The 144,179-nt window shown below is 43.9% G+C and overlaps 7 protein-coding genes across 21 annotated transcripts in view; 4 read left to right on the top strand and 3 right to left on the bottom strand.

The window, feature by feature from the left end:
• LOC143517214 (uncharacterized) overlaps positions 1-12,702 on the top strand; it is a 20,601-nt gene extending 7,899 nt beyond the window's left edge. For both annotated transcript variants that reach the window (XM_077009454.1, XM_077009455.1), the window contains 13 exons: positions 32-88; positions 168-251; positions 2,747-2,839; positions 3,235-3,330; positions 4,002-4,094; positions 4,540-4,626; positions 5,687-5,785; positions 6,178-6,327; positions 6,562-6,660; positions 6,744-6,836; positions 8,802-8,888; positions 11,981-12,070; positions 12,547-12,702. In XM_077009454.1, the coding sequence (XP_076865569.1) occupies positions 32-88; positions 168-251; positions 2,747-2,839; positions 3,235-3,330; positions 4,002-4,094; positions 4,540-4,626; positions 5,687-5,785; positions 6,178-6,327; positions 6,562-6,660; positions 6,744-6,836; positions 8,802-8,888; positions 11,981-12,070; positions 12,547-12,628 (1,210 nt within the window). In that variant the 3' untranslated portion in view covers positions 12,629-12,702. The remainder of the gene's footprint in view (positions 1-31; positions 89-167; positions 252-2,746; positions 2,840-3,234; positions 3,331-4,001; positions 4,095-4,539; positions 4,627-5,686; positions 5,786-6,177; positions 6,328-6,561; positions 6,661-6,743; positions 6,837-8,801; positions 8,889-11,980; positions 12,071-12,546) is intronic.
• A 15,883-nt stretch (positions 12,703-28,585) lies between these two features.
• LOC143517222 (uncharacterized) lies at positions 28,586-39,206 on the top strand. Of its 2 annotated transcripts, XR_013131901.1 has the most exons (18): positions 28,586-29,093; positions 29,871-29,977; positions 30,314-30,418; positions 30,540-30,575; positions 30,671-30,697; positions 31,795-31,866; positions 32,089-32,151; positions 33,327-33,353; positions 33,461-33,505; positions 33,658-33,693; positions 33,870-33,950; positions 35,110-35,206; positions 35,339-35,466; positions 35,743-35,862; positions 36,138-36,261; positions 36,613-36,715; positions 37,171-37,302; positions 38,918-39,206. XR_013131901.1 is itself a non-coding variant. In XM_077009471.1 (17 exons), exons 1-17 carry the CDS (start codon positions 29,000-29,002, stop codon positions 37,238-37,240), a joined length of 1,335 nt encoding a protein of 444 aa, XP_076865586.1. In that variant the 5' UTR covers positions 28,684-28,999; the 3' UTR covers positions 37,241-39,206. The 2 variants fall into 2 exon arrangements, 1 of the variants encoding a protein (XP_076865586.1); XM_077009471.1 differs by having other exon boundaries at positions 28,684-29,093; positions 37,171-39,206.
• Positions 39,194-49,761, bottom strand: wipf3 (WAS/WASL interacting protein family member 3). 4 transcript variants are annotated; one of them, XM_077009469.1, is made up of 8 exons: positions 49,470-49,761; positions 47,163-47,244; positions 45,092-45,203; positions 42,458-42,693; positions 41,644-42,357; positions 41,310-41,450; positions 41,054-41,155; positions 39,194-40,356 (listed from the first exon to the last, which is right to left on the bottom strand). In XM_077009469.1, exons 4-8 carry the CDS (start codon positions 42,657-42,659, stop codon positions 40,316-40,318), a joined length of 1,200 nt encoding a protein of 399 aa, XP_076865584.1. In that variant the 5' UTR covers positions 42,660-42,693; positions 45,092-45,203; positions 47,163-47,244; positions 49,470-49,761; the 3' UTR covers positions 39,194-40,315. The 4 variants fall into 4 exon arrangements, with proteins under 4 accessions (XP_076865584.1, XP_076865581.1, XP_076865582.1 ...); XM_077009466.1 differs by having other exon boundaries at positions 42,458-42,637; positions 49,470-49,760; XM_077009467.1 differs by having other exon boundaries at positions 42,467-42,637; positions 49,470-49,760.
• Positions 49,762-64,922: 15,161 nt separating this feature from the next.
• Positions 64,923-68,558, top strand: tril (TLR4 interactor with leucine-rich repeats). The gene has a single exon (XM_077009445.1). The coding sequence runs from the start codon at positions 65,195-65,197 to the stop codon at positions 67,514-67,516; it is 2,322 nt and encodes a 773-aa protein (XP_076865560.1). The 5' UTR covers positions 64,923-65,194; the 3' UTR covers positions 67,517-68,558.
• Positions 68,559-68,712: 154 nt separating this feature from the next.
• creb5a (cAMP responsive element binding protein 5a) lies at positions 68,713-84,180 on the bottom strand. Of its 7 annotated transcripts, none has more exons than XM_077009449.1 (11): positions 83,893-84,180; positions 81,845-81,915; positions 81,549-81,642; positions 80,393-80,502; positions 79,752-79,865; positions 78,239-78,522; positions 78,082-78,157; positions 77,620-77,847; positions 77,294-77,515; positions 74,379-74,478; positions 68,713-70,070 (listed from the first exon to the last, which is right to left on the bottom strand). In XM_077009449.1, exons 2-11 carry the CDS (start codon positions 81,896-81,898, stop codon positions 69,958-69,960), a joined length of 1,395 nt encoding a protein of 464 aa, XP_076865564.1. In that variant the 5' UTR covers positions 81,899-81,915; positions 83,893-84,180; the 3' UTR covers positions 68,713-69,957. The 7 variants fall into 7 exon arrangements, with proteins under 7 accessions (XP_076865564.1, XP_076865562.1, XP_076865561.1 ...); XM_077009447.1 differs by having other exon boundaries at positions 77,620-77,946; positions 81,845-81,900; positions 83,893-84,171; XM_077009446.1 differs by having other exon boundaries at positions 77,620-77,946; positions 83,893-84,170.
• Positions 84,181-86,537: 2,357 nt separating this feature from the next.
• On the top strand, positions 86,538-111,269 carry jazf1a (JAZF zinc finger 1a). Of its 2 annotated transcripts, XM_077009443.1 has the most exons (6): positions 86,538-86,888; positions 89,325-89,409; positions 105,164-105,236; positions 105,465-105,658; positions 106,041-106,210; positions 107,474-111,269. In XM_077009443.1, the coding sequence occupies exons 1-6, from the start codon at positions 86,808-86,810 to the stop codon at positions 107,618-107,620; spliced, it is 750 nt and encodes a 249-aa protein (XP_076865558.1). In that variant the 5' UTR covers positions 86,538-86,807; the 3' UTR covers positions 107,621-111,269. The 2 variants fall into 2 exon arrangements, with proteins under 2 accessions (XP_076865558.1, XP_076865559.1); XM_077009444.1 differs by lacking the exon at positions 89,325-89,409 and having other exon boundaries at positions 86,545-86,888.
• On the bottom strand, positions 110,808-137,442 carry tax1bp1a (Tax1 (human T-cell leukemia virus type I) binding protein 1a). Of its 3 annotated transcripts, none has more exons than XM_077009441.1 (17): positions 137,329-137,442; positions 135,645-135,848; positions 132,394-132,496; positions 124,285-124,475; positions 124,099-124,131; positions 123,146-123,255; positions 122,448-122,529; positions 122,117-122,278; positions 119,038-119,382; positions 118,780-118,959; positions 118,568-118,634; positions 118,184-118,407; positions 117,992-118,078; positions 116,986-117,166; positions 116,398-116,561; positions 115,196-115,284; positions 110,808-112,832 (listed from the first exon to the last, which is right to left on the bottom strand). In XM_077009441.1, the coding sequence occupies exons 2-17, from the start codon at positions 135,822-135,824 to the stop codon at positions 112,622-112,624; spliced, it is 2,409 nt and encodes an 802-aa protein (XP_076865556.1). In that variant the 5' UTR covers positions 135,825-135,848; positions 137,329-137,442; the 3' UTR covers positions 110,808-112,621. The 3 variants fall into 3 exon arrangements, with proteins under 3 accessions (XP_076865556.1, XP_076865557.1, XP_076865555.1); XM_077009442.1 differs by having other exon boundaries at positions 116,398-116,549; XM_077009440.1 differs by lacking the exons at positions 110,808-112,832; positions 115,196-115,284 and adding an exon at positions 115,300-116,229 and having other exon boundaries at positions 116,398-116,549.
• Between the last annotated feature and the right edge of the window lie 6,737 nt (positions 137,443-144,179).

Raw genomic sequence — 144,179 nt, 5'->3', positions numbered from 1 at the left:
TCAATTCTATATGTGAATCTCTACTGAAAAGAGGTGTGAACATGATAAAGGGGATCATTGAAAAAGCCAAAGTGAATGAGATCTGGGGGTAAGTGTGTTTTTCCTGTTTTCAGTTGTTTTGTTTGTAACTTTTCAGTTACATCACATTCATTTATTGTGCCTTCCAGAACTTTTATTGTGCAGTACCTTCCGGAAGCTCCTCCAATCAGCTCTGCTCCGCTGGAGTTTCTTTGTTACCTTCTATCCAATACGTAAGCATACTTACTTAACCACATTTCTGAACCTATTGTAAATTCTGTGTCTTCCGTATTGGCACTTCTAGTTATAGAAGAAAAAACCCATACAAAGTACTTTTTTAGGAGGCAGTGCTCCTGCATATTATCATCAGTGATGGCTAAGTTACCTTGAAAAAGTAATCCGATTACTGATTACTGATTACTCCTTTTAAAAGTAACTTAGTTACGTTACTGATTACTTGATTTTAAAAGTAACTACGTTAGATTACAAGTTACTTTAGTAGTTACATTCAGCAGCAAAATTAATTTTTCCAATACTCACTTTATTGGAAGTGCATTTTTAACAGTAACAATGTATTGAAGCAGGTTCGGTAACCGAGGCAGAAACTGCTTAATCCGAGGGAGATGCATCCAATTGCACAGCCGGAGAGCCAACTGCAGTTCTAGACCAGCAGTTTTAGACCTGCAGTTCTAGACGTGCTGTAGTTTTAGACATGCGCCACCTAGCGGCTCGGAATGTAGCTAACGACAGCCAACTGCAGTTCTAGACCAGCAGTTTCAATGCATGCCGTAGGCTCAGGGGCTTGTATATTGTAATAATCCATTGTATAAGGAGTTTATTTGTTAAATATGCCCATTGATTCTCAATTGTTTTAGCCAAATCTCTAACATTTGACAAGTTTTAAACGATAATGTACACCACATTTTGTATTTAAATAGAAGTAGTACGCCTCATTTTCCCTGTTCTTTTAGGGAGTTTTGATTAATTTTGTCATTTACACACACAGCTTGTCTCCTGAAGATATTTTATTTTTAATTAAACTACTGGATTACTGGCATAGGCTATTTTGTATTAAAAATCAGCAAAAATTCCATAATGTCCGGATACTTTCAGTGAGTAAGCATACGTTTCCAGAATGTTAGGAGTGATTTATTTTACTCGTATACCTTCATTGGCATGCAACTAGCAAATATTATGTGATACTTGGGGTTTTTCGCTCACACGCCACACATCCGATTTCTCACGCCGAAAAAAAATCTAGTTTATTTACCTCTGATCCATATCTATGATTCAATGAGTTACCAGTTCGCTCTGGCGCAAACACTGGCGATCGATCGATCGCAATATAATACTTAATTTTTGTCCATTTTACATTCGCAGGACTAGCATTTCTCTCAAAGTCGAAGTAGCTACAAAGTAGCCATAAAGGTAGCCAGAACTAACGAACTAAGACACACTAACGTTAGCCAGATTCATCCTTCATGACATAAACATTACGATAACACAAAAATGACCTTTAGACATTATCATATATCTATCATATATTATTGTTGCTTATAAATATCATTCTTCCATCTGCTCCTGCGACATACTAAAACACTATCTGGATATTACATTACATACATCTAAAACTACGGCACGTCTAGAACTGCAGGTCTAGAACTGCAGGTCTAAAACTGCGGTTGGCTCTCCGGGTGTGCAATTGGATGATGTAGGGAAACTTTATTGATAACGCAACTCTGGTGTGCGCAGGCTCCGCCCCCCAGTGTCACTTAAGGGGCCAGACTCCTTGAGTGGCCAAGTGTCCGTTAAGCCCCCCACACACAGCGAGCAACTCTGCCTCTTGTGCCTGTGAGACATTTATCTAACGTGTTTGATATTTTCTGGAACGCGTGCCCGAAATCTCACCGTGTGCGCTCGGCTGAGCAATTTGGCTCAGCAACTTTTCGTTACCAGCCAATTGGAAGCTCGCTTAGAGTCACATGACACCTTGGCGTTTACGCCGTTAACGGCCATCACTAATCAAAAGTAAAGAAAGAAGTTTGCTCAGCTAGTTGCTCGCTGTGTGCGGGGGGGCTTTAGTGAATTCACCGTGAGCAGTAGTAGTCGCTACAGTATCTCCAGACATTACGTTTGTAGCTGCGCGGTATTATTTGTACATTTATTTGTAAACGTAATACAAGTGAACTGTTCAGTCAGACAGCTACTTGTGAAACGAAATACCATTACAATTTCAAGCAATTTAAAGTAGGCTACGTTAGTCAAAATTCCAGCACTTTTCAAACGTGGAACACAGTGCAACATTAAAATTCGTCAGGTAAATGTTCCTTCCCCTGTTTTTGAGGGGTGTTTCTTTACACTACCACATATCGTTACGGGAGGACACTGCAAAAAATGACTTGTAAAACGTGCTCTCACAGGGTCGCGCGCAGCGTGCGGAGTCGAGCGCTACGGTCAGACGCAAAAGTAGAACTGAGCCAAGAAGAAAGCAAAAATATATATTTTTACTAGGGAAAATAAAAATAGTTACGTGGATAAGTAACTTTAATCTGATTACTGGATTGGGAATAGTAGCGCGTTATATTACTCTTTACCGAAAAAAGTGGTCAGATTAGAGTAACGCGTTACTAAATAACTCTGATCACTGATTATCATATCATAAATAATTAACCCACAAACATTTATCTAACCCACAAACATTTAACTCCTTTTTCTTTGCACTTTACAGAACTATGGAAAAATTTCTGGTGAACATTCTTAAAGAGAGTATGACTGTGATTTCAGAGATTAAAAAAATAGATTTTGACTATTTGTATGAAAGGTAAGAAATTATTTAAAGTTGCATGATACTACTGTTCATTTATTGATTAATTGATCAATTGCAACCACAGAGCAATTACCTGCCATTGAGGCAAGGATTAGATATATTGGCATAAAATATCTGTTATTATTTCTCATTCAGACGAAAAGCTTGTATCTGTTTCATTTCAAACACAAATCATTCTTATAAATTATCATGAATTATATTTATTAATTATAATTAATCAATGATTATATTTATTAGTTCATTTGCCCCTGCATGGGTTCTCTGCTGGTGTTTGATAATGTTGGTGAGAACTACACGAATGAACTATGAATACACTTTTAATATCTAACAGTTATATCTTATGACTTATATATTTTATACATTTAACATAATTATTTTCTGTTTTAAAGTGCTAGGTCTGCTTTGTTTGCGATTGGAGTTAAGGCTAATGAAATTGAAGCTTTGGAGAAGGTGAAAGAAAAAGATACATTTCTCTTAACAGTAAGGTAAGCATATGTATCAACTGTTTATCACTGTGATGTGTAGCAAGTTGATTTTGCCCAACTAAAATCTAAACGGGCTGAGATGCTATGTCTGCTCTGTAGGTTGCACAATATATCAGTAGATTATATATATCATTCAGTGATAAATGTAAAAGGTATTATTTTATTATAGATGAGAGATTTATTATTGTCAGAATGATAATGAAATTCTCTTCCCAATATTAGAATAACAACTAAAAAATCAGACTGTGAATCATATCATAGTAAAAACTTCAGTCAATGCCTCTAGTTTCAGTTTTAATATTCTTATTTTATCTTATAACAGTTTTGTTACTCAGCATTTCTCTGTTAATGTCTCTGACGCTCTTCATGTGTAATATTTTTGTACTGTACAATGTTTGGATGATAAGTATTAATAACAAAAATGTTACACTTACACTAGGTCAGTACTGTCTGACTCAATGTGTAGGAAAATATGGAGATAACTGAGAATATGAAGATTATGGGGAATATAGAGATTATGGGGAATATGAAGATTATGGGAAATATGGAGGTTATGGGGAATATGGAGATTATGGGGGAATATGAAGATTATAAGAAATATGGTAAATATTGAGATTGTGGGGAATATGGTGAATATGCCACTTCCCTTTTCCACTGTTCTTTATTTTCAGCATTGCCTCAAAAACATTAATTTTTTACTGGGATAAATTTCTGAACCTGACTTATACTCCAGAGTTTAATGAACAGTATGAAGACATTGTAAGGTAGGATATGCATTTAAATAACATCAAAACAAAGGTGTGTGTGTATTTATTCATTGACACTGTCTTATAAAAAGCCACAATGTTCAGGCACAAGCTCAAGATATTCTAATTTAATTGGATTAAAGAATAATCTAGGGGGAAACCGTAATCCAGTGTAATCCAGCATAAACATCTGTTGCTACTGGTTCAACTTTTCCTCTAAATAATTTTTGACAGTCCATAAAAAGTCTAATCAGAACAATAGTGCAACCATAGTAACAATGTTTTAACTGCTACTAAATCTATGTAAGATAAAATAAGGTTGTAAAAAGATATGTTGGAATATGATGCTTTTATGTTATTCTAAACACCTGTAAGTCTTCAAGTACTTTATAACTTTACATTTCTTCATAACCTTACACTGGTTTGCATTTGTATAACCACAAACATACATATTTTTCTACAGGCAGCTGGATGAGCCGTACTATTTGCTAACACTTTATGAAATGGTATTGCCAATAATACACCCAGAAACACTGAGTGAAGCTTGGAGGTAAACAACTCTGACAAATATCAAAATGCAGTGCATGTAGTTTTGATTATGTGGGGCAGTTATGGCCTGGTGGTAGGGAACTGGGCTTGTGACCGGAGGGTTGTGGGTTCGATTCCCAGGCCTGAGGCCATGACTGAGGTATCCTTGAGCAAGGCACTTAACCCCAACTGCTCCCCGGGCGCTGGGCTAGGGCTGCCCACTGCTCTGGGCATGTGTGCACCACAGCCCCCTAGTAATCACTAGTGTGTGTTTGTGTGTGTGTTCTAATTGCACAGATGGGTAAATGCGGAAGACAAATTTCGATTGGAGTGTAAATTCACAATTGACAAATATGGCTAATTTCATTGATTATTGCTTATGTTTGTCTTTATCATTGATACTGGTTTATTCTCATTATTTTTGTATATTATTTAAAATGTCTTGTACATTATTTTTTTCTGAAATGGGTGTCAGTCATTGGTGAATTGTTGCCTTATTTTATTATGGAAGTGCAATACAGGACAAGATTACATTTTACATACAAAACAGTTTAATAAACACACACAAAAGTTCCAAAATACTGTACGTCTTCTGGTGAACCTGATCAGATCATAATTTTAGAAATCCTCTGGTGAAGCTCTCACCTGCCTTCACAAAGGTGATGGGCTTGCTTCACTTGTTGGTTGCTGCCTCTTGCTGTGTCGATAGAGTCCGCTACAGTCCTTAGACCCTGGAGGAAGCTGGAGATAATTCCTACCACAATACTATACTACAGGACAATACTATTCACGCTTCCAGGTAGACCCAGCCATCTCTGTAGGAAGACGCTGACCCTTCCATGGTGGAAATTGGTACCTCATATTTCAGAAATGGCCAGACAAGTCCAGGCAGCCTTAACCCTCAGGGCAGTCCCACACTGTTAGACTTTATATTGCACCATTTGGCCCAAATGATGTTTGTTCTTGTAGTTCTTTGACATCTTATTAAAAGATGTGCCTTTACTGCTGTAAAGTGAGTATTTAGATAAAACATTATACACAGATTTATTAACCGTGATTTTTATTGTCTTATTTTGTCCTAGAGATGCAAATTTTATGGTGGAGATTTATCAGACGGCCTTAAATATATATGCACTTCCCTTCTTTTTAGCTGGTGAAGAGAGATGGTGGAAAACAGTCAGGTAAAACTAAATCAAGTGTTAGTTTCAAGTGTATTTTTCACATTACAATAGATACCCATGTGTGTTATAGTACATTTAATAAACACTATCTATCTATCTATCTATCTATCTATCTATCTATCTATCTATCTATCTATCTATCTATCTATCTATCTATCTATCTATTTGTCTGTCTGTCTGTCTGTCTGTCTGTCTGTCTGTATATATGTATGTACATTTCCACAAATCTACAGTGAAAGACTGATATAAATCACATTAAGGTCATATTTATGTTTTTATGTTTTTGTTTATGTCTATGATTAGGTCTACATCAGGGTTTGAGAACACATACACAATGAAGACCATTTTTTAAACTACATAATCATTCTTTTTTTCTCTTTAACAATTCATAGGATTGTGGGCAGAGGGACTGTTATTCACCTATATCCCAGTTTTGAAAAATTGTCCAAAATGGGAGTGTTTTCTGAGATGAAAAGACTATATTTTAGAGCTGTGAATGTAACAGTGGCTCTTGTAGGTGAAGATGAGTTTAAAACATTTGGGTAAGTACTTATTATTTTACTACTACAGAGTATATACAGTAATATTTATGGTTATTGCTATGCTTAATTTGCAGCTGAGGTTTATGTAAAATGTGTATTTTCAGTGTAATTTACAATATAGACTGAATGTATTTATCTTCTTAAAACTTCATGTTTTACAGTAATTCCATTCATTGAACCATGTGCATATGTATTTCATTCATTATTAATGTCATAATTTATTCTTGTTTACAGAGAATTAACTTTGGAAAAATGGAAATCATTCTGTCAAGAAGCCAATAGGCTTGTAAGAGAGGAGAAGCAGAAATCACATATTTTGCCTCCACAAATTCCGTAAGTAAAAATGTAATGTTTCCTAAAAATATTTGTTACTGTAGTAAAAATGGCTGAATACTTATGTATTTCTTAATCCCCAGGGCGTTAAAAAGGGCATTGATTGATAGATTCTGGGAATTCATAGACAGGATTAACAGGAACATTGATGATCAAACAGCCACAAGCCTGTCAGTGTAAGACCTGTTTTCAAATTAAACACAACCATGAAGTTAAACACCACCATAGATTAAACACCACAATACAAAACTTCAGTTCTGTTTTTAGTGAGTGAGGTATTTTACGTATTTTCAAAAAATGTTATGAAATGGCCAAATTTACATGTGTGACATTCAAAAGGTGCAAGGCAGTTGTAACGGTAGGCGGCGGCAGACAGAAGAGACACGGATCCACTGGTTGACTCACGGTTACGTTTATTTAATGTAAAGATTGTGCAATAGCGCACGAGAAACATTCAGCACACACACACACGACGTGCAGAACAGACAACGACGAGCACAAGACACTGCGCGAACGTACATTAAATAGACCACATCAACCCCACGTGATGATGAGACGAGCCACAGGTGAGACGGATAATGACAAGACGCACCCGCACCCACGGAGATACACTGACGCAGACGAATAGACGCAGACAACGTTAACATACGCCCCAAAGGAAGGGTTCGGGGACCGTAACATGACAGACGCCCCCACCAAGGGCACTACCCGTCCCGGGGTGCCAACAGGACCGAGTGCCCCGAACCCACGTCGATGGGCGGATCCGAAGCGCCCAGTCCTGCGTCTGGGAGATGACCGCCCTCGGTGGAGAGTCCGCCACGAACAGCCTAGAACACCCTCCCTGGGAAGACTGGGGAAAACACGTTAGACACATTTAACGGAACGGACACAAACAGGAACACTTACACACAGAGGAACAAACGGGAAAGAGGGATTTGGTACACACATGGGAAGACACACAAAAACTGGGACGGACACACATGACAGTGGCGCCAGGCTGCGCGCCAGGAGGAGGGCGATTAGGGGAGAGAGACCGGGAGCTACTGGTCCTGCAGGCGCTGCGGTGGGCGGTGCTCCTCCTGCCCTTGCTGCAAACCCTCCACCGCAGCTGGCGGACGCGCCAGGTGCAGCGCGGTTGGCCGACGCGCCAGGTGCAGCGCGGTTGGCCAACGCGCCAGGTGCAGCGTGGCTGGTCCCACCCCTCGATGGGCCGTACGGGAATCCCTCTTCGCCCGGGGATCTCCCTCCGGACCTGGCAGTGGGAGTGGCTTCCTCTGCTTCCATCTCCTCATCACTGCCACGGCTCCAGCTCATGGGCTGCCCCGAGCTGCCACCCCGGGAACAGTCCATGTCGCTGGCTGGGGAGCGCTCTGGAGATGAGCCCGCCTCTGGACACCTCCCCCTCTTTACCGTCCCGGCGGACAGTTCCGAGGGGGGAGGGCTCTCCTCTTCCTCCTCGGTATAGGAGCCCTCTTCCTCGGGGTATGCGGAGCACTCCGACGGAGGATACTCATCCTCGTCGTACTCCTGCTCCTCGCCTTCCTCCACGGTGGTAGAGGGACCTACGGGCGGAGGGATGTAGTCCTCTTCCTCGGACTCCTCCTCCTCTTCCCCGTAGTCGACGGTGGACACGTCGTCTAGCGACGGGGGGTAGTCCTCTCCCTCTCCACCGTAGTCCACCGTGGAGGCGTCGTATAACGACGGAGGGTAGGCCTCCTCTTCTCCCTCTTCTCCCTCACCGTAGTATACGGTGAGGGCGGAACAAACTGAGGGAGCCTGGTCTTCCTCTTCCTCCTCGCCCTCTGATTCCTCCCCCTCGAGCTCGCTCTCAGGGGTCTTCTCCGTGGAGCAGAGTTCGAGGGAGCCTACCCTCAGGGGCGAGAGGTCTCTGGTGGAAGAGGAGTGGCGCTCCTTCCTAAACCAAAATATTCTGGAGTTCCTTTTTCCACACAATGAATATTAATGATAAACATGTTTAATTAATGGAGCTTGCTAAATGTTTAGAATCAGGTTTGAGTTTCAGTCAGTGTTTTGGGTTAAACATTTATTAGTCAACAACACATGGCCCTGTGAAATTTAAAGCATTGCACAACAATGCATTGACTTCTCTCTTTTAAGCTTTGTTTTTATGTATCTCACAGCAACTGGAATAATTTAAGACTGATTTGCACTAAAAAACTCCTGGCCAGCGGAGCACTTACTCAGGAGCAACTAGACGAAGCTCAAAGGTGAGTATTGTGCTTAAAAGTATGTGTGTTGTTTGAAATATACACTTTTATTTATTCAGTACATCTTGTATTATGAATTACTTATTCAGTCATTGATATTTAAAAAAATCTTCTCCAACACTGAATGTGTGTGTGTGTTGTGTGTGTGTGTGTATATATATATATATATTTATAAACACATACTTAATGCATGCAGGAAGTACATCTTAATGTGTCTTCTTGGGTCTGTTCTTGGGGTGCTTACCTGGTTCTTAACTTTTGCTATAATAATACATTACGTTTCAAATTATAGTTTCCATTTCTGACTATAATTCTCTATAAATCTCCCTCTTATAGTATAACTCACTACCGTTACATACATTTTACTGCATCTGCACTGTCACTTTGTTATTTATGTCATGTTAGTTGTATGTCTTGTGTTGTGTTTTTATATCTGCACATTGGAGTTTGGAGAAACACATTCTCTTTCAGCTATGCACTTTGACTATATTATATTCTATTTTGTGCCTTCAATGTAATTATCTACTGAAAGTAATTATTATTCTCTTAAATGTAATGATCTCTTGAGTGTAATTATTATTCTCTTAAATGTAATGATCTCTTGAGTGTAATTGTTATTCTCCTAAATTGTGACGGGCAGGGTAAGCGAAAATAAATGGAAGCGATCACGCCAAGTCTCAGGGAAATAGAATGGTTTAATATGAAAAGTGCGCAAACCAAAACCCGTGAACCGATCCGAATTAAGGATATAATAACCAGCAGTCAACTGGTACAAAGACAAGACATATATAGACGAACAAACGACCCTCAGGTGAGACGGATCGCGGGCTCCGCCCACCTGAGGGACGAACACAACACCACACCCACAGGACAAGCTGCTGCTGTAGACGGGGGCGACCAGTAGGGGGCCGCCGTACCGTGACAGATCCCCCCTCCAAGCCGCACTCCCCTCCACCGGCTGTGCGGCCTACAGCAGCAGCACACAAAACAAAGGGGCAGGCAGGCAGGGACAAGGGACACACCCCCTGTAGTCCCGGAGCTGAAACACAAAACACAAACACAGGTTAGCTCACCTACCTGGGCGGGACCCTGGACCGACTGGGCCGTCAACAAGACAAAACCACGCCCCGGTCGGTCACAAGGCCCTCACGCCCCAACCGGCATTAAGCCGCATAGCCCCATAGGTGCGAGGACGACGGGCCACGGCTCCTTATCCGTCCGGGGTGTATGTGTGTGCAGGTTACCTCCCTGGGGCGTGGCTACGTCACCTCCAGGACCCCGTGGAAGGGTCTCCGTCTTGTGCAGGAGCTCTTCAGACCGGAGCCCCATGGTCCCCAAACATCCAGGGGCCCCAACCCTCTAGGGAGGGGCTCTTTAAGACCGGGCTCCGGTCACCCCACAACATAAGGGGGCTCCTGCCAGGTGGAGACCTCCACAAGGCCCAGGAACGCCACGATCCACCGCCAGGGAGAAACACCTGCACATAAAACACAAATGCACACACACACACCCACACACACCAACACAAAACACATACGCGCACTACCCTGATCCCCCCAACAATGGGGGAGGGGTCTCCGTCTCAGCAGGGGACTTCCACCTGCTCAGGAGAACCCCCCACGTTCCTGGTCAGGGCCTCCCTCAGGAGCGACGCCCTCCATACCACACTCTGTGGCATGGGACCATCACTGGTCCACCCCCAACACACACTCAAGGGGGAGGAGCATGTGTGGAATTACATACAACATATCACAGGCACGCAAGAACAACACACACGCAAAGACTAGACAAACAAAAAACAGTGTACAAACAATGAACGAACGGGACTCTTACATGCGCGCTCGGTAGTATTGTGACGTGCCGCTCAGGTTCGCAGTCGCTCCCCCACACAAAACACAAGACGACAGGGGAGCGAGGCGACAGTGACGAGCGGCACCCGCGTCACACACGAAACACTAAACATATAACACCACGAGCACGCACACTGGTCCACACGCCCATTCACACGTACACTTCACCCACACAAAACATGAAGAGTATACAGGGAAGACGCCCTGATCCTCGCCGTGCAACACACAAAACAAACGCACGGCGAAACTCTTCCGACACACAAACAACGGACATGAAGAGCTGTCTCAGGGCAGACTGCCCTGGTCCTCGCCGTGCTACACACACACACACACAACACAAAAGCACGGCGGAGCTCTTCAAACAAAACACCACGCAGACAAACACTTACCACGAGACATGACCACGAACGAAGGAAAAAGTAAAGGAGACTGGCGGCTTCCGAAGGTGGCTGGTTATTCTGTGACGGGCAGGGTGAGCGAAAATAAATGGAAGCGATCACGCCAAGTCTCAGGGAAATAGGATGGTTTAATATGAAAAGTGCGCAAACCAAAACCCGTGAACTGATCCGAATTAAGGATATAATAACCAGCAGTCAACTGGTACAAAGACAAGACATATATAGACAAACAAACGACCCTCAGGTGAGACGGATCGCGGGCTCCGCCCACCTGAGGGACGAACACAACACCACACCCACAGGACAAGCTGCTGCTGTAGACGGGGGCGACCAGTAGGGGGCCGCCGTACCGTGACATAAATGTAATGATCTCTTGAGTGTGATTATTATTCTCTTAAATGTAATGATCTCTGTAATTGTGAAACGCCATGTGGGTTTGGCTTGTAACCAGGGCCGGAGTGGGCCCCTTTTTCAGCCCGGGAGTTTCATGCCCAAATCCGGCCAAAATTATTTTTCCCTCCCAATTGGCCCAAACTAGAGATTGACATGAGCCGGCCCATCGGGAATCCTCCCGAATCTCCCGATTAGCCACTCCGGCTCTGCTTGTAACTCACAAATTTATCAGGCTAACGACTTTCATCAAGGAAGAACTATTAACACCCAAATTTGTAATGTGTACATCATTAAATGTGGGGAAATGGTCCTGATATGCATTGATGTACACTGACTTACACTGATTTACACTGATCTGCATTGATTTAAATTCATTTACACTGTTTTGCACTGATTTACACTGATCTGTAATGATTTACACTGATTTACATTGCACATATTCTTTCTGCAGAGTATTTGTGGATGGTTTCTCAGAGATCATTGGCAAATACAAGTATCTGACACAAGGGATGGATGAAAACAGGTCTGAGGATCTGTTTAAGTAAGGACTTTTGTCTCTCCTTTTGTTCTTCTTTTTGCTCACAGTAGCATGCATGTGAACTAAATATACGATGCACTTTCAGATATTTTCATTTTGCAACAACAAAATTGATTGGAAGAATTTGAGGAGAAAAATGTTTTTCAATATGTTGTTACTAATGGGACTTAGTATTTTTTTTACTAATAAACTGGAAACGTTTTTGTGTTTGTTAATAATATAATTCTTTTGTATGTGCACATTATCCATAATGTAGAACAGACTGCAGTTATATAGGGGGAAACATTACATGTAAGGGCTTCTATCCAATCTAGTTCATAGCTTTTCATTTGCCCAGAATTTTAGAGTTTGTGGTTTACTTGAACATCAGAGTGGTTCTGTGTTTTGCCATCATAATGAAATCATAAAAACTGAAATCATAGTGATACCAGTAATGAATGTAGAACTGTGGTATTAATACCTTCATGTGTTTGTTTCAGGGCACTGTTCAAAGTGGTGATACTTGGATTTAATATTGTATATGCTCCTCTGAATCAAGTTTGGGACTTTATATCTGTCTGATCTGATCTGTCAAGCAACTGTGCAGTGTACATGCAAGCATCCATCTATAACCTTGCAAACTGTAAAGAATATTTTTTACTGTAAAGAATAAGAATAAAAATAAACAATTCAAAAGATCGGTTTTCAATTTTTACATTTTTTAATTAACATTAAATTTATTAACTGGTAACACAAGGCACAATTAAATATTTTGCTCCTAATTCTTACTTTTGACCATCTCAACACCAAAGCTGTGTTTTCAGATTCTGTGTTATTAAAAATGTGTTATGTGACAAAAAACAGATGTGGTCCTTCTGCAAATGTCATGTGATTATAGATGAATGAGACGTAGTAGTGTTCCTTCTTCACGTGATTATAGATGAACGAGACGTAGTAGTGTTCCTTCATGTGATTATAGATGAATGAGACGTAGTAGTGTTTCTTCTTCACGTGATTATAGATGAACGAGATGAGACGTAGTAGTGTTTCTTCTTCACATAATTATAGATGAATGAGATGGAGTAGTGTTTCTTCTTCATGTGATTATAGATGAACGAGACGTAGTAGTGTTCTTCCCATCCACTAACAGTGCACCACAGGTAACAGTTTATGAAGCGAACATAGAAGGTGAGGCTATAAACACAGCCCTATGATAAGGGAATATTTATGATTTACTGTCTTTGACCCTCAATCTGAACATTCTGATATTTTGTTCATTCAGAGAACGAATAACCGACAACCGGCTAGGAAAACACAGGGACTATAAGTACACGGAACTTAACAAGACACAGCTGATCACACTGACAACACGGGCGTGGCAGACATACGGAAACCAGGGCAACAGACAAGCAGGGCGGGACCAACGTGCAAGGAACAACACAGACACGAGGAACAGGGACAGCAAAGAGAGGAGGGCGTAGCCCTACGTGACAGTACCCCCCCCAAGCGTGCCACTCCGGGGCACGCAAGGGCAGACAGGACAGGGAACCAGACTAGGACAGAACAGGGAACCAGGGTACACGGCGAGCGACAGGGACAGTGGACACAGGACAAGACACTACGGGACAGACCGGAGGAACAGAACAGGGGAAAGCAGGGTACAGAGACCGGGGCATGGCAGGGACCGGAGACATGGAGACTGCCCAGGAGCTGGGTCGGGGCATGGCATTATAGGCAGGGCCAGGGCGAGGTAAACACAGAGGCAAAGATGCTATGAACAACTGAGACAGGTATGGGCACAAAGTGGGTAACAACTTGGGGAACCGGGACAGGGACAGGGAGAAACACACCAGGACGACCCCTTCCGGGTCGCAGGAACAGGCGTGGACGACCCCTTCCGGGTCACGGGAACGGGCAGCTGAAGCGACGAGACGCCCTTGGGAGGCGGAGCTGCCGTACTGACATCCTCGGGAGGCGGAGCCGCCGTACTGATGTTCTTGGGGGGCGGAGCCGCTGTAATTATGTCCTCGGGGGGTGGAGCCGCCTTAATGACGTCCACAGGGGGCTGAGCCGCTATACTGACGTCCTCGGGGGGTGGAGCCACCATAATGACGTCCTCGGGAGGCGGGACCACCGGGGTGACGTCCTCGGGAGGCGGGACCGACAGGCTGATGTCCTTGGGAGGTTGGACCACCGGGCTGACGTCCTCAGGGGGCGGAGTCGGCCACTCCTGCAAAGAGTGTCCACTACTCTCCCCCAAAAAATTCCTCGGTGTCTCTAGGGAAGAGGCTGGCAGGATCAGAGGAGGGAGGTCCTCATCCACGGGGCAGTTGCTGACCTCATAATGCGCTGTGGCTGCGGGGCTCTGATTCGGGGGCGTGGTCTTCCTCCTTCCCCGGTCTGGTCTGCGCCTGGAAGAACATACAGACACCACTGCTTCTCGGTGGCTTTCATGGTGACTCCGCCTTGTCGGAGGCATCGGGAGCTCACAATGACTTTTGAAAGCCAACCGAGAGCCAAGCCAACGCTTGTCTGCACATTCATTCCGCCTGCCTGAATCTTGCGCTACAGGTTGCTCCTTCCTGTAGTGTTTATCGAGTCGGGCAGACACATAGCGATTATCAGGGAGCTCGTCGCTAAAGCTAGAAACCGAAAGTAACTGCGCTTTGTTTTTACAGCGACGAGACTCCCTTGTACCCACAGCGCAAGGGGAATTCCTGTCTCTGGTTCATTTGCGCTGTAATACCGGAGAGTTGAACTGAATTGAACCAGCCAACAACTCATTACAGCAATTGAACTTACCAGAGTCTTGCTCCCTCGATGTGTCCTGGTCAGTGATGGCTTAGTTACCTTGAAAAAGTAATCAGATTACTGATTACTCCTTTACGTTACTGATTACTTGATTTTAAAAGTAACTACGTTATATTGATAATGCACCCCTGGCGCATGCAAGCCCATGGGCCCCTGTGGCTTCGGTACTGCTCTATGTGATGTTGTGGTTCTGTTATGTAATTATTGAGTATGTAAGTATGTGTGTTATTTAGTTTAAGTTGCCCAGTGTCTGTTTATGTGGTTGTACAATTGTAGTTACTCCTGCCATATGTGTGTGTTGCCATGTCATTATTGCCATTCCTCGTGTTTTGTATACTGTCTAGAGCAGAGGTCACTAACAGGCGGACCGCGGTCCGGATCCGGACCCGAACGCAGTCCTGTCCGGACCCAATCTCATTCCTGATTAACTGCATATTTCCGTGGTCCGCAACCAACGAACCCAAATGCCATACCATCCGAATCCAGAATAAATTGTTAAAAATATTTTTTTATTTTGATGGGAGAATTCATTTTAAACCGGACCATTTATTTCAGGTCTATTGAAAAAACACTCCATCACGAGTGTTACGTTCAGTGCAGCACAGCGGGAAGTGAAACATTGAGCCGTTCGGTGAGGGACGTGATGGTTCCCAAGGTTTCTTCCACACCCCCCGAGTTTACTTCAAGAGTCACCGGCCAAGACAGGCACTACATCGACTGTAAGTTTGGCGATACTATTGTTCGGGCACGTATTGACACAGGGCCATCAGTGTCGTTAATCCGGCCTGACCTGCTGACTGACGGTTGGGGGCAGATTCGAATGTAATGCGCATGCACGCGGGCTTGACTACAGTTACCGGTGACTGTTTTTATTTAGTGGGGCACTCCGAGGTGTCATTTGACTTCGGACAGGGGCCTTGGACTCCATATGTGTGTGTTGCCATGTCATTATTGCCATTCCTCTGTTCCTGTGCTTCGCATACTATCTAGAGTTTGTTCTGCGTGATCACGGGTTCTTACGTGATTATGCTACTGATGCATTTAATAAAAGAGCCTTGTTACATCGAAATGGACTTGCCTACTGCTTTTCCTTTCCACACCACGGCACAATACATCTGTTTTTTTATCATTACCAATTGTTTTAAGACACATTTCTTCTGTATTCAACTAGATGTCTTCCTTATTAAATTTCTATATTACCCTTATATTTTCACATTTCTTATGCCACCCTGTAGGCATTTTGGGCATGTGCAACATGTGTGTTCTGTGCAGTTCATTCAGTGTGCTTTGCACTCAATGACTCAGCAGGATCGGTTGGCTTTTTCCTCCTGACTTTATTGTCTGTATCAGAACATCTATGCTACTCAGGTTAATCTGCACGTTATACAGCCTCGAAGCTCACACACACACACACACACACACACACACACATAAAACCATGATCGTATAGTAAATAGCTACATTTAAAAAAAAACCCCAACCACAAAAACCTAACCACATCATCTGCACATTCACAAACAGTTCGATTATTATGCAACTGCTTGAACCATGTTTAGTCAAAAGAAAATTCGCTGCATATAAGGTGCGAATGTGTATGCTAATAGCGACACAAATGTGTATGCTAATAACGACTCATAGCGCCATGAAACAAAACATCAAACGAAGCAAAATAGCATAATAATTGCCCACCTGGACAGAACTACAACCCATTAATGGCTTTCGATTTCTATATTTACTTACAAAGGAAAATCACAAACAGCAGAGCTCACTCTGCTCAACCGGTATCAGGACACTCGCACTACTAAGGTAGGGGAGCGCCAGAAGGCCAGAGGAAAACATGAATACAGGGAATTGTAGTTCCATCTCATACATATATTTTTTTAATGAAGGCCTTTTTATGTACAACAATTATTTTGTTTTTCTATTTTAACTCTGACAGTGTAATGGTCCATTTACAGTGGAACTTCTATTAGACAATCCAACAGGGCCAAAAGCAACACAGACAGGCCGAGTTCAGCAGAACCAGTCAGAGGTGAAGCAGCACAAAACAAGAGCAAATCAAGAATTAAAGATAAAACAAACAATCATGAACCCAAAACAGAGAGAGAGAAACAGCTTTTTATGTAGACACATAATCATAGGCAATACTTTGCAAGAACTGGGAGTTTATGAAGAGAAGTCGCCTAGACTCAGACCTCCGCTCATATCAATCTCTCCTTTCAAAGTTCTCACTGGATGTCACATCAGCAAAGTCAGCCTACTACAGAAAGAAATTTGAATCATCTGCATCCAATCCACGCAAGCTATTCCGCATTTTTTCTTCACTCCTTAACCCTCCTCCATCCTCTCTCACTCCTGAGGATTTTGTCATCTTCTTTGAAGAGAATTGCAGCAGTCCGAGGAGGAGAGTTATCCATACCGAGGCTACCAGTTGAATTGGAACTCCCAAGGAATGTGTGTGACACTAAAGGGCCCATCACTATTCTTGCTTTAGTGTGTCCTGATCCTCTGTGTTCTGATAGTGTGCCAATTCTAGTGGGCACCAATGTTTACAAAGTCCAACCTCATCTTCAGGTAGTGGACAATGTAACAGTAGCACAGCCAGACAAGTCCAAAGCCCGCCAGTGGATAGACCCGTTAGTATTTGATTTCGCTGACTCACCGATTCCAGAAGAGTGGAAAGAGAGACTTTCCAAGAAACTAGCTCAAATAGTGAATGTCTTTTCACTGGAGGAATGGGATGTTGGCCTGGCGAGAGGGGTGGAGCATCGAATTAGACTGTGTGACGATAAGCCATTCCGTGAGAGTTCCCGCCGGATAGCACCTGCTGACCTGGATGATTTACATTGACACGTGCAGGGCCTGTTAACCGCAGAAATCATAAAGGAGTCAAGGAGCCCTTATGCCTCCCCCATAGTTCTTGCAAGGAAGAAGTTTGGCCAGTTACGCATGTGTGTGGATTACAGGACGTTGAACCGACAGACCATTCCCGACCAGTATGTTGTACCGCGTATTGATGAAGCACTGTCTTGTCTTAATGACAGTAAGTGGTTCTCTGTTCTGGATCTTCGTAGTGGGTACTATCAGATCCCTATGGCAGATGAAGACAAAGAGAAGACTGCATTCATATGCCCCCTGGGATTTTTCCAGTTTGAGAGAATGCCACAAGGGGTCACTGGGGCCCCAGCGACATTTCAACGCCTCATGGAGAGGGCAGTAGGTGACATGCACATGCTAGAAGCGATACTGTACCTCGATGACTTAATTGTATTTGGAAAAAAAATGGCAGAGCAGCTCAAATAGTCGTCAGAGAGGATTACTGAAATCCTCTCTGACGATTTCCCCGTTCCAGCTGTGCTGCTGAACAAGGAGAGACTTAAGAAGGGGTTAGCAACATAAGCGCACCGCACCCGAGCATCATTCAGGCCTGCAACTTTTTTTGGTTTGAGTGTGCGCGCAGTTGTATGGGTGTGTGTATGTATACAAATTCAAATTCTTATTTATATAGCACTTTTTACAACAGTTGTTGTCACAACAACTGTATACGAGTAATAATGTAATGTATACGAGGGGGGTCCCTAAATACTTTGGTTAGTGGCTGTTAACGTTGGGGTTTATGAATGTGTATGGGTTTTGTACTGACGGGATGAACCGGTTTCGGTTATTTTGTTAGGGGTGAGCATTTACATGTGTACGGTTGTGTTTTGCACTCTGGAACCGTGCATTTTGGGGTTTCATTTATATTGTGCGTTGTACTGTTACTGTGACTGGTGTTTTTCATAAGGTATTCCTGTAAAATAGAATACGGGTGTTTAGTGCCAACGCAGTAAAGCTAACGTTTTAATTCCTGCGCGTGTCTGGCTTAGCTTATTTTTATTAGGGCTCTCTAGTGCTCTGGTTAAGTAATTCACTCTGCGTTTTAACGCAAGTACCCGTTGCTGCAGAATCAAAAGTCCAGGGGGTGGAGCTGGATCTAGATCCAACTCCTCCCACCATCCATAGTTTCTTTTGGTCGGTCCAAGGGCAGGCGGAGCTGCATCTAATCCAACTCCTCCTACGTGTCGCTTACGTTTTCCGACCCGGAAATAGATATCCAATAAATTCTCCCTAAAGACTTCTACCGTTTAAAGATCAAAATGTTCTTTAAATGTTATTTAAATAACAAAATACACGTTTTTTAAGTTTACAAGAAAACGTAAAAGTGGACAGGAATAATGATCTGTGATTGCCAACATAATAAAGCACAGTACATTTCTTAAATATGTACTATTTCATTTTTTTTACCTTTAATAAAATAATTTTTTTCGTTAGGACGGTACACTGTGTGCAGAATGGACAGTGGTATTTACTGCAACATGTAGTGCACTGCACAACTGAAAGCGTCTGTCCTTTTTTCAAAACTGTGATATGCATCTATAGATGGATGGAAAAAATATAAATTGTGAAGTTTTTCAGTGAACTGGTTAATGAGGATCATGGTCGTTACATGCACGTACTACTGAATAACAATCCCCCTCGAAGTGTCCATGCGGTACAGAACAGCACGACCATTACAAATTATAAGTAACTACAGCAAACACTAATTAATTTAACAGTTTATGTCCAATATGAAGAACACAACATACATAAGTATTTAATACATTTGTATTGTTTAGCTAACCGCTCGTCTTCTAACATCAGTTTTTACTGTCACTTAGACAACTAGATTAGATAAACTTAACAGTGGTTGTTTGTGCAAACAGAAACAGTCAGATTTAGTATAATCACCAAAGGAAACTAACTACTAGCATTAGCAAGATGAAAATAGGGTTATTATGAACTTTCACATTCGTGATTGTTCACAAATGAACGGCAATTGAGTAAATAAGAATAGCAATTTAGGACGGCAACGGTGATTTGGAATGGCTGATCTGATACAACTCCTCCTGGTAGTGCAATTACTTCAGACCAATGAAAACACCACGGTGGGAGGAGTTGGATCTAGATCCAGCTCCACCCCCTGGACTTTTGCTTCTGCAGCGAGGGGTATCTCTTTTAACGTTCTAGGACAAACTTCTAAAATAACAAACCCTAGCCTCACCCTCTATATTTAGAACATATTGTTACATAGGGGGCACGAGTGCTACAACAATAAAGTAGTTTAAGTCCAGTTATACTGCGTCTCAGTGTCCCATCACATGACAGTGTCCAGAGCCATAGAGAGAGAGACGCGACAGCGGAAGTTCAAAACGCTTGATGGTCACGTGATTCACAGAACTGCGATTTGAGGATTATTGTGAACATATAGTGACCAACTTTAGGCTAATGTTAGAGCACATTGCTGTTTAATGTTTGATTGTATTATTGTTATATATTACATTCATTTATATATTTAGAGGGAGAGGAAGGGGTGAGAAATTCAGATTAGATTAATTTTCTAACATTAACATATCTTTAAATCATGGCGATTTCTGTAATCCCATGGTATTGGGGTCCTAAGTAATCTAAATGACTAATGTACATTTTCTGACTGAAGGAAATTTTTCTTTGACTTCATTGTGCAGAAATATGCTTTAAAAGGGTATATTAAAACACATTACATTTACATCCAGACTGTCACGGTGAGGCGGCCCCCTACCGGCCGCCTCTGTCCACAGCGGCTGTGTTGTTGTTGTTGTGTGACGTCGTGTACGCCCCTCAGGTGGGCGGAGCCCGTGATCCGTTCCCACCTGATGGTCGTTTGTCTGTCTATATATGTCTTGTCTTTGTACCAGTTGACCGCTGGTCATTATATCCTTAATTCGGATCTATTGCACGGGTTTTAGGTTTGCACACTTTATATTAAACCACCCTTTTTCCCTGAGACTTGGCGTGATCGCTTCCTTTTTGTTGCTCACACCTGCCCGTCACAGAATGACCAGCCACCCTTCGGAAGCCGCCGAGTCTCTTTTTCTTTCTCCTTCGTTCGTGGTCATGTCTCGTGGTAAGTGTTTGTCTGCGTGGTGTTTGTTTGAAGAGATCCGCCGTGCTTTTGTGTTGTTTGTGGCACGGCGAGGGACAGGGCTCTCGCCCTGGAAATACTCTTCGTTTTTGTTGTTTGTTTGTTTGTTTGAAGAGCTCCGCCGTGTTTGTGTTTGTGGCGCGGCGAGGACCAGGACGTCTTCCCTGGGAGCGCTCTTCATGTTTTGTGTGGGAAAAATGTGTACATGTTGACGGACGTGTGGATCTGTGTGCGTGCTCGTTGTTTCATGTTAAATGTTTCATGTGTGACGCGGTCGCCTCGCTCCCCGTGTGTCTTGTGTTTTATGTGGGGAGCGACTGCGACTTGGAGCGGCGCGTCACTATTGTGTATGTGTATGTAGAGCGCGCATGTGTGGGTCCAGTCTGTCTGTTTGTACACTGTTTTGTTTGTCTAGTAGTTGCGTGTGTGTTGTGTCCTAACGTGTTGTCTAATGTTTGTGTGTAATTCCACGCATGCTCCTCCCCCTGAATGTGTGTTTGGGGGGGGGACCGGCTGTGGTCCCGTGCCATGGGGTGTGGCACGGAGGGCGTCACTCCCGAGGGAGGCCCTGACCAGGTAAATGGGGGGTTCTCCTGAGTTAGGATGGAGACCCCTCCCCCCTGGAGGGGGGATCAGGGTAGTGCGTTTGTGTTCTGTGTTGGTGTGTGTGTGCATTTGTGTTTTATGTGCAGGTGCTTCTCCCTGGCGTTGAATCATGGCATCCCTGGACCTTGTGGGGGTCTCCAGCTGGCAGGAGCCCCCTTATGTTGTGGGGTGACCGGAGCCCGGTCGGAAAGAGCCCCTCCCTAGAGGGCTGGGGCCCCCGGATGTTTGGGGACCATGGGGCTCCGGTCTGAAGAGCTCCTGCACAGGACGGAGACCCTTCCACGGGGTCCTGGAGGTGACGTAGCCACGCCCCAGGGAGGTAACCTGCACACACATACACCCCGGACGGACAAGGAGCCGAGGCCCGCCGTCCTCGCACCTGTGGGGCTATGCGGCTTAAGGCCGGTTAGGGCGTGAGGGCCCTGTGACCGACCGGGGCGTGGTTTTGTCTTGTTGACGGCCCAGTCGGTCCAGGGTCCCGCCCAGGGAGGTGAGCTGACTAATGTTATGTGTTTTGTGTTTCAGCTCGTGGACTGCAGGAGGTGTGTCCCTGCCTGTCCTTGCCTTCCTGCCCCTTCGTGTTGTTGTGCAGCCGCTGTGTGCCACACACCCAGTGGAGGGGAGTGCGGCTTGGTGGGGGGGTCTGTCACGGTGAGGCGGCCCCCTACCGGCCGCCTCTGTCCACAGCGGCTGTGTTGTTGTTGTTGTGTGACGTCGTGTACGCCCCTCAGGTGGGCGGAGCCCGTGATCCGTTCCCACCTGATGGTCGTTTGTCTGTCTATATATGTCTTGTCTTTGTACCAGTTGACCGCTGGTCATTATATCCTTAATTCGGATCTATTGCACGGGTTTTAGGTTTGCACACTTTATATTAAACCACCCTTTTTCCCTGAGACTTGGCGTGATCGCTTCCTTTTTGTTGCTCACACCTGCCCGTCACACAGACAGTATATGACATACTAAAATACATTGATAAATTATATATATCTTGTCTTTTTAATACACACTTATTTACAGCAATTAATTCATTAAATAAATCTCTAATAATCTCAAATAAGAATATCATGTCAAGCAGTTTTTCTGTGTCCTTTCCTCCGTGTTGTTTGTGTAGTGTCCACCATGGTTTGCTGTGCTGCATGGGGATGCTCCAATCGATCAGAGAAAGGAGCAAAAATGTATGGTTTTCCCACTGATATTGAGAGGAGAAAAACATGGTTGTCTCAACTAAGCAGGAGCAATCTCACCTTCACTAAAGATTACAACAGCAAATATATATGTGAGGTAATCATCAAACACTACATTTGCACTTTTCACAATAAACACACTATTGGAAAGCTTAATGCCTGATTTATTCAAATACAGAACAGTGAACAAAAAAAATCAAGGACTCCAGACAGACTCGGGTGCAGGGTGAGGGTGCTATCTAGTTGCAGGCTCCATTGAATCCCCTATGGTTATTTGGCTTAAAGAGAGAGAGAGGAGAAAAAGACAGGAGAAAATGATTATTATGAGTATTGATGTGATTTGAATTTGTTGCACATCCTTGGTTGTTTTTTATACGTGTAATGAGTGTATACGTATCCAGTAAATGTTCTCTAATACTGTGTATTCACCCATTATGGGATATGTATATGGGTAGACAAAACTGATTTGTCATGTGTGAGGAGTAAACCAGTCCCACCAGGATTTCGCGGGCCTTTTTTGTGATTGTTGCTGGCTAAAATGTTTGATGTTGCGGGTGTTTTTCAAAAAAATTGCGATGGAAGTTGCGGTGTGTTTTTGCTTTTTTGTGAGTACATTGCAATAGGGAGTAAATGTTGTATGGTTTCCTCTATTTAGTAGTCCATTTTAATTATCTGTTTACCTATTTATTCAGGGTTGCCAACTTTTCAAGTTCGCTTGGAGTGAGATTTGAACCTGGAGGGGGTGGCGAACGTAAGTTGTTACCGGGCGGCCTGTAAAATGGACACAAATTAAGTATTATATCGAGATCGATCGCCAATAGTGGTTGGCGCCAGAGCGAACTAGTAAATCGAGGGTTTTTCATCCACCGAGTTTTTGCGCATTTTGAAAATGCGCATGAATAAAGCTGGATGCAAAAAGTCCAAAATCCGAAAAAAGCCCCAAATATCGCTTTTTACGCTAGGAGGAGGTGGAAAAGTTAGACTATCGCATCGCCAAAATTCGGAAAAACAGGATGGAAAAGGGTTTTTCGCATAAACGATGACGTATCATGCCTCAAGTCATGTGGTTTTGTACATGATCGCGATGTAAAGATGGCAAATGCATACAAAAACAGTTCTGGAGAGAGCAAAAATTGAATTTAACTTCTCCATGTATAGAAAAGAAAAAGAAAAAAATGTTTCAAAACCTCAATGTGCAAAAATGCGTAACTGCCAGATGGATGTAAAAACCACTATTGTTTGGCGTCTTCTCACGTGATCTATAGTTTATTCGCATAACTAATGAATGGAAACAAGGCTTAATTCGCATTTTTTTCTGCCGAAACTTGGAAATTGCGCATTATTTTTTCGAAAGGTTTGGATGGAAACCCAGATCAGAGATAAATAAACTTTATCTCTGACTTTAAACTTTATCAGTTTAAAGTTTAAACTTATAAACTTTATCTCAGACCCTCGCTGCTTGCGTGTGCTGCAGTGACTTCGCGGGCTACCGTTGCATTGTGGGGAATGTAGTGTTTGTGCGTGCAAAACACCATCGGGCGGCTGTGGCCTGCAGGCCGGTTATAATAGTAATTAAATATCATCCAGAGGGCCATAGATCAATTCGCGGGCCGGATCTGGCTCGCGGGCCTTGACTTTGACATATGTGCTCTGGCCAAAAATTATCCCTCTCAAGATTTTGTATGCCCCGCCCCCTGAAACACAGGCATTGGGACAGAGAATACACAATGATCCCTCTCACTTTCTTGAAATGATCACTCGAAGTGCAACAGCTCGGTGGCAGAAATTGACTTTCCATCTCTTAAAAGACTATGAAAAATCACTTGGAGTGGATGGGCTGGTGCTAGAAATGTTAAACTTGTTGGAAATACATGTATGAACCCATGGTTGTGAACAAAAAAAAAAAACAGTTTATCCCCGCTTTCATGTAGTGTATCGGGATACTGCTTTTCCCGATCTTTTTGCCGTTATTTTCGTCACTCGTGCTGCTTTCAGTCTGCTCCTCTTGAACGTGTATACGGAAGTAAGGTGGGAGTTTGTCGACGTCACATCAAGACGACATCAGTGGTTGGTCAAATTGCGGTGATTGGCACATTTTGAGGCAGACCAGTTCATCAAAACCAAACAGGGCAAGACTAGGCTGAGAGCAGATGCTGTTCCCACCATTTTTGTGCATCGCCCCGCACTCAGAAAGAGGAAGCCCCCTGCACTACGATGCACCACTGGACCTGTAAAGACAGGGCCCATAGCTGCTGATCACAGCTATAGCGTTGACACAGGTATAATAAGTATGAACTCCTAATAATTATATTATTTCTTTAAGTGATAGAATATTTAAAACTTAATCACACTAAATAGTATGTCTTTTATATCCAGCAGTTTCAAAAACTGAGGAAATACGTTAATAATATAAAATAAAAATAAATAAAATGAAATAAAAAGGGAAATAAATAAAATAAAAGGAAATAAAATGTTAGCTGGTACTCCAAAATGGATATCCTCAATCACCTCCTCGACCCAACACACTCTACAATCACACTCAAATGTTATATTTAACCAATATTTAGCTATCCCGCAAAAACATCAAATCAAATCAAAATTTATTTATATAGCACCTTCCAACAATGTCTTGCATTAACCAAAGTGCTTAACAAAACAAAGAAAACAATATCATAAAACCATTTAAGGTAAAAGTAGGATATTAAAATGTCAAAATTAAGTGCTTAATCAAATTAAACAAATAAAACAATATCATACAACCATTTAAATAACAGTAGAAGTAATTAAAAGAGTCAAGAATTATACGTTAAAGGCCTTTTTGAATAAATAGGTCTTTAGTTTGGCCTTAAACAGAATCAGGTCAGAGATGGAACGCAACTCTAAGGGAAGACAATTCCAGGCCATTGGACCAGCCACAGAAAAGGAACGATCCCCCCAGTGCTTGCATCTGGATTTTGGTACTTTGAGTAGGTATTGGCCAGCTGACCGTAGGGCTCTGCTGGGCTGATGGATTTGTATAAGTTCTGTGATGTATGGCGGCGCAAGGTTATTCATAGCTTTAAAAACAAAGAGCAGTAGTTTAAACTGTATTCTAAACTGAACCGGGAGCCAGTGTATAGATGAAAGAACCGGTGTAATGTGCTCAGATTTACGTGTGCTGGTCAATAAACGAGCAGCAGAGTTCTGAACAAGCTGTAAATGAGAGATGGAAGACTGATTAATTCCAACATATAAAGCATTGCAATAGTCGAGTCTAGAGCTCACAAATGCATGGATGGCTTTCTCCAAATCAGTACGGCTGAGGAAAGGCTTTACTTTAGAGAGCAAACGGAGCTGAAAGAAGCTTGTTTTCACAACAGAATCAATCTGTTTATCAAGTTTTAAGTTACTGTCAAGCTTCACTCCTAGATTTTTTACCACCTGGTTAAGACGGGGGAGCAGAAAACTTGGACTGAAAGAATTGTTACATGGGTTCCTGTTAGTATCAAACAAAATCCATTCAGTTTTGTCATCATTTAAATGGAGAACATTTTGCGACAGCCAATGCTTAATGTTATTTAAGCAGCTGATAACAGAATTAAGACTGGGTGCAGATGTTGGAGCAACAGGCAGATAGATTTGTAGATCATCTGCATACAAATGGAAAGACAGGTTATGACGTGCAATGATATGTCCCAATGGCAGCATGTAAAGTGAGAAAAGTACAGGCCCCAGAATGGATCCCTGCGGAACACCAGAGGTCAGAGGAGTCGCAGAAGTGGAAGACAGATCACCTATCATTACAGAGAAAGTTCTGTCTGTTAGATAGGACTTAAACCTTAAGAACTCCCTGGAGGCCGATATGGTGAGTCAGACGAGTAATAAGAATCTGATAGTCCACAGTGTCAAAAGCTGCTGAGAGGTCTAACATGACCAGCAGAACTGGTTTTTTGGCATCAAGGAACAAAAGAACATCATTTTGTACTTTAAGTAGTGCAGATTCTACACTATGTCGAGATCTAAAACCAGACTGGAATTTTTCAAATAAGTTATGAGATTCTAAAAAAGATTGCAACTGAATAAAAACAACCCTTTCCAGAACTTTAGATAAGAATGACAGATGAGAAATTGGCCTGAAGTTGGAAAGAACTGTAGGATCTAGACCTGTTTTTTTAAGGAGTGGCCTGACCACAGCGTGCTTAAAGATGGACAGGATAAAACCTGAACTTAGACAGCTATTAATGAATGTCAACAGACAGGGACCGATAGTGTCAAAGGACTGTTTGAACATCTTAGAAGGAATGATGTCCAGAGGACAGTTTGTGGATTTCATTTGTTGAACCACTTCAGTGAGATGGGGTAGCGATATCAGCTCAAACTGGTTAAAAACAGCAGATGTTATTGGAAAAACATATTGATGCACTTGTACAGCATTATGTGTACTAGCAATGTTCTGCCTAATGGAGTCCATTTTGTTTAAAAAAATGTTTAAGAAAATCATCACAGGTAGACTGTGTAGCCGTTTTCAGAACATCAATGGAGGGATTAATTACAGACTGAATGGTACTGAATAAAACCCTTGGCCGGTCACTACTGGTGGAAATTAAATTAGAGAGATACTGAGATTTGGCCCGTTTAACTGCATCTTGATATTCACTAAGACAGTCTCTTAACATACTCTGGGACACACAAAGCCTGTCCTTTTTCCATCTACGTTCAGCCTTCCTGCAGCGTTGTCTGTAGGCCCGGGTAGTATCATTAAGCCAGGGATCTGGTTTTATTTTTGTTAAAGCCTGTTTCTGAGGAGCAATAGAATCCAAGATCTCTGTGCAGGTGTGATGGAAAGATGTAATAAATTCTTCCGGATGGAGAGATGAATCTGGACTTTCCACAGAGTACAGAGCAGAGCTTCTAAAGGCAGCAGCAAACTGTCCTGCAGTGGAAGGAGTGTAGAGGCGGCGGAGACGTGCTGAGGTAGTAAACCTTGCTACTGGAGGTGCGGAAAATTTAAATAAAATGGTCTGAAATACAAGTATGCAGAATCTCTGTGATGGATACAGAAAGACCATGAGAGATTATTAGATCCAATGTGTGGCCATGGCTATGTGTGGTTCCTGACACTGACTGTGACAGATTAAAAGAATTCAATAGCCTTTGAAACTCTTCTGCTAAATGGTCACCAGGACAGCAAACATGAATATTAAAATCACCACATAAAAGCAAACTGTCAAATTTTGGCATTAGTTCAGCTAACAGCTCTGAAAGTTCATCAACATCGCGTTTAGGTGAGATGGCATTAAGAGTGGAATTTACAATTAATAGGCTGTCAGCCGTTAATGTGAAATCTCGCTAACCGTATTCGCGTTGTCTTAGAATAGATTTATTTCCCTAAATCTGCTTATTAAGAGGTGGATAATTCACTAAAATGCTTTAATGCACATTTTAATGCACATGTTAATTTGATTCTGATGTCCTTATAATACACAATCTGATTTTTTAAGTGTACTAACCTGTAAAAGTGTATCACAGATGGTCCACTGCTCCAGTTTGACTGCGCTGCTAGTATTTGCTGCTAACTTCCGAGAATTATTGACAGGCTCCACGATCCGCCATTGCTGTAAAAAAAACTGGTCCATTGGAGTGAACGGAGATGTCGCGACTCTCTCTCTCTATAGGCTATGGCTCTGACAGTATCCATCTCGCTGGTCAAACTACACACAAACCTGCAGTGAATCCAAACACAAATGCCCCCTAATTCCAAAAACATAAGATATATGTTCTCTTCTGAGTGTTGATTGTAGAGCTCAGTAGCAGCATTGATTTGAGCTGCGAATTATTGGAAGAGCATTGAACACACAGTGTTTTCAACTGCTCACTGGGTTAGACGCACGCTCGCGGGCTGGCTGCTAGGAGACGCACAGGCTGGTACGGCAGATATTTAATAAAGACGCAACAATATCACTTTTGAAGAAAATGTACATATAGGCCTATTACTTGTTACGTTGAATTATTTATCATGGCGTACATAGCGACATCTGGTGGCCGCCCCTAACGTGGAGACATAGGAGGCAGTGGTAGTAATAGTCTAATATTGGCACAGGGAGTGGGGGGTAAGTCCTGTGTCAGCGCCGCGGCTGTAACTGCACTCGCGTCTAGATATTCAGAGTGAAGCATTCTTTTTGAAGCATTCTTAGATCATTCAAACGGCAGCACGCACAGAGGGAAACAAAATCTATACCGAAAAGGTCTTACGAGCGTAGACGACACTTAACAGGTGTGAGCACGAAGAGAGGGAAGAAGCGGGCGAGTGTTGGGATGGGAGAGAGGGGGCGAGGGTAATCCAATACGGTCCAAACGTCGTGCGTGCGCTGTGTGTCTAGCGCGTACAGAAACATGGCTTTGGCCAAGATCGGAATACAGCTACAGTTCCTGCTCTGCTCCGTGTCAAGCTTTTCACACAGCAATTTGGATAACATTCTTCAAACAAGTAAGACGTTATAGATAAGGATGTGTTTGAGCGCATGTGGTGACGCGGCTTTGCTGTTATGCTGTACGCGCGGGTGCATGAGTGCACATGCATTTGAGGAAGGCGCTTATATCGCGCACTAGTGTCACTGCGCTGTAGATGTATTTTTCAGTTTCGGTGTATTCCAGCAGACTACAGAGATTAATATTTATTTTGTAGTCCTGTGCTGCCAGACTCTAACAAAGGAGGTAAGTTTATATGAACATCTTAAAGCAGATACACGAATCCCATAACATACTATAGTAACGCACGAATCTGAAGTGTTCTGTAGTGTCAAACGTGGACAACCACCGAATAAAAAAAATTCAAAATACTCCCTTAGATACAGCTAAAAATACAAATGCTCATCTCTCACTCACTCACTCACTCACTCACTCACTCACACACACACACACACACTAACACACTATATATATATATATATATATATATATATATATATATATATATATATATATATATATATTAGTGTGTGTGTGTGTGTCTTAAAATTTGCTGATGCTTTCAATAGGACAGCATAGGTTTATCAGACATATCTATTCCAGAGCAGTTTACATATTGATCTGCTTGTTTCACACAGTGAGTGCACAAACGTGGTGAAAATGGAAAATGTTACTTTAACTGTTGAGCTACAGTTGCACATATTTTATCATCAAGCAATAAGTGAGCTATGACTCTCCTAGGACTGTGTCTGCCTGTCCTGTCCTCTAATCATTGCTCTGTAATTGATTACTATAGCCTTGGTCACTCCGGATGCTCTGAAGACATTTGAACCATGTTGCCTACTTACTCCGCCTCCTCCTCCCTTGTTCCCGCCCCCTCCCAGCGTATGGAGACGAAGTCATGTGAGTGATGAGTCATGTGATGTGCCTGTATAATACTTGATGAGAATATGGTAAACCTTCCTCTTTGACCTCTGCTGTTGTGCGACATGCCAGCCAGTCAGACTTGTGTTTGGTTGTGTGGACTGTTGAGCTCATGCAGCATCTGTCCGGCACCCAAGGTTCTCTGGGAATGTCCGACACAGGATGGCTGTCGAGAGTCTTGAACTCATCCACAATGTTTTTGCTGTCAGGTGACTTGGAATAGACTGGTTGGTTATTGCTAATTTAAGGGTCAATGAGGTGGTTTATTTGTGGTGAATATGTTGTAACTTATTGGTTAATAATGTTTGTTTTAAGGTATTCCCAGTATCATTGGAGCGAAGAAGAGGAGAAGATGAAGAGCCAATGAAGCAGCACTGTCCACAAGGAGCTGCAGGGCCGCCAGGCCCTGTCGGCCCACAGGTGGGGACGAACACCAGAGACACGACTGAGACATGACTGAGACACGACAGAGACACGACAGAGACATGAAGGCAGGGTGACTGTAGCATGCACATCTATAACAGTTCCCTCTCTGTTTCAGGGCATTCCAGGAATACAAGGACCCAAGGGAGAGAAGGTGAGTGGGTTTGATGGAGAGGCCTGTCATACATCCTGCAGCAGGCCAGCAAAACCAATACATTAAAGTTTCCTTCCTTTCTCTCTTCTCTGTAGGGTGATATAGGTCGTCCAGGGTCAAAGGTAAGACTTGATTCACCAAAGCTGTAGTGGCACTTTAAATACAACCTTGACAAAAGCTGTTATGACAAATGGAATGTTCCCATTTTTTTGTTCATCTCACCAGTGTGTTTTAACACACATTATAGATTATATGAAAACACCGCAGCGCTGTGCTGTTTGTCCTGCTGCTTCCTGTGCGCTGTAACTCTGCAGAGATCCAGAGCAGGACGTCAATTGTTAGTTACTGTAGTGCATTAGATGCTGGCAGAGGTCTTGGGGCATGAAGCCTGTCAGCAGGGGTTAGTTTGGCACTCAACAGAGACATTTATCTCCCCACTGCAGTGCAGACCAGAGTCAGCAAAGATCCATTTAATTACACTGTCAAAAGAGCGAAGGAGAGGGAGTGAGAAAAGGGAGAGATGGAGAGAGAGAAATGGGGAGAGGAGAGAAAGAAAAGAGAGAAAGAGGGAGAGAGAAGCAAGACGGAAGCTGCAGGTTTCTGGCCTCCAGCTGGAGTTTGGCAGGGCGGTGAACAGACGGAGGGAGAAATGAGAGAGATTTGAGGAGATGGGGGATTTGGATAGAACTTACTGACACTGTATGAACAGTATGAACACCAGTAAAAAAAAAAAACAAAGTGTGTTGTCTTGTGTTGAGTGGGAGTGTGAGGGTGTGGAGGGAAGTGTGAGGGTGTGGAGGAAATGGGGTGTGAGGGTTGTGGGAGTGTGAGGAGTGTGAGGGTTGTAGGTGTGTGAGAGGTGTCGGTGTGAAAGTGTAGGGATGTGGGAATGTAGGGGTTTGGGTGTGTGGGGGTGTGTGAGGGTGTGTGGAGGTGTGGGCATACATCCTTCATTAACACTGACTCCAGGATGCTTGTACATAATAACATACCATTAATATATCGTCCTGTGTATTTTATTCTGGATAAATGCAAAATGGTAAAAGACAGATGACGGATTATCATCTTACCACAAAGCCGCTGAGATCATGGTGACCATATATGAATCATAGTGCCATATATGAATATTAGTGCCATATATGAAAGCTGCACAAAGACTCCAGCAGCTCTGTTCAGGACAGCTGCACACACACAGCCTGATGCGTCTGTGCTACTGCAGGGTCGTTCTGGTCAGCCAGGACCTCCTGGTCGTGTGGGTCCGACTGGATGGCCAGGGCCCGAGGGAACCAAAGTAGGTCCATCCTGCTTTTCATCATATGTTATTGTCATTACACTTTTGAGTACTTGCCTGATACACTAGACAGCCATTATTTTCCATTAGCCTTAGAGTTCTCAGTAATCAGCTTACCGAAGACAATGAACCACAATCAGCATCTCACACTGTAGCATTCAATAAAACATATCAGGTCAGCACTTCCTGTTTCTATACCTGCTCTTCCTGTGTGACATGCAGGGAGAGAAGGGAGACCCAGGGCTGATGGGAATGCCCGGCATGAGAGGTCCAGCAGGTCCTAAGGTGTGTCACCCATCCTAACACACCTCCACCTGCAGAGAGAGATTCACCCCTCTTAACACACCTCCACCTGCAGCGAGAGATTCACCCATCCTAACACACCTCCACCTGCAGAGAGAGATTCACCCCTCTTAACACACCACCACCTGCAGAGAGATTCACCCCTCCTAACACACTTCCACCTGCAGCGAGAGATTCACCCCTCCTAACACACCTCCAACTGCAGAGAGAGATTCACCCCTCCTAACACACCTCCACCTGCAGCGAGATATTCACCCATCCTAACACACCTCCACCTGCAGAGAGATTCACCCCTCCTAACACACCTCCAACTGCAGAGAGAGATTCACCCCTCCTAACACACCTCCAACTGCAGAGAGAGATTCACCCCTCATAACACACCACCACCTGCAGAGAGAGATTCACTCCTACTAATACACCACCTGCAGAGAGATTCACTCCTCCTAACACATCTCCACCTGCAGAGAGAGATTCACTCCTACTAATACACCACCTGCAGAGAGATTCACTCCTCCTAACACACCTTCACCTGCAGAGAGAGATTCACTCCTACTAATACACCACCTGCAGAGAGATTCACTCCTCCTAACATATCTCCACCTGCAGAGAGAGATTCACTCCTACTAATACACCACCTGCAGAGAGATTCACTCCTCCTAACACACCTTCACCTGCAGAGAGAGAGTCAGCCCCTCCCTCAACCTGCATAGCAGGGTTATGGAACATCCACCCCTAGAAGATGATTCTGCATCCTCTGTCAGTCTGAGCCTGTGCCAAGATGAGCTTCAATGACCGAGTTGTCCAGAACTGCAGAACTGCCCTGACTGTACAGGATGTTGTTGGAGGAGGCAGGGGGAGGGACTTTGCTTCCAGACACAAGTGGATTGGTCCTTTTGCTGCCAGTTATTCTGGCATAAAGATGTGTCTGAATGCTCCTCAAGCCAGTTCTAACATTCCCTTCTTATTAACAAACAAATAAATTTCCATACCTTATCCATAATGTGTGACGTGTAGATGATGCGCTGGTGCTGTCTTGGGATATTTTTACCAAGTACAAGGACATGAATTATGTTCTTTAATGAGTCTGAGTGATTCTTTGCCCATCTGTTAATACATCTGATTAGAAGCACTTTTGTGATGTTTTTCATTGTACTCAGGGCCTGCCAGGATACAAGGGAGAAAAGGTTTGTTATTTAAAGTCAAATTTATTTAAACTCTTATTTTTAGTGCAGGACAGTGATGATTCTGTTTCAGCTGTGCCAGAGTGACTTCTCACTACTCTGTTCTGTAGGGCTCACGAGGGTATCACGGAAGTCCAGGTGTGAAGGGAGACAAGGTGAGGGACACCATGTGTGTGTCAGTGCCCCAGTGTGTCAGTACCCCCAGTGTGTCAGTACCCCAATGTTTGAGTTTTGTCCTTAATGCATTGTTCCAGAGACTTGGCCAGACTCAGATGTGTTTAATATGTTCAGTTGAGTTTCTCTGTAGGGGGTGACTGGCCCGGCTGGTGAGGCGGGACAGAAGGTAAAACCTTATTTTTCTTTCGTGTGCACCAGTGCATATTTGATATCAGTCCCTTTGTAACTTTATTTCTGTGCTTTTTGTGTGTGTGCACGTGTGTGTATGTGTGTGTGCGTGCATGCGTGTGTGTACGTGTGTATGCGTGTGTATGCGTGTGCATGCGTGTGTGTGTGTCCCAGGGTGAAATGGGACTGAAAGGGGAGCCTGGTGTTTCAGGACAACGTGGTCCTTCAGGACGGCCAGGCAAAAGAGGCAAACAGGTGGGGACAAACCACCTCCACCACCCATAACCACCTCCACCACTCAACCACCTCCACCACCCATAACCACCTCCACCGCCCATAACCACCTCCACCGCCCATAACCACCTCCACCGCCCATAACCACCTCCACCGCTCAAAACCACCTCCACCGCCCATAACCACCTCCACCGTCCATAACCACCTCCACCGCTCATAACCACCTCCACCGCTCATAACCACCTCCACCACCCATAACCACCTCCACCGCTCATAACCACCTCCACCGCTCATAACCACCTCCACCACCCATATCCACCTCCACCGCTCATAACCACCTCCACCACCCATAACCACCTCCACCGCTCATAACCACCTCCACCACCCATATCCACCTCCACCGCCCATAACCACCTCCACCACCCATAACTACCTACACCACCCATAACCACCTCCATCACCCATAACCACCTCCACCACTCAACCACCTCCATCACCCATAACCACCTCCACACATGTACCTACACTACCAATAACACATACTGTGAGTAATAATACCTACTGTGCAGGGACAAATCCCTGTAGATTCTAACGTCATGAAATGTGTCACGTTTTTAAGACATGAGACTGCTCACATTCCACAATGAAAGGATTCATGGTTCCTGTGAGGAGTTTTAAACAGGGTATAATTTCTTGGGCTGTGTGTAAATCATGGAGAACTCCAAACTTGTATAAATGCATAAGGCAGTTTCATTGTGGACCGTTGTCATGGTTACACTGGAGCAGTAACGGAGTGAAAGAAAACACCAGCACACCTTTTCATACACACACATGCACGCACACACACGCACGTACACATACTCACACACATACACACACACACACACGCACGTGCACACACAAATGCGCACATGCACTCATATACACACACACACATGCAGACATGCCCGCACACACACACGCAAACACACATAAGAACACACACACACACAACCGCACATGCGCACATACACACTCTCACACACACTCTCTACTCACACACACATACACACACACAACCGCATACACACACACACACACACACACACACTCTACTCACACATACATACACGCACACACACACACACTTACACAAAATCTACTCTCACACACTCTATCTGCACACTCTATATGTTTGCAGGGCCCTAAAGGAGAGGCTGGTGTGGTGGGTTTAATAGGTTCTCCTGGCCCTACTGGGCCCAGTGGACATCCTGGACCTCCCGGACCTCCTGGCTCAGGTGGGGAGACTTGTACTCCCAAAATACTCACAGTGTAGTTTCAGTGAGTGCTTGTGTGTGTGTTGCAGGCCTGTATGTTGTGTGTGTGTGTGTGTGTGTGTGTGTGTGTGTGTGTGTGTGTGTGTGTTGCAGGCCTGTATGTGGTGGGTGAGAAAGGTGAGAGGGGTGTTCCTGGTGTTCCTGGACTCTGCGACTGTGGTCTGAACAGCGTTGGAAGTGCAGGCCTCCAGCGCCGTGGCAAATACGACAAAGTCTCAGAGGTGAGCACAAACACCCCTGCTCAAACACCAACACTCACAGACCCCACACAAACACCCCTGCTCAAACACCCCCGCACAAACACCCACACTCAAAGACCCCACACAAACACCCCTGCTCAAACACCCCTACACCCCTACTCAACGACCCTGCACAAATACCCACACACAAACACCCCCACACAAAAAACAAAACAACCCTGTTTAGTCACAAAAACAATGAAGAGTCCATGTGCGAGTGTGTTAAGTGCAGTGTTGTGTGTATTCCTCTGGGTGTAGATATTCGTGGTGAATAGTGAGGAAGAGCTGGAACATCTGCACTCGAAGAACGCTCTGGCTTTCCGCAAGGATCAGAGATCGCTCTACTTTAAAGACCCAGACGGATGGCGCCCCGTACACGTACTGCCCCTCCCTCCTTCACCTGCTGTGCTGCATGAGTTTCCACTCCTGCCATCATGGGTTTCAGAGGGGTGTCTGATGGGCCCTGAGTAAGGGATCCCAGTCATCCCATTACATCATTCCACCCCTGTCCAGTCCGTCTCAGTCCAGTGGGCGTGTCCTCGCTGTCTGCACACACTTGTGGTCTTACTCTGCCCTTATGTTGGCCCAATGCAGGCTGGATTTACACCTGCTGAGTAGTGACATTTTGTCATTTATCTGCTTGGTCCTTAAAGCTGCTCAGCTTCCAGTCGACAGAGAGGGCCCAGGGAGGGTGGGGGTGTGGGGACGGTGTGGTGCAGCCTCACAACGGAGAGGAATGTGATGATGGAAACAAGGTGGTCACAGATGACTGTGTGGGTAAGTCATACACACACACACACACACACACACACTTACGTACACACACACATGCTCTTATAGTAGCTCATCCGTGCTGTCAGGTTTTTGGACTAATGACTGTGGTTATACAGTGTGCCTATAAGTCATGTGGTTATTCACACACACACACACACACACACACACACACACACACACACACACACACACACACACACACACACACACACACACACACACACACATCTTTATACATGCTCATGTTGTGTATAGGACAATATTAAATGCTTTTTATTAATATGTAGATTATAATGTTATTGGTCCCATCACCTTCTGGTTGGCTGTGCTTTTCTCTGTCTTTGTGTGCTCCAGGATGTCAGAAAGCTTTCTGTGGAGACGGATATCGACATGACGGAGTTGAAGAGTGTGATGGGAAGGACTTTGGTTATCAGACCTGCAAGACTTACCTACCAGGGTACGGCCAAAACACACACACATACACACACATACTCACACATACTCGCACACACACACACACACACGCACAAATACACACACACACACGCACAAATACACACACACATACGCACACACACTCACACACATACACAAATACACACACTCACACATACACACACATACACACACAAACACACATACACACACACTCACATACACACATATGCACAAATACACACACACACACACAAATATACACACACACACACATACTCCCATGCACACACACACACACACACACACACATACACACATGAAATGGTAAAGAATAGAAGCTTGTATACTCTTGAATGTATACTCTTCACAAATGTGCTCCAGCACTGCACACACACACCTCATCTTGCTCTGTTTTTGAGCATTTTGTGAGTGTAATGTATTTGTACTGTATGTGGTGTGTCTGTGTTTGTTCAGGACCTACGGGCAGCTCAGATGTAGCGAGTCCTGCTCTATTGACACTACTACCTGCAAGTTCTTCACCTGAGCACCCCAAACCCCTCCAGCCAACACAAATACACACACACACACCCCCAGACACACACATACAGTTGTGATCAAATTTATTCAACCCCCACTGAAATAAAGTGTTTTGGCCAGTTTGACATTGATTTTGATCATTTCAGTCATCTTATTTACAATTATATCAAAGAGGCACTTATAAATTAGACAAACATAACATAATATTTATGATGGAATAACCACAAATGTCTTTACTGTGCTCACATCATTATCAGTTTTATTCAACCCCCTAGTGACATTATTTTTTAGTACTTAGTACAACATCCTTTTCCAGTTATGACAGCTTTCAAGCGTGAAGCATAGCTTGACACAAGTGTCTTGCAGCGACCTATGGGTATCTTAGCCCATTCTTCATGGGCAAAAGCCTCCAGTTCAGTCACATTCTTAGGCTTGCGCACTGCAACTGCCTTCTTTAGGTCCCACCAGAGGTTCTCAATTGGATTTAAGTCTGGTGATTGCGATGGCCACTCTAGAATGTTCCAGCCTTTCATGTTCAACCATGCTCTAGTGGACTTGGATGTGTGCTTCGGATCATTGTCCTGTTGGAAGGTCCAACGTCTCCCAAGCCGCAGGTTTGTGACTGACTCCATCACATTTTCCTCCAAGATCTCCTGGTACTGAAGGGAATTCATGGTACCCTGCACACGTTGAAGCTTTCCTGTACCATTAGAAGCAAAACAGCCCCAAAGCATAATTGACCCCCCGCCATGCTTCACAGTAGGCAAGGTGTTCTTTTGTTCATAAGCCTGGTTCTTCCTTCTCCAAACATAGCACTGGTCCATTGTCCCAAACAGTTCTAATTTAGTTTCATCTGACCACAGTACACTGTTCCAAAACCTTTGTGGCTTGTCCACATGACTTTTGGCATACTGCAGTCGACTTTTCTTGTTCTTTGGAGTCAGCAAGGGGGTGCGTCTGGGCGTTCTGGCATGGAGGTCTTCGTTATGCAGTGCGCGCCTTATTGTCTGAGCTGAAACTTCAGTGCCCACATCTGACAGGTCTTTTTTCAGTTCCTTAGCAGTCACGCTGGGATTTTTCTCCACATTACGCTTCAGGTAGCGCACAGCAGTCGCGGTCAGGATCTTCTTTCTGCCACGACCAGGTAACGTTTCCACTGTGCCCTTTAACTTGAACTTGCGAATGATACTTCCGATAGTGTCTCTTGGAATATTTAACAACTTCGCAATCTTTTTATATCCATTGCCATTCTTGTGAAGAGCAATAACCTCTTCTCTTGTCTTCTGGGACCATTCTCTTGCCTTCACCATGCTTGGAAACACACCAGTAGATGTCTAGAAGGAGCTGAGTATCACAGTCCTTTTAAATCTGCCTAATTGGTGCTTATCATGCTTGATTGCTGCTCGTTGACATCCACAGATGTTTTCAATACCTGATGGAAAACACTGGAATGAACCTCTGTTCTTAGGAGTGGTAGTCGTAAAGGGGTTGAATAATTGTGTCAATGAAGAAATCACAAAAAGGCCATTTAATACTTTATGACAAAAAAAATTGATGCTATCTTAGTTGCATTTAGTTCTTTAACAAGTCCTTGTAAGATTTCATTATGAACACAATTACAAATGTGCACTGAATTCCATAAAACCCTTCGCAGCATTGGGGGTTGAATAAATTTGATCACAACTGTATACCACACACGCCACACATATACCCCACACATACTACACACACACACACACACCCACACACATACCCCCAGACACCCCCCCACACACACACACATGCACACACACATAAGTGCTTTAGCATGCACGCTCTGCTAATCAACAAAGATGACAAGAATACTGAATGTGTTGTTGCTGTGCTGCATGGCAGTGAAAAGTCCATTAGTATTTACAACAGCAAATGACAAGAAGAAGAGAATAAAGTGCAAGAAGAATAGAATAAAATGGGACTCTGGTATGTTTCTTGAATTTAGGCCATTATTTATTTAGCCACGACCTATTTTACACATGTGCACTCCAGTAGGTGGCACTGTTTCCCAGAGTGTCATGTATGAATGCCTTAAGACAAAATTCAGACCAACCTGTCTAAATTTGGCAAAGACAGAAAACCTGTGACCAACACACAGAATATGTCAACTGAACATGACAGAAGATTGAATGTCCAGTGTCTTATGATAAGCCATGACAAAATGCGCACACCCAAATACTAACAACCAAATACTCACAACCAAATACTCACAGGGTTTTAATGGATTTCCTACAGAGCTAAAATAAAGCAATTTTCCTGGTTGTGGCACACAGATGGTATTTCAGGGTGATTCTTCCAGCGTGACTCCTTTCTTGTGTCCTGTATGTCCTGCTGTCAAGAAGTGAGTACCACGTACAGGACAGCGTACTACAGTTACAACAAGGAAAAAGTTGCCTTGTCAAATTTTCTCTACGAGGACTGATTTCTGTTTGTCCATGTCCCCTATGAATACATACAGCTCCATGGGAAGCTGTGGAGATAATTACAGATGCATCCAGATGCTGCAAGGAAAGAAAGTGGCACAGTGTTGTGTGCTAGTGGACCTCAACACAGTGTGGTGTGCTAGTGGACCTCAACAGTGTGGCGTGCTAGTGGACCTCAACACAGTGTGGTGTGCTAGTGGACCTCAACACAGTGTGGTGTACTAGTGAACCTCTGTTGCTCAACACAAACCAACATCACCCGTCAACTCAGTAATGGACGCTGACGTAAGGACTCCAAGAATATTTTAGCTGTTGCAGCTATATGAATATGAATACATATATGAATATGTATACAAGCCATATGAATACACATGTGAATATGTATAAAAGCTATATGAATTTACCGTCATCTGGTTCCCAAAACAACCCTGCTGGTTGGAGAAGTGGTTAAGAATCTGCATTGTTGTGTTTCTATAACCTTCCAAGATCTGAAGTAAAAATTCAGATTATCTAGAGTTGAGAGCTCAGCGTAACGTGAGTTTGGGCTTCTCCTGGTCCACCAGCACATGAGTTGACTTCCATGTAAAGCTGTGATGAAGGGCATCACATGCACGTTTTTTTGTTCTTCACCTCAGATGGCTCCTCATTCCAGGAGGATGTGATGTCACTAAGGGAGCAAACACAACACTCATTCTAAATTGTGTGAAATAGCTTTTTACCACAACAAATGACCTCACAAGGTCCTGGAGACTGGTTATTAATACACACACTCTACAATAGTGCTAGATGTGTGTGTGAGAGCTGGTCTGTATGTGCAAGAACAGTGTAAATACAAACTCCAGGGAGTTCAATCAGTTATGCAGCCATGTTTACTTAGGACAGATTGTCTGTGATTATACGGGGTAGACAGCCAAAGAGACTGTTTGTGATTATACAGGGTAGACAGCCAGAGAAACTGTCTGTGATTATACGGGGTAGACAGCCAAAGAGACTGTTTGTGATTATACAGGGTAGACAGCCAGAGAAACTGTCTGTGATTATACGGGGTAGACAGCCAGTGAGACTGTCTATGGTTATATGTGATTATACAGGGTAGACAGCAAGATAAACTGTCTGTGATTATACAGGGTAGACAACGAAAGAGACTGTCTGTGATTATACAGGGTAGACAGCCAGAGAGACTGTCTGTGATTATACGGGGTAGACAGCCAGAGAGACTGTCTGTGATTATACGGGGTAAACAGCCAGAGAGAGTGTCTGTGATTATATGGGGTAGACAGCCAGAGAGACTGTCTGTGATTATACAGGGTAGGCAGCCAGAGAGACTGTCTGTGATTATCCAGCTGTACCATTAGGGCACACACCTCTGTTCTCTTTGCTTGGGTATATTCTTGGGAAGGGTCTGAATTCATCAGGTGGGGGAAAGTCCTCAACTGGGTGGAACTGAAATTTAGATTCAAAGTCATCTGGAAAAACAGAATGATTAATTACTAAATGCTTCATGATTTTGTTTCTGTGTGTCTGGCCTTGGCCTTAAATTGTGATTTGATTTTATGTATTTTTAATGTATTTTAAAATGATATATGGAATATTCATTTGTTACCAGTGGGGTGTTTTTACCGAGGCCGTGCAGGTATCCGTTCCTCATTGAGCGTGTAGCAGGAGGCAGTGGTGGTGGTGGTGGAGGTGGAGGTAATGTTCTGCTGGATAACTCAGTGGTAGGAGAACGGGCAGGGGGTGCGGGGGGAGGAGCCAGTCGGCCTGCCAATTAAACATGTTTTAAGACACCTAAAGACACATGGCAGCCTTTATTTGCTTTTATGCAAAAATTAATGTCCAGTGACAGACAAGTGCAGTTGAGGTGCAATGTGTGTGTGTGTGTAAGTGGGTGCGTGTGTGTGTGTGTGTGAGTATGTAGATGCGTGTGTGTATGTAGATGCGTGTGTGTGTGCACCTGTGGTCCGGGGTGCTCCTGGAGCTCTGCGGCTGGGTGCTGTACAGGGGTAGGAGGGGTAGGAGGGGGGTAAGAGGGGCACTGCAGGCCGGTAGGCAGGCGAGGGCACAGGAGGCACTTTAGGAGGTGGTGGGGGTAGAGAGGAGGGTAGGCTGGGTGTAAAAGAGGCAGGAAGAGGTGGAGGGGATGGAGGAGGGAGGTCAAATAAACTACCCCTAAAGTTACAGAGCTTAGTATCAAACAACACTGGTGAGGGGGGTGGGGGGTAGTGGAACCCTGCAAACCTGTCAGGAAGTGCAGAAGGAGGGAGGGATGGAGGCAGAGGTGGAGGAGCTGTGGTGGGCATGGGAGTGGGTGGAGGTTGGACCGGTAGCCAGGTAGGTTTGGGGATCTGGGGGGGAGGAGGTGGGGGAGGGCACGTGGGAAGAGGAGGCGGCCTATTGCCAGGGCGATCTTGATAACATTGTGAAGGAGGGGGGGGAGGTGAGTTGGCAGGGGCAGAAGATGGAGGTCTGAGGCTTGGAGACGCCCCCTGGCTTGGGGAGGAGGGTGCTGTGTATGAGGACAGGGGGCGTGGCCTAGACAGTGAGGAGGCCCTTTCCAAGGCTTTGTGGGAGGGAGAGAGATCTGGGGTGCTGCCGTGGAAACCCTCCCCCTGAGATGGCGGGTTCCATAAAGGCTGCTTCAGGCTGGCCATAGAGCCAGACCGAGAAACTGAGAACAAGACAGTAAAGAAACATACAAACCTTAAAATGTGCTCACTGCTAGACAGTTAGGAACGACCAGTTTACAGTATGTGAAACAGCAATTGAACCTGAGGAACCTAAGCTGTTCTCTCTGTGTCCAACTGGCCTGAGAACAGGAAACCCCCCCGTGAAGAGCGCGCTCAGACTGGGCCCCTGGGTGGGACCCTGGGTGGGCCCCTGTGTGGACAGTGTGCTGGACCCCTCAGTTGTTGCCTCCAGACCAAATCCATCCACAGCTCCCTTAGGCTCTAGAAGTGGACAGGAGCACATGAGAGCACACACACCATGCCCAGTGGGTGAGGACCTAAGGAAAGACACCACCATCATGAAAAGTCAAAGTGTTTGTGTTGTTTGTCTGCCGTGCCTTTCGTCCTGCAACTGCTGAGGGGACAGACACACACACATCTGTGAGTGTGTGAATCACTGGAGGACCTTAACATTAAATATAGCTCAGCCTCAGATAAGCAGAGTGTTGTCAGTAGAGTGGAGGCTCCTCCCCTCTGTCACTTTCTGAGCCGCTGATGTGATCACATTATATCTGTCCCCAACCTTCAGGAATGTGATCCATCAAAATAAACTTTAGTTGTACAGGTTAACACTGGTCCAGAACTCTAGTTGGGCAGGGTAACACTCAGGGCCACTATTTCAGCCCGGGAGTTTCATGCCCAAATCCGGCCCAAAATTATTTTCCCCTCTCAATCGGCCCAAACTAGAGATTGACATGAGCTGGCCCATCGGGAATGCTCCCGAATCTCCCGATTAGCCACTCCGGCTCTGGTAACACTGGTCCAGAACTCTAGTTGGGCAGGTTAACACTGGTTAACTGGTTGTTCAGCTCACTAAAAGCAGCTTGATTTAGCAACATGGTGTGATAATGATCACATCTCCATTTACTCTGCTCTTTATGCTATCTAGACTCAAGCATTTAACCTGTGGTCCGGATGTTACACCAAAGTTAAAGTGTCTATTGCCATGCCTGTAATGAACCCAAAAACAGCAAACTGGAAACAGTTCAACTCACAATACAAAATAAAAGTTCCTCATTGAAAAAATACCTGTAACCAGTATGGAAGATAATCTGTCTCAATATTAAAATGAAAGTGTAATACGCATTTACATGTTTCACTCATACAAGCAACTTTGAGCTAAAAATTCAAATGCAATAGTTCACAACACAACCCTAGTCGCTAACCCTAACACCCTAACACCTTAACTAGGGTTGCAACGGTATGAGATTTTCACGGTATGATAACCGTCTCAGAAAATACTGCGGTATAATGGTTATCACGGTATCACAGTTTGTTACATATATTATTAAAAGATACACTGACCTTTAAAGAAAGTACAACAAGGTTTTTTTGTTCAAAGAACTATTTATTGTAGAAACCTGGAACTATTGTTTCCTTTAAAAAAAAAAAACTGTACACGTGTTTATATAAATACTGCAAAATTTGGGAAACCTAAATAATGGATTTCAGTACAATTATTTAAGTTGAAATGATTTAATAAATCTGATATTAATATTATATTAATCTGATAAACTGAGCCTGGGTCAGTGTCTGATCAACAAATGTTGTAAACGTCCGTTTTACTGCTAAGTTGGAATTAAACGAGTTACTGCAGAAAGAGAGGATTTATTTTTGACATGATCCTCACAATAGAGATTTCTATTTTAAAGCTGGTTTTAACATATGAAAAACAGGCACGTCAGAATTTGAAAATGAACGCATGTAAATTAATGGCGTCTTTCACATCCAGATTTGAAAATTTCACGTTTCAGATTTGAAAAGTGCTGGAATTTAGGCTAAAATGCTTGAAAATGCTTGAAATTGTAACTACTTCGTTTCACAACAAATAGCTGTTTGACTGAACAGTTCTCTTGTATTATGTTAACAAATACGAGCCTCTTGTAATTCCAGGACGAAACATGAGAAAACATGAAGACGTTAAGATTGGGTGTTTTGAAAATAAACAACCATTAAATAATGTGATTAAAAGCGAATTATTTCAAATCATTTTGAGTATATGTATAAATATTTAACTTAATTAAGTTTAACGTGCTGGGAAATATTGAAATGGACCTTTAAAGTTACGTACAAGTGCTTTCACCTTATAAATGTGTATGAACCCAGCAAACACGACTTAAAGTTACAAAATTCGAGAGGTGCACGACCTCGTGAATCGAGAGTGCGGAGCCACTGCGATTAAGTCATTTTCACCGCAGATTTTAGTTTAGCCTTTTTTTTTGTTAAAAAATGTGTTATGTCTTATGCACTTTCTGCCATTCTCACCGCTGTGTGCTGAGTAGCTGAACCGGAGCGGAGTTGCGTATGCGCGGGTCAGTTTCTCCGCTAGTTTGCCTTTTACCAGTAATAAGCAAACACACACGGTATGATAACCGTGCATTTGAATACCGTGGTATACTGTGAAACCGGTTACCGCTGCAACCCTAACCCTAACACCCTAACCTAACCCTAACAACCCAACCCTAGCCCATGAAGAGACTAACCCTAACCTAACCCCAACACTATAACCCTAACACCCTAACCCATGAAGGGACAAACTCCAACACACTAAACCCTAACCCCCTAACACCCTAACCCCTAACTCTAGACAGAGTGAGTCCATCTGCCCAGCACCTCATCACTCCTGAGCTGAATGGGGCTGTGGTTGGCAAGGAGCTGCATGTGGTGTAGACTCACTCTCCAGGCAGGGGGCGCTGCGGTCATTGACCCTTCTGACCTTCTTCAGCAGTGTTCCCTTCTGAATGTCAGCCAACAGCGCCCCACGGCCTCCTCCTGCAGACGACTGGACCTGAGGAAAGAGGGAGAAAGAAGCAAGATAGGGGGAGAGAGAGAGAGAGAGAGGTGGGGGGTGATAGGAGTGAGAGGTTTTAGATTCTGACACTAGGGTTAGGGTTATGACACACTAGGGTTCAGGTTATGACACACTAGGGTAAGGGTTATAAATTTGATACTCTTATCGGGCGATATAAAAATTATCGCCGTTAATCTATTCTTAAAGTTAGATTGGGAACTGGGTCAAAATGGGTAAGCAAACTATGATGACTTTCAACTTGATAGTTTAGTTCGGCTGTATTCCTAACCAAATTGCACAGTAGGGGCGAGAACGAGTTTTCAAACCTGTCAATTACAAATCGTACGTGTTTTTACATGGATGCAGCCACGAAGTCGCCAGGTTTGCTTCATGGAAAATTCATTTTTATGAACGTAAAGTTTTACCGGAGCGGAGCTCGGAGCGGTCGTTTTCTGCATGGTCCTAGCGCTAGATTCGTCGCTATTTAAATATTTCTTTTTAACCGTTAAAACTGCAGAGGACCAAAACCGGCTTTTGAAAAAGTCCTCCCCAAATTACGTCCGTGAGGTTAAATGTACTAAATGTCGGCTTACATTTCAAATATCATGTTTAGCTGAATAAACATGTTATCAACCCCTTTTAATGTACAGTATGTAGGCTTACAAATTCATGTTTAACTGAATAAACCGTTGAACACGAGTAACCTACATTTTATTGAGCATGTTTTTTTTTCTTCAAGTATCAAAGTAGAACAGCTTCCTCAAGCAGTCATTGATGCATTTTTGAAACAGGAGATGAGCCCCTGGTCTAATGCACCCTCTGTATTAAGAAACCCTATCTCAAAAACAGACTTTTAGTCATTACTTGGGTAGCACGCATATGAGCCATTTTAATATAGATTAATCTAGATTAATTTCAAGATTTCAGTGAGATTAATCTAGATTTAAAAAATGTATCTATGCCCACCCCTAGTTATGACACACTAGGGTTAGGATTATGACACACTGGGGTTAGGGTTATAACACACCAAAATAAAGATACTGTATGTGCTACTGCTTTCAGCACATCCAAACAGACAAGGAAACCCTCGTTTACATGGAAAACCTGGCTGACATGAGTTTTCACCTCAAGATTTTTCACTAGGTGGAAAAAGTCATAACTAGACATGCTAACAGAGGGGGTTGCTGGTGTGCTGTGGAGGGTGTAGTGTTCAGCTCAACCATATGTGGCTCTGCACAGAAAGAACACTTCAAAACACCTGAAGGAAACATAAATCAACAATGAGGGCTACAGGGAGCCAGCTCTGAAAATGTGACACTGCTGTGTGATGTCTGATCCTGTGTGCGTGTGTTTGTGTGTGTGTGTGTGTTATTTTATCTCTAATTAATAATGCAAATGTGTCCAGCTGGTTTGCAGGGTGAACGCAGAGAATGCAAGTGTGTACTCAGGCCTACATTCTACATTTACGTGTGTGTATCTGTATGTCTGTTTGTGTGTCTGTGTATCCGTGTCTGTGTGTTTGTGTGTCTGTGTATCTGTATGTCTGTGTGTTTGTGTGTCTGTGTATCTGTATGTCTGTGTGTTTGTGTGTCTGTGTGTTTGTGTGTCTGTGTATCTGTATATCTGTGTTTGTATGTCTGTGTGTTTGTGTGTTATTTGTGCATGCGTGTTGTTGAGAGTGTGTATCTGTGCAGCTTTGTTTGTGTGTCTTTTTTGTGCAAGTGTGTGTATACCTGTGTGTGTGTGTGTGTGTGTGTGTGTGTGTCTGTGTGTGTCTGTGCGTGCATGTGTTTTTGTGTGTGTGTATGTGACTGTGTGCGCGCGTGTGTGTGGTTGTGTTTACGTGCACATTTATGTGTGTTTCTTTGTATGTTTGTCTGTGTATGAGCATGTGTTTTGTGAGTCTGTGCATGTGTTTAAGTTGTTTGGCTGTGTATCTGTGTGTGTGTGTGTTACCTGTAGAGGAGTGGGTGGAGGTGGTGGTGGAGCAGTGGGAGGAGCGGGTGGTGGAGGGACAGGCATAGCTGCCCTCATAAATCTGTAAAACATTTATATACTAAATCATTCACACACCACATGATCCTGGGAGACCTCTTATGCAGGTCTGTGAATTCACTTTGATAATGCTGTTCTAATCTCTGTCTAACCTCTAATCTCTGACTTAAAATCCATGCCTTAAAAACAGTGATGATGACAATACTGAATTTCTGGAAGTGTATCGGTAACGTCTTTACAATTCGACCGACAGTTACAGTGTCAGGGTCATGTTGGAGCACTGGAGGCCTCAGCCTTCACCGAAGAAACCAGTAGGCCTATGGTAAACCGTCTGTGTTGGTATGCAGTCTGTGTTGGAGTAAGTCTGTGTTGGTGTTTGCAGCAAGCAGACATTGACCATTCAAGACCATGTCAGAAAACAGGATATCACAGGGTAGCACTGTAGACATTTAACCACAGTACTGGTGCTCACTGTGTAGACATTTAACCACATTACTGGTGCTCCATTGTGTTTCCCAGAGCAGCTTTTTCATACTCTCACTCCTGCTTTACTGTGTGTGTCTCTGTCTTACGGGTTTGTCTCTGTGTCTCTGTCTTCTGGGTTTGTCTCTGTCTTACGGGTTTGTCTCCCTGTGTGTCTTTGTCTTACATGTTTGTCTCCCCATGTGTCTCTGTCTTACGGGTTTATCTCCCCGTGTATGTCTGTCTTACGGGTGTCTCCTTGTGTGCTATATGTCCTCTTTTTCCTGCCACGGACCCTTCCCATTTCCATTAAATTACAAATGGTGCTTGCCAGGAAGTTTGTCCATCACGAGCTGTGGTAAACAGGAATTCTGCTTCCTCTCCAGGGTAAAACGATCTACTTATCCAACAATGGCCGACAAAAGGCCCACAGAGATCCCGACAGACGCTGGCCTTTCTCAACATGCCTCTCCTCATCTCACCAGCCAAACCGTAACCTTAGCCCTCAGTTGGAAAAAAAATCTGATCTCAGACCAGTTTTGAAGGGTAGCTTCTTACAGCAGCCAGAGAGATCAGGAATGAACAATGGGGTGTGTTGTTTGGGAAGTGTAGCTGCCTAACCTCTGGCTAGCCCAATATTCCCACAGAGGAAGAAACAGCATATGATTAATAAATACACAGCAGAGCTATGCAGAAACATCCTATAGTCACATGTGCCTCAAAGGACAGAATATTACAGGTTAACGTCAAATAACGTAAAATGGGGTTGTGAAACCCCAGCGTTTTCACCCGCACTCATCAGGAGGTAAATAAGCACCATTACAGTGAAATCCAGTGTTGTTCCTTGCTGGAACGCTACACGTACAGGCCGCTTCATGAGTTCATTGTTTGGGCTTCCCCAGGGCCCCATTAAGAAGGTGCACACAGCGCATCTGACGCGCTTCTGCCGAACAGTGTGGGTGCTTGACGTGGTATTAAACATAAGTAACATAAAGAGAAACTCCTGTGAGTGTACTGGAATCGTTCCGAAACCAGTCAGCATCCAGCACGGGATCCAGCCCCTAACTGTCAGAGAAAAGGGGGTAAAGACCGCATCGCACCATTCCCGTCAAATGCGTTCATGGATAAGAAAAAACAATCAAATTAATCCACCGTTTGCTGTACGGACGCCTCCTTAAACACGAGACAAAAGTGAAATATGCAAATTCAAATCAATATTTGGTTTGCTTGTAGCCTTGAGCAGGAATCAGAGCTATACAAACTTTAAAAGTAAGACGCCTGTCTAAACTAAAGTGTCATTAAACTAAATGAGAACGTGGAATTCTACAACGGGAAGAACCTTTGGCTTGAGGAGCCCAAGGTCTGACAAGTAGCTAAAAGTGAAGACGTAAAGAACAGGCCACAGCGAAACGTTTAGGAAACTCAAACGTCCACACGCAGTAAAACGACTCGCTGGAAGGGGAGCAAAAGCGCAATGATTCCTATAATTGAGCGAATAGGCTACTGCTATTCTGCTTTAAAACGCTAAAATGAAAAAGGTTGTATTAATGAGATTGGAAACGACCAGCAGCATAACAGTTATCAAAATTCGGTGTGCAGTATACTGAATATCTGTTTTTTTCAGGCTTTTAAACTTATTTACCACTCTGTCAATGAAAATGCCCCTCGCCCGTCAGACCGTAGACCACCTGACACATGCTACCGCGAACTTGATGGAATTGTTTAACACTAAATTTAGTTTAGTTTAGCTTACTGGCTCTTCGATTTCGGTAAATTAAAGCAGACTTTACCTTAGTGGAGCCTTACCTTAGTATGTTCTCAGAGCGCTTTTCTCTTTGCCTTGGTCGCGGGAGAAGTGCGTTGGGTCGACACACGAAGCTGTGATCAGCGGCGCTGACCCACAAGATACTGTTACCGAAGCTGAGCTCGGGTTATAATTAGACAAACGCTGAATACGCGGCCGGTTTTTCAGAGCTACAGTTCGACCTATTCTCTTTGTTATATATCAGGAGGCTCCGTAAAATTCTAGTCTGCTTTACTCAACCCGTTGTCCTCATCGTCCCTCTGTTGCGTCTTGTCTGAATGAACAAGGCAAACATGATTTCACGTAAACGACACGGTCAGCAGGACGGTCGAGTTCTGGACGTTACACATGGAACACCGTATATGACTTTTTAATATCATATTTTAAGAGATGTTATAATTTAATGGTACCGTCTTTGGAATCTGTATTTTGTCATTTGTTTACTACATACATGAGAAAACATTCCTTCCATTACCAGCACAACTACGTTGTTCTGTAGAGGTAACGGAGAGAGAGAGGGGGATAGAGAGATAGAAAGAGAAAGAGAGAGGGTGAGTGTCAGTGAATGTTAGTAAACACAATAAGCTCCAACAATTCTCAAAGTCGTTTGATGCACTGGAGCCCTATACACTGTAGTCTTATACACGGTAGCACTGTAGCCCTATACACTGTAGTCTTATACACTGTAGCCTTATAGTGTAGCACAGTAGTCCTATACACTGTATGCACTGTAGCCCTGTAGTCTTATACACTGTAGCACTATTGTCTTATACAGTGTAGCACTGCAGTTCTATACACTGTAGTCTTATTCACTGTAGCATGGTAGTCTTATACACTGTAGTCCTATACACTGTAGTCTTATGCACTGTAGTCCTATACATTGTAGTCTTCTCGAGCTGCTTATCATTCTCACAGCTTGGTTCAACCTACTTAACATTTTTAACAACGTATCTGTACAGCATTACTGTACATGTCATTTGTACAAAGTACATAAAAAACTGAAATATACTGAAACCATGGAAATAATGGAGCAGATAAAGAGATCTGGTGTACTCCGAATATAGGGCCCCAGAACACTATATTAGGCCTCCTAAGGGAGAGAGAGAGAGAGAGAGAGAGAGAGAGAGAGAGAGAGAGTTAGTACAAGAGAGACAGAGAGAGGTAGAGGGAGAGACAGAGAGGTGAGAGTTAGTACAAGAGAGACAGAGAGAGAAAGAGAGAGAGAGAGAGAAAAGAAGAGAATGTTGTGACACAGGGTCAGTTAAGCTTAAAACCACAGCCAAAAGCTCCCTGATGACCATTAAGACATACTAGAGTATCAGTTCATATTTCATCACCACTCAAACACAGAAGGATTTCAGCCATAGCTAGTCTGTCACACAGCTCTGACACTCACACGGTTTTCAGTATCAATTCAGATTTATTTTCTTTGCAGTTTTCTTTTTTGCTCCCAGATCATTTTGCCCATTTCATTTGAGTTCACAGGAACACAGACTCACACACTAGTAAACATAATTTAGCACATATTTGTCTCAGCATCACAACAGAACTTCCAATACCTGATTTAATCCCAGACATTAATAATCTAGTGCATTATATTGGAATTAATCCAAATTGCATTACTGTTCATTCATAATCCACTCATATAAGATCACTACATATGCATATCTAAAGTTCATAACATTGTGACCCAGTAGATGGTGTCTGGTCAACTGATTATCGTACATTGTAGCTCAGTAAATGAACTGCTACCCGTTTCTTTGTACTAGATCAGTCTTGGTGTGATTGCAGATATTTACTTTATAAATATTACACTTCATTAAATGGAATGGAAGTGCATACATGTATAATCACTAAAGTCACTGATGTCATGGTAAAATATAATCAGTTGACTAATTTAGTCAACACTGACCTGTAATGGTCTGTATTTGGTCTATATTTCATGTAAACAACTGTTCCTTCATTGCTTTTGTGTTCAGATGTGGATGGAGTGTATGGTTACAAGGAACTTCCTTCTAATTTGTCTTTGGTTATAAGCAGTTAATTTGACATCATTTTAACTGACAAATTTAATGTATACTCCCCAACCATCACTTTTCACTATGCAATCATTCCACCATGTTTTATATATTTAAAAACCTCCCCACTCGCCTCCTCTGGGTGGTCTCTGTCCTTCAAGCTCAGGTCCTCTACCAGACGTCTGGGAGCTTGAGGGACCTGCGTAGTATCTCAGCTGTTCCCAGGCCTGTAGTCTTCTGGGTGGAGAGCTCTGATCTTGTTTCTGGGATCTGCAGGAGCCATTCTCCAAGGTTGGGGGTAACAGCTCCATGTGCTCCGAATAACACATCATATATTATAATAATATACATAGCCTACATAAAATCCTTCATAAAACATTTTAAATTTAGAATATATACAAGTGAACTACAACAATGTACACCATTACAGACATGCACATGTGCATATCGTTATTTTAAAACTTAAAAAAAATGTTAGGTCAGCATCTTCAGCATGTAGGGAAACAGCTTAACATTCTACTAATATGTTCCTTCATAGATAATTAGCCAAACGCCCACAGTTGCTGTCCCCAATGCATAATAAGTTAAGTGCAGATGTCAGTTCCTCCGAGGTAAACGGTAGTTTTGCAGAAGGACTTGTGTTAGTCTTCTGCTTCTGTCTGTCTCTCGTGGAGTCACTTGGGAGAATGCGTCTCTCGTTTTGTCGGGTCTTCGTTGTAGGCCTCATCCTTGTAGTCCTGTGGTAAACCCACGCGCGTGCGCCGTTTCTCCTTAAAGCGGCCCGAACGGGAAACACGCAGGTTACGGCGGTCCGTGCCCTCACTGAAAGTCGGTTGGACAGCTGAGTCGTCATACGTTTCATCGCTTAGCAAAGAAGTATCTCCTTCCGCGTGTGACTTGGCCGGGGAAGTCTTCTGTTGCGCGAGGTCTGCGGAGGACGGCTGTGCCGGTTCAGCGCATTTCTCAGAGGCTGCATGAGCGTAAAGCTCTTGCTCCATAACACGAGCGGATTCTCTGGCTGCCTTTCTCCTTTTCCCCACGAAAGACCTCCACCAAGGAGCTGTCATTTTGACACCCTGAAGAAACATAAGCCTACGTCATCAGTGTTTTGAACTTTAAGAGAAAAAAAACGTGTTGAGTAAATCTATGCAACTCCTGATCAACTGAATTCGGTTTACAATCACCAGTATAACAAAGTGGTAAACATCAGTGTCTCGAGGTCTGAAGCTTATTAAACGTGTGGGGGCAGTAACGAACGGAACTTAACACAGCACCGCCGCCACAAATCGCCTGACTTGGACGGCTGCGGTACTGTTGCGCTGGTAAATAGCCTCGAGGCTCCTGTCGGCAACCCCCTTGAGGCTTTTATAGGTACTGATTCATGCCGTAAAAATTAACCTGTTCGGCTGCCTGAGCAACTCACCTGGATATGACGGCCGACACGCCAAGCGTCGAAATGCAAAGCTGTAACGTAAAGTGGGGACGTGGGTACCGAGAGTAAAACTCCAACCGGTGACCGGTAGTCCGGTCTTTAAACGGTGCTCATGTGCTGAGGAAATCCCGACGTTTGATATGATATCCTTCGTCGCGGATCCAAATAGTTTATAAAGACACATTGGATAGATTCATGATATAATTGTATATATTGTTTTTAAGTGTCTCTAAGAAAAATCCAATAACATCAGATGAGGATTATGCGACTCCAAATTGAGAGTGAATGAGTAATTTTATAGTGTCGTCGTGTTTTACTAACCTTTGGATTCCACCTCCGAAACTAGCACAAGCACACCTGTTCTTTGTTTTCATTGGTCGAACAACACGAGGATCGGTCACGTGACATAAGACAGGTAGGCCTGATTTAGATAGTGGGTTGGACTTGTGGTTGCCCAAGCAACGCACTGCGAGTCTCTTCCTTGGCGAGGTGAAACCCTTTTCTCATTCACTAGGTGGGGAGCATTCTTACGCGTCCCAGCAAAACAGCTCCACCCTATATGACACTGTGCCGGCCAGCTATTGATAGCTTTGATGTTTCTGAAATAAGCCTCTTTAAGACACATACATAATCTTTGACGTACGTTTAGTTCTTTTGTCGAGTTTTAAGAAGCGCTGTCATAGGCCAAGCGCCAACAGACAGCTAAAAATGTCACTTACAAATCGTCAGATGCTTGCAGGCTCCGTGCACAAGGGCTCCATTATCTGTCATTCTCCAGAGCCCACGAGGATGCAGAATGCGCGGAGTGGGTTACAACTACAATACTTGTTTGTTATTTTTTGACAGGACAGTGAATGACTGAATATACTACCGACCAGTAATAGGGTACAGAATATTATGTACATTTCTTGTTTGTTTGTTTCTGTTTAATAACTTGCCTACATTTTGCTCACATTTTATCCTTGTGATATTATTATTATTATTATTATTATTATTATTATTATTATTATTATTATTGTTGTTGTTATTGTTATTGTTATTATTGCCAACAGGTCCTTTTTTACCCTTTAAGTCCATAATTTGTGCATAGACTCTATAGCTAGAGTTTGAAAGTGAAAGTAGTCGTAATTCATCTCAGTACGTTTCTATGTAGTTAGGACAAATAAATAAACAAGCTCATATTTCAGTGCAGGAATATTTCCACTCAGTTTCCCACATGTATTACATACTACATAGCTACGTATACTGTACACTTAAAATCAGGTCTATGCAAATCAGAATTATTGATCCATTCCACAGATATCTGGAGGCAGTGGATTGGCTGTGATCTGCTGGATGCAGTGAGGATTGGCTGTGATCTTAGAGAAATATACGCCAGTTCTTCTTTATCTCTCTCTCTCTCTCTCTCTCACTGTCTTTCTGGTTGTCTGCCTGTTCACATTCCATGCATACACCCCTGCGTGTGTGAGCACACAGACATGAACTATGACCTATGACCTATGCCAGCATTTTCACATCTCTGCAGTGCCTGCTTGGCTGCATCTTCTCTGATCTCACATCTGCATCTTATGGAAGATTCAGACCTGCTGCACAGCCATGAAACTGCTAGGATCTGATCGCCAACTTAGCCAGTGATAAGTAGCACAAACACTGATAACTAGTGAAATCACATTGACATGACCACTTTCCTGCACAGACATGTCACCTAAGGTTAGATAGGCAGCTTGGTGCTGTGTGGGCCTGTTATTGCTTCTCTGATGACTCCACTGAGAGGGTTGCTCTCATGGAAGGGGTGGGATAATGCAGAAAGGGATTATAATATTATAGTGGGATTACAATATTACCTCAAAATTGATGCTACATTAAAGATACTAACAATAATTTTAGCGTCATTCAGACAAACAAACTAAAGATATCTGTCCTTTGAGCTGAATGGCATAAAGAGCCCGGATGCTTCCATCAGGTGCCAAATGAACAGATACCCGAGCTTCAGTGAAGTGGAACAGCTCTTGCTAAACTGCCTCATGCACATGGGGTTAGCAGATAAACACACACACACACATGCTAACCTACACTGTAAAACACACATGCGAAAGTAAACATACATGCTGAGCTAAACTGTAAAACATACATGATAACCTAAACTGTAAAACACAAATGCTAAGCTAAACTATAAAACATACATGCTAACCTACATTGTAAACACACATGCTAACCTAAACTGTAAAACATACACGCTAACCTAGACTGTAAAACATACATGCTAAGCAAAAAATGTAAAACATACATGCTAAACTACACTATAAAACAGGGGTAATCAATTAAATCTTTCCGCGGTCCATTTTTGGCAGATAGCTCAGACCTTAGGTCCGGGTCCGCGGTGGCGAACGAAAGTTGTTGAGCGGGGGGGGGGGGGGGGGGGGGGGGGGGGGGGGTTTGGCGAACGAAAGTTGTTGAGCTGGGGGGGCAACGTAACACTCAAATGGGTGGTGGATGTAACACTCGTCTCCGATTTAAAATATAGTCTCCCGTTAAAATTTTTTTGGCATTTGGGTCCGTATCCAGTTAATCAGGAATGTAATTGGGTCCGGACAGGACGGCGTTCGGGTCCGGATCCGGACCGCGGTCCGCCATTTGGTGATACCTGCTGTAAAACATGCATGCCAATGTAAACACACATGCTAACCTATATTGTAAAACACATGCTAATGTAAACATGCTAAGCTAAACTGTTAAATACACATGCTAAGCAAAAACTGTAAAACATGCATGCCAATGTAAAAACACATGCTAACCTATATTGTAAAACACACATGCTAATGTAAACACATACGCTAAGCTAAATTGTTAAACATACATGCTAAGCAAAAAGTGTAAAACATACATGCTAACCTAGACTGTAAAACACACATGCTAATGTAAACACACATGCTAAGCAAAAACTGTAAAACATACATGCTAACCTATACTGTAAAACATGCATGCCAATGTAAACACACATGCTAGCCTATATTGTAAAACACACATGCTAATGTAAACACACATGCTAAGCTAAACTGTTAAACACACATGCTAAGCAAAAAGTGTAAAACATACATGCTAACCTACATTGTAAAACACACATGCTAATGCAAACACACATGCTAAGCTAAACTGTAAAACATACATGCTAACCTAAACAGTTGCTGCAGGGTCCACATGGTGACATTAGATGATGTCATAAGCTATTATGACAGTATGTAAACAGATGTCAGTGTTGTTATGCACCAACTTCATGTGTAACATTTTAATTAAATAAATCTTGCTGCTTTTTTATGTGAATGGTCTTACACCTGTACCTTGTTTATAATGTAACGCAAAATAATCAGAAAAGGTGCGTCTCGGTAACACTGCCTCTCATGGATGGCTCATTCTGCTGGCATTGTTGGACTGCTCTGTTACAGGGGCCATGCTGTTCAACACAACAGCAGGTGGACACCTCCTGTTTTTTTTCTGGATCTGTGTGGGTGAAACTGAGTGGTGGAATGCATGTCTAAATGGTTTCTGTGCCGAGGACTGGGGTAGAGAGAGGTGGCGTAAGGAATGCCAGTGAAAAAGTTTCTGTTGCCAGGAAGTGAGGCGTGTAGGGCAGGGAATGACCCTGCTAATGGCTTCAGGAATGAACAGCAGGAGAAAGAGAGAAAGTGGAAATATCCTGGAATGCAGTCTTTGCTGTTTCACTCTGAACGGTTGCCATGGAAGAGGAGAGCAGGAAACATACCTGCCTGGCCGCATGCCTGGGGGACTCCCGACCTGTAGGTGCTCTGAAGCACCCAGCACACAACACAGTACAGAACAATGTGTGTGAGTATATAATGTACGTGTGTGTGTATATATGTGTGTGCGTGTATATATGTGTGCGTGTGCGCTGTATATATGGGATCACGCATCACTGATGCTTCTTCAGCGTCAGACTCCGAGCTGGGGGACACCAAGAGAAGGGACAGGCTGGGGGACACTGAGAGAAGGGACAGGCTGAGGGACAGGGACACAGCGTCTACACCCCCCCTTCCAACAGGTCTAGCCAGTCGAGAGTGAGGCAGGCGGCTGTCTGAGCCCTGGGTGGTACGGCTGGTGTCCTGTCTGGATTCAGTGCTGTGAACCTGAACTGGAGAGAACAATCCTTAGAATTCCTACAGCACAGACTTAATCAGGGGCAGAGAGGGGCAGGAGCAGAGTGTAGGTCAGGGGTAGAGAGGGGGCAGGAGCAGAGTGTAGGTCAGGGGCTGCGTGACCTGCTGTGGTGGTTAGAGTTAGTAAAGCTGAACAGGCAGTGTGGATCTCCAGTGCAGGGTGTGTGGGAGGAGTCACGGCAGGGTGAGGAGGACAGTGCTGGGCGTGGAGGTTCTGCTGGATTACAGCTATTGTTAAACCTAATTTGTATTCAAATGAGAGTTAGACACTCCCCACATTTACTGTGTTAGACACATCTGGATCTTCATCATCCCCAGTCAGAATGTGATGAGAAGATGAACAGTGTAGATGAACATACACACATATGTATACATGTACAGTGTTTACTACACCACCGAGATGTCCTATGGATTCAGTTTTCAGAGACTTCAGTACAGAGACAGAAAGACCCTCCCCAAACCTGAGTGAGGTGTGAACATACACAGCTAACGTCAGCTGACTCACATCTCACATAGTTACAGGGTTAGAGTGAGTTGGGTTAGGGTTACAGGACTAGACATGGGTCTCTATATTTAGAGATCTTTTGTATATGGTTATTGACAGTGAAAATCTCTGTCTCTGTATCTGTCTCTTTGAGAAAGTCTGAGAGTGGAGAGGCAGTGGCAGCCTGTCTGACTGGTAGAGTGGGTCATCTGCTGAGATCATAAGCTCTAAAATAAGCTCTGTGTATGTGTGTATACATGTGATCATTATGTCCATGTTGGTTTCCATTCACAGGGCTGTTTTAGCATGAGATTGTTTGAGGTGCAATATAAAAGCGTTTACAATACAAAATCCCTTATATATTGTGAAAAAAATTCACAGAGAGAGAGAGAGAGAAAGAGAGAGAGAGAGAGAGAGAGAATCACATACCTATTCACATTGCAGAGACTGAATTGTTGGCACAGGAACCATGTATACCACACACACACACACACACACACACACACACACACATACAGGTACATAAACTTCAGTGTGTCTGATATTTTTATCTGATAGTCTGATAGGCTTGTACAACACCCTGGTGCACAACTGCCTGATACCACTCAACACGACAGCCTACTACACACCATGCTATTACACAACACCCTACTATACACCACTTTATTACACAACACCCTACTACACACCACGTTATTATACAACACCCTACTACAAACCACTTTATTACACAACACCCTACTACACACCACTTTATTACACAACACCCTTCTACACACTACATTATTACACAACACCTTACTACACACCACACTATAACACAACACCCTACTACACACCACATTATTACACAACACCTTACTACACACCACTTTATTACACAACACCCTTCTACACACTACATTATTACACAACACCTTACTACACACCACACTATAACACAACACCCTACTACACACCACATTATTACACAACACCCTACTACACAACTGCCTGATACACCCTATACTACTATGCATGATGACATCTATCTTAATACATTTATTTACATTTTACATACACAAACGTTTAACTGGACCTTTTTCAGAGCGTCTGTGTTATTAATGGCCACTAGGTGGCAGTGACCTTGCTCTGAAAGTTTGTTTTTGCAAAATGCAGTTTGGTGATCTTTTATTATGCGGGTATGTGTGTGTTTGTTATCTGTCTACTGGTATAATATAATATATGATAATATAATATAATAATGTATATATAATAGTATAATATAACAATTATTATTATTATATATCATCACATCACATCTTCTTATCATGGTGGAGTGGTTTGCGTACCTATATGTTCTTAGGAGCTATGTGTAACGATACAAATTTGGAGAGACGCGTGCAGATCATTTCATTTGAAATGTTGCGATGGGCTAAAGACAGGAAGAGCTCATAATCCGCAGTCCTTAACAACAGGCAAGGGTAAAGACAGGTGAATCCGAGTGATCAACTCCGTGGGAGCAGGCTTGGGACAAAAACAGAAACAGAAGTCTGAACCAGAACTGTAGTCGTGAAAACACTTGGTACGCACACATGATAATGAGGCAATACTTTGCAACTAACAGAAAGGGAAATTGGCTTAAATAATACTTAAACACAGATGTTATCAATAATCTGGTGAAGATGATCTTATTATGTCTGTTCGGGCTGGGGAGAGTGAGGGATTCTGGGTATTGGAGACAGGTTGATTCTGTGATGTCAAAGTCAAATTTATTTATACAGTGCATTTTACAACACATGTCACAAAGCAGCTTTACAATCATATGGGTCCAGATCCCTAATGAGCAAGCCAAAGGCCACAGTGACAAGGAAAAACTCCATATGATGATGGGGATTAGAAAGAAACCTCAGGAGGACCAAGACTCAAAAGGGAACCCATCCTCCATTGGGCGGCACAGCTAGTACAAGTCCATATTTGTGGTCAAAAAGTAGTTTATAGTTATCGTTGTGGTTCTAGTTCCCCGGCCAAGTAGACAGTCCCTTCAGTGTAGATGGTGAGCCTCAGGTTGGAGCTAGCATCAGCATGTCCTCTTGCGGCAATGGCACATCCAACCCGGTCATTAGTACATCCACTGGCAAGCCTGACCATCTCCTAAGTGCTTGCAATGTAACCATCTTAGGTAGAAGCATGCAAAAAGATAGACAATACAGGTTGAGTGTGTGAGCATCAATTTAAAGAACCATTGATTTAAACATACAGTACATATCTCACGTGCCAGTGATTAGCATGTGGCTCTGGCAGGCTAATCTATAGCACCATCTATAGCAGCAACTAAAGGGAGGGGTTCAGAGGTGACCACAGTCATGAGGGCTCACTGAGCCATTGCTTTCCAGCCAAGTCATTGTCACAACTAGAGTGATGCCATGACACAGCTGGATGACAGCATCAACATCTCAGATTACCAGAATTCTCAACGTCTGGCGGCCCTGAGCCCCACTCCTTCACATTTAACTGAAGGCTTGATTAAATAGGTGAGTCTTAAGTCTAGATTTAAATATTGGAACTGTCTCAGATTGGACTTTGAAGGCTAACTGAGGGGCTTTAAAAGAGAAAGCTCTGCATCTGGCTGTAGTCTTACTAATTTTTGGAACTAAGAGAAATCCAGCATTTTGGGAGCGCAAAGGGCGAGATGGGTTGTAGTAAGCAATGAGTTCACTCATATTGTGGAGCAAGACCATTTAATGCCTTATAGGTCAACAGAAGAATTTTAAATTCAATTCGATATTTAATCGGAAGCAAGTGTAATACCGCGAAAGTGGGACTAATATGATCGAATTTTCTAGCCTTAGTTAGGACTCTAGCTGCAGCATTTTGTACAAGTTGTAGTTTCTTAATGGACTGTTTAGATGATCCAATTAGAATACCATTACAGTAGTTCAATCTTGATTATGACACTATGATATGACACTAGGTTGTCGGGGGCAACGCCCCTGGTAGGGTCCCCCAAGTCAAATTGGTCTCAGATGATGAGCCAGACAAAGAGTGATCCATAAAACCCCTATGGAGCAGTGAGACAGTGTCCCTCCCCCTGAGGGAGGGGCTCACCCTGGGGGAGTGGCTCACCCTGGGGGGAGGGGCTCCTCAGAGAGTGTCTGGTGTCCAAGGCAGTGGGGGGGTGGGGCCTAGGTTTCTTTGATTAGGCTGCTGCCCCCACCACACAGACCTGAATAATCACCACATATAATCACCACATATCACCACCACATATACTCACCACATATACTCACCACATATGATCACCAAATATAATCACCACATATACTCACCACATATACTAAACACATATAATCACCACATATCATCACCAAATATAATCATCACATAATCACCACATATATTCATCACATATATTCATCACATATAATCACCACATATCACCACCCCATATTCTCACCACATATAATCATCACATAACACATTAACTAAACATATACAACATACATATAACATATACTCAAACTTATAATCCAACATATCACACAAGCAGATTACATTCTTCGCTTTCTTCCCTCTCTCCATCTCCCCTCTCTCTCTCTCCCTGTCTCCCCCTCCCCCTTTTAATTTTTTCCACATGTGTCCCCCACCTCTGCTCCCTCCCCCTTCCCTGGGGGTAGTAGACCCCCCCCGTTCCCATCCCGCCCCCATATCCCCCCCGTCCCCCGTCCCCATCCTGCTGAGGGGCGGAGCTGTTGGGGACCTTTGCTTTAATAATGCAGGCAGAGGTGCTTCTGTGATCAGAGTGAAGACAGTGGGCATCTTCAGGAACTGTGTTGGTCGTCAGGCCTCTGACGCAGCGCCACTGCGCTGTAATGTCTGTAAACACGCTCTGTGATGTCTGGCTATGCTGCTCTACTGCACTTGTGTTTGTTGTAATGCACTGCTGTGTTTGGAGAATCTGTCACAGCATTACTGTTTTATGAGCACACGTACACACACACACACACACACACACACTGACTCTTGGTATGTGTGTGTAGGCAGCAGAGGGTTAACACTAGCAAAACAGAATTGGGGAAATCTAACATAATGGCCCAGCCAGCTGCTGTCTGTGGACTCTTTCACCCCCCCCCCCCCCCCCTCTTCGTCCCTCCATCCCTGCCTCCCTCTCTCTTTCTCCCTCTCTCTCTCCCCTCAGCAATGAATAATTCTACAAGAAATTATGTAGAATTACTTTTGTATATGACCTGTGCACTGTGTGTGTGTGTGTGAGCTGTGTAGTGTGTGTGTGAGCTGTGTAGTGTGTGTGAGAGCTGTGTAGTATGTGCGAGAGCTGTGTAGTGTGTGAGCTGTGTAGTGTGTGTGTGTGAGCTGTGTAGTGTGTGTGAGAGCTGTGTAGTATGTGTGTATGTGAGCTGTGTATGAGCTGTGTAGTGTGTGTGAGAGCTGTGTAGTATGTGTGTGTGTGAGCTGTGTATGAGCTGTGTAGTGTGTGTGTGTGTATGAGCTGTGTAGTGTGTGTGAGCTGTGTAGTGAATGTGACCTGTGTGTTGTGTGTAAGTGACTTGTACAGTGTTTAAGGGATGAAGGGGCGAATTTGAGTAGCAGTACAGCCCTTTGGTTTAGGTGCTGCCGTCCTTTTACTTTGAAGGCAATACATGTACTATAAAAACAATACTTGTTAGGCTTGTCCCGATTTGATATTTGGATCAGATCGGCCGCCGATAATTGCAAAAAATGCGTATTGGTATCGGATCGGTAGGCACCAGAAAATGCCAATCCAGACTCCCGATCCAGTTTTCTTTTTTTTCCAGTGCACCCATGTAGACAATCCATTCCATGTTTTCGCCAGTGAGAGTAAAATCCAAAGAGGTAGAGTGCAACATATGCCACAGTAAAGTCAAGCGTTGTGGTAAAGTTGTAAGAACTTTTAATACAACCAATCTAATCAAGCATTTAGAGAAATACCACCATAAACAACAAGAAGAGTTTCTAAAGACAAAAAGAAAGGTCCTACACAACTAACAGTGGCAGAAACATTTGCGAAGCATGACAAACACTTTAAAAAAGTACAATTTACAATATTATTTGCACTTATGGCTTTTTAAGCCTTGGTTTACTGATGCCATTTCTGTTTGTTATTTATTATTTTGTCTATTTTGAGGTTATTAATTGCTAAATAAACAGGTCAGTTTCTCCTTACCAACCATTGTGTATTATTCAAACACACCTAATTCAGCTGGCTACTTGTTATCAAGAGTAAAACACTTTTCAACATGAGTTTGACAAAGTAAGTTGGCTAAATAACTTTAAACTCTAATACATGCTCCGATAGGCTGGTATCGGTATTGGCCGATATCTGTATCGGATCGGAAGTACAAATAAATATCGGTATCGGATCGGAAGTTCAAAAAGCTGGATTGGGACATCCCTAATACTTGTAGTACATAGACAACACTTGGACTATGTGAGAGACAAAGTGTGGGGGAGCAGGAGACAGGCCAGACACGCCCACACGGTCCTTCTGTCCTTCTCTGGTATGGTAGTGAACACACTGAGCACTAAACACAAAGTGTGTCTGGCTCATGAAGACAACACGCTCTGTGTGACACTGACGAATGCTTGCTCTGAGAGCCTTTGTGCAGAAGACCCGGACGTCACTAGTGGGTCAGTCTCTTCCATGGACACAATTCTGTGCAGCATTGGACTTCAGACTCTAGGGCACTTGGTAACCCTGGTAACTCAAGTGACTGTAGTAACTCTACTGGGTCCTGAGTTGGGTGATGAGGATAGTGTTTCTGTCCTTATACATGAGTCAGTGTTGGGAAAGTGGGGAATTGGTTAGAAACTCAGACATGATTCTCTGATAGTCTCATATTTTGGACTTAGAGAAGGAGGAAGTCTCTCTCTGTGTTTTCTGTGTTTAATTTTCATGAGGTCATTTGCTTATTTGTATTCACAATCGAGTAATTCATAACATTTTGTTTTGTTCTGTTGTCCTATGTCATTTTTCCATTTGTTTTTCATTCTTTTCTCTTTAGTCTCTCTCTGTTTAGCGGACTGAGTTGGGCTACACTCTATCCTCTACAATCTGCCCTCTACCCTCATCCCTCTATCCTCTACCTTCTATCCTCTGCCCTCTACTCTCTACCCTTCTGACCACTTTGGAGCAAATTAAATCTTCTGTGCCACACAGTCAAATGCTCCTCTTTGTCTAACTCTTTCTCTCTCTCTCCTCTTTTGTTTATTTATTCCATATCTGTTCCTGTAAAGATTTCACTCTGATCTTTACTTACTTGCACTTCTTCAAGTGATCTTGAAGTGACACACACACACACACACATTGATATTGCAGTTCTATAATCTTGGCCTTCTCCTGGTAGGCAGATTTGTTCATATGAGTGCTAGACAGGAAATGACCTTACTGACCTTACTGACGCTAACATGGCCCTCCTCACTAGACACACTGGGAAATATGCTTGTAAAGAGGAAATACTAAATGTGTGTGTGTGTGTGTGTGTGTGTGTGTGTGTGTGTGTGTGTGTGCGTGTGCGTGTGCAAGCTCTTGGTTCAAGATGTTGGTTACAGCTGTTAGTTAGAGCTGTTTGAATCGTTGGTTAGAACTGTTATAACTATTGTAGAACTGTTAGTTTTAAAGCCGTTAGAGCAGTTCATTAGAGCTGTTGGTTAGAGTTGTTCCTTTGACCTGTTCATTAGAGCTGTTCATTTGAACTCCTTCATGACCTTGATGGAGATATGAAACATCTGGACATTTTCTTTTAGGCATCTTCAGTTGAGCAGCAGTGCCATCTGTTGCTAATGGAGTTGGTGCTAATAAGGGGGTAATGGTAGAAACTGAGCTGAGCTCTTCTGGTTCCTGCACATTCTGCTGAATGTGCAGCGTGTTTGATTATGTGCCACCACACAGTTGAGAGTTGCTGTACCCATGAGTGGGCACTGGCCCTGAGATCAGGGCCTCCTCTGAGATCTCCTTCACTCCTCTGGGTTCTCTTTCATTCCTCTGGGTTCTCCTTCACTCCTCTGGGTTTCCCTTCACTCTTCTGAGATCTCCTTCACTCCTCTTTTCTGCTGTTTGCCTCTGTTCAAACAAGCATTATGATTCCAGAGCTGAGTCCTCAAGGGACCCTCGTGGGAAGTCTGCTTTCCTCATAATGTAGTGATGCATGCGTGCGTGTGTGTGTGTGTGCGTGCGTGTGTGCGTGCGTGCGTGCGTGTTGTTAGTAGACTGCTGTCCACATCTGGTTGACGAGGGGAGAAAGGGGCGGAGTGATCCATGTCTGAACTCAGAGATTGTGTGTGTGTGTGTGTGTGTGTGTGTGTGTGTGTGTGTGTAATCTGCACCAGATGACCACTTGTGGAATGAGAGATCCTGAAGGAGGAGAGCGTTTCCTCGCTCGAAGCCGCTTTAGCGCACAATGGTTGTGCGAAGGTATGTCTTTGTCTGACTGACTTCACCATGAAGCAGGACTTTCTGCAAAATGACTGAACACTGATATTCTGTATTCCGCTGCGACTGCACAATGGATATATTCGAATTGTTATTTTTTTAGTATCTGAAATGAAAACCGAAGAGACTGGACTGTGTAATGTGTGAAAGGTTGCAGCGGGTTGTTATTGTTTCATGGGAATGGCGAAAAGTATGTTCTTTAAACGTATGCTCTGGTGCGCTCGAGCTCTTATATTCCTATCCTTGCGATCTGTGGGCGCAAATTGTCCCGAGCGATGCGACTGCCAGCTCGCGCAACATGTCCTCTGTGCAAATCGCGGGCTGCGCGCGGTGCCACAAGCACCGGGTTTGAGCGCGGGGGATGTGCGGGTTCTGGGCCTCGCGGGAAACTTCATCCGTAACATCAGTGCGTTGGACCTCAAGCGTTATAACAGCCTCATGAGACTCAATCTTCAGTTTAACAGAATACGGAACATACACCCAAAAGCATTTGAAAAACTTTACAAGCTCGAGGAACTGTATCTGGGCAATAACTTGATTTCTGCGATGAAGCCGGAGACTTTCCAGCCTTTAACAAAGCTTCAGATCCTCTACAGCAACAACAACGACATTAAAGAATTAACGCCCGAGTCGTTTGGTAGTCTTGGGAGCATCGTTAAACTAAGACTTGACAGCAATGCTATTAAATTGTTGAAGGAGTCCGTTTTTAAACATATACCCAATCTGATGTTTCTACATATGGAATCCAACCAGCTTCAGTATATTCATCGAAATGCTTTTTCACGTCTTACAAAATTACAGTTTTTAAACCTGTCTAATAACAAGCAAACGGAGCTGCGCGATATTTTCACGTTTTCCCAGCTTACTTCATTAGTGACGTTACTGGTCTCAGGGAACCAAATAACCCACGTTGGGAACTACGTGTTTCAGAACTTGAAGAAGCTCACAAAACTGTCGCTAAGTGACAACAAAATTTCCCGAATTGACAGCGGCGCGCTCAAAGGGCTCTCGCGCCTGAAAGAGCTCATGATTGACGGTAACGAGCTGACGGAGATTCCAGCCGGTGTACTGGACCCGCTCGAGCGCCTCGAACACCTCGACCTCAGCGACAACCAGATCTCGCGCGTTGATGCTGCGGCGTTCGGTCATCTCGCGCATCTGAAAGTGTTAAAGCTGAAGAACAATCAACTCACGAGCCTGTCCGGTGGGATCTTCGCTTCAAACGGAGCTCTTTTCAGTTTGGATCTAAGCGGCAATAACTGGACGTGCGACTGTCGTATGGGGGCGCTGAAGAGCTGGATGGCAGTGGCGCGTGCTCAGGGAAAACTGTTGGTGGGGGTTGTGCGATGTCATCACCCCCCAGCGTTAGAGGGAAAGAATTTGGGCCATGTAAACGACACCCAGCTGCAACCTGGAGGGAACCACAGTGGATTCTGTGGATCAGATTACCAGACAGAACCACTGGAGAGTAGGGGAGCGGGCCTGGTGCAGTCCCTAGTTACAAAGCAGAACAAACCGAGGCGAGGAAATGAGGAGGAGCACCGTGGAGCTGTGAGGGGGGGAGACGCAGCTGGAGAGGACAGACCCCCCCCAGACAGGAGGAGGACAACACTCCGTGCAGCCCAGAGCGATTCTGCACAGGCTAGGAACAGAACCCCCCTTCTGGCCCCAGTTGGAGCATTGACAACCAAAGCTGCCCCCACACTAAGAGACGATACTGTTGGGGAAAGCATGGCTTGGTACGGAGATGAGAACTTGGCATCGGCCCGGCCCGGAGCTCTGGGGCACCAGTTGGAGCAGCAGGGAGTGAGGTCAGTGACGGAGACGGATGCCTGTCAGTTCAACCGCGACCACATCATGAATGTGAGTGTGAACGGTGTGACTCACAGTGAGGTCAGAGTCTGCTGGTCTGCCACACCCTACAGCACACAGGTGCGCCAGACACTTCTCTTCCGCGTCCTGTTCGACCGCTTTGGTCATCCCGTACGCTTCCCGCGCTACGTCTACACGGACGGCGAGACAAGGGCCGTGACTCTACAGGAGCTCCGGCCTGACTCCACCTACATCGCCTGTGTTGAGAGTGTGGTGGGCGGGGCTTTGTGTCAGGTCGCTCCACGAGATCACTGCGTAGGGTTTGTTACGATGGCGTTGTCACCGGTGGGTGGAGCTAAACTACAGCACATCACCGTGGCTGTGTTGGCAGCCAATGCTCTGCTCGTCATGCTGGTGGGTGGAGTCTGGCTGGGCCGGCTACTGAGGAAGAGACTCCAAAGTAGGAAGTCTGGACATGTTCCCATTCGTCACATGTACTCCACCCGTAGACCTTTCCGCTCCACCATGGCAACAACCTGCGTCTCCTCAGAGTTTAGCGGATACCAGAGTGGTCGGCCATTGGCTGAGGAAGGCGACCTCATCCAGTTCCCAGGAGACCGATTCTTTGACAGCTGTCTTACCCGTCGAGATAATGATGTTATGACACCATCGTTCTCAGACTGAATATGTGTTTTTCACTTACATGCATAGCAGGGCAAAATGTGTACCATATATTTGTGTAGTGCGTAGTACGTGTAGTGTGTTTGTGTGAATGTTTAAATATATGTGTGTGTGTGTGTGTGTGTGATAATATGTTTGAATGTGTGTGTGATATGTTTGAATGTGTGTGTGTGTGTGTGTGTGTGCGTGCGCCTCTGTGGTTGTCTCTGTCTCTTCTCCAGTGGTAGTCTCATCCTTGTAGAAAAACATCTGCATGTTTATGTAGATGTGTGTGTATACTTTTGTATGTCTATGCAGATCTGTAGATTTATGCATACGTGCATATATGCAGATCTGTGCATATATGCAGATGTGTACATTTATTCAGATCCATACATTTATGCAGATTCGTACATTTAGGCATATGTACATATATGCAGATCTGTGCATATATGCAAATGCATACATTTATGCAGATGTACACATATGCAGATGTACATTTGTGCAGATGCGTACATTTATGCACGTGTAAGTTAATTTTTTCCTGACAGTATCAGCTGCTGGTTGGCAGAATTGTTTTACTTTTTATTGTTTATTTACTTCTGACAGTTGTGTTTCATGTAGTAATATTCTTGATATAAAATATATTTCAACTTGGACATAGAATTTGCCAAATGTGAATCTCTTGTTGAGTTACAGTTACTTTGACTGCATTTCAGGAAAACTGATACTGCTTTTTCACTGAGTACTGTCTGGCATTTATCACATACACAATTCATAAAATAAATGGGGAGATCTGTGATGTGTATAAGTGTGTGTTAGGTGAAATTATTTCCATTAAAACATTATAGACCTAATGCATTCAAAAACTAGTTTCTGCATCCAATTATTCAATACTCAATTCCTAACTTCTGCGATTTGTAATGATTGCTCATACAGTACTACGCCCACAGATAGCTCACTGGAATGTAAATTCGAATAGTGTCCATTAGGGGGCAGACGCTGTCAGACATTCTTGTACGAGCAATCCCCTTAAATCTTCTGTACTATATTCAAACATTAAAAGTATTTGAAGACAAATCAAAGTTAGATCATGCATTGTAGTAAACTAAATTATAAAAATATGTTTTTAATAAATTGAACCATAAATTCCAACTTCAAGTTCAATAATAATGTAGTGAAACTTCCATCGACTGCAGCAGCCTTGTGACACACACAGATGTAGACCAAGTTCTTTTAATTAGAAATTGCAATAGAATCTGTTAGTTTGGTACAAAAATAAAGAAATTTGGATTATCTTTTCAAAAACTGTACATGGAAAACATCTGAACCTGCTACTCGTAGGTAAAGTTACACCCCACATTTCTGAAGCTGTGTAAAAGGTCAAACATTAAACATGCTGTTATGAACTAAAGGGAACTGATTCATGTTATTATATCACATCTGACATGTGCACTGTCAGGAAGTAATAAGTTATTTCTATGTATTCATCAGCATGTATTTGTAATACTGGTACCGGTGATGTGTTCATATGGAAAAATATTGATAGATAATAAATTGTAGTTGTATATGATATTTTATGTTTTTTGAATAATCTCATATAAAATGCACCACACATACTGTTAAGATGAAAACAGGCTGGGTCAGTATGTTACCACATGTATGTGCATTTGTGTGTGTGTGTGTGTGTGTGTGTGTGTGTGTGTGTGTGTGTGTGTGTGTGTGTGTGTGTGTGTGTGTGTGATACCTGATAGTTTCATGTAAAGGTACTTGTGATATCATTTCCAGTCAGCACGCAATTGCTAGTGATGCAGTGATACACGCAGCTCACAGCTCCATACACACAGCATCATACACACTACACACAGCATCATACACACAGCATCATACACACTACACACAGCATCCTACACACTACACACAGCATCATACACACAGCATCATACACACTACATACAGCACCATACACACTACACTGCATCATACACACAGCATCATACACACTACACACAGCACCATACACACTACACACAGCACCATACACACTACACACAGCATCACTCATACGTGGATGTAGTCATAGACATGTTCTCGTTCTGCTGTTCAGCGTGTGTGAAGTGGAGTGATAAGCACACCAGTGTCTGTTATTCAAGACATTAAACGCTCCTGCGGACACGGGGTTGGTGGTGCAGGGACCAGGGCGGAGCCAAGGAAGAGGAGGCGTGTCCAGCGACTCTGATCCAGGCTGTCAGAGTGTTTCAGTGAACCAGGTGCTGCTGCTGATAAGGTACTTGATAGCTTTCCAATTGCCTGGTAAGGACTTAGGGTTAAGGTGAAGTATTATGGTTAAGGTAGGGTAAATGGTTAGAGTAGGGTAAATGGTTAGGGTAGGATAAGGTAAATGGTTAGGGTAGAGTAAAGGGGAGGACCAGGTGGGCACTGCTGAGGTGTTGACTGGTCGCCCCTCAGCTGGTACAGTGTGAGGGCGTGGGGAGGCGTGTGCTGGAACGATTGCTGGATGCTGATAGGCTGTTGTGTTGGATGATATGTGTTGAGGAGGAGCTTCCAGGACTGCCCACTGCAGATTAAAGCAGAGAAAGTAAGATCAGTTGGAGAGGCACCCACACTACATACACACACACACTACACACACACTACATACACACACACCACACTGCGTAAACACACCACACACACAGACACATACACACACTCACCACACACACATTACATACACACACCGCACACACACACTACATACACACACATAACACTACAGACAGACACACTCACACACCACACACACACTATCAGTCAAATATTTGAACCTACTCTGTTTATTTTTTATTATTATAAAAAAAAATCTTCAAGTTATTATGTAGTGTGTGTGAGCGTGTATGTGTGTGTGTGAATGAATGTGTTGACATTGAATTCATATTTACCACCTTTCCCAAATTATATTTGTCTTCTAAACAAAGTTAAGCATAATCCATAATCAAGAGCATGCATTTAGTCTGGTGTGTTCAAACTTGACTGGTAGTGTACACCATACATTCTGAGAAAATATACAGTAAATGACAGGACCTTATCTAAAACACGTATTCTAAAACATGTATTCTAAGTGTTACTAAATGCTAAATGTTAGATTAACTGAACTAGCAGACAACTATCTAGCTGTAAGGTAGATCTTGCTCTCTGCAGAATAGAGAGAATCCCAACAGGCAAATATCTGTCAAGAGTAAAAAGGTAGAGCATGAAAATGCCAAATTGCTTGTTTCTGATATAAGACAGTATTTTTAAACATAGCGTATGAACGAATGAGGAAGCTTGAGGTCAAGGGACTAGACAGAGGAGGAAGAAGACGGGAATGGAGACATGTTCCAGACAGAAGACATGTTCCAGACAGGAGCATGTTTCAGACAGAAGACATTTTCCAGACAGGAGCATGTTTCAGACAGAAGACATGTTCCAAACAGAAGACATGTTCCAGACAGGAGCATGTTCCAGACAGAAGACATGTTCCAGACAGGAGCATGTTCCAGACAGGAGCATGTTCCAGACAGAAGACATGTTCCAGACAGGAGACATGTTCCAGACAGGAGCATGTTCCAGACAGAGGACATGTTTGAGACAGAGAACATGTTTGAGACAGAGAACATGTTTGAGACAGAGGACATGTTTCAGACAGAAGACATGTTTCAGACAGGAGCATGTTTCAGACAGAAGACATGTTCCAGACAGGAGCATGTTTCAGACAGAAGACATGTTCCAGACAGAAGACATGTTCCAGACAGGAGCATGTTTCAGACAGAAGACATATTCCAGACAGAAGACATATTCCAGACAGAAGACATGTTTCAGACAGGAGCATGTTCCAGACAGAAGACATGTTCCAGACAGAAGACATGTTCCAGACAGGAGCATGTTTCAGACAGAAGACATGTTCCAGACAGAAGACATGTTCCAGACAGGAGCCTGTTCCAGACAGAAGACATGTTTCAGACAGGAGCATGTTCCAGACAGAAGACATGTTCCAGACAGAAGACATGTTCCAGACAGGAGACATGTTCCAGACAGAGGACATGTTCCAGACAGAAGACATGTTTCAGACAGAAGACATGTTTCAGACAGAAGACATGTTTCAGACAGGAGCATGTTCCAGACAGGAGCATGTTTCAGACAGAAGACATGTTCCAGACAGAAGACATGTTTCAGACAGAAGACATGTTCGAGACAGAGAACATGTTCGAGATAGAGGACATGTTTCAGACAGGAGCATGTTTCAGACAGAAGACATGTTCCAGACAGAAGACATGTTCCAGACAGGAGCATGTTTCAGACAGAAGACATGTTTCAGACAGAAGACATGTTCCAGACAGAAGACATGTTCCAGACAGAAGACATGTTCCAGACAGAAGACATGTTTCAGACAGGAGCCTGTTTCAGACAGAAGACATGTTCCAGACAGAAGACATGTTCCAGACAGAAGACATGTTCGAGACAGAGAACATGTTCGAGACAGAGGACATGTTTCAGACAGAAGACATGTTCCAGACAGGAGCATGTTTCAGACAGAAGACATGTTCCAGACAGAAGACATGTTCGAGACAGAGAACATGTTCGAGACAGAGGACATGTTTCAGACAGAAGACATGTTCCAGACAGGAGCATGTTTCAGACAGAAGACATGTTCCAGACAGAAGACATGTTCCAGACAGAAGACATGTTCCAGACAGGAGACATGTTCCAGACAGGAGACATGTTCCAGACAGAGGACATGTTCCAGACAGAAGACATGTTTCAGACAGGAGCATGTTCCAGACAGAAGACATGTTCCAGACAGAAGACATGTTCCAGACAGAGAACATGTTTGAGACAGAGGACATGTTTCAGACAGAGGACATGTTTCAGACAGAAGACATGTTCCAGACAGAAGACATGTTTTCCCTAGGAGTGCAGAATTTATGTGCTTAGACAGGCTTTACTGGTACTAACAATTATCTCATCTGTGTATGTAAATGGTATGACTTTGTAAGCCATGACCAGTCACTCAAGGTATATAGAAATTAACTAGAGCTAGTTGGACCTTTTCGGGTGGAAGATCAAAATAAACTCCCAAGCCTACTGCTTTAAAGGCGTTAAAGGTGAAAAACTTGTGATATGGCCACCTTCCTCATCAGACCTGAACCCAATTGAGCACATGTGAGCAGTTCTTAAATAGGAGATTTATAGTGAGGGAAACCATTACACCTCTCTGAACAGTGCAGGACAACATTACACCTTTCTGAACAGTGCAGGACAACATTACACCTTTCTGAACAGTGCAGGACATCAGTACACCTCTCTGAACAGTGCAGGACAACATTACACCTCTCTGAACAGTGCAGGACAACATTACACCTTTCTGAACAGTGCAGGACATCAGTACACCTCTCTGAACAGTGCAGGACATCAGTACACCTCTCTGAACAGTGCAGGACAACAGTACACCTCTCTGAACAGTGCAGGACAACATTACACCTCTCTGAACAGTGCAGGACAACATTACACCTTTCTGAACAGTGCAGGACAACAGTACACCTTTCTGAACAGTGCAGGACATCAGTACACCTATCTGAACAGTGCAGGACAACATTACACCTCTCTGAACAGTGCAGGGCATCAGCACACCTTTCTGAACAGTGCAGGGCATCAGCACACCTTTCTGAACAGTGCAGGACATCAGTACACCTTTCTGAACAGTGCAGAACAACATTACACCTCTCTGAACAGTGCAGGACAACATTACACCTCTCTGAACAGTGCAGGGCATCAGCACACCTCTCTGAACAGTGCAGGGCATCAGCACACCTTTCTGAACAGTGCAGGACATCAGTACACCTCTCTGAACAGTGCAGGACAACAGTACACCTTTCTGAACAGTGCAGGACAACAGTACACCTCTCTGAACAGTGCAGGACATCAGTACACCTCTCTGAACAGTGCAGGACAACATTACACCTTTCTGAACAGTGCAGGACAACATTACACCTTTCTGAACAGTGCAGGACATCAGTACACCTCTCTGAACAGTGCAGGACAACATTACACCTCTCTGAACAGTGCAGGACAACATTACACCTTTCTGAACAGTGCAGGACATCAGTACACCTCTCTGAACAGTGCAGGACAACATTACACCTCTCTGAACAGTGCAGGACAACATTACACCTTTCTGAACAGTGCAGGACATCAGTACACCTCTCTGAACAGTGCAGGACATCAGTACACCTCTCTGAACAGTGCAGGACAACAGTGCACCTCTCTGAACAGTGCAGGACATCAGTACACCTCTCTGAACAGTGCAGGACAACATTACACCTTTCTGAACAGTGCAGGACAACATTACACCTTTCTGAACAGTGCAGGACATCAGTACACCTCTCTGAACAGTGCAGGACAACATTACACCTTTCTGAACAGTGCAGGACATCAGTACACCTCTCTGAACAGTGCAGGACAACATTACACCTCTCTGAACAGTGCAGGACAACATTACACCTTTCTGAACAGTGCAGGACATCAGTACACCTCTCTGAACAGTGCAGGACATCAGTACACCTCTCTGAACAGTGCAGGACAACAGTGCACCTCTCTGAACAGTGCAGGACAACAGTACACCTTTCTGAACAGTGCAGGACATCAGTACACCTTTCTGAACAGTGCAGGACAACATTACACCTCTCTGAACAGTGCAGGACAACAGTACACCTCTCTGAATACTTAAGGTTTATTAGAATTTTGGAATAACCAAAGCAAAGTTGGTGAATCCTAAAAAGAATCCTCAAAAATAAGACTGTTCACATCAGCATATATATACTGTATATATAACGTGTGTGTTACGCACCCTGTGACACTCTCTGTCTCGTGGTGACAGGACAGTCCTCATGTGCTTTCAGAATCTGCTTCAGTTGAGTGACCTCTGACCTCAGCAAAGTTACTTCATTCTAAAAACAAATAAACATTACCAAACTTTAACTTGTGTTTCTCTACCTGTAACTGCAGGTGTGTGTGTGTGTGTGTGTGTGTGTTTCTCTACCTGTAACTGCAGGTGTGTGTGTGTGTGTGTGCGTGTGTATGCTTCTCTACCTGTAACTGCAGGTGTGTGTGTGTGTGTGTGTGTGTGTGTGTTTCTCTACCTGTAAGTGCAGGTGTGTGTGTGTGTGTGTGTGTGTGTGTGTGTGCGTGTATGTTTCTCTACCTGTAACTGCAGGTGTGTGTGTGTGTGTGTGTGTGTTTCTCTACCTGTAACTGCAGGTGTGTGTGTGTGTGTGTGCGTGTGTATGCTTCTCTACCTGTAACTGCAGGTGTGTGTGTGTGTGTGTGTGTGTGTGTGTTTCTCTACCTGTAAGTGCAGGTGTGTGTGTGTGTGTGTGTGTGTGTTCGCGTGTATGTTTCTCTACTTGTAACTGCAGGTGTGTGTGTGTGTGTGTGTTGTGTGCGTATGTTTCTCTACCTGTAACTGCAGGTGTGTGTGTGTGTGTGTGTGTGTGTGTGTGTGCGTATGTTTCTCTACCTGTAACTGCAGGTGTGTGTGTGTGTGTGTGTTTCTCTACCTGTAAATGCAGGTGTGTGTGTGTGTGTGTGTGTGTGTGTGTGTGTGTTCGCGTGTATGTTTCTCTACTTGTAACTGCAGGTGTGTGTGTGTGTGTGTGTGTGTGTGTGTGTGTGTGTGTGTGTGTATGTTTCTCTACCTGTAACTGCAGGTGTGTGTGTGTGTGTTTCTCTACCTGTAACTGCAGGTGTGTGTGTGTGTGTGTGTTTCTCTACCTGTAACTGCAGGTGTGTGTGTGTGTGTGTGTTGTGTGTATGTGTTTGCGTGTGTTGTGTGTATGTGTTTGCGTGTGTGCGTGTGTTTGTCTGTGTGCGTGTGTGTGTTTCTCTACTTGTAACTGCAGGTGTGTGTTGTGTGTATGTGTGTTTCTCTACGTGTAACTGCAGGTGTGTGTGTGTGTGTGTGCGTGTGTATGCTTCTCTACCTGTAACTGCAGGTGTGTGTGTGTGTGTGTGTGTGTTTCTCTACCTGTAAGTGCAGGTGTGTGTGTGTGTGTGTGTGTGTGTGTGTGTGTGTGTGTGTGTGTGTTCGCGTGTATGTTTCTCTACTTGTAACTGCAGGTGTGTGTGTGTGTGTGTGTTGTGTGCGTATGTTTCTCTACCTGTAACTGCAGGTGTGTGTGTGTGTGTGTGTGTGTGTGTGTGTGTGTGTGTGTGTGTGCGTATGTTTCTCTACCTGTAACTGCAGGTGTGTGTGTGTGTGTGTGTTTCTCTACCTGTAAATGCAGGTGTGTGTGTGTGTGTGTGTGTGTGTGTGTGTTCGCGTGTATGTTTCTCTACTTGTAACTGCAGGTGTGTGTGTGTGTGTGTGTGTGTGTGTGTGTGTGTGTGTGTGTGTGTGTGTGTGTGTGTGTGTGTGTGTGTGTGTGTGTGTATGTTTCTCTACCTGTAACTGCAGGTGTGTGTGTGTGTGTGTGTTTCTCTACCTGTAACTGCAGGTGTGTGTGTGTGTGTGTTTCTCTACCTGTAACTGCAGGTGTGTGTGTGTGTGTGTGTGTTGTGTGTATGTGTTTGCGTGTGTTGTGTGTATGTGTTTGCGTGTGTGCGTGTGTTTGTCTGTGTGCGTGTGTGTGTTTCTCTACTTGTAACTGCAGGTGTGTGTTGTGTGTATGTGTGTTTCTCTACGTGTAACTGCAGGTGTGTGTGTGTGTGTGTGTGTGTGTGTGTGTGTGCGTGTGTGTGTTTCTTTAAGTGTAACTGCAGGTGTGTGTGTGTGTGTTTCTTTAAGTGTAACTGCAGGTGTGTGTGTGTGTGTTTCTCTATGTGTAACTGCAGGTGTGTGTGTGTGTGTGCGTGTGTGTTTCTCTACCTGTAACTGCAGGTGTGTGTGTGTGTGTGTGTGTGCGTATGTTTCTCTACCTGTAACTGCAGGGGTGTGTGTGTGTGTGTGTGTGTGTATGTTTCTCTACCTGTAACTGCAGGTGTGTGTGTGTGTGTGTGTGTGTGTGTGTGTGTGTGTGTGTGTGTGTGTGTGTGTGTGTGTGTGTGTGTGCGCGTGTATGTTTCTCTACTTGTAACTGCAGGTGTGTGTGTGTGTATGTTTATCTACCTGTAACTGCAGGTGTGTGTGTGTGTGTGTTTCTCTACCTGTAACTGCAGGTGTGTGTGTATGTGTGTGTGTGTTTCTCTACCTGTAACTGCAGGTGTGTGTGTGTGTGTGTTTCCTTACCTGTAACTGCAGGTGTGTGTGTGTGTGTGTGTGTGTGTGTGTGTGTGTGTGTGTGTGTGTGTGTGTGTGTGTGTGTGTGTGTGTGTGTGTGTGTGTGTGTGCGTGTTTCTCTACCTGTAACTGTGTAACTGCAGGTGTGTGTGTGTGTGTGTGTGTGTATGTGTATGTGTTGTGTGTATGTGTGTGCATGTGTGTGTGTTTCTCTATGTGTAACTGCAGGTGTGTGTGTGTGTGTGTGTGTGTGTGTGTGTGTGTGTGCGCATGTGTGTTTCTCTACCTGTAACTGCAGGTGTGTGTGTGCGTGTGTGTGTTTCTCTACGTATAACTGCAGGTGTGTGTGTGTGTTTGTGTTTCTCTACGTGTAACTGCAGGTGTGTGTGTGTGTGTGTGTGTGTGTGTGTGTGTGTGTGCATGTGCGTGTTTCTCTACGTGTAACTGCAGGTGTGTGTGTGTGTGTGTTTCTCTATGTGTAACTGCAGGTGTGTGCGTGTGTGTATTTCTCTACATGTAACTGCAGGTGTGTGTGTGTGTTTCTCTACCTGTAACTGCAGGTTTGTGTGTGTGAGCTCCTCAGCCTTCCTCTCCAGTGATGTCACCCAGATCTTCCTCTTCTGTCTGCAGCGTGAAGCAGCTGCTCGGTTCCTTTCCAGAAACTTGCGCCTGCGTTCGTCTGGGTCCTCGACTGCCGTGTGCCTCCGCTTCACTGCACTCACCTGTGGGGGGCTGTGTGTGTGAGGGGGGCTGCTGGCAACTGGAGACACCTGCAAAACATTTTACTTAAAGCTTACACAAAAACCAACCGCTTATATATATATATATATATATATATATATATATTGCATCAACATGCTTCTACAGGAACTGCTACCTGGGCAGGTGCTGACTGATGTGTCAGGTGAGTGACAGTTGGGTGGGAGGGGCCATGGTGCAGGTGTACATGAGGAGGAGGATGAGCACAGCTCTGCGGTGGCTGGTCTTGGCTTTGATGATGAAGAGTGTGTCTTTGCTCTGTTTGGCCATGGCAGTGATGCTGGTATGAATGAAGAGACGGTGCTGGCAGGTGTGTCAGTGGAAGCCCCGCCCGCCTGTGCTCCTGTGATGACATCATGTGATCCATGATCATGTGACCCATGGAGTTCTGGTTGCCAGTAGGAGCCACAGGGTGTGTCTGGCCTGGCATGACCTTTGGTGTCTGAGGGAGTTGGGAACAGACTGTCATCCGTCATGACTACACGTGTCCGTCATGTGTGTGTGTGTGTGTGTGTGTGTGTGTGTGTGAGTGTCTGAGTGTGAGTGTGTGTGTGAGAGTGCGTGTGATCACACTTACGTGCATGGCACACGTCCCTTGTACAGCACAGGCTTCTGGGAAGCTCTGCTGTCTGTGAAGGCAGCTGGGTGCTGACCTGGGGTCAGTCAGAGAGGCACAGAGAGATTGAGAAGACAGAAACACAGACATGTTTGTGCTCTACTCGGACTCTACTCACTGTGCGGTGGCCGTGTTGCAGCTGTGCAGGTCCACTGAGCATGGAGGAGACTCTGTGAGAAGGGCATGCTCATGGAGGTGTGCCAGAGACAACTGGGAGGGGCCTGGGCGTGGCTGGGGGGCTCGGGAAGGTGGAGGGGGCTGTTGGGGAAGGGGAGGGCCCTGTTTGGGGAGGGGAGGGGCATGTTGGGGAAGGGGAGGGGCCTGTTGGGGATGGGGAGGGTGTTGATGAAGCTGGCACTGATGAGGCTTGCTTGGTGCTAATAACCCCTGCAGTGCACAGTTCTGTGAAGAAGATTAAAAATATTTTAATGAAGCTCTCCTGTTTCTCTTTACATTTTTACTTTTTTCCTTTGTCAGTATCAGTATACAGTACCCCTGTATCTTTGTTGAGGATTTATAAATCTGCGGTGTGTCAAACAGCAGAGTGTGAGAGCTCTGCCTCCATCATTAGTGTGTTTGGCTTCACTGTGAAGCTTATGACCGGAGCTCCTACCACAGCTGCTGCAGGAGAACCACCACCACTTATAGTATTATTTCATAAATACAATTGATAAATATGGCACATTAAAGAATAATGTGACAGATTTTTGTCTCTCTGAATAATCTCTGATTCCCCAATGCTTTAATAAACCATCTGCATATTCATAGATTAGAGCCATTTAATGTGAACAGACTGCATAGAGCAGGGCAGAGGTCTGTGATTGGTCAGCTGGGCAGAGGTTTGTGATTGGTCAGCACGGCAGAGGTTTGTGATTGGTCAGCAGGGCAGAGGTTTGTGATTGGTCAGGATATATCACTTCCTCTCCAAAACAAGACTGTCATACAACTACATGATGACATTTGAAAAGGGGATTCCAGTGAATACAACATTCTGGTCTTAGGCAAACTAGAAACACTGACATTTGTATACTGTCAGTTTCTGAGTTTTTAGTTTATTAAACAGCTCTGTAGTGAGTGCATATTTCAAAATACACACTTGGAATCAATTAAATTTGAACACATCACAGTTCCCCAAAAGCAAAACTGGGCTTATGTGTGATTACAGAAGTGAAAATTAGCATTAAAAGTATCTTTCACCTGAATAAAATGGGGTTTCCTGAAATGTGTGCATATAAAATCTATTTGTGCATATGGAGTGAATTCCTGTTTGACCTATCTATATATCTGTCCCTGGGTACTTTCTGCATTCTCTGGAAATGTTCCTGTGTGTGTGTGTGTGTGTGTGTGTGTGTGTGTGTGTGTGTGTGTGTGTGTGTGTGTGTGTGTGTGTGTGTGTGTGTGTGTGTGTGTGTGTGTGTGTGTGTGTGCATTTCACACATTTCATTTGTCTGACTACTGTTTGCAGATAAGAAGATAAGATATTGGTTAGAAATGCAGTTGAATCTGATCCTGTGCACACACATATATGCACGCGTGCCCACATACAAGCACAACATTCAGAACAGCCTATATAATCATTATACTGTATTGTTATTATGATATTTTAGATATTTATATATGTTACCAATTACATCAGCTAATGCTGGACGTCCTCTTAAAAACCAGCCTGCTGTAATGTGTGGATTACTCAGGAGCAGAGGCTTGTGACACATTACAGAACTCAAGATGAACACCAGTGGTGGCTGCTGCAAACATATTCAAAACATAAACAGAATTTCAGAAATAGGACATGTTTGGAAGCCCAGCCAACTTCCTGTCCTGTCAACCAATCATGTGAGGTGCTTAGGAGCACAGCATGATGGGTAAGTACCTACACAAATAACTCTCTCAGTGACATTATGCAAAAAATCTAGTTTTTTCACAAACTGAATTAGGTGAACCATGTAGAGACGTTAATGCTGAATTCAAATGTTTTATTGAATGTTTGTATCACATATGGTTTTTAACACAGAGGGGCTTTTCTTGGAATCTTTTCTTGGTATGGTGTTCTCCCCTTGTGAGGTGTAATCTGCCCCAGTGTGGCATTCTCCCCTTGTGAGGTGGTATCTGCCCTGGCGTGGCTTTCTCCCCCTGTGAGGTGTAATCTGCCCCAGGGTGGCGTTCTCCCCCTTGTGAGGTGTAATCTGCCCCGGCGTGGCGTTCTCCCCCTTGTGAGGTGTAATCTGCCCCTTGTGCTGACTCTGCTGTTCTCCTGTGAACACAGGCTTCTCACCTGCTTGCTGTCTTCTTCCTCTTCTTCTGTGGTCTGGTCGAGTTCCAGCTCGCTGAAGAGACCCACCTCCTCACAGTTCCGCAGGAACCGTGTTGGTGTTGGAGTCTGATCTACACAGAGCACCCAACACAGACTTATGAGTCTGTTATGTACGTTTATGTGTGTTAATGCAAACTAATATACATTAATGTAAGTTAATATGCTGCATGTGCATGGCTGGAGGAAATAGTTATGCAAGTTATAAAATATTTGAAAAATTTGAAAAATTGACACCCTGGTGTCCTCGACAAAGCCCCTGCTCGGATCAGACGGATTGTAGCTTTGTTGTTTTGCTAATTCGGGGCTAGACTAAACGGACCTGCCTTCTGTGGACTGTCAGTGGCAGGGGTCAAGAGGTCGGAAGGGAACCCTTCCTTTTGTTTTTTATGTAAATGTTCCTGTCACTGTAGTGACAGCTTACAGGCCCCCAGTTGATGTTTACATATGTCAGACCAGGGTAACAGACATTGTTTGAGTTCATATTTTAAAAAGATGTGGAATATAATTTAATTACCATGCCTCTACACACACAAACACTCACATCCACACACTCACATGCTCAGACATACACACCCACAAACTCAGACATACATAAACACACACACACACACACACACACACACACACACACACACACACACACACACACACACACACACACAAGCTCAGATATACATATATATACACACACACACAAGCTCAGACATACATATGCCCACACACGCACGCACACACACACACACAAGCTCAGATATGCATGGTAGAAAGGGCTTGATGTAGAACTGTGGAAGGACAATATTATTGTAATACTGTAAAAATCATCAGTCAAAAAATATCAGAATGTTTAACACTATGTGTCTCAACCAGGTGAGTAATCTTATTGCTTAATATGTTAATGAGTCAGTGGCATGTTGCAGGTGTTTTATTGGTTTGCTTGAATACCTGCATGATACCACTGAGTCCTGCATCAGATCTGAACCCTCCCACAGTACCATCCTGTGTGATCTGCTGGTTTTGTCTGTGTGATCTGCTGGTATTGTCTGTGTGATCTGCTGGTTTTATCTGTGTGATCTTCTGGTTTGTGTCTATGTGCCTGTTTGGATGTTAAGAGTTTTACCTGAGAGTGTGCTGTCACACTTGATTGAAGGGATCTTAAGGATCATCTCATGTTTGTGTCTGTGGATGATCAGATGATCTTCCCTCTGGAAACGCTGCAGAAAATCAGGCACAGAGGCTTTTTAAGAGAGGTACTGTGACTTCTGTCTAAATCAGGGTTAGAGAATACACACAGGGAAAACTGATGGATGTTATACAGGTATAGAATGTTAGCCAATGTGTCCATATATGCAGCTGTAACCTATGGTAACTGTAGATACATCCAGCAGTGACCACAGAAATGCAGGTGTCACTCACCTGTGCACATCCTGGTGCAGAGCACATATACAGCCCAGTCTGGTCTACATTCATCACTATGACCGGAAAACCTTACACACACAGACACATGCACACACACACACACACACACACACACACACACACACACACACACACACACACACACACGCATGCATGCATGCACACACAGACACATGCATGCAAACAAACATACACACAATCACACACACAAACATACACACACAATCACACATACACATACACAGACACACACACACACACATCAGAAGAATGTTCTTCTACTTGTCTGGTTGTATTGAGTAAATGTAGGTTTGTGTTTGCATGTTCGACTGTACTGTGTTACTATTGGTTGTGTGTTTGATCTCTTGTCTGACTGTACTGTCTTGCTGTAGTTTGAGTGTTTGTGCAACAGACTGGTGATGATCATGATGCCATTTACCTATTTTAGGGTAAGCCAGTGTTGTAATGAGCACACACACTACTAAAGGACACTACACACCAGCCCATGGCACACACTCAATGTTTCCACTGCAAGTTAGGTAGGCACTGATCCTCCAATCAGCATCATTATTCTACAGCAAGATTTTTAAAGACGAAACCTCTACCCCTAGCTCCATAATCCTTGATAGTAAAGCCCTTGTTCCAAGTGTGTGTGTGTGTGTGTGTGTGTGTGTGTGTGTGTGTGTGTGTGTGTGTGTGTGTGTGTGTGTGTGTGTGTGTGTGTGCAGGGTTTTAGTAAGTGGTAGAACCCAGAGTGATGGAGACGGATGTGGTACAGCTGGAATGTGTGCCACTCTCCTGTGGGAGGTAAGCGTAGCTACAATGCAGAACTGCAGTGAACTGTAAAAGTACCTTTTGTATTAACTACTTTTAATAACTACTACTTTTAAATACGTTTTTGAATATGTATTATTAGAAAGTATTTTGGGTAAGTGTGTCTTATGTATAAGAAAGTGTGTTATTATGTATATTATTAGAAAGTGAACGTTGTGTATATTAGAAAGCATGTTATAAATTAGCAAATCATCTAATAGATCTATATTTATCTAATAGAAAGCCTTCTCGTTCTTCAGACATCTGCGTATCATTGGCTTAAGTTTCACCTGTTTAAATCATCACTGCAGCAAGAACACGGCAGTCTGATTTTTCAAGAACACAGCAGTCTGATTCTTCGCCCCCCCCCCTCTCTCTCTCATGATATCATTAAGATCATCTAAAAAGATAATTTATAACCAACAACAAAAACCCACGCGTGGCTGTAGCAACTCATCCAGCTGGATACAAGCGAACACTGAAAAAATATTGTTTTAGCTAAATGTAGGTAGTAAATCAACTCAGAACGAGAAATTTCCAAAGTGATATTTTTGTGTATCGAATATTCAGGCGCCTGTTATCAGTGTTTATGGGACAAAATCAAACCCCGCAGCCCGCACAATGACGTCATGGTGACATGTTCAAACCCTCAGTCACTCTTCATCCCCCTCACTCTAATTAACCGGCACCTCATGCCCACAGCGCAAGAACCTGAGTTTTAAGTTGTATGAAACACGTTCCCTTAATGAACTTCAGATTCAGATTCTTCCGATAAAATATGGTCTTTATAGTCCGTTGAAGTGAACAATTTAATTCAGCTCCATCAAAGATGATGATCCGGTACAATCTCACTCTCTCTCTTTCAAAAATAATAAAGAGGCGAACACAAAAAGTGCGACTTCACCTGTCCAGATAGGCGCTCTTGATAGACTGTCAAACTACCTGACAGCCCACCTGTCCACTAAATATCTTACACACTTTCGCTCAACCACATCCTCTGGTCCAAAATATTCAGATATTGTTGCTTCAACACATGACCTCAGTCTACGCCTGTTTAATGTTATCACACCCCTTCCAAACAGAAACTCAAAACTGTTTATCAGCCGGCATTTCCAGTGACATCTAGTTTCATAACTAACTGGATACACATTATACTTTCTGCTTGTATTTTGGAAGAATTTCATAAATGACATAATCAGAGACTCGATGGTAATACAGAACGTCTAACTTACCTAAAGACGCGCAGACACCAGCGACGCTCCTCACGCACGGACGAAGCACGCTGAACTGAAGCGCGATTACAATATGACCTATTTACAGACGCATTACATCACCTCTCGGTGACGTCGCGTGGGATTCCTGAACTTCTAAATCATTGCGGTTCGTTTTTTTATAGGAGGTGGGGGTTTGAGATCGTACGCGCCCGCCTACCGAGAGGCCGGCGCGAGCAGAGGGTCCAATCATTGGCGCAGGGGGAGACGGGGCGGGAGGGAGGCGTGTCGTAATGACGCGCTGCGCCAGCACCAGTCTGCAAGCGTGCGCGGGACAGTCCCGATTACCGAATTGCGCTTTTGCTGGTTTTGTTTCGAAGTCTTCTGAACTGGATATGCACAAGCGTGTCACTTCCAACCTTAAAGAGTTGGTTTTGTTCGTTCCGTTGCGACTTGGTAACGGGTCTGTACCCGATTCATACAGTAAGAAAATGACTCATATTACATTACTGAATACAACAAAGTAATACATGTCACACTATACATGTCACATGCACGCGGTCTACACTACGAACCCACCTACAGTTTCGCGACGGGACAGTATGCACTAACGATTAACTAACGGGATCACTGCCGCCTAAAAGTAAATAAATAATGTAAAACCACATTGCGGTATGACGCAAGACTTTGGCATTCTGTAGCCAACTGCAGACTATACTGACGCAACGGTAATATGATACGGTTCAGATAACATTTAAAAGAAATTTGATTTTAAATAGTTATTTATGTAATAATCCCAATATTTTATTTATATGGTCACTGAAACTGTGATAAACAGGATATACTGTGCATTCTTAAATAATACTTATTTTATTAATAAAAAGTACCAATATTAATATAGCAATTTAGCAATCAAACATAATATTTAACGCTTATATACTTGTCTGGATGTCTTTGATCTCCAGCAGCTGTGAACGTTTGATATAACTAAGCTTCTGCTATAGCCTGGCAACGCCCCTGACCACGTCCTTGACCACGCTCTCAGCGGCTGACCAGGTGCTCTGAACGTAGGGAGCTTAGCGTGGGGGAGTGTGATAGGTTTGTTTCAGTCAAGACCCTGGTGATTCAGAACAACGCAACCCTTCTGTGTCCTGTTCCAGACATTCAGAGGAAGGAGAGAGGGAGTGAGCCAGAGAGAGAGAGAGAGAGAGAGAGAGAGAGAGAGAGAGAGAGAGAGAGAGAGAGAAGGTGAAGACATGGGAAATGGTGACTCACTGTTCTGCTTTAATGTGCTACAAGTTGTTTCCACAGCAACCCCCCAAAACAGGAAGTTGTGATTATGTCATATCAAACTCTGGTCTTGGTCTCCTCCCATGGTTGTGAGCATGAATCACAAACTACTAACTACACAAACGACCCTCCAGAGTGTTCACTGGGAATGTGTAACATCTCCTGTGGACTTCACCTGGACAAAGAGAAGCATTCAAATTCTTCTGTACATACACAGAATTGAGGGAGAGTGAGAAGAAGACTGGGATCAGAACTACATTTATACATCACTGACATAGCATTTCAACATTTAAATTACACAGTTGAATGTGTGTGTGTGTGTGTGTGTGTGAGAGAGAGAGAGAGAGAGAGAGAGAGAATTAGATGGTCAGTGATGCTAACAATTTGCATCTAGCTCTTGCATTTAGCTTTGCATCTGCATCTGATTACACAAACAGTCCAAAATGTGATAGACACTGCTGTACTGTAGGCCTATATTGCTGTGTGTGTGTGTGTGTGTGTGTGTGTGTGTGTGTGTGTGTGTGTGTGTAAGTGAGAGAGTTTGTACATGTATTCAACTGCTACTTTAAGTATGTATAGTTGAATGGTACAATCTGTCTCTCTGTGTAAGTAACTCTAGATACTGCTGCCTTTCTCTTGTGGATGCTTCTAGAAGACCTTTATCATCATTAGTTTAATGGATTGTTAACAGTCAGTGGTGGGTACACAGTCTTGGACATTCCTCTGTGTCTGGGAACATGGGTACACATCAAACAGCTACACCTGTTAAGACTTGATATTCTGTTAGACCTGCAAGTTTGTTAGTCTGTCAGTCTCAGCCCTCCACTCTAAAATGGGACCTGACTAGTCCGGATGTATGGATAGGATTAACGTTAGGGTGACTAGACATCACCTCTTCTGGGTGTATGACCTGTGAACATCTCCTTACCTGGTGGTCTTTGCTGTAACACAAAAATTGTACTGTATATATAACAGTACAATTTTTGTATATATATATTAATATATATAATATATATATATATATTAAACGGTCTAATTACATATATGCTGTTAGCTTTTGGCAAATGTTAGCGGTATCAGACCTGTTCGCTATGCAGATAAAAAGCTACTTTATCACATGGTCAAACACAAAACCAGTGAATGTTCCTTCTCTGTTCTGGACAAGCCACACACTTTTTGCTTTTTTAGCATAATTCTTTTTGAAGTGTTTTATTTAAGACTGTGTGTCTATTTCTACACCTCAATTGAACGTTTTTCGTCTATATTTTCCTCAGACCTAAATATGTTTTTTCTGGTAATGTTTCTTGGACGGGAGAAATATGTTCTCACTCCGTTACTTTTAAGGCAGGAACACAGGCGCGAATTTCCTGAGCAGAGGAAACCCGCACGAGCGTGCCGACCGCTCGCGCTGCGCAGGTGGACGGTCTGCCCGTGTAGCCGCTCGCTCCTCCTCCGTCACGGTCCGCCGCCTCCCATCCCCCTCTCCCGGTAGCCCGTCGCCCATTGCTCCAGCTGCTAACTCTGCCGCTGCTTTTGCTACGAGCCGCCGGCACCTCGCGCTCCCCCGGCCCGCACGGCTCCTGTCTCAACCCGTTTACCCACGTACGACATCATGACGGGTGTTGCCGCTGCGTCTTTTTTTTCCAATGCATGCCGGTTCGGAGGCTGCGGGCTGCACTTCGAATCTCTGGCCGAACTCATCGTTCACATCGAGGACAACCACATCGGTGAGTCCCGCTATGCTTGGCTAGCTCTCTCGCTAGCTGGCTGCGCTCTCGCGACAAGGAAGCTGCGCGTGCTGCTCTACCCGGGCTGCAAGGCGTGGCGCGACGAACCTCGCGCACGAGCAGCACGCTGGATCCCCCCGCTTTACTAGGTTGAGAAACACAGGCTGCCTTTCGTTTCAGCCGACACAGCCCGGCGCACTTGTGAGCGGTTGCTGGAAGGCAGGTCCGGGTGTTACAGCGCCTACTCCCAGGCCTGGACCGTAATTGGCGTTCTCTGCTGAGAGCTTTGTTTAGTCTCGCCTTGTGTATTGGAGATATGTGCCGCCACTGTGCGACACAGCGTGCTACTAACGTGTGTTCCAGCCCCGGAAGAAAGCGTATCTTCAGCGGCGTGTTTTTCAAAAGTTAAACTAAACAAGCAAGGCTTCTTGCTTACATTGGTGAAACGCAGATGCACTGACGTTTGTGTGATGTTTGATGTCTTTTCGGATTGTTGATGCAGCATTGTTACAGGTTTTTTTTTACATAACTAAGATTTTGCAAAAGCGTTTTTAAATTAAGATAACATCACGCCAATAAAATGTGCTGCTGATTTTGTCATGCTGTCACATGGAGTGATGTTTCCTCTGATGTTTCATCTGATGCTTCATGTTTGTTTTTTTCATGTAATCATCACGAAATCATGCGTATGTTTTGTGAGAATTTGTCTGCATGTGTTTTGGTCAAGAAAGCTGTAATATTTCCATAACCAATTTACTTACTGTTTGCATAGTGAATAGTCATGATGGCAAATGCTTCTGATTGGTTGGATCTCCTCAACCCGGGTAGGAGTTTGTTTTACAGAATACTCTCTTCTCTAAATCTAAAGAACCCTGTTCTCTAAATTAAAAGAACCCTGTTCTCTAATTCTAAAGAACCCTGTTGTTTAAATCAAAAGAAAACCAGACTGCTTAGAATATTTCAGTCAAACCATAGGTTGACACTATAGCCATAGCTTGATAGCAACCACTATTGATACTACTGTCACCTCTGACCTCTTCAGTACTTCGTCTGACCTCTTCTGAGGTTATTGATTGGACCTTTAGGGCATGGAAGCTCCATACATAATAATGGATCAATAACACCTTGTGTTATTCCTGGAATTAATAATGCTACTAATGAATCAGTACTACCATGCTGATGTTAATTATGCTATTAATGGATAAATACCACCATGATGATGTTAATAATGGATCAGGATCACCATGATGATGCTAATAATGGATCAATATCACCATGCCAGTGGTAACTGTAATCATGGTAATTGTAGTGCATTGCAGGGCCAGATGAGAGTGGAGTCCTGTTGTTCAGTACAGCAGAAATGAGCTTTGGAGGCTTGACATGGTGATGGATAGCAGCACCGTTAGCAGCATCTGCATGTGGCTTTGGCTAGAATTCTGAAGTTACAAACCTGACATCTCTTAGGCTGCACATATATAGTGAACTTGAACAGGGCACTCAAGAATCCCCCCGAGAACCCCCCCAACACGCTCTCCAGCCCCACCCCTCAACACGCTCTCCAGCCCCACCCCTCAACACACTCTCCAGCCCCACCCCTCAACACACTCTCCAGCCCCACCCCTCAACACACTCTCCAGCCCCCAACACACTCTCCAGCCTCACCCCACCCCCTTCAACACACCTGCAGCCCAGAATGTGGTTTTTGTGGTTCTTTGGGTAATTCAGAGCTGCACTGAGGGACAGACCTGTGCATGCAGCAGCCTGCTGGACCAGTGGACCAGTGCCTTATCTAACATTAACTCACTGCACGATGGAGGTTCAAACAGAGGCACTTTATTTAGCTGGATGTGTTTGAAGCATTTGTAATGACTTTAGTCAGGTCAGGCTAGACTATGTGAGCTGTGTAAATGTTCATATTAGAACAGAGACATTCCAGACTGACTGATGAACTAACCCCGTGAGTGATGAACTAACCCCGTGAGTGATGAACTAACCCCGTGAGTGATGAACTAACCCCGCGAGTGATGAACTAACCCCGCGAGTGATGAATTAACCCCGCGAGTGATGAATTAACCCCGCGAGTGATGAATTAACCCCGCAAGTGATGAACTAACCCCGCGAGTGATGAACTAACCCCGCGAGTGATGAACTAACCCCGCGAGTGATGAATTAACCCCGCGAGTGATGAATTAACCCCGCGAGTGATGAATTAACCCCGCGAGTGATGAATTAACCCCGCGAGTGATGAACTAACCCCGCGAGTGATGAACTAATGCTGTGAGTGACGAACTAACCCCGTGACTGATAGACACTTTCTCTCAGCTCCCTGTTGCTTCTCACCGTCTCATGTCACACACCAGACAGACCTCATTTAATGAACACCACACGGATGTTCTGTTCTGTGCAAAAGAAAATAACTCAAGACCTTCCCTGAAGGTCTGGCCTTCTGATAACGAGGACACGAGTTCTGAGGGATCCCTGCCTGTTCTTCAGCTCCTTCCTTCAATAAAACCAAATTCAGGTACATCAAAGTAATGTCAAAGTAATGACTATCTAGCTTCTCTAGATAGCACAACATCACTTTCTGTGTAGCCAAACATAATGTTATCCTAGCACACTGACTTGGCAGGTTAAGCCACAATGTGAAAAAGTATGCAGTTTAATTTAGACTTAACTGCCAATCACCGCATGCCCCCAATGCTGTTTCACCGTGCACAGTCAGAGTGAAAACGTTCTTACACTTACACAAAGACTGACCTAAACTTTGTTCATTCTTGTCCATTGGATTTGTCATCTGTGAGTCTAGCAAGAGGACATGTACAGACATTTTGTTATATATCAGACAGTCTGGGTCATTTTCACATCTTCTGGCAGTTTTGTGGACATTTCAGTTGAATGTGCAGGTGCTGTCACAGCTGACATGAGCGTGTGCGCTAGCTAAACTCCAGTAGCAATGTTCTGATTAACAACACAGACAAGGACATCCCTCAGCTCATCCTGTCTGAGACCTGGCTGAGGAGATCTGTGTGCTTCAACTCCCCGACTTCACCTCTACTGACAAGGCACGTCCACATCACGAGGAGCAGAATGTGGAACCTGGTGGAACCATAACCAATGCAGAGCATAAATTCATGGACTCTCTTCTCGGACTTCAAGAGAGCTGATCTCACTCAGATACCCAAATACACACCACTTAATGCATGTTCCACTAGGGAAGGTGTCTGGCTGCTGCTACTGCACAGGTTTATAAACATTGCTAGAGGCCTGATGACCTCATTCATCTTCTTCCTACAGGTAGAAGTTTAAATCTGCTATGTGAGTTTATACAACAAACTGCTTGGATCAATACACAGACACTGTGACTGTGTCTTTTTTGTGTTTTTTGTGAGAACATTGGCATTCTTACAGAGGCTTGGATCCAATGTCAAACCCTGGTTCATGGGCAAAAGTTTGCGTTAGTCAGAAGAGGGTCCACCCGTCACCTGGGTGGAAACACCTGCAGGATATCACCATTTAGAAGAAGCCATCGCCTCAGACATGGGGAGTCATCGGGTGGTTGATGAGCATGAACACACACTACTGCAGGTTGAGTTTCCCACTACACACTGCTTCAACACAGATTCACACATCATTCAGAAGACAGCGCCTCCTTCCCCGGCTCCAAGCACGGCTGCACTGAAGATCTGTGAAGATGGTGAAGATGAAGAATTCGGCTAGAGACAGAAGGTAAAGATACTTCCAAGCCCAGATGGTATTTCACCCTCATGTCTGAAGGTCCTAAAACAAATCTTCAACAGATCATTTGAGCTGTGTAAAGTTGACCCTTTAAACTCTCCACAGTAATACCTATCCCCAAAACAGCAACCATCACAGAACTATCTCCAGACCCATTGCCCTGATGCACATAGTCATGACATCCTTTGAGAGACCAGTACTAGCATATCTGAGAGACACACCAACCCACTGCAGGTTAGACATCATGCCAGCAGGTCTGTGAATGATGCCATGAACATGGGACTTCATGTCATTCTTCTACACCTCAAACAACCAATGGGTTTAATGCCAGAATCCTGTTTATGGCCTCCAGCTGTTCAGCACCATCACCCCAGAACTGCTCCACCATAAACTCTCCCAGTTGCTCTGCCACCAAATCAAACTGATTCCCTGCAGCACTTTACCTGGTGTGCAGGACAGACGAATGGAGCTGAAGATGGTAGCTCACCTACGGTAGACTGATCTTCACGCATCTCGCCTTCAGCACGACAAGAGTGCCCAGAGCGGTGGGCAGCCCTAGCCCAGTACCCAAGGTGTAGTTGGGGTTAAGTGCCTTGCTCAAGGGCACCTCAGTCATGGCCTCGTCCCCGGGAATCGAATCCACGACCCTCCGGTCACAAGACCAGTTCCCTACCACAGGACCATGACTGACTGTGGCTCTGTCTGAGTGATTGTGGTTCTGTCTGAGTGAGTTCTGTCTGAGTGATTGTGGTTCTGACTGAGTGAGTTCTGTCTGAGTGATTGTGGTTCTGTCTGAGTTCTGTCTGAGTGATTGTAGTACTGTCAGAGATTGTGGTTCTGTCTGAGTGATTGTGGTTCTATCTGAGTGAGTTTTGTCTTGAGTTATTGTGGTTCTGTTTGAGTGATTGTGGCTCTGTCTGAGCGATTGTAGTGCTGTCTGAGTGAGTTTTGTCTTGAGTTATTGTGGTTCTGTCTGAGTGAGTTCTGTCTGAGTTATTGTGGTTCTGTCTGAGTGAGTTCTGTCTGAGTTATTGTGGTACTGTCTGAGTTATTGTGGTACTGTCTGAGTTATTGTGGTACTGTCTGAGTTATTGTGGTACTGTCTGAGTTATTGTGGTACTGTCTGAGTTATTGTGGTTCTGTCTGAGAGATCGTGGTTCTGTCTGAGTGAGTTCTGTCTGAGTTATTGTGGTTCTGACTGAGTGAGTTCTGTCTGAGTGATTGTGGTTCTGTCTGAGTTCTGTCTGAGTGATTGTAGTACTGTCAGAGATTGTGGTTCTGTCTGAGTGATTGTGGTTCTATCTGAGTGAGTTTTGTCTTGAGTTATTGTGGTTCTGTTTGAGTGATTGTGGCTCTGTCTGAGCGATTGTAGTGCTGTCTGAGTGAGTTTTGTCTTGAGTTATTGTGGTTCTGTCTGAGTGAGTTCTGTCTGAGTTATTGTGGTTCTGTCTGAGTGAGTTCTGTCTTGAGTTATTGTGGTACTGTCTGAGTTATTGTGGTACTGTCTGAGTTATTGTGGTACTGTCTGAGTTATTGTGGTTCTGTCTGAGAGATCGTGGTTCTGTCTGAGTGAGTTCTGTCTGAGTTATTGTGGTTCTGTCTGAGTGAGTTCTGTCTGAGTGATTGTGGTTCTGTTTGAGTGATTGTGGCTCTGTATGAGCGATTGTGGTTCTGTCTGAGTTTTGTCTTGAGTGACTGTGGTTCTGTTTGAGTGATTGTGGCTCTGTCTGAGCGATTGTTGTTCTGTCTGAGTGAGTTCTGTCTGAGGTATTGTGGTTCTGTCTGAGTGATTGTGGTTCTGTCTGAGTAAGTTCTGTCTGAGTGATTGTGGTTCTGTCTGAGTGAGTTCTGTCTGAGTGATTGTGGTTCTGTCTGAGTGAGTTCTGTCCGAGTTATTGTGGTACTGTCTGAGTAATTGTGGTTCTGTCTGAGTGAGTTTTGTCTTGAGTGATTGTGGTTCTGTTTGAGTGATTGTGGCTCTGTCTGAGCAATTGTGGTTCTGTCTGAGTGATTGTGGTTCTGTCTGAGTGAGTTTTGTCTTTAGTTATTGTGGTTCTGTTTGAGTGATTGTGGTTCTGTCTTAGTGAGTTCTGTCTGAGTGATTGTGGTTCTGTCTGAGAGATTGTGGTTCTATCTGAGTGAGTTCTGTCTGAGTTATTGTGGTTCTGTCTGAGTGAGTTTTGTCTTGAGTTATTGTGGTTCTGTTTGAGTGATTGTGGCTCTGTCTGAGCGATTGTGGTTCTGTCTGAGTGAATTGTCTTTAGTTATTGTGGTTCTGTTTGAGTGATTGTGGTTCTGTCTGAGTGATTGTGGTTCTTTCTGAGTGATTGTGGTTCTGTTTGAGTGAGTTCTGTCTGAGTGATTGTGGTTCTGTCTGACTGAGTTCTGTCTGAGTTGTTGTGGTACTGTCTGAGAGATCATGGTTCTGTCTGAGTGATTGTGGTTCTATCTGAGTGAGTTCTGTCTGAGTTATTGTGGTTCTGTCTGAGAGATCGTGGTTCTGTCTGAGAGATCGTGGTTCTGTCTGAGCGATTGTGGTTCTGTCTGAGTGAGTTCTGTCTGAGGTCTTGTGGTTCTGTCTGAGGTATTGTGGTTCTGTCTGAGTGATTGTGGTTCTGTCTGAGTTAGTTCTGTCTGAGTTATTGTGGTACTGTCTGAGTAATTGTGGTTCTGTCTTAGTGAGTTCTGTCTGAGTGATCGTGGTTCTGTCTGAGTGATTGTGGTTCTATCTGAGTGAGTTCTGTCTGAGTTATTGTGGTTCTGTCTGAGTGAGTTTTGTCTTGAGTGATTGTGGTTCTGTTTGAGTGATTGTGGCTCTGCCTGAGCGATTGTGGTTCTGTCTGAGTTTTGTCTTGAATGATTGTGGTTCTGTTTGTGTGATTGTGGTTCTGTTTGAGTGATTGTGGCTCTGTCTGAGCGATTGTGGTTCTGTCTGAGTGAGTTCTGTCAGAGCAATTGTGGTTCTGTCTGAGCGATTGTGGTTCTGTCTGAGCGATTGTGGTTCTGTCTGAGCGATTGTGGTTCTGTCTGAGCGATTGTGGTTCTGTCTGAGAGATTGTGGTTCTGTCTGAGAGATCGTGGTTCTGTCTGAGTGATTGTGGTTCTATCTGAGTGAGTTCTGTCTGAGTGATTGTGGTTCTGTCTGAGTGAGTTTTGTCTTTAGTTATTGTGGTTCTATTTGAGTGATTGTGGTTCTGTCTGAGTGAGTTCTGTCTGAGTGATTGTGGTTCTGTCTGAGTGATTGTGGTTCTGTTTGAGTGAGTTCTGTCTGAGTTGTTGTGGTACTGTCTGAGTGACTGTGGTTCTGTCTGAGTGAGTTTTGTCTTTAGTGATTGTGTTTCTGTTTGAGTGATTGTGGTTCTATCTGAGTGAGTTCTGTCTGAGTGATTGTGGTTCTGTCTGAGTGAGTTTTGTCTTTAGTGATTGTGTTTCTGTTTGAGTGATTGTGGTTCTGTCTGAGTGAGCTCTGTCTGAGTGATTGTGGTTCTGTCTGAGAGATTGTGGTTCTGTCTGAGTGATTGTGCCTCCCTGCTCTCCCTCCCTGTGTCGTCTGCTCTCTCCTCACTGTTCACATGGTTGGCTGTAGGGTTGGCATTGGTGAAACCACAGAGCTGTGCATGGGAATATGTTCCTCCACATCAGTGAAAGTACATTGAAGAGACTCCTTAAGGGCTGTCATTAAGGGCTGTCATTATGGGGTGTCATTATGGGCTGCCATTCAAATGCAAATGTAGCTGAGCCTGTGCATATCATGGTAAATAAAGCTGTCATGTTAAATGGTTGCTTGTATCACCTTTTCAGTGAACTACTGTCTGATGTTTGGGAACCACCGACATTGCCAGGCCCTCTGAGGTGGTGGTGTGTGGAGGTGGTGTGTGATGGTGGTTTGGTGTGGTGATGGTGGTTTGGTGTGGTGATGGTAGTGTGTTGTGGTGATGGTGGTGTGTGTGTGGTGGTGTGTACGTGGTGGTGTCTGGAGATGCAGTGTGTGGTGATGGTGGTGTGTGTGTGTGTGATGGTGTTGGTGATGGTATGTGTGGTGATGGGGTGTGTGTGTGTGTGTGTGATGGTGTTGGTGGTGGTGTGTGTGGTAGGGCAGTCATGGCCTGGTGGTTAGGGAACTGGTCTTGTGACCGGAGGGTCATGGGTTCGATTCCCAGACCTAAGGCCATGACTGAGGTGCCCCAGAGCAAGGCCCTTAACCCACAATTGCTCACTTGTATAAAAATGAGATTTAAAAAATGTAAGTCGCTCTGGATAAGGGCATCTGCCCAATGCCATATATGTAAACACTGCAGTTTTACCGGTTTCACTTTTTTTTTATTGCTGTCCATATACATAGACAATATTGACTTGTAAATAATTAACTAACAATTTGTCGCACGCGACATCATTGCTGTACGTCGGGTTTACATTCAAGCCATTTTTCTTCTGAAGAATTATTTCTGACTTGAATTTAGTGAAGGGAAGTTCTTCTTTTGCAATATTGTAGGCAACGTTAGACTTGATTATCATCTCTGCCTTACCTGATCTGTGTGCTGCTGCCTGCCGGTGAAAGGCAGAGGGGAGCAGTGTTAATTTTGACAGCAATTTTTGATTTAGTTTTAGTCTTAGTCTTTTGACTAAAATGTAATTAAGTTTTGGTCATAAGTTAGTCATTGGAGTTGTTTTTAGTTTTTGTGGACTAATTATCATTAGAATTTAGTTGACTAAAATATAAATGGTCATTATATACACTTGCACAAAATGAAATTTATTAACCAGTTACAGAATATTATCATTTGTATGTGCAATATATACAAAAACAGATTTCCAAACAACTTTATTGACCTGAACTCATAGTTATTGAGCATAACAATAACAATACATTGATGACCAGTAGGTCCGCTCTACCTGAAAAAACATGGAGTTTGTTATGAACAATACATATTAAATTTTATATAAAACAATGTGCCGTAAAAACAGCAATGCCATAGATCGCAGATGTCATTTCATTTGTCGTATTTTTCCCGACGTCGTTGTCCCACATGGTTTACACACCGACTTGTTTTTCTCTACGTCAAAGGAGAAATGTGTCCATATATCGCCGCTCATCTTTCTCCCTGCTGACATTGTCGAGTTAACTTTGAGTTGAATTTCATGAGTGACCAGAGTTCACAGGCTGGCTTGGTCTTACCGGGTTCTGTGCGATGTCAAGAAGTTAGTTCTGATTGGACGGTTACCCGGTTTGTCCTGCCTCTCCGTGTACGCTAAAGTAGTTATGGTTGGATCTGTTCTTAACTTATCCCTACCTTTCTCAAAATAAATCAGGTCTGATTGGATGTCGTCGCTGGCCAATAATTCGTCTCGTTTTTATTCGTTGACGAAAATGTCTATTAATTTAGTCATCATTTTTATCCCTTCGTATAGGCTCTGTTCAAAGCCCCAAATCAGTATGCTGTATGCAGTATGTGACCAAAATGAAAATTTCCAGTACACGAAACATGCCCGGATGACCTACTACTTCCGCAAAATATTCCAGTACGCGGACAGAGCTATCTTCGTGGTGTACTGCATCCCATCATGCAACGCTACGTTCACGTGACCCCGTAGTATGCTTTGCTTTTGTCGCATACTGGAAACTGTACTGCATACTACTACGAGGACCAGTATGCAGTATCCAGTATATACTGAGTCCAGTATGCAGTATCCAGTATGTAGTAAGCTATTTCGAACAGAGCCATAGTTTTTATTTAGTTTTCTTCATGAAAAAAAAGGTTCGTTGACGAAAACTATGACAAAATTTATTCGTCAACGAAAATAACACTGGTCTGTTGTTGAACCACAGGGACCACAGAGACTTTTTCCCGTCGAACAGCTAGTCGCACCGGTGCAACCTCAGATTTTTTTTAGTCGCACCATTGACGAAATTGGTCGCACTCTAGAGCCCTGTGGTGTGTGTGGTTGTGGTGTGTGTAGTTGTGGTGATGGTGTTGGTGGTTTAGTGTGTGTGGTGATGGTGGTGGTGTGTGTGTGGTGGTCTATATTCCTTTCTGCAATAAGGAAGTTACTGATTGCTCATTGTGATTCAGGTCAACAACAGTCCACATTTTGCTCTGAATTCCATAGTTGCCATAGCAATCCATAGTTACCAGAGCAGTCGTAGTTGCTGTGATGTGTGACTGAGATGTGAGGCTGGTGGGAGATGGTGGTGTTCTTCAAACCCACACTCATATTTAGCAATGCTGACATCAAAGACCAGTGGACCAGTTCAGCTGTGTCCCACCTGTCAGTGGGATGAGTTCACCTGAGGACAACAAGCTTCCTCATGCTTTTCAGTCTACAGGACTGAAACACCATGGACACCACTTCTGTCACACTGTAGGAGTGTGTGTGTGTGTGTGTGTGTGTGTGTGTGTGTGTGTGTGTGTGTGTGTGTGTGTGTGTGTGTGTGTGACTTGTCTGACTGTAAGTTCAGTCTTTCTTTGGTGTCAGTGGAGAGGAAGGCTGATGAGATCATGCTGTCTGTGTCTGGCCTGCTGACGTCTGCTCACAGGCGTGTGAGGAGTGGTCCAGACACGTCTCCACATTACGAGGGCAGCTCGCTCCTGGACCGTGCGATCACAGCGGGACATCATAACAAGGGCAGGCAAGTGTTGGCATGGCGATGTTTGACGTGGTGTATTCAGAAGGGCATTGTTCTAGTACACAGGCCCCTGCCTGACAACCACAAGAACAGCGTCACACCCCAACGGCTACGGTTTCACGGCGGGGGGGGTGACAGTGGATGCCACCCTGTCCTAGTCCTGTGTGTGTGTGCTAGTCCTGTGTGTGTGTGCTAGTCCTGTGTGTGTGTGCTAGTCCTGTGTGTGTGTGCTAGTCGTTGCTGTCCAGGGCAATGAAGAACTACAGCAGGTGTGAGACTGGAGCTGAAACAAACCACTACACAATCACACCTGTTCAGCCCGAGTCCCTCCTGAATTCTCCTGAGTTGGTCCACTGCCCGAGTTCTCCCAAGTTCTCCTGAGTTCCTCCACTGTGCATTTAAAAGCTCAAATGTCCTGAGATAACTGAAAATGCTGCACGGCCACAATGGGTTTGTCACCGAGTTTTAGTATCATGATTAACCTGTAACCTAACAGTTAGATTACGTATGATAGTTATGTAATGTTAGTTGTGTTAGATTAGTTATGATAGTTATGTTGTGTTAGTTATGATAGGTCTGTTATGTTAGTTGTGTTAGATTAGTTATATTTGTGTTATGTTGTGTTAGATTATTTATGATAGGTGTGTTGTGATAGATTAGTTATTATAGTTGTGTAATCTTGGTTGTGTTAGATTAATTATTATAGTTTTTATGTTAGTGGTGTTCAGTTATGCTTCAGGTAAATTGAATGCATTATTAAACTATATAATTAGGGAACTAACTAAAGTTGTCAAAACCAGTAAATTCAAACAACTTAAAGGTTATTGTACTGTCATATGGAGACCACCAGAGGGCAGGCTTGCCCAATAATGGATGGTTTATGCTTGTAAGACGACGGCCTGTATGATGTGCTTTATATTAAGTTATCCACGATTTTCCTGAACTTTAACCTTTCCCATGATTCGTAGCTGAATCCGGTTGTTGGTTTCCGGTTGTAGTGTTTACATTATGAGCGAGTCAGAAAGTGGACGTTCGTTGCTGCTTTATTAAAAATACACGGCCAATAATACTAGGTGGCTGCACAGTACGAGCGTTAAAAGAAGTTGTGGTGACTGTGTTTTACCAGTGCCCCACCCCTCAACGCTCTCAGAGTGGGTTGATAACATGAAGCTGTGGCCTGAAGTTAGCGATATTGATATAGTCAATTACTTCGTCTTTCCCGAAGGCGTAGATGGCGAAGAGCTACGGAATTATAAAAGCACAGAGGCATACAACTACCTTTATAGCAACAAAATAGGAAAGGTATTGTATAAAAAACATGGTGATTTCATTTTTTTAAAGCTGAGGTAGAGCCAAGTGAGACCGTGAGCCGAGGTAAACATCAGGCGTGGGTAATGCTGAGGGAGAGTGGAGTAGTGGAGACAGTGGATTACTCGTGCATTGCAGAACGTATGTTGTGAAACATTGAAAAACAATAAATTATATGTATAATATCTCGTTTGTTTGTAGTTTTACTTTTACTATAACTATTTGTAGATCCGTTTGGCTCATGCGAACTATTCGTCTCTTCTTTTGGGGTGGTCTATCGTAACCCAAATACAGCTCCGGGTCAGGATGCAGCTCTGTAGGCTTCTTTTCAACAAAGTGAAACGAGCAAACATATATCCTCTTCGGATGGTATTTCAGTTTTAAAACTGCAAGCCACGCTAGGCTCCTTCCCTTCGGTATGGAATGCAAAGCAAAACGTAGTTACTTGGATATCCCCGCATGATCATGATTGAGCCGCGGACATTTTTCTCCGGTCGCGCTGTCTATGCCAGGTTCACACTACACGACTTTTCAGTCGTCAGGTTTTTGTGCCGTTCGCACTACGTGACTGGTTGTGCTGTAATCGCGAGTCTTTCAGTTGTTGTGGCTTTCACACTACATGACTGATCGGCGACGCGGGCTCACAAAGACTCAGTCGCTGACCGGGCTAGATATTAAACATGCTAGATATCTGCCGGTCGTCTGCGATGAGTCGGCGAGCGTCTTTCAGCAGTTCACACTACAGGACTGAGCGAGCGACGAGTGATCGCCGATTTGCTTCCGACCACAGTTTCTGTCGGCGATCTACAAAAAACAGTCAGCGACTGAAAAACCAGCCTAAGATCGTGTAGTGTGAACCGGGCATAAGCGAGGTCAGTGATCGCAAGCGCGCTGTAAATAAATCGCTGTTTTAATCGGTTTGTAGGAGGTTCTTCCCAGAGTTTTGGTAATATGACATAATTGAATGTCCACTTTCTCTCATCCCGTTAGAAGAACTCGCATTTCGTGCTCCTGTTTCTTTTTGAGCCTGCTTGAATTTTAACTTCGCATTTGGACCATTCAAAAACATTGTGGGACTGTTCAAAAGATATTAATAGATACGTGGACCGTTACATTATATTCTTGTTTGTTTCCTGACGTTTCATCCCAGTCTGTACAGTTTAAGGTAGTTTTTAAGGGTCCCAAGACAACGTGTTGGTCCGATGAACCATGATCACGGCGGGCACTAGCCACATGGTAAAACTAGCGCACATTTCTTGATCACAAGATGTAGGTTAATTGCATTAAAAAATACAGACGATTTAAATTTGAATATCTTTGGACTGGCTTGATCAAATTTGACAATTAAGGCATCTTTTTTGTTATATTGTGCTGCATCTAATAAAATTATTTTAAATGTGATTAAGTAATGTTGAAAAAAATATCCAAGTTACTACAAAAGGAGCCGGACGCGGACAGTGTTTACGAAGCTGCTGGTGTTCAAAGCATATACTTTCCAACAACAACTTCAATTTTTTGAGTTGTTATGGCACCCGACAAGGGAACATGTCGAGCCTGAGCTCATACTTGAAGCACGTAATCGGTATCAAAGCCAGTTTTATTCGTCTCACTAGCAATGTTTTGGTTAGCGATGCTGAAACGCTAGCGAGACCGGAACTAAGAAACCGGGGAACGGAAATAGTGAGACGTCATGGCAACCCCCATTGGGATTCCAGGAAAAAGGTGGATAGGGCGGCTGATGAAGAACCTCTGACCAAGATGTCCTGTTTCCCTGGAAACTTTGCACTTCAATACAATTTTTTAATCTCTCATCTCTCTCTCTCTCTCTCGATCTTCAATTTGATCATTTTAAATCATATATTTATAATCTACAGGTTATAAACTATCAAAAAGTTTGATTCGTCAATCTCAGATATGGAAGAAGTTTTTTCTTTATTAGATTGGTGTGCAGTAAATTGGTATGCAGTAACAGGGTTGCGACTTACAGGGTTGCAAATTTAGGCTAAGTTGTGGTCTACCCCAGGAACAGATGCTCACTGTAAAATTTAGCTATGTATACAAGATCAAGGACAAATATGGTTATATAAGTATATAAAGTAAATTTTGACTCTACTCAATATTAGTCTTACAATATGAGGAACAGGGTTGCATTCACTGAGTGACACACACAACTTGGACAAACATATTTGGAAAAAAACCTTGAAAATTGTTAGAGCACTTACCATTTTTCTTGCCATGTGGGCAGGAAATGTCCTTGTGATGCAAATTCCTTTGTGCTAGTACACAAATATTTTTAACCCTTTCTCTGCCAGATAAAATTCCTTATGGTAACAGGGTTGCGCGCATGTTGTGGGACACAACTTAATAGTGTAAAAACTGTGACATGCAATACAATGTAGACCAAATAAGTTGTGTTCATAAGTAAAGGAGATGCATTTCAACAATATACACGAGGAAGTAATTTATTTAGAGCTTATTTTAATTGTTAAATTTGGCAAAGGAGTTGGTCACCCAATGTGTGGGACAAGAGAAAATGGCCATTTTTTGAGGTGGTTCAAAGGTATTCGGTCTTTTGAATAATATCTAAGGCGCTTATTTTTCCACCAAATTTTACAGTTTGTCTTATAACAAGTACAATGTTTAAAAAAATAGTCATTTAGATATTTTGGATATGTACATTTGAAATTTAAGTGGAACAGGAAATATATATATGTATATGTATTAGTGGTGGGCCTTAACGGCATTAACGGCGTTCGTTAATTTGATATTCTTATCGGGCGATATAGAAATTATCGCGTTAATCTATTCTTAAAGTTGGGTTGGAAACTGGGTCAAAATGGGTAAGCAAACTATGATGACTTTCAACTTGATAGTTTAGCTCGGCTGTATTCTTAACTAAATTGCACAGTAGGGGCAAGAACGAGTTTTCAAATCGTACGTGTGTTTACATGGACGCAGCCACGAAGTCGCCAGGTTTGCTTCATGGAAAATTCATTTTTAGGAACGTAAATTGTTACCGGACCGGAGCTCGGAGCGGTCGTTTTCTGCATGGTCCTAGCGCTAGATTCGTCGCTATTTAAATATTTCTTTTTAACCCTTAATACTGCAGAGGACCAAAACCAGCTTTTGAAAAAGTCCCCCCCAAATTACGTCCATGAGGTTAAATGTACTAAATGTTGGCTTACATTTCAAATATAATGTGTAGCTGAATAAACATGTTATCAACCCCTTTTAATGTACAGTATGTAGGCTTACAAATTCATGTTTAACTAAATAAACCGTTGAACACGAGTAGCCTACATTTTTTGAGAATGTTTTTTTTTTCTTCAAGTATCAAAGTAGAACAGCTTTCTCAAGCAGTCATTGATGCATTTTTGAAACAGGAGATCCTGGAGCCCCTGATCTAATGCACCCTCTGTATTAAGAAACCCTATCTCAAAGACTGACTTTTAGTCACTTGCTTAATTACTTGGGTAGCACACATATGAGCCATTTTAATCTAGATTAATCTAGATTAATTTCAAGATTTCAGTGAGATTAATCTAGATAAAAAAAAAAATAATCTATGCCCACCCCTAATATATATATATATATATATATATATATATATATATATATATATATATATATATATGTATATGTGTGTGTGTGTGTGTGTGTGTATATCTCACTCTATCTCTCACTCCCTTTCTTTCTCTCTCTCACTCTTACGCTCTCTCCCATAAATATTATCTCATAGACAAACATGTAAAAATTGTAGTGAAGTGAACTACAACATATAATAGTACACACGCTACATGTTAACCCATCTAAAATGTTGTTTGTTTAATGGTTTTGATTTTGAAGTGTTACATTCTGTTAGGTCAGTGATGCTGTGTGCGTGTGTGCATGTGCGCGTGTGTGTGTGTTTGTAAGGGAAACTCAGTGAATTGCTCTAAAAGACTTTTCAGTCCTTTTATGAGGTAGTTAGTAAGATCTAGTGGAAAATCCCTCATGTCTGTCTACACCCATTTACTGTGTGTGTGTGTGTGTGTGCGCGCGTGTGCGTGCACGCGTGCGTGTGTGTGTGTGTGTGTGTGTGTGTGTGTGCGCGCCCACTCTTTGGGTTTGGGGGGAGGTGCTACACAAGCAGATCCTCTGTGTGTGTGTATGTGTGTATGTGTAGGATGTAGGACGTACACCCACCTTGTATATACTTGTCTGCATATGCACTGCCTGTGTTTGTGAGTATGCCTGTGTTTATATGTGATTTTGCATGTTTATCTATTGGTGCTTACTTTGTGTTTTGTCATCTGTTAGTGTAGTATTGTGAACTACTGAGGTCTAGAGGATGTAATGACAGCCTGGTTTAGTCCCCCAACACCCCCCCCCCCCCCCCCCCCCCCATCCGGAGACCTGCTGATCTGAAATGTATTTAAATGCTCACCTGCTTTTTAATTAGCCGTCTGGAGAACAAGCTGAAAAGACACACACACACACACACAAGTAGGGCATTCCTGTGTTCCCCCTCCCCCAAGGAGAAACACGCACACACACACACACAATATATGTGTATATATATATATTAGGAGGAGGAACGGAGGCACCAGATTATATATGAAAACGTAGATGTTTAAATCAGAACATCATTCATGGGCTCTAAAGTTCTAAAGTGGAGATCAGTCCTTTTTCTTTGAATTTCCTCCCATGATATATAATTGGGTGCCACAAGGGGGGGGCATTAGCCCTTCAGTTGATAGTGGGTCATGAAATATTTTGCAGTTCCAGTGTCAATCTTTTCCCTTCAGTATTTATGAGTAAGATGGATGTCTTCTAAATGCACCTGATCGCTTTTATACTCTCGACAGCAGTAATACTCAGTGAGGTCTGATAGGGGGTAATATTAACATCAGGGTCTGAATATAGAGCAGGTTTATGAGAGACGACTTCAGCAGCCCTGTGGAGTGTTAGTAGACTTACACAGATGGATCACATATGGTTCAGAGCTCAATTAAAACAAGATTACCATCAGTTCTTAGTAGCACTGCATTTTCACTGCAGCAATCGGAGCAGCAGAATCTGACTTTTCACTGTTTTGTGAAATTTGACTAAATGAAGAAATAATGAATATAACAGCTTTTGTGTGTGTGTGTGTGTGTGTGTGTGTGTTTGTGCACATGAGTGTGTCTGTGTGTGTATGTTGAGTTGTCTGTGTGCCTCTTTGGTCAGTGAAAGGAAATCATAAAATTTGGAAAACATTAACTGCCCTAACTTGACCTGCACCTGCTACATGTGATCACAAACACACCTCAACACCCACATCTCAACACTCACATCTCAACACACACATCTCAACACACACATCTCAACACACACATCTCAACACACACACCTCAACACACACACACACACACACACACACACACACACACACACACACACACACACACACACACACACACACACACACACACACACATATATTTATATTCTGATTCAATAGGAGGAGGAGGAACCAGTTTATATATGAAAATGTAGATGTTTAAATGAGAATATTCATTCATGGGGTTCTAAAGTAGATCAGTTCTTCTAAAGATCAGTTCTTTTTCTTTGAGTTTTCTAATTTCATTGCTGCCATAGCAATACAAACAGATGACTCATTAATACAAGTCCATTAGTATTAAAATGCTTTGCCACTGGAAATGACGCATCCTTCATCCTGATGGTCTGTTCACCAAACCCATCAGCAAGTTTCCTCTTGGTTTTAAAGCTGATTACATCTCCTACAGGTACCGTAGCTCCTGCTGTGAGGACCAATGGGTGATGACAACTGATCCTTTTGTGCCAGTTATTATGTTTCCACTCTTATTTGAGCTGTGACCAGTGGTTATTTGAGCAGTGCTCACTGGTTATTTGAATGGTCATTACTGGTTATTCGAGCGGTGCCCACTTGTTATTTGAATGGTCATTGCTGGTAATTTGAGCGGTGCCCACTGGTCAGATGTGATCAGGGTGTGAGCAGAGCAGCGTTTAGATTCGTGTCCTGGTCATGCATTTTCACAGGACACCACAAGAGGGCACTCGTGTCACACGCTTCCAGATGTGCACGCATACACACACCCTCCCAAACACACCCTCACACACACACACACACTCACAGTTTTTAGGAGCTTTTGAAGTTTTGTGTGCTATGCCTCAGGCAGTGGAAGCTGCCTGCTGGGTCAAGATGTAAGTTTTTGTGTGTGTGTGTGTGAGTGTTGCGTGTGTGTGTGTGGCATAGACAGTGGGGTTTGTGTGAGTGTGTGTTTGAGTGTGCGAGTGTGCATGTATTTGTGTGTCAGTGCATATGTGTGTGTGCATGTTTGTGGGCTGGGAGTTTGGGGTGTGTGTGTGTGTGTGTTTATGTGAATGTGCATGTGTGAGTGTCATGAGTATTGGTGGTGTGTATGTGTGAGAATTCTGTGTGTGTGTGTGTGTGTGAGAGTGCATGTGTGTTTATATGTGTATGTGTGTGTGTGTGTGAGAGAGTTCTCTGCTCTCTCTTGTGTGAAATGTTTATGTAACCTCTCTCATCACTATAGTCATACTTCTGTTATTCTTCCTCTCTTCTCCTCTTCCTCACTGAAAGATACAGACCCCAGAGTGCTGGAGAAACAGGAGCTACAGCAACCAACATATGTTGCCTTGAGCTACATCAACCGGTGAGATTGTGTGTGTGTGTGTGTGTGTGTGTGTGTGTGTGTGTGTGTGTGTGTGGATGTGTGGATATAACTCAATGATGACAATGACATACCGTTTCACTTCTGGGGCTTAGAAAATGTGGCCACACTCTGCATCACACTAGCAGTTACTAAACATGAGCTGTGTGTGTGTGTGTGTGTGTGTGTGTGTGTGTGTGTGTGTGTGTGTGTGTGTGTGTGTTTGTGTAGATTCATGACAGAAGCAGCACGCAGAGAGCAGGAGAATCAGAAGAAGAAGATTCAGCCCAAACTTTCATTGTCTGTCACTGGAGGCGTGTCCCGGAACACCTCTACACCCCCTCGTCATAGCAACGGTAGCCTGACTCCACCTGTCACCCCTCCCATCACCCCTTCATCCTCCTTCCGCAGCAGTACACCCACAGGTAAATGTGCGCACGTGTGTGTGTGTGTGTGTGTGTGTGTGTGTGTGTGTGTGTGTGTGTGTGTGTGTGTGTGTGTGTGTGTGTGTGTGTGTTAGTTTTATTGTATTTGATAAATATAGGCTTTAAAATCACATTTGTGAACGTGTAAGAAGTGAGATCTGGAACCGTAACTTTAACCCTAGAGATATAGAACCCTAACCCTAGAGATATAGAACCCTAAGCCTAGAGATCTGAAACTCTAACCCTAGAGATCTGAAAGCTGAAACAGAGGGTGAAAACACCTCACAGAATAAGTAAAGACACCACACCACACCAGTGAAAGTGCATTTTCAATTATTGTGTCTTACTTTGATGTGTGATGCTTGATATGTCTCCGCCCCAGGCAGTGAATGTGAGGAAGAGGAGGTGGAATATGAAGACTCAGATAGTGATGAGTCATGGACCACAGAGAGCGCCATCAGCTCTGAGTCCATCCTCAGCTCTATGAGCATGAATGGTGGGGAGGAGAAACCCTTCGCCTGTCCCGTTCCTGGCTGCAAGAAGAGATACAAGGTAGAAGCACACCCACCCCACTACCCTAACCCACCTCTAACCCTAACCCACCCCTTACCCTAACCCACCCCTTATCCTAACACACTCCTTACCCTAACTAACTTACCCCTTACCCTAACCCACCTCTAACCCTAACCCACTTCTTACCCTCACCCATCTCTAATCCTAACCCTAACCCACCCCTTACCCTCACCCACCTTTAATCCTAACCCACCCCTTACCCTCACCCACCTCTAATCCTAACCCTAACCCACCCCTTACCCTCACCCACCTCTAACCCTAACCCACCCCTTACCCTAACTCACCCTAACCTTACTCCTACATTAAGCCTAATGCTAACCCCTACCCCAACCCTAACCTCAATCTCAAGCCTAACCCTACCCCATCCTAACTCTAACCCCAACCTTACCCCCTACCCTAACCTTAACCCGTATCCTAACCCCAACCCCAACCTTAACCCTAACCTCAACCCTCAACCTTAATCCCCATACTGACCCCAACCGTAACCTCAAGCCCAATCCTCACCCTAACCCCATCCTTATCCTGATCTTAATCCCGACCCCAACCTAACCCTAACCTATTTTTAACCGATAGGCCCTTATAGTCAGTTCTTACACACGGAGGCCTTGGACCTCTACAGACCTTCGCTCCCAAGACCCCATAATTCAATGGCTTCCTTTCCTCAAGCATTTTTATAAGATTAGTGAGCCTGTGCATTTATGGTTGTTAAATCATATTTTAAACCTTTACTTTTAATCCTAACCCATCTCTAACCCTAACCCACTCCTTACCCAAACCCACCCCTTACCCTAACTCTAAAATACCCCTTACCCCAACCCAGCGTTTCTCAAAGTGGGGCGCATGGGTATTGCAGGTGGGGTGCAAGCAATTGGAAGAAATTAACCTTTTTAAGCCTGTCATTTTAATGCCTGTTCGTTTTGCATAAGCCCTGGATGTTTAAAATGTCTGCGGAACAGTGTGAACCAGGGCTAGATTCGGGCCTTTATTGAATTTGTACCGCCCCCCCCCCCCCCCCCCCCGTCAACAGATTATGTTCGCCACCCCCCATCAACAAATCACGATCAACCACTGCCCTAACCCAAACCCACCCCTTACCCTAACCCACCCTTTACCCTAAGCCTAACCCAGTCCTTACCCTAACCCACTCACTCATTACCATCACCATCAACACCAGCTAATGATCATTATTAACTAGTTTTTCATCAGTTTTTCTCTGTCTCTCTCTTTCTATTTTTGCTGAAGAATGTGAATGGTATAAAGTATCATGCCAAGAATGGACACAGGACTCAGATTCGTGTGAGGAAACCCTTCAAGTGTCGCTGTGGGAAAAGCTACAAAACCTCTCAAGGCCTTAGACACCACACCATCAACTTTCATTCTCCACTGTGAGAAACACCCACCCACACCATCAACTTTCAGTCTCCATTGTGTTAACCACACACACACACCATCTTCCACTCTGCATTGCGTTAAACACACACACACATGCACACAAACCAGCTTCCACTCTGTATTGTGATAACCACACACACGCACAAGTTCACACATGCACAGAAAGACACATAGAAGTGCACACACATACCTGCGTGCACACACATACACCTGCGTACACACACACACACACACACACACACACACACACACACACACACACACACACACCTGCGAGTGCACGCACACCCTGCAGACTTTCTTCACGACCTTTGAACTGTTTTATGGTCACAGTGTTTGTAAGTGTTTTTTGCACAAGCCGTTTACATCATTCCTTGTTATTGTAGTTAGTGCTAGTGTTACCGTACATTAGCCCTTACTCTCCCAACACTAGGACGTACGGAACAGACGACACATCACACAACTGCTTCTTGCCAATTTTTGTATGTATTTCATGTTATGACAAAGTGCAGTAGAAAGATGCAACAAAAATGTCATATTCTTAAGTTTCTATTTTTATTTTCTTCCAGTAAAGCAAAGCTAAATAGATACACATATGTACATATCTGTAAAGAAGCATTTAGCATATATTAGTAACTATTATTAATATCAAGACTTTGTATCATTTTATTTACACTATATATTTTAGCACACAAATATTTTATTTCTATAGATATATATTACACATTTTTATGTCTATTTTTTATTCTGTTTTATTTCTTCTTTATTTGATTTTACTTCTCGTTTGTCGAGTTGGAATGGGAAACCTGTTATTGTCCTCGTGTAGAATCTGAATTGGAAACGTCTTAATCTCGTTTGTAGAGTTTAAATGGGAAACGTGTTAATCTCCTCGTTTGTAGTTTGAATGGGATCCGTGTTAATCTCCTTGAATTGGGAAAAGTGTTAATCTCCTTGATGGTAGGGGTTCAATGTGAAAAGTGTTCATCTCTTCATTTGTAGAGTTTGAATGGGAAAAGCGTCAATCTCAGGTCACAATACTGCCAGGGTCAACATAAAAAAAGTTAACATAAAACAACAACCCAAGACTAAGAAGCACTGTGGTATCTGTCTCACTCCCTAGACATGGACCAAGCAGTGTGTCCCCTTACAAATCGAGACAGAGACAGAGGAGCAAGGAAGCCCAGTCACCATGGTACCGTGGTACCGTGTCACTGTGTGCTGGTGTTGACCTCTTTGTCACTACCCTGCTGTTGCCAGGAGCTCCAAAGTGCCATGGTATCTCCTCCCCCAGAGTGGAGTGTTCAAGCAGAACCCGCACTGGTGTGTGTAGAATCATCTGTGCCGGCTCCCTAGCACAGATGGCTCGTCTACAGTGTCTGTGTCAGTAGTCTTGCTGTCTGGATACTAGTGTTGTCTGAAGAATAGTGTTGCTGCAACGTCACCTCACTGTGGTGTCTGCAGTATTGCAGCTTCACAGGTGCATGCGCTCTGCAGAGCTCCGTTTCACACGTGCTGTGTCCATTTTAGTATGCCTCATGTGGTTAGTATTCCTCACGTGGTTAGTATGCCTTACGTGGTTAGTATGCCTCACGTGGTTAGTATGCCACATGTGGTTAGTATGCCACATGTGGTTAGTATGCCTCACGTGATTAGTATGCCTCACGTGGCTGGTATACCTCACGTGATTAGTATACCTCACGTGATTAGTATACCTCACGTGATTAGTATACCTCACGTGATTAGTATGGCTCACGTGATTAGTATACCTCACGTGGTTAGTATGCCTTACGTGGTTAGTATGGCTCATGTGATTAGTATACCTCACGTGGTTAGTATGCCTCACGTGGTTAGTATGCCTCACGTGGTTAGTATGCCTTACGTGGTTAGTATGGCTCATGTGATTAGTATGCCTCACGTGGTTAGTATGCCTCACGTGGTTAGTATGCCTCACGTGGTTAGTATGCCTCACGTGGTTAGTATGCCTCATGTGGTTAGTATACCTCACGTGATTAGTATGGCTCATGTGGTTAGTATACCTCACGTGGCTAGTATGGCTCATGTGGTTAGTATACCTCACGTGGTTAGTATGGCTCATGTGGTTAGTATACCTCACGTGGCTAGTATGCCTCACGTAGTTGACAGTAGCAGTATATTTTGTGCTTGGCCAACTTGTTCAGCTCATCTACCTAAAGGAAAAAGATCTCAACAAGAATTAATCCAATGAATCCCATTTCACTGATCATTTTATACTCTTTGCTGTTGTAACTGTGGGGGGAAACACACTGTAAAGCTCAGATGAAGAGCCAGATCTCTCATGTATGCAGCAGACCAGTCTAATAGTAGTTACCAGTCTGGTGTTCAGGACCATTATGGGTCTTGCCTTGCACAGGCAGAAGCCAAGATGCAGTGAACACGGGTCTCCTGACAGCTGCTGGTGTACTGCAGCGTGATAGAATGTGCTGAACTGTGATAGGACTGTGCTGAACCGTGATAGAATGTGCTGAACCATGATAGAATGTGCTGAAGCGTGATAGAATGACTGTGCTGAAGCGTGATAGAATGACTGTGCTGAAGCGTGATAGAATGTGCTGAAGCATGATAGAATGACTGTGCTGAAGCGTGATAGAATGACTGTGCTGAAGTGTGATAGAATGTGCTGAAGCGTGATAGAATGACTGTGCTGAAACATGATAGAATGTGCTGAAGCGTGACAGAATGACTGTGCTGAAGCGTGACAGAATATGCTGAAGCATGACAAAATGTGCTGAAGCGTAATAGAATGTGCTGAAGCGTGATAGAATGACTGTGCTGAAACGTGATAGAATGTGCTGAAGCGTGATAGAAGGATTCTCAGTGAGATGGCCCGTCTAAATGGTTGTTCGGCTGCTGTTTGCTGGTTAATTCCTTTCTGAAGTCTGTGTGATCAGTCACAGTGATTGTTCCCAGTTAAGATAAGCTCACGTGTGTCCAGTTCTTATCTGAAGTTTAGTATTTTTGGTGCTGTGAAATTTGGGAACAGGTATGGACCACATATATGATGTGTATGGACCACATGTCACGTGTCCAGATGACCCTGATGTGAGATGTTAGCAAGAAGTTTCAAGATGCCAAAAACATATCAAATGAGACACACATATTTGTCATGTCTCTTTTGTTTGTGTGTGTGTGTGTGTGTGTGTGTGTGTGTGTGTGTGTGTGAGCATGCGTGCATGTGTAGAGTAAAACATGCCAGTTTCATTGCTTATGTAGATGCATCGTTCTATTGTTACTTTGTATTTGGACCCCACATTGTCTGGCTCATAACCACACACACACACACACACACGCACACACACACACACTCACACATCCAATTGTCAGACGACACAGGCATAGAACATAGGATCTGTATTTGTAAACTTGTTATTAAGTCAGATGAAGTGTGATATTCAGTATAGTGAAACTATTGTACTGTCTTTGTAATGTGGTTTGAAAATGATATTTTCTTAATATGTTTTGTGGAACATTTTGTGTAGCAAAAGCTATTTGTATGTTTGGCAAGTTTTGTATCAATTGATGTGTGTGTAGGTGAATGTAAGTATGAGATGGTTTCAAAAGCTGCTTAGGACATTCAGAAAAAGAAAATAAAGTGGATGAATATAACTTACATTGTGTTAGTTACAGATAACAACACTTCACAGATCTTGTAGATTTCTTTATTAGCCAATACAAGCTTGTTTCACATTCACAGAGCAATCATGATGCAGACATTTTAAGAGACAAACATTGCATTTTAAAACTTTACACTGATAAATTTTACAATGGTTACATGGACATAACAGAACCTCTGTCAGGATTTTTTAAAGACAAGAAAAACTAAAATTCAGAAGGAGTGTGTTAAAGCTCAAGTGGAAGAAGAGATGACAAAACGATTCAAAGCTCTCTGAATCCAAGACAGCATCATCTTTAAGAACGAGGACTTCAAAGGCAGCGTGGGTGTCTGCAGGCTGCCTGTCCCTGATCACCGCAGCAGCAAAGCAGGAGGAATCAACACATCTCAGATCTGACATGTCAACTCCAGTGATCAAGCTGAAACTGTACATGCTCTTAGAAATCAAAGCACTGGTTTCATCTCCTCTGGAGTAAAACCCACCCTGGTGTATGGCACAGACATTGGGCTATTATCTGTATTCTTATTATTGTGCAGGTGTAGTAATGCACCTAATATGACCCTAAACAAGTCTTCAGCATTGTTCATGGTGTTTTATTGTTCATGGTGTTTGGGATTTATCGTCCAGGGTACATATTGCAGAACTGAACACTGTTGTTCTCTCAAGCCAATTCTGACATTTCAGATATTATGGAATGAAAACTGGAAATCCTTACTGCATATATTTTCATTACATTCATTTCTAAATGCCTCAACTCGTGAACCAGTGATTCCTGTCACTCATCACAACGTTGTAAAGACCAGAGAGAAAGAATAGAACTTATTACATTTTTCACAAAACAATGTAAAACATTGCACGCTTTTATCATCATATAAAAACAAAAAAACATACAGAAAACTTCCACTGAGTGGTACATACTAACGATTCTCTCTATAGTAGATGATTCTACATAAAATAAAGCCATTAGATACCATTTATGTTTATAGATGAAGTCATCAACTTTCATTACATCCTGTATGGCTAGTCCAACAAATGGAAATGTAATGTGTTGAAAAAAACATTCCATTCTTGTTTCTGTTTTGTTGTTCCGAAACGAACTGGACACCATCGTTTACATCAGTACATCGTTTACAGTGCCCTCATGAATCTGGACATCTGAGCAACACTTCTGTGGATGTGCAAATCAAACATTCTGATGAGTAACGGTGACAAAAATTGATTATTAGCACACGGCCAAGTGATGTCATCAAAAAGTGCCAAACAAACTGTTTTAGCTTCTCCGTCTCCTGTGTGAAGTCCAGCTGCGTTAAAAGCCGAAGACGACATTATGTCTCCAGCACGCTCCGTCCTAGTCAAAGTTGTCGAAGTTGAGTACGTTGCCGTCGAAATGTGTGAGGACGTGTTTCTCATACAGGTGCTGCTGGCAGTCCAGCGGGAACTGCTCGGAGCAGACGGGACACTCCCGCCAGTGCGACTCCACGTGCCGCTCGAAGCTGCGCTGCTCAAAGTGCGGTGGGAAAATCACCTCACAGAGAGGACAGCGCTTGTGGACATCGGTCCTGAGAGAGAGACAAACACCTCAGCACAGCTCAGCCGGAGTAGCTGTGTGTGTGTGTGTGTGTGTGTGTGTGTGTGTTAGGGGTTGCACGACCTAGTAGTTGTTCAAAAAACAGTCAACTAGTTGAGTAGTTGTAATTAGCATTAAAGCAAACAAAAAAAAAAAAACACCTCAGGGCAATCGCAAAATGAATTTACATATTTATTTATTTTAACTGCGTGTAGCAATCCCCATTGGAGGACAGTGTACTCCACAGGGATTCCAGGATCTTTGCGTGTCTAGCGTCAGGTACAGAGTATGGGATTGACCACATGACCACTCCCAGAGCACAGGATACCTCCAAGTAAGTTTTTTTCAATTTATTAATAAACAAAGTGAAAGTAAAAAAAGCAAAGAAAAATAAATGGTTTCCTGACTTAAAACAACTGGACACAGCTGTAATGTCTCCTGCAAAATATCAGCAGTCCTATTAGTGAAAACTGGCCTCAGTCAGCAGATCACTCGGACACATTCTCATACAGGCTTCCTACTGTCTTACACCACCCTTAAATACCCGGAGCCCCGGCCCAGGCTATACCATAATTTTGTATGTTTTTTAGGATTTTAAATTATACTACATTATTACTGTACTAATTGGCTATAAGAACATATATAAGGTACACCTAAATGGCTTTTTGCCTTTTTTGTACATTTATTTGAAGATTTCATGTACCGTTACCCATCAGGATTGTAACACCAGTGACGGTAACACCAGTGACAACTGTCATAACAAACAAAATATTTTACAAAATAGCTGCCACAGGGAATCAAACCACATGTTGACAGTCATGAACTACTCACTGAATTATGTATAAATTAATAAATTTTTATTATTCTATATTCATTTTCCAAAGATTAAAGTAGGGCATACCAGTGACTTGCACTAAAGCTTCGAAGGAAATCTTAGGGTAGATGATAAAATTTATAAAAAATGAAAAATGACATTGAACTTACAATGTGTCTGTTTTCATTAATCTTCAGAGAGGAAACAAAATTACTTCCTGTGATGTCATCAGCATGGCTTTGTATATTAAAATAATAGTCTTTTGTCATACGGTAACACCAGTGACATGAATATTGGGGACATACACATTTATTATGTATTTTATTATATTTATTTGCAATATTATATTTTTTTATATTTTGTGTGATATATTGGACCTTTATGGACACATAACTGCAGTTGAGTTATGTTTTCCATTAAGAAATAAAGCCCTTAGTTTCCCAACATGACAGCGAGGACAGGCATTTTTGGGCATACTTGGAAAAACACTAAAATGGTTGAATGCTTTTAAAATGCAACAGTCCTTTAAAGTCTAGGGACACAAAAGTGGACATTTCTGTAGTATGACCCGTATATTTTAATGTCCTGTCCCTTTTCTCCCCAGGTGTCCTGCAGCTCCCCCTACAGTCGTGGGCCCTCCTGACACGTATATGTGCCGGAGCTCCACCCACACGCTTTTGGTGGGAATTCCCAGTAGGTCTAGTCTCTGTAACACTGTTCTATAGTTCAGTGATGGGGTAGATCTTTGACCGCATTACACTGCATTTAATGCAGATTGACAACACAAACAAATGCATCAAATATTATTTTAAACAACAGCCAAACAGGATCTAAATCACACTTCTATTTCAAAGAAATGTCTGTAATGGAGTGAGCTGTGACTGTAAAGTATGGCTGTGTCCTCCAACCTCTGTGGAAACTCTCCTCAGGTGATGGGGCTCCACATCACAGCATTAGCCGTGAGTGTGTAGCATGGTTCAAAAAAGTGATTTATGTCTTTGAACCCCTTGCCAGAAACAGCAGAAATTGGTCTAAAGTCTTTTACAGAAAAGCTAACAAACAAATTCGTGCTTTATTGTCTTTCGTCTGTGAGTGGACGCTTGGGATACTCTGTGATACCAGCCTGCCATTCCTAACAGGTTCTCTCCTGCTACTGTGGGAGTTATCGCAGATTTATTTTTATTGAACTTTATTGTGGCTTTACATATTGTGCAGTTGACTATAGAACTGAATTCGTCTTTACTGAAGTGTTTCCATACTACCCAGTATGTAAAGTACAGAGTGTTTCCATACTACCCAGTATGTAAAGTACCGAGTGTTTCCATACTACCGAGTGCTACAGAGGTTTTTTTAGCCCAGTTTTGAAGATGGATTCCCTCTGTGGCGACTAGTGGAAGTGCTAGTCGACTAGTCTATGCAGCCACTAGTGTGTCTGTGTGTGTGTCTGTGTTTGTTTGTGTCTGCCTGTGTGTGCGTGTGTGTGTGTGTGTGTGTGTGTGTGTGTGTGTGCGTGTGTGTGTGTGTGTGTGTAAGATCGTTACCTAGTGTCAAAACAGAAGCTGGCGCTGCTCTCATTGGACTCTGGATTCTGATGATGTTCACAGATGGGCGGAGCCTCACCATCTCCTCCCTATGAGAGAAAACTGCTCAGATAAACACCCAAACACACCTTCACATTCTGAGTATTATTAAAGACAACAGCTCAGATAAACACCTAAACACACCCTCACTTTCTGAGTATTATTAAAGACAGCACACCATAATTTTCCGACTGAACAGTAAGCTGATTTCTGATGTTTTCAGAATAAACTGGTCTTCCATTTGGTAAATGAACATACACACACATGCATGCACACACACACTCTCTTTCTACTAAAAGTAGACACACACACTGTACTAAAAGTCACAGCTGTCTGCACACAGCCAGTTCGCTGCAAAGGTTAATGGGCCTTTAATGTAGCAAACGAGAGCGGCAGAGAAGCAGGTCACCACAGAATGGCAACCAGGTGAGCACAGGCCAACACCCCCAGCCAATTAGCATAGACCACGTCAGCCTCGCCTGCTAACGAGCCCCCGCCCTCGTCACTCTAATCCACTAACGAGCTGAAGAGAAAAAGCCTTAATTGCTTTTTTATGCAAACTGCCCATCCTTCCTGCAAACTGCACTGGTCTTCTGACCCGACATGTCCAGATGAGTGGCTGAGTTAAGGAGAGAGCTAGAGACAGGGAGGAGAAGGAGAAGGTGTGAAGGAGAGGTACATACTGGTGGAAGAGGTGGAGGCAGAGAGGAGAAGGTGTGAAGGAGAGGTACGTACTGGTGAGAGATGGAGGCAGGGAGGAGAAGGAGAAGGTGTGAAGGAGAGGTACGTACTGGTGAGAGATGGAGGCAGGCAGGAAGGAGAAGGTGTGAAGGAGAGGTACGTACTGGTGAGAGATGGAGGCAGGGAGGAGAAGGAGAAGGTGTGAAGGAGAGGTACGTACTGGTGAGAGATGGAGGCAGGGAGGAGAAGGAGAAGGTGTGAAGGAGAGGTACGTACTGGTGAGAGTGTTTGTGACAGCAGGACAGGAGAAATGGCTGTGGGGTGAGAGTGGGGCGAGAACCACAGGAATGACACCACTATAATCAGAACCACAGAAATGACGCCACTATAATCAGAACCACAGAAATGACGCCACTATAATCGGAACCACAAGAATGATGCCACTATAATCAGCAGGATTAGAAGGACTGAGAGGTTCTCACACTCGGGCGCTCCTCAGTGGGGTTCTCCAGACCATCAGGGGGGCTAAGACTTCGTGATGGCTGACTGCAGATGACGGGCCCCGCCCACAGAGGCGGGGCCAGTGGAGGGGGCCGGCAGGTCTGTTGTGGCGACAATGCCCCATCTGCGCCATCTACAGGGAAATCTAACATTATGTAATTACAGTGACAGCAGTACATGGACATGGGCTGAACCGGGCCGGGCCGAACCTCAGCTGAAAGAATAAATGAATCAATGTTCAGGAGCTCCTGCACACAAGCGTATTTACAGCATCCAGCAGACGTAGCTCCAGAGGCCAGAGCAACACTGGCAAACTAGCAGTGTATATGCACCTTATAATACTCACATGACACCTACAATACTTACAATTATCATATGAAATATCATATGAAACAACATTCGTTGGAAAAATGGGAAATGTTATAAAAACAAATACTAATTTGTCCAGTGGTAAACAGTTTTAATGCTAATATCTGGATATCAGGCCTCCCTGGACACACCCCCTCGGCTCCCTGGACACGTCCCCTCAGCTGAGGCCCGAGAGTGTGGTGTTGGTGCAGGGTTCTCACCGCGGGCGTGCTCTGTAGAGTACGGGTTTCCGTAGCGCAGCTCGGCCGGCTGCTGCTGTACCAGTGGGAGTGGCGGCGGGTCCTGGGGGTATGGCACAGGATACCGCAACACCACAGGCTCTCTGACCTCTGACCTCTGACCTCCACTCCCCCCATCCATTCCCATATACGATCGCAACTCCTGCGAGAGAGAGAGAGAGGAGGGTCATCGTCATGGTTACTGCAGAGCAAGGCGCTGGGTCAAGCTGGTATGGTCTGCTTCATATGCCAGACCATTCTGTTGCCATGGTAACATGGGAGTGGGCAGGGGTCTACCATCACCACAGCACACGCATACTAGACTTGAAGACTAGGTGATCTGGCAGTACTGTAGGTTAACAGAGTTTATGTAGCTGTAATCCAAAGCTTTTTAATAATTAAAACTACTTATCCGTTAAGAGTATTCTGGCCGTCAGTGAAAACAGCAGACCACAAAACCTCAAACCTTATTTATCATAACAGTGATGTGACATTAATTACCCAGCCCATTGCAGCAGTGACCACAGAGACCACATCTACAGAAGGTCTAAAACAGGACAAAATACTCTTCTGTATTTTAAAGGCAGTGATAGTATGGGACAGTTCCAGTGTTCTCTGTGCTGTTCCCTCTCTCCTCAGCTCATGATGAGAGCGATTCCCACATTAACATTTGCACCAAGGGCTGATGGGTAATCCAGTGCAGACTCATTCCCTCTACACTCAGCTGGACTCAAATACATCAACTGCCAAATCTAAGATTCCAGTCATGACATCATCACTCACCTTAAACACTAACCTGTGTCTAACTATTCCTGGATCACAGCAAGAATCTACTTGATCCCAATACTGGGCTGTAATACTAGATCCTAATACTGGGGCTCAATGCTCAATCCTAATACCGGATCCTAAAATTGTCTCTCTGCTCTATGTCTACAATATATTAATGGTGTGGTGATGACAGCAGTGTCCATATTCAGGACATATTCACCTCAGACAGATTCTGCTTTTCTCTGGTCACCTCTGCCAGACTCTCATGAAGTGCTGTCAGCTCCCTGTCTTTCTCCGCCAACAGGGCCTGTACACACACAGCCATGAGTACACACACAGTCAAATACACACGTGTGCATGTGTATGTGTGTGTATGTATGAGTGTGTGTGTGTGTGTTTGGGGGGGGGGTACCTTAAACCGTTGATCTTCATTGGCCAGCTGCAGTTTCAGGATGTCGTTGATGGTGCACTGCTCTCTCCACCTTTCCTCCATCCGTGCCAGCTCCATCTCCACCGACACGCTCGGCTCGTCCTCCTCATCTTCATTCTTTTCTGTTTTGCCTCCCCCTTCCTCCTCTTCCTCTTCCTCTCCTTCTCCCTTCCTGTCTGCACACTCCTCTGTATCAGGTGTCTTTTCTGTGAACAATAAGATCAACACTGCAGTCCTCACACCACAGTAGGAGACCACAGCACCACGACTACAGCGCACACACTGGGTGACGTAGCAGCTGAGTCAGGGTTGACACACTGGCTTGGTAGGTCCCTACTGACACTGGGTTGGTTTGTGTTTTGGTACCAGGTGGGTCCGTGTCAGCTGTATTCAGCTCCTGTGTCTCCGTAGGCATGGCATTCTTCTGACATTCCTGCAAGAGCATGTTTACAGGACCTCAGTCACCATTACAGACAGGACTTTTACAACTCTACATGTGGGACATGGAGTTATTTTGCAAATCCTTCTGTGAGTTTGCTTCACTGTGCCAGTAGATGGCGCTGTGTTTATGGGCTCACCCTCTGTTGCATGTCCTGCTGCGTGAGCTTGCTGACGTGTCTGCGCAGACGTTGGCACTCTCTGTACTTCTCCTTATAATGCCCCGCAGCCATATGCAGCCTCAGCTTCAGCTCGTCCACCTCTTTCTGGAGCTCCGCCTCCAGCTCAGAGGCCACACCTGCTCCTGCTACAGCCCCGCCCTGAGAACGCACAGGTGGTTATGTGAGTGGCCCTCACCTCCTGCACTGTTCTGTGATCAGGTGCTTCTGTGAGCTCACCACCTCCTGCTCCTGCTGTTCCTGTGATCGCTGGCTCTCCTGGTGGTCGTCGGCCAGGTGGGCCCGCAGGGCGTCGGCCTCCTTGTGGGCGTCGGCCAGGTGGGCCCGCAGGGCGTCGGCCTCCTTGTGGGCGTCGGCCAGGTGGGCCTGCAGGGCGTCGGCCTCCTGGCGGGCGTCAGCCAGGTGGGCCCGCAGGGTGTCGACCTCCTGGCGGGCGTGGACGAGCTCTCCCATGGTGCGGTCCCGGTGGGCGGTGGTGTCCCGCAGCTCAGAGCCCAGCAGACCCGCTTGCTGCCCTGCTGCCTGCAGCTGCGCCTCCACCTGCCGGAGCTGCTCACGCAGAGTCTGCAGGGGCAGCGAGTCACGTGAGAACACCTCATTTCTGTCATTTGTGTATAGGTTTCACGTGAGAACACACTGGCTGATGAAGGGCACGTTTGGCTGGAAGCTTCACTGCCATGTTGTGACATCTCCCCTCATATATGTGCAGCAGAACTGCTGTCGCTTAGGTCAGTGGTTCTCAACTGGTCTCAGCCCGGGACCCACATTTTCACATGGTCATTAAGTCGCGACCCACTTTTATATAATACAAACCAAACAAATTTATTCTTGAAACATGGCCTTCAAAAACAACATACATAAGCATGCAAAGTGAATGTATGAGCAATTTTTAAGAAACTGAGGACCATGGCAACATGTAGAAAAAAACTATGATAAAATAAAATATCAAAATTGCATAAAATAAGGCCATAAAATGAGATATTTCACTTGCGTATTCAGTCTACAATATAAGACACTGAGGAAGACCATGCTAACTGCATGTATAAAAGTTAACTCAATAATTTGACATTTCAATAAACAGCATAAAATAAATAAGGTTACAAAACAAGATCATTTCACCTAATCTGTCTTTTGTGGAAGTCAGTGAGACAGTTGGGCATGTACTTTACTTTTGATCAGAGCTTCGAAGTCCGGAGTGACAGTCGACAGAGTTACTCTCAGATCATGCTCAGCGTTCAGCCTGTTTCTCTGCTTTGACTTGAGTTGGACCAAGGTAGAAAAGCCACTTTCACAAAGATAGGTCGTGCTGAATGGTAGGATTGTTTTGGCGGCAAGAGTGGCAAGAGAAGGATATTCAGCCATCACATCGCTGCACCAGAATTGGGAAAGGCTTACATCGTTGAATTAGTTTTTCAGCGTCTGGTCACATGACAGTTCCACCAGCTGATGTTGTTCGTTGTTTGGCAACACGACGCTTTCAATGTTGACAATGAAAGGGTTGCGTATCCAGCTATTATCGTCGTGTCTCTGTGGGAAGTAGTCGTCAAACCGATCTTGAAGTTTATTGAGATGCATATTGATCGTTTTCTTCAAGTCATTTTTGGCCGTGGTGTCCAACTGCTGTGCTTCATGGGAAGCGTTGGGAAACATGTCCAGTCTGTCTTTGGATAAATGATTTACCCAGTTTGATCTTTTTCTTGAACGCTACAATTTTGTCTGACTGTTCAAAAATGTTGTGTCCTTTCCCCTGCAAAGACACGTTTAATGTGTTGAGTTGATCAAAAATATCAGCAAGATATGCAACAAGCGCGAGCCAGGTGTCGTTGTCAAACAGTTGAGCATATGAGGAGTTATTCTCTGCGAGGAAGCAGGCGATTTCTGTTTTCAGTTCGTAAAAGCGTGACAAGACCCTACTCGACAGCCAGCGCACTTCGGAGTGATACAACACCTGCATATGCTCAGAGCCCAAATCTTTACATAAATTTGAAAAGCAGCGGCTGTTCTTCACACTCCGTTTTATGTGGTTCACCACTTTGATGACATTTTGCAAAGCTTCATCAAGCACAGGAACCATATTCTTAGCCACCAGTGCCTCTCTGTGCACTAGGTGCCCTCATCAGAATTTGTTTCACCACACCTGAATGTTTCCCGGTCATGGAGGCAGCGCCGTCAGTTGTAATTCCATGCAGTATTCCCAGCTTAGGCCTACTGAGCTCAAATACAAGTCCACGGAGTTGAATATGTCTTCTGCTTTGGTAGTGGTGGGGAGTTCTCTGCTGCAGAGAAATTGTTCTTGCAAATCACCTTGCCACAAATGTCTCACATAAACCAGTAAAATGGCATGGTGAGCGATATCCGTGGATTCATCCATCTGTAATGCATAGTAAGGGCTTGCCTGAACACAAGCTGTAGTCTGTTGTTTTATGTTACCAGACATGTCTTCAATACGCTGAGCTATACTATCATTGGACAGAGGTATGGTTTTAAGCTTGTCTGCCGCTGATTCATCCAGCACCTCTCTAACCATGTCCATGGCAGCTGGTAAGATAAGCTCTTCAGCTATTGTGTGGGGTTTCTTGGCCTTTGCAATACGGTGAGCTACGTGGTAAGATGCCAGGAGTGCTTGTTCTTGTTTGGAGCAAGATGCTGTCAGACACTTCTGTGATACCTTCAGCTCATGAAGTCGTCTTTGAAAAAATTCTACAGGCTTATCTTTACATGCGGGATGTTTCGTTTGTAAATGTTGCATTAATTTGGATGGTTTCATGCTCTGTTGTGCCAGCACTTCATTACAAATAACACACTGGGGTTTCTGTCCGTGTTTGTCTTCAATAAATGAAAATCCACATTTTAAATACTCAGGGATATATTTGCGTTTCGCCATCTTGCCTCCAAACGTTATAACAATTTAAAAGTGAGGGTTAATCGGTAAACAATTAGTGGTTATCATGGCAACGAAAAAGGTTCGAATGTCTGGCGCGTGCCTCGCTGTCTTTTTTCAAGATAAAAGATGAGTAGGCTACGAAATCAAAAGAGCATTGATGATTATTATTATTATAATATTTTTATTTTATTTTATTTTATTATTATTATTATTATTATTTTAACAATCGGTCCGCGACCCACCCAGAACGTGTCCGCGACCCACTTTTGGGTCTCAACCCACCAGTTGAGAATCACTGGCTTAGGTAACGAGAGTGTGTTCACATTTCACCAGCACAGCTCCTCCATGTGTGTGTGTGTGTGTGTGTGTGTGTGTGTGTGTGTGTGTGTGTGTGTGTGTGTGTGTGTGTCTTACTGCGTCTCCTGAGTGCATGTGTGTGTTTTTCTCTGTGTGTAGTCTGTGGATCTCCTCCTCATACTGGGCGATGGTCACTTCACGATTCAGCTCTACGGCCTTCAGCATCTGGAGCTCTGCACTCAGTTTAGTGTTCTCCAGCTCAGCACTGCGAATGTGGGACTACACACACACACACACACACACACACACACATATATATATATATAAACACACACACACATATATGCACACACACACACACACACACACACTCACATGTCAGCTTAGCATTGTCCAGTTCAACATTGTGCCCTTGGGACCACACACACACACACACACACACACACACCTTGTACAGCTCTCTCTCTTCCCTTTGGTTCTTCAGCTGTGCCTGTAGTGCATCCCTCTCACATGTCAGTCTGTCTCTAAGGCTGCCTCACAGAAACATAGAAACAAACACATACACATGCACACACAATCAGAAATCTACACAAACCTACATGCATGCACGCACACACAAACTCATACACTCTCACCCACACACTCACTTGCACAAACAAAGTCAGAACACCCACGCACATACCCAAAACCACAATCAAAAATCCAAACATGGGTACCACACTCTCTGAAAACAAACTCAATTACACAGTGCATAGACAGAGTATAGATTATAGGTTCGTTTATATCTCAGTGTATGTGCTCGTGAATGTAAGCATACGTGCACATGAGCGTACATGGGAGCATACATGTACATAAGCGTACATGTGAGTGTAGGTGCACATGAGCATGCATGTGAGCATAGGTGCACAGGAGCGTGCACAGTAGCGTGCACGGGAGTGTACATGCACATGAGCATGCAAGCGTATGTGCACATGAGCGTGCACGTGAGCGTGCACATGAGCGTACGTGCACATGAGCATACATGTGAGCATACGTGCACATGAGCATACATGTGAGTGTACGTGCACATGAGCATGCAAGCGTACGTGCACATGAGCGTGCACGTGAGCGTACGTGCACATGAGCGTGCATGTGAGTGCTCCCTACCAGTCCAGCTCAGTCTCTCTGAGCTCAGCCCTCTGTGCCACCTCTAGCAAGTCCTGCTCTAGCTGTTTCACTCTGGCCTGAGACTCCTCCCACAGGCCAAGCTGGGCCTCCTGCCATAGGACAGAATCACCACCAATCAAACAATCAGGTCATTGTCATGTACACTTTTCAAACAAAACTCCGGAGTCTTTGTCAGATTGCAGCTTCATTCAGTTGTTATTTTGACACTAGGGAACAAAACTGGGGGAAAGAATCAGAAAACTGATTCTGGAATCTGTACAGAAACCAGTATAAACACAGTACATTACAGTATAAACAGTTAATATTCAACTGTAGGCTTTATTCGCCATAACGATACGCTACAACCTCTGGGGTTAATGTGAAGACCAGTGGCACTCTGCCTGTGTCACTCCTGTTCTAACAGGTCACAGCTGTAATCATGGTAATCGTGGTAACATCTGGATCTGACATCACAGGCACACACACACTAACACACACGTGCAGACTCTAAGGTGCATACACACACACACTCAAATACATGCACACGGAAACACACACACACACACACATACACGCATACTCACTGGTATACATAAATACACCTTGGTATACACACTCACACATACACACATTCTCACTGGTATACACACACACACACATGCACTCACTAGTATACATAAACACATACTCACTGGTATAAACACACACACGCACACATACTCACTGGCATACATAAACACACTCCTTGGTATACATACTCAGACACACATACTCACACTCACTGGTATACAGACACGGACTCACTGGTATACACTGGTATATATATATATATATATATATATATATATATATATATATATATATATATACATATATATATATATATAATGTGTGTGTGTGTGTTTGTGTGTGTGTGTGTGTGTGTGTATGTATATGTGTGTGTATGTACGTACCGCTGTCTGCATCTCCCTGCATTCCTTCTGCACCTGTTGTAACACACACACACACACACAAGAGAGAGAGGATGACAAACATGACAGCTCTTTTCACAAAGACTCAGAATTAAGTACTTTATTGGCTAGCTACTGTAGGTCACATTACAGTTTTGTGACATTGTGTGCAAATACAAGGCTGTTTACCTCCAGAAGGCCAGTTTTGGTTGTAACCACCAGTATGTCAGAGTTCCCATCATCCTCCACAGTCAGTAGGTCCTCTGCAGTGGGCGTGGCCGAGCGGAACTGGAAAGGTGTGCTGGCTCCTCTGATTTCACCCGTGTGTGTGACATAACAAAACTGATAAAACTCGCCGTCACTACGGGGAACATAGTAACCTAGAAGACAATGATAACAATGTTAGCAATATGCTTCCTACAATGTACCATATTAATAAAATACAATGAGATCCATTGAATGCAATGTAAAATTCAGATTTAATATATTTATTGCATACATTAAACACTAGATTGAAGTCCTCATTAATCCAGGATTTGTTAATCCAGGACTCATTAATCTAGGATTTGTTAATCCAGGATTTATCCAGGATTAGCTGTATGTTCTATAGCTACTAAGAGTAGCACAGATTCTGTGTGTGAATATCATTGTGGGTGATTGTGGGTCCATGACCCTAACTGTAACCCTAACCCTGCAAATGTAACCCTAACCCTGCAAATGTAATCGTAACCCTGCACATGTAACCCTAACCCTGCAGCTGTAACCCTCACCCTGCAGCCAGACGACAGCCTAACGACTGATCCACGGAAGAGTAATGGTGGATTTTACAGGATCTGTGCACACAGCACATGTAGTGAAGGTGTACCTGTAATGAGAGTGTACCTGTAATTAGGGTGTACATGTAGTGAGGGTGTACCTTTAGTGAGGGTGTACATGTAGTGAGGGTGTACCTGTAGTAAGAGTGTAGTGAGGCTGTACATGTAATGAGAGTGTACCTGTAATTAGGGTGTACATGTAGTGAGGGTGTACATGTAGTGAGAGTGTTCATGTAGTGAGGGTGTACCTTTTGTGAGGGTGCAGTGAGGTTGTACATGTAGTGAGGGTGTACATGTAGTGATGGTGTACCTGTAGTGAGGGTGTTCATGTACTGAGGGTGTAAATGTAGTGAGGGTGTACCTGTAGTGAGGGTGTACATGTAGTAAGGGTGTAAATGTAGTGAGGGTGTAATGAGGGTGTACCTGTTGTGAGGGTGTTCATGTAGTGAAGGTGTACCTGTAATGAGGGTGTACATGTAGTGAGGGTGTACCTGTAGTGAGGGTGTACCTGTAATTAGGGTGTACATGTAGTGAGGGTGTACATGTAGTGAGGGTGTACCTGTAATGAGGGTGTTAATGGAGTGAGGGTGTACATGTAGTGAGGGTGCACATGTAGTGAGGTTGTACCTGTAGTGAGGGTGTACATGTAGTGAGGGTGTACCTGTAATGAGGGTGTTCATGTAGTGAGGGTGTACCTGTAGTGAGGGTGTAATGAGAATGTACCTGTAGTGAGGGTTTACATGTAGTAAGTGTGTAAATGTAGTGAGGGTGTACCTGTAGTGAGGGTATACAAGTAGTGAGGGTGTACATATAGTCAGGGTGTACCTGTAGTGAGGGTGTACATGTAATGAAGGTTTACATGCAGTAAGAGTGTACAAGTAGTGAGGGTGTACCTGTAGTGAGGGTGTACATGTAGTAAGTGTGTAAATGTAGTGAGGGTGCACCTGTAGTGAGGGTGTACAAGTAGTGAGGGTGTACCTGTAGTTAGGGTGTACATGTAGTGAGGGTGTACATGTAATGAAGGTTTACAAGTAGTGAGGGTGTACCTGTAGTGAGGGTGTACAAGTAGTGAGGGTGTACATGTAGTGAGGGTGTAAATGTAGTGAATGTGTAAATGTAGTGAGGGTGTACCTGTAGTGAGGGTGTAGTGAGGGTGTACCTGTAGTGAGGGTGTACATGTAGAGAGGGTGTACAAGTAGTGAGGGTGTAATGAGTGTGTACCTGTAGTGAGGGTGTACATGTAGTAAGGGTGTAAATGTAGTGAGGGTGTACCTGTAGTGAGGGTGTACAACTAGTGAGGGTGTACCTGTAATGAGGGTGTATATGTAATGAAGGTTTACAAGTAGTGAGGGTGTACCTGTATTGAGGGTGTACAACTAGTGAGGGTGTACCTGTAGTGAGCGTGTACCTGTAGTGAGGGTGTACAAGTAGTGAGTGTGTACATGTAGTGAGGGTGTAAATGTAGTGAATGTGTAAATGTAGTGAGAGTGTACCTGTAGTGAGGGTGTAGTGAGGGTGTACCTGTAGTGATGGTGTACCTGTAGTGAGGGTGTTCATGTACTGAGGGTGTAAATGTAGTGAGGGTGTAATGAGGGTGTACCTGTAGTGAGGGTGTACATGTAGTAAGGGTGTAAATGTAGTGAGGGTGTAATGAGGGTGTACCTGTAGTGAGGGTGTACATGTAGTGATGGTGTACCTGTAATTAGGGTGTACATGTAGTGAAAATGTTCATGTTGTGAGGGTGTACATGTAGTGAGGGTGCACATGTAGTGAGGTTGTACCTGTAGTGAGGGTGTACATGTAGTGAGGGTGTACCTGTAATGAGGGTGTACCTGTAGTGAGGGTGTACCTGTAGTGAGGGTGTAATGAGAATGTACCTGTAGTGAGGGTGTACATGTAGTAAGTGTGTAAATGTAGTGAGGGTGTACCTGTAGTGAGGGTATACAAGTAGTGAGGGTGTACATAGTCAGGGTGTACCTGTAGTGAGGGTGTACATGTAATGAAGGTTTACATGCAGTGAGAGTGTACAAGTAGTGAGAGTGTACCTGTAGTGAGGGTGTACATGTAGTGATGGTGTACCTGTAGTGAGGGTGTACATGTAGTGATGGTGTACCTGTAATTAGGGTGTACATGTAGTGAGGGTGTACATGTAGAGAGGGTGTACATGTAGTAAGTGTGTAAATGTAGTGAGGGTGCACCTGTAGTGAGGGTGTACCTGTAGTTAGGGTGTACATGTAGTGAGGGTGTACATGTAATGAAGGTTTACAAGTAGTGAGGGTGTACCTGTAGTGAGGGTGTACAAGTAGTGAGGGTGTACATGTAGTGAGGGTGTAAATGTAGTGAATGTGTAAATGTAGTGAGGGTGTACCTGTAGTGAGGGTGTAGTGAGGGTGTACCTGTAGTGAGGGTGTACATGTAGAGAGGGTGTACAAGTAGTGAGGGTGTAATGAGGGTGTACCTGTAGTGAGGGTGTACATGTAGTAAGGGTGTAAATGTAGTGAGGGTGTACCTGTAGTGAGGGTGTACAACTAGTGAGGGTGTACCTGTAATGAGGGTGTATATGTAATGAAGGTTTACAAGTAGTGAGGGTGTACCTGTAGTTAGGGTGTACATGTAGTGAGGGTGTACATGTAATGAAGGTTTACAAGTAGTGAGGGTGTACCTGTAGTGAGGGTGTACAAGTAGTGAGGGTGTACATGTAGTGAGGGTGTAAATGTAGTGAATGTGTAAATGTAGTGAGGGTGTACCTGTAGTGAGGGTGTAAATGTAGTGAATGTGTAAATGTAGTGAGGGTGTACCTGTAGTGAGGGTGTACCTGTAGTGAGGGTGTACATGTAGAGAGGGTGTACAAGTAGTGAGGGTGTAATGAGGGTGTACCCGTAGTGAGGGTGTACATGTAGTAAGGGTGTAAATGTAGTGAGGGTGTACCTGTAGTGAGGGTGTACAACTAGTGAGGGTGTACCTGTAATGAGGGTGTATATGTAATGAAGGTTTACAAGTAGTGAGGGTGTACCTGTATTGAGGGTGTACAACTAGTGAGGGTGTACCTGTAGTGAGCGTGTACCTGTAGTGAGGGTGTACAAGTAGTGAGTGTGTACATGTAGTGAGGGTGTAAATGTAGTGAATGTGTAAATGTAGTGAGAGTGTACCTGTAGTGAGGGTGTAGTGAGGGTGTACCTGTAGTGAGGGTGTACATGTAGAGAGGGGGTACAAGTAGTGAGGGTGTACATGTAGTAAGGATGTAAATGTAGTGAGGGTGTCCCTGTAGTGAATGTGTACAACTAGTGAGGGTGTACCTGTAGTGAGGGTGTACATGTAGTCAGGGTGTACCTGTAGTGAGGGTGTTCAAGTAGTGAGGGTGTACCTGTAGTGAGGGTGTACATGTAATGAAGGTTTACATGTAGTGAGGGTGTAAATGTAGTGATGGTGTACATGTAATGAAGGTTTTACATGCAGTGAGGGTGTACAAGTAGTGAGGGTGTACCTGTAGTGAGGGTGTACATGTAGTGATGGTGTACCTGTAGTAAGGGTGTAAATGTAGTGATGGTGTACATGTAGTGATGGTGTACATGTAATGAAGGTTTACATGCAGTGAGGGTGTACAAGTAGTGAGGGTGTACATGTATTGAGGGTGTACCTGTAGTGAGGGTGTACAAGTAGTGAGGGTGTACCTGTAGTGAGGGTGTACATGTAGTGAGGGTGTACATGTAATGAAGGTTTACAAGTAGTAAAGGTGTACCTGTAGTGAGGGTGTACCTGTAATGAGGGTGTACATGTAGTAAGGGTGCACAAGTAGTGAGGGTGTAAATGTAGTGAATGTGTAAATGTAGTGAGGGTGTACCTGTAGTGAGGGTGTACATGTAGAGAGGGTGTACAAGTAGTGAGGGTGTAATGAGGGTGTACCTGTAGTGAGGGTGTACCTGTAGTGAGGGTGTACATGTAGTAAGGGTGTAAATGTAGTGAGGGTGTACATGTAGTGAGGGTGTACAACTAGTGAGGGTGTACCTGTAGTCAGGGTGTACATGTAGTCAGGGTGTACCTGTAGTCAGGGTGTACCTGTTGTGAGGGTGTTCAAGTAGTGAGGGTGTACCTGTAGTGAGGGTGTACATGTAGAGAGGGTGTAATGAGGGTGTACATGTAGTAAGGGTGTAAATGTAGTGATGGTGTACATGTAATGAAGGTTTTACATGCAGTGAGGGTGTACAAGTAGTGAGGGTGTACCTGTAGTGAGGGTGTACATGTAGTGATGGTGTACCTTTATTAAGGGTGTAAATGTAGTGATGGTGTACATGTAGTGATGGTGTATATGTAATGAAGGTTTACATGCAGTGAGGGTGTACAAGTAGTGAGGGTGTACATGTAGTGAGGGTGTACCTGTAGTGAGGGTGTACAAGTAGTGAGGGTGTACCTGTAGTGAGGGTGTACATGTAATGAAGGTTTACAAGTAGTCAGGGTGTACCTGTATTGAGGGTGTACAACTAGTGAGGGTGTACCTGTAGTGAGCGTGTACCTGTAGTGAGGGTGTACAAGTAGTGAGTGTGTACATGTAGTGAGGGTGTAAATGTAGTGAATGTGTAAATGTAGTGAGAGTACCTGTAGTGAGGGTGTAGTGAGGGTGTACCTGTAGTGAGGGTGTACATGTAGAGAGGGGGTACAAGTAGTGAGGGTGTACATGTAGTAAGGATGTAAATGTAGTGAGGGTGTCCCTGTAGTGAATGTGTACAACTAGTGAGGGTGTACCTGTAGTGAGGGTGTACATGTAGTCAGGGTGTACCTGTAGTGAGGGTGTTCAAGTAGTGAGGGTGTACCTGTAGTGAGGGTGTACATGTAATGAAGGTTTACATGTAGTGAGGGTGTAAATGTAGTGATGGTGTACATGTAATGAAGGTTTTACATGCAGTGAGGGTGTACAAGTAGTGAGGGTGTACATGTAGTGAGGGTGTACCTGTAGTGAGGGTGTACAAGTAGTGAGGGTGTACCTGTAGTGAGGGTGTACATGTAATGAAGGTTTACAAGTAGTGAGGGTGTACCTGTATTGAGGGTGTACAACTAGTGAGGGTGTACCTGTAGTGAGCGTGTACCTGTAGTGAGGGTGTACAAGTAGTGAGTGTGTACATGTAGTGAGGGTGTAAATGTAGTGAATGTGTAAATGTAGTGAGAGTACCTGTAGTGAGGGTGTAGTGAGGGTGTACCTGTAGTGAGGGTGTACATGTAGAGAGGGGGTACAAGTAGTGAGGGTGTACATGTAGTAAGGATGTAAATGTAGTGAGGGTGTCCCTGTAGTGAATGTGTACAACTAGTGAGGGTGTACCTGTAGTGAGGGTGTACATGTAGTCAGGGTGTACCTGTAGTGAGGGTGTTCAAGTAGTGAGGGTGTACCTGTAGTGAGGGTGTACATGTAATGAAGGTTCACATGTAGTGAGGGTGTAAATGTAGTGATGGTGTACATGTAATGAAGGTTTTACATGCAGTGAGGGTGTACAAGTAGTGAGGGTGTACCTGTAGTGAGGGTGTACATGTAGTGATGGTGTACCTGTAGTAAGGGTGTAAATGTCGTGATGGTGTACATGTAGTGATGGTGTACATGTAATGAAGGTTTACATGCAGTGAGGGTGTACAAGTAGTGAGGGTGTACATGTATTGAGGGTGTACCTGTAGTGAGGGTGTACAAGTAGTGAGGGTGTACCTGTAGTGAGGGTGTACCTGTAGTGAGGGTGTACATGTAGTGAGGGTGTACATGTAATGAAGGTTTACAAGTAGTGAAGGTGTACCTGTAGTGAGGGTGTACCTGTAATGAGGGTGTACATGTAGTAAGGGTGCACAAGTAGTGAGGGTGTAAATGTAGTGAATGTGTAAATGTAGTGAGGGTGTACCTGTAGTGAGGGTGTACATGTAGAGAGGGTGTACAAGTAGTGAGGGTGTAATGAGGGTGTACCTGTAGTGAGGGTGTAAATGTAGTGAGGGTGTACATGTAGTGAGGGTGTACAACTAGTGAGGGTGTACCTGTAGTCAGGGTGTACATGTAGTCAGGGTGTACCTGTAGTCAGGGTGTACCTGTTGTGAGGGTGTTCAAGTAGTGAGGGTGTACCTGTAGTGAGGGTGTACATGTAGAGAGGGTGTAATGAGGGTGTACCTGTAGTAAGGGTGTAAATGTAGTGATGGTGTACATGTAATGAAGGTTTTACATGCAGTGAGGGTGTACAAGTAGTGAGGGTGTACCTGTAGTGAGGGTGTACATGTAGTGATGGTGTACCTTTAGTAAGGGTGTAAATGTAGTGATGGTGTACATGTAGTGATGGTGTATATGTAATGAAGGTTTACATGCAGTGAGGGTGTACAAGTAGTGAGGGTGTACATGTAGTGAGGGTGTACCTGTAGTGAGGGTGTACAAGTAGTGAGGGTGTACCTGTAGTGAGGGTGTACATGTAGTGAGGGTGTACATGTAATGAAGGTTTACAAGTAGTGAAGCTGTACCTGTAGTGAGTGTACCTGTAATGAGGGTGTACATGTAGTAAGGGTGCACAAGTAGTGAGGGTGTAAATGTAGTGAATGTGTAAATGTAGTGAGGGTGTTCAAGTAGTGAGGGTGTACCTGTAGTGAGGGTGTACATGTAATGAAGGTTTACATGTAGTGAGGGTGTAAATGTAGTGATGGTGTACATGTAATGAAGGTTTTACATGCAGTGAGGGTGTACAAGTAGTGAGGGTGTACCTGTAGTGAGGGTGTACATGTAGTGATGGTGTACCTGTAGTAAGGGTGTAAATGTAGTGATGGTGTACATGTAGTGATGGTGTACATGTAATGAAGGTTTACATGCAGTGAGGGTGTACAAGTAGTGAGGGTGTACATGTAGTGAGGGTGTACCTGTAGTGAGGGTGTACAAGTAGTGAGGGTGTACCTGTAGTGAGGGTGTACATGTAGTGAGGGTGTACATGTAATGAAGGTTTACAAGTAGTGAAGGTGTACCTGTAGTGAGGGTATACCTGTAATGAGGGTGTACATGTAGTAAGGGTGTACATGTAGTGAGGGTGTACATGTAGTAAGGGTGTAAATGTAGTGAGGGTGTACCTGTAGTGAGGGTGTACAAGTAGTGATCGGGTGTACCTGTAGTTAGGGTGTACATGTAGTGAGGGTGTACATGTAATGAAGGTTTACAAGTAGTGAGGGTGTACCTGTATTGAGGGTGTACAACTAGTGAGGGTGTACCTGTAATGAGAGTGTACATGTAGTAAGGGTGTACATGTAGTGAGTGTGTACCTGTAGTGAGGGTGTACATGTAGTAAGGGTGTAAATGTAGTGATGGTGTACATGTAATGAATGTGTACAACTAGTGAGGGTGTACCTGTAGTGAGGGTGTACATGTAGTCAGGGTGTACCTGTAGTGAGGGTGCACCTGTAATGAGGGTGTACCTGTAGTGTGCATGCAGGTCTGTGTGTACACCTGCGTGCATGTGTGTGTATGTGTGTGTGTGTGTGCACATACCCTGGAAGACAAGAGTTGTATGTACGGTGGATCCTTCAGTATAGTTCTCGGGCAGAGGAGACCACAGGAATGTGTAGTAGTCACGTGCACTGCTCCAGCCCACCTACACCCAACATACACACACACACACAAGTAGATTCTACCACATTCTCCTGAAAATCTGCATAAGTGGAGTCAGGTGTTCTGAACAGTACAGGTGATGGTGAGAACCTGTCTTAGCTTAAGAAAATTATATCACCACTTTGGTCACATGTTCTTTACAACAGAATATAGTTAAAACGCCACATGTCCAGATTTCAGAGGACCACACCAAAAAACACAACTGAAGTTGGCAAGAATACAAGGGGTTAAAGTTTCCTCCTGCCCACAGAGAGGCGAGCAGGAGAGACTCAGCACCTGGTTCCTCTGTGCTACACTGATCAGTGTGAGGGCCGATGAGCACACGGGCAGGAACACACAGCAGGATTCACCCTCTGAGAAGAGGCCACATGGTGCTAGTAACACAAAGGTCACAGGTTCGAATCCCAGTGAGCGAGCGCACACACACACACACACACACACACACACACACACACACACACACACACACACACACACACACACTGGTGTGCATGTCTCTAGACAAGTGTGTCTAACAAATGTGGTAAATGTAAGGTCATGATGTCAGTCCTACTTTTTGAAGCAAGTACGCTCTCCGTACACCCAGACACTGCAGCAGAAGCACTCTGCATGGTGTGTGTGTGTGTGTGTGTGTGTGTGTGTGTGTGTGTGTGTGTGTGTGTGTGTGTGTGTGTGTGTGTGTGTGTGTGTGTGTGTGTGTGTGTGTGTGACTGGGAGCACTCTGCACATGTATGATCATCATCTTCACTACATTTTAATGTTATTTGAAATATCAAGAGTAAGTCAAAAGTGCTCATGTCCAACCCTCAGTCATGAAGATCATAAACACACACACACACACACACACACACACACACACACACACACAACAAACACACACACACATACATACACACACACACACACACACACACACAAACACACACACACACACTGTACCTTCACTGAATGCAATTTGCCCGTATGAATGAGATACATACCCTGACATTACAACGATGACATCATAACTGCAATTTTCTTCATGGAAAATATAAAATTTTCACCTGGACTGCAGTAAAGTGTGAGGTGTACATAACCAGGTAATTACACAGCAGGGTGGCGTGTGTGTGTGTGTGTGTGTGTGTGTGTGTGTGTGTGTGTGTGTGTGTGTGTGTGTGTGTGTGTGTGTGTGTGTGTGCGTGCGTGCGTGCATGTGCATGTGTGTGTGCGTGCGTGTGTGTGTGTGTGAGAGAGAGAGAGACACCACAGGCCCTACCTGTAGTTACAGTACTGATAAATGATGAATAAAATAATAAGAGGGTTGATGTAACCATCAATCAAGTGTGAGAGAACATTCCAAAAGAGTGTGGCAGGGTAATTACATGCTGCCGGGGGGGTCGCGATGTGTGCAGACACGGGAGCCAGTCAGGGAAGTGACACACACAAGCAGGAAGTAGCGCCTGGAATTTAAAACCAGGTGACTGACGCATGTTCCGTCTTGTTCTATTACACGACTGGAAAAAAAGCCAATTTCATTAAACTATAAAACACTGTGGGGTGAGACTCCTGTAGCCATGACAACATCTATCCAATAATACATCTGCTATTTAATTATGAAAAAGAGAAGAAAATTAATTTTTTTACATGGTGCGTTCAAACAGCCCACAGCTGTCTAATAAGAGAAGGACAGACATGAGGGGAGGACAGAATGTCTCATGTTAATGTAAGGATTCTGCCTCACAACCACCAGGGGGAGTCAGAGGTACACTGAGAAAAGCTGTAAGCTTCCTGATATTATGAGTGTATGTGGCTGTGTAACTGCTGTTAGCGTGTGTGGCAGTCACCACGCTGACAGCAGGTGGTCAGCTGAATAATGTGCAATACCCTCACCACTTCCACACGCCTGGAAAAGTGTCTTTCACAGATGACAATTTGTCTCTGTAACAGATATGTGTTACTTTATTACTTGCTTATTACAAAATAATCTCTTTGCTCAATAATAAGATGTCTTGGGTAAAGAAGTCAGACTGAAAACTCTCTGAAAATGACAATGCAAACCAGACAGAATAACAAAGAGATCAGGCCCTGGAGGCCTGTCAGGGTGGAGACCTGTCAGGGTGGAGACCTGTCTGGGTGGAGACCTGTCTGGGTGGAGTCCTGTCTGGGTGGAGACCTGCCAGTCTTCTCATGTTAGTTAGCTATCACGGGATAAAGCCCACTACCAGCAGCAACCACCTGCACCCCATCTGTACACACACACACACACACACACACACACACACCACATCTACGCACACACAAACACCACATCTACACACACACTCCACAGCTACACACCCACACACCACATCGACGCACACACAAACACCACATCTACACATACACACAAACACCACATCTACACACACACACACACACACACACACACACACACACACACACACACACACACACACACACACACACACACACACCATCTACAGCCATGCACACACACACACACACACACACCATCAAAAGACTACTGAATGTGTTCACCATCTATTTTCAGTCTGCTTTGCCCATGACCCTCTGTTCTTAACCCAGCATGGACAGATCTGGCTGATCTGAAGTCAGTTTATGTCTATAACGTGTCCCTTGAACTTAACAACATGCTAAGTTTCCACTCACCCATTTCCTCTTAATTAAATGTGAGCGTTTAAACACTGTGATTGAAGATGAGGAGGGATAGAACGAGGAAGAGGAGATCAAACTGCTGTAATTTCACTGCTTCAAACAAACGCACACCGCCAGCTGCAGAGCACACGTGTGTGTGTGCATGTGTGTGTGTGTGTGTGTGTGTGTGTGTGTGTGTGTGCATATGTGTGTGCGTGTGAACACAAACCTCACAGCGGTGCTGCCAGTTGTGTATAATAATCACACAGAGCAGATCCAGAGCTGAGTACATACATGTCAGATGTTGACACCTTGACAAAACATAGCTTGCTTTAAATGCTAGGAGTCTACAGGTGTGTGTGTGTGTGTGTGTGTGTGTGTGTGTGTGTGTGTGTGTGTGTGTGTGTGTGTGTGTGTGTGTGTGTGTGTGTTTGTGTGTGTGTGTGTGTGTGTGTGTGTGTGTGTGTGTGTGTGTGTGTGTGTGTGTGACAACTAACCTTAAAGATGCCAACCCAGTCTTTGGGGTGTGGAATGATGAAAGGTGTGAGAGTGTAGCTACATTCCAGAGCAGCCTGAGGCAGAAAGCTCTTCCCAACATTCTGGAAGATCACGTGGGCGAAGTTGGACACCCCCGTGACCCCGCCCACCCCCTCTCTCCCACAGGCCGATGACATCATGGGCAGACGTGTCTGTCCGTGTACCTGCCAACACATAGGACGGAAGCCACTAAGAGCCTGAAGGCAGAAGTGCTGGCCACAGCAACCATGTACGACAAAGACACACAGGTCCCTCATGTCACACACGCCACAATGATTCAGCAATAATACTGGAGTTTTGTAAATCCTTTATGAAAAAAAAAAAAAAAAAAATATATATATATATATATATATATATATATATATATATATATATATATATATATACAGTATCATATTTATAATGATTTTACAGTTTAACTACAAATAAAAATGACTACAAAAAAGCTTTTTCACCAATGTTCTAAAAGCAGTTTCACCAATTTCCAATTCAACAGTTGTAGGACTCCTTTATTCACCTTCAGACACACGTGAGACCCAAGATCATAAACTCTTTCAGATGACCTGGGACACAGCACAGTCAGCCCCCCAGGGCAGGACCTTTCAGCCCCCCCAGGGCAGGAACTTTCAGGTCAGAGGCGCTTAAACTGCTTAACAAAACTCTACAACTCCAGAACTCCAGTAGGCCACAATCCTGACTGGCACCTAAAGCAGGAAAACCAGGAAAACACGGTTCTACTTATTCCACTTAAATCAAACCGCATATTCTTTAGTCTGTAGTAATCTGTAATAATATACCTTCTAGCCTAAATCACAAGAGATTATACTACGTTCCTGCACCTTATCGCTAAACTCGTCTTATGTAGACATTAAAATCTATTAATGATTTATTGTCCTTATAAAACAGCGTGGTTAGAGCAGTGGGAGAACTGCAGGTTCAAATTATCGCATAATATAGTATAAACCATAATAACATAAACATAAAACATACTACAGCATAATAAACTATAATGCATACGGAGCCTTCCAGGGTTTGAACAGCGAGTGACCGGAATGTTCCCTAGTGTATCTGCAGCATGCACTCGCGCTTCCTGACCCGCCCGGTAGAGGATCTGACACATCAAACCACAAATCTGAGCAGATGCATCTAGCAGGTCCCGACCAGGCCTGTTTCACAGTGGCAATGTTCTTTCGTCGCTGTTTATGAGCAGACGGTTTCACTGTGAATTCACTCAGCACAGAAACAGACAACGGAAATAAACGGAACTGAAACTAGGTCCGAACTGCAGCAGATGGTTCAGCGCGGAGGGTCCGGGGTGCGTGCTGCTGGCCTGCAGAAGTCTGCAAGCGACATGTCAGCATCCTGCGCGCGCGCGCTGCAGAAACACTGTGCCCGCGGCGCACCGAGACCGACCACAGCGCAGGAATTTCCGGTTATTCGCACTGCAAGAGTTGAACTGCACGTGGAAGCTCGAGAAGCGAAGCTCGCGTTCGTCGAAAGGAGCAAATTCTGCGCGGCCGGGGTACCTGCCCGTCCGGGGTACCTGCAGCTGCACTGTCATCGCCCACTATTACTCTGCCATGTTAACCATTCACAGAGCAAACGCGCACACCAGCCACGTTCGTCTACAACATAACCGGGTACCTGTGATCCATAGTTGCCGATGCTCAGTGAACGGTTTTGGCTGAACTGCTATTATAAGATGGGACCATGGGCTTTGCCGGTTGTCAACATCACCGTGTGGGAATCTTAACGACGTCACATCGCTTCCGGTAGCTGCAGCGTTTGTGATTGGCCCTTTCAGGGTGGTCCACGGTCCCGGAGACTGCGTGTCATCTGACAGCTGAGATGTGCGTGTGTCTTAACCAAACACGGGCTGCATCTAATCCATCGATTTTGCGTTTATTTTTCATGGTGCTCCGGGCATCTTGCTCAAAGGGTAACTCCACCTGACTGATCTTTGAGGAAACATAGCACACATAGTATTCTTGCTTTACACGCTTTGGTAGCTTGCAACCTACACTACTAAATGCACGTTTACAAATTTCCAAATATTTGTTATTTTTATTTTTTATATTTTTCGTGAATTACCTTCCAGAGGTGACAGATCTCGGCTCGTAATAAGCTTTTTTTTCTTGTGTCCTTTGCATTGCTGGTGTGTATGAAAGGTGCTACTTAAGTAAAATTTCCTCGCCTCGTGGACACCACCTTGACGGCGTTAGTGGTTAAACGTAAGACTTTTCTGCTCTACACATGTTTAAGCACATTTTCTTTTTTACATTAGACCTCAGGAAGACATGCTTAATTACACTGTAGAACACGTCTTTCAGATTTTCAATCTCTGAACTAAAGTGCGATAAACGTCCCCCACGTCGTTTCCAACAACTTTGCAGTAATACAAGATGTAGGCCGCACTAAAGCCTTCAACGTAGATAGCGACGGAGTACAGATGGCATGACCGCGGTTTTACCAAAGCCATGCACATCCTGAGTGAATGGTTGTTGCCTATGAAGTTTGTTTACCATCTGGAAACGGAACAGTTTAGTTAAAAATAGTGGAAGGCCGCAAAAGTTTCTGATGGCTGTGAAAGCCTAACACTTTAAACACTGTATTGTATCCGAGCATAATGGACAAGTCCGATTGAAATGCATGATTAATATTTAAGCTGAACTACTCAAATGAAAATTACAACAAATAATGTAGATTATTATATACAGTTATATACAATACTATACGATATATATATATATATATATATATATATATATATATATATATATATATATATATATATATATATATATATATATATATATATAACTTATATACATATATACATCTCATGGCAGGAACTCGATGCATTTAGGCATGTAGACATGGCCAAGACGATCTGCTGCAGTTCAAACAGAGCATCAGAATGGGGAAGAAAGGCGATTTAAGTGACTTTGAACATGGTTGTTGGTGCCAGACTGGCTGGTCTGATTATTTCAGAAACTGCTGATCTACTGGGATTTTTGTGCACAACCATCTTTAGGGTTTAGAGAGAATGGACAGAAAAAGGGAAAATATCCAGTGAGTGGCAGTTCTGTGGGTGCAAATGCCTTGTTGATGCCAGAGGTCAGAGAAGAATGGCCAGACTGGTTCGAGTTGATAGAACGGCAACAGTAACAGTAACACAAATAACCAGTCGTTACAACCGAGGCATACAGCAGAGCATCTCTGAAGGCACAACACGGCAAATCTTTATGCAGATGGGCTACAGCAGCAGAAGACCACACCAGGTGCCACTCCTGTCAGCAAAGAACAGGAAACTGAGGCTACAATTTGCCTAGGTCCTAGGCTCACAAAATTGGACAATAGAAGATTGGAAAAATGTTGCCTGGTCTGATGAGTCTCGATTTCTGCTGCGACATTCAGATGGTAGGGTCCGAATTTGGCGTCAACAATATGAAAGCATGGATCTGTCCTGCCTTGTATCAATGGTTCAGGTTGGTGGTACACAATGATGGCTTAGTTACCTTGAAAATGTAATCCGATTACTGATTACTCCTTTAAAAAGTAACTTAGTTACGTTACTGAATACTTGATTTTAATAGTAACTACGTTAGATTACAAGTTACTGTAATACTTACATTCAGCAGCAAAAAAAAAAAACATTTTTCCAATACTCACTTTATTAGAAGTGCGTTTTTAACAGTAACAATATATCTCCTGACATTACGTTTGAGTAGCTGCATGGTATTATTTGTAAATTTATTTGTAAACGTAATACAAGCGAACTGTTCAGTCAGACAGCTACTTGTTGTGAAACGAAATACAATTACAATTTCAAGCATTTTAAAGTAGGCTACATTAGCCAAAATTCCAGCACTTTTCAAACCTGGAACACAATGCAACATTAAAATTCTTCAGGTAAATGTTCCTTCCCCTGTTTTTGAGGGGTATTTCTTTACGCTACCACATACCGTTACAGAGAACACTGCGCAGAATGACGTGAATGCGCTTGCGCTCTAACAGGTTCGCGCGCAGCGTGCGGAGTCGATCGCTACGGTCAGATGCAAAAGTAGAACTGAGCCAAGAAGAAAGCAAAAATATATATTTTTACTATGTAGAATAAAAATAGTAACGCACAGTTATATATTTATACAGAAAGAGAGAGAGAGAGAGAGAGAGATGCAAACACTTTCAGACTTGTAGATCTCACAACAGAATGAGCAGTGAATATTCTTACTTGGTTTGGATCAGCAGGAAGTCTCAGTTATTTCTCAAACATCGCATGTGTGAGCTATGCAAGGAACATTCCATGATTCTGATGTAATCACCAAGTGAATTCAGTTGTTTCTGTTACATTGCTTCTAAAACCCCAATAGGGTTTGTTGGTATTGGGGACCTGAGTCCAGAAGTGGATTTAACAGAGCTGTTGTTGTTGTTCTTTGAGGATGCTCCCACGATGAGGTCCTGTATTTAAAATAGTCTACATGTTAATTTCTCCCATCTGTCATGCTGTCAGGACAGTTACAGCAGTCCACATCCACCAGTGTGCCTGCTGTATATCATGGGTATGTATTTTACACAGCATGGTGTAGCTACTTGCTTTACCAAGCATACATCTTTGAGGCGAGATCTGTGCTCCAAAATGTCCATGAGATCAGCTGACATCATTACAATGTTATCATGACACCATCGTGCTGCATTCCAGTCCCAATGGCCTCCTCAGAACAGTCTCAGTAGAAGCACTATTCATAATGAACCTGGTGAACACCCTGGTGAACATGCTCATGCTCTGATCGCCAACCCATTCTGAAAGGTGCTTCTATACCATGTCCAACACACATTTCAAACAATTTGTCATCTGTTAAAAATGATCTTTTATTTGTCGTGTTTGTTGTCAGAGACATTGTTTAGCTGCATTATTTCTCCTGTTCTCATACCTACTACAGACACATAAGCAGATAAACACCTGAACTTATCCACAACTGCCTTTGTTCTAAATGCACTTTTCCTGTATGTATTGTCCTGTGAGTCTGTATCTGTCCCTGTAGCCAGTTCAGCAGAAAGTTCCTGACCGACCACAGCATGATCCTGCTGTCTCAGTAAGATGGGAGAGATGAGAAAGGTGAGACAGGAGAGATGAGTCAGACATGAGACATGACTGAGACTGGAGTGATGAATACGACAGGAGATATGAGTGGACAGAAGAGATGATTGAGACAGCAGAGACAGGTGAGATGAGTGAGCAGGAGAGACAAGTGAGACGGGAGAGATGACTGAGACAGGAGAGAAACATACACACTATAGTACACCTTAAAATGCATACAGTGCGTTTTTATACTTTTTCTCCCATATATGCAAGCAAACACAGTTAATTGTGACAAGAACTATATGAAATATCAGTACATTAAGCACAAATTTAATTTGTAGTGAGCTAAATGTATATATATGCCTGCATGGCTTTTACATTATTAAAAGCAGATTGATATAGTTGATGATACTCATTTTCCAGGCTTTGGTGTGACAACTATGACTATCACAGGATCCTTAGGATTGTAGTGTTGTGACGTTGAGTGCGGCGGGGAGGATGAGACACAAGTCCAACGTAGGCAGCAAACATCACTTTTAATACTACGTATAAACAGCGCTTAAAGTGCACGGAGAAACACACACACACACAAACGTGTAGACTCTGACAACGACGAGCACAGGACACTGCGCGAATGCACATTAAGTAGACAAACCACATACACCCCACGTGATGACGAGACGAGCCACAGGTGAGTCGAATTATCACAAGACATAACCGCACCCACGGAGATCCACAGACGCAGACGAGTAGACGCAGACGACGTAAACACACGCCCAACAGGAGGGGTCGGGGACCTCAACGTGACAAGTGTGGAGTGGCAGCTGTGATTCAAAGATCAGACAAGATCAGACTTCCATCTGAGCCTCTTGAAGATGAGGTGTTAAGTCTCAGGGGAATATTGTTTCAACTAATTCACTTAAATTAGATGTTCATATGAAAATGGAGTGAACAGTTATGAGGTAGACTTTGAATTGTATTGAAACCAAACTGCTTTCTTTTTAAAACGTTTTTTAACAAACATGATTATCAAGCCATATGTTGTAAAGGGCAGCGGCACCACAATAAAAGTCCCACTGGCTTACTGGAGTAGTGATGGATCCGGACTGGGCACCTTAACCCTGTCCACCATCACACCTGAGCCTCCTGGTCATGTGTGTCCCTGTCCACCATCACACCTGAGCCTCCTGGTCATGCAAGCACAGAGCAAGAAAAGGAACAGAAGAGCAGAGAATGGAGTGTAGAACATTAGAAACAAGCAACTTTGTATTACGATGTCTGTGAGGAGGTCTGTGGAAGGTCTGTGGTGAGGTCTGACGGGGTCTATGGAAGGTCTGTGGGAGGTCTGTGAGGGGGTCCGTGTGAGGTCTGTGGAGACGACTGTGGGAGGTCTGTGTGGGGGGTCTGTGGAAGGTCTGTGAGGAGGTCTGTGTGAGGTCTATGAGGGGGGGTCTGTGGGAGGTATGTGGGAGGTATGTGTGGAGGTCTGTGGAGAGGACTTTGGGAGGTTTGTGGGAGGTCTGTGAAGAGGTCTATGGATTCAATGTGCAGACAGAGCCAAAGACCCAGGTGCCCAGGGGTCACCAGGGCTCTCAGTCCCACAGGTGTGGGCGTGTTTGTAATGTTGTGCTAACAGTGCAGAATCATTACAGATCAACAACAACATCATTTTTTACATTTCATATTCTCAACTGTTTTTGTTCTGATTAATAAATGAATTTGAAAAAATAAGCTAAACTTTATATGGAAACAAAAGCACCACCATTTTAAAACACACACACACACACACACACACACACACACACACACACACACACACACACACACATACACACACACCCACACACACACACACACACACACACACACACACACCCACACACACACACACACACACACACACACACACACACACACACACACCTATATTATGCACTGTTTCAGACAGTGACAGCTCTGTGACAGGGTCTGGAGTTAATGGTCTGAGCTGGAACAGAGGCAGTGGGTTTCGTTTGGATGGAGCCGTAATGTTGTCTCTGCCCGTGTCACAGCCTTTCATGTAGATAAAAGGCCATAAAAAGCCAAGAAACTGGCGTAGGTGAGCGCGCCGTTGAGCCGCCATGTCTCCCTCCACTCCAGCGCTCTTGATGGTCGACTGCATGTTTACTGATTGGCGACGCCAGTGCAGACAGGGTATTAAAAGGACAGAGACTGTGTGTGTGTGTGCATGTACGTGTGTATGTGTGTGTATGTGCATGTGTGTGAGACCTTTAAAAAGTCTCTGATCTAATCCTTCTTTACTGCTCTGACAAGAATTTATGATTTTCCTCTGAGTCTGGCGTGGACACATCTGACTCCACACAGATAACCTGCACATGTGCATAAATTAACCTGCACTTACAGTAGGTAGTGTGTGTGTGTGTTGTGTGTGTGTGTGTGTGTGTGTGTGTGTGTGTGTGTGTGTGTGTGTGTGTGTGTGTGTGTGTGTGTGTGTGTGTTTGCATATGTTCACGTACAGTAGGTAGTGTGTGTGTGTGTTTCTTTTCCCTCTAAATACCATTGATGTGTGTTTTCCCAGTGGGGTCTGTTGTCATAAGAGTCATGTTTGCTCATGGGATTCATAATGTATAACACACACTGCTCAGTCCTGCACATGGAATCACACACATACATGCCTTACATAAACACATACATACTTATATGTGTGTATATATAAGTACATACCGTACATACATGTATGTGTTTCATTACATGGTTGATCAGAACAAAAAATATGTACACATGCAGCTCAAATGTCTTTATTTAAACATTAACCCATAAGAAAGTGTTCAGCATGTCTGAGTAGAGCAGACAGTGCAGCTCAGTAGAATGGCAGAAACTGGCCAGAAGGTGGCGATCTATCCAACGGGATGCCAGTGGTCATGCTATAGTGTGCAAGAGTAGATCCCCATGACAATCTCTCTTTCTCTCTCTTTCTCTCTCTCCTGCACTCTCTATCCCTCTCTCAAACGCACACACAGAGTTTGCCTTGCTTTGAATAGAAATCTTTTTTGTTTGTTTTTACTTCATAAAAATGGTTTATTCTCAGTAATGTCTGTCTAAATGATCACACTGTCTCTTTCTCACGCTCCCTATCCTGTGTAGGAAGCAGACGGGGTCTGTTTTGTGTGTGTGTGTGTGTGTGTGTGTGTGTGTGTGTGTGTGTGTGTGTGTGTGTGTGTGTGTGTGTTTTAACGTCAGTTTTCTTTTGATATTGTGTTTAATTGTATTTTCATGGTTTGGTCGCTCTGTGTGTGCGTCACTAAGGTTTGGCATTTCAGAATGCACAGTTCAAATAATGTGCTCATAAACGGTGGCACACACACACTTTAATTTCTCCTTCTGTAGAGATTTGTCATAAACCCAAACACACAAA

Source organism: Brachyhypopomus gauderio, chromosome 6, assembly GCF_052324685.1.
Source record: "Brachyhypopomus gauderio isolate BG-103 chromosome 6, BGAUD_0.2, whole genome shotgun sequence".
Classification (NCBI taxonomy): Eukaryota; Metazoa; Chordata; class Actinopteri; order Gymnotiformes; family Hypopomidae; genus Brachyhypopomus; species Brachyhypopomus gauderio.
Note: the sequence above shows the minus strand (reverse complement) of the source record. Positions and strands in the feature narration are given on the sequence as shown.

Coding starts and splice junctions, on each gene's coding strand:
- LOC143517222 (XM_077009471.1), top strand. CDS start 29,000: ATGGCTTTGGCCAAGATCGGAATACAGCTACAGTTCCTGCTCTGCTCC. Junction 29,094..29,870: donor GGATAACATTCTTCAAACAA/GTAAGACGTTAT, acceptor TGATTACTATAG/CCTTGGTCACTCCGGATGCT. Junction 33,506..33,657: donor CAGGTGTGAAGGGAGACAAG/GTGAGGGACACC, acceptor GTTTCTCTGTAG/GGGGTGACTGGCCCGGCTGG.
- wipf3 (XM_077009466.1), bottom strand. CDS start 47,240: ATGAGGGCAGCTATGCCTGTCCCTCCACCACCCGCTCCTCCCACTGCT. Junction 42,358..42,457: donor GAACAGCTTAGGTTCCTCAG/GTTCAATTGCTG, acceptor TCTTGTTCTCAG/TTTCTCGGTCTGGCTCTATG. Junction 41,156..41,309: donor CGGATACCTGCACGGCCTCG/GTAAAAACACCC, acceptor CTGTTTTTCCAG/ATGACTTTGAATCTAAATTT.
- tril (XM_077009445.1), top strand. CDS start 65,195: ATGGGAATGGCGAAAAGTATGTTCTTTAAACGTATGCTCTGGTGCGCT.
- creb5a (XM_077009447.1), bottom strand. CDS start 81,898: ATGAATGTAGACCAGACTGGGCTGTATATGTGCTCTGCACCAGGATGT. Junction 80,503..81,548: donor GTGTGACAGCACACTCTCAG/GTAAAACTCTTA, acceptor TGCTCTGTGTAG/ATCAGACTCCAACACCAACA. Junction 78,158..78,238: donor TGCAACACGGCCACCGCACA/GTGAGTAGAGTC, acceptor GACTGACCCCAG/GTCAGCACCCAGCTGCCTTC.
- jazf1a (XM_077009443.1), top strand. CDS start 86,808: ATGCATGCCGGTTCGGAGGCTGCGGGCTGCACTTCGAATCTCTGGCCG. Junction 105,659..106,040: donor CCGCAGCAGTACACCCACAG/GTAAATGTGCGC, acceptor TCTCCGCCCCAG/GCAGTGAATGTGAGGAAGAG. Junction 106,211..107,473: donor GCTGCAAGAAGAGATACAAG/GTAGAAGCACAC, acceptor TTTTTGCTGAAG/AATGTGAATGGTATAAAGTA.
- tax1bp1a (XM_077009440.1), bottom strand. CDS start 135,824: ATGATGTCATCGGCCTGTGGGAGAGAGGGGGTGGGCGGGGTCACGGGG. Junction 122,530..123,145: donor AGAGAGACTGAGCTGGACTG/GTAGGGAGCACT, acceptor TCTGTGAGGCAG/CCTTAGAGACAGACTGACAT. Junction 119,383..122,116: donor ACATGCACTCAGGAGACGCA/GTAAGACACACA, acceptor CTGCCCCTGCAG/ACTCTGCGTGAGCAGCTCCG.